The sequence below is a fragment of the Spea bombifrons genome, chromosome 4 (assembly GCF_027358695.1).
Source record: "Spea bombifrons isolate aSpeBom1 chromosome 4, aSpeBom1.2.pri, whole genome shotgun sequence".
In the NCBI taxonomy this organism is placed as follows: Eukaryota; Metazoa; Chordata; class Amphibia; order Anura; family Pelobatidae; genus Spea; species Spea bombifrons.
In genome coordinates, this window is record NC_071090.1 from 83,074,274 (window position 1) to 83,199,472 (window position 125,199).

At 38.0% G+C, this 125,199-nt stretch overlaps 5 protein-coding genes across 5 annotated transcripts in view; 3 read left to right on the top strand and 2 right to left on the bottom strand.

Annotated features, from left to right (window-relative positions):
- Positions 1–1,584, top strand: part of GALK2 (galactokinase 2) — a 60,505-nt gene extending 58,921 nt beyond the window's left edge. Inside the window, exon 10 of the mRNA XM_053465144.1 lies at positions 1,234–1,584. Coding sequence (XP_053321119.1) covers positions 1,234–1,450 — 217 coding nt within the window. The 3' untranslated portion in view covers positions 1,451–1,584. The remainder of the gene's footprint in view (positions 1–1,233) is intronic.
- A 15,825-nt stretch (positions 1,585–17,409) lies between these two features.
- Positions 17,410–85,100, bottom strand: FAM227B (family with sequence similarity 227 member B). The gene is made up of 7 exons (XM_053463759.1): positions 84,868–85,100; positions 83,795–83,893; positions 82,943–83,044; positions 77,042–77,168; positions 74,762–74,890; positions 18,544–18,644; positions 17,410–17,700 (listed from the first exon to the last, which is right to left on the bottom strand). Exons 3-7 carry the CDS (start codon positions 82,961–82,963, stop codon positions 17,410–17,412), a joined length of 669 nt encoding a protein of 222 aa, XP_053319734.1. The 5' UTR covers positions 82,964–83,044; positions 83,795–83,893; positions 84,868–85,100.
- FGF7 (fibroblast growth factor 7) lies at positions 49,602–69,265 on the top strand. The gene is made up of 4 exons (XM_053465154.1): positions 49,602–49,827; positions 50,420–50,971; positions 66,757–66,860; positions 68,247–69,265. Exons 2-4 carry the CDS (start codon positions 50,686–50,688, stop codon positions 68,439–68,441), a joined length of 585 nt encoding a protein of 194 aa, XP_053321129.1. The 5' UTR covers positions 49,602–49,827; positions 50,420–50,685; the 3' UTR covers positions 68,442–69,265.
- Positions 82,990–93,272, bottom strand: LOC128491438 (protein FAM227B-like). The gene is made up of 6 exons (XM_053463760.1): positions 93,219–93,272; positions 87,563–87,797; positions 86,679–86,743; positions 86,501–86,545; positions 84,827–84,972; positions 82,990–83,044 (listed from the first exon to the last, which is right to left on the bottom strand). The coding sequence occupies exons 1-6, from the start codon at positions 93,267–93,269 to the stop codon at positions 82,990–82,992; spliced, it is 597 nt and encodes a 198-aa protein (XP_053319735.1). The 5' UTR covers positions 93,270–93,272.
- A 9,772-nt stretch (positions 93,273–103,044) lies between these two features.
- Positions 103,045–111,652, top strand: DTWD1 (DTW domain containing 1). Its single transcript, XM_053465152.1, has 5 exons — positions 103,045–103,151; positions 104,817–105,058; positions 105,667–105,810; positions 107,046–107,307; positions 111,034–111,652. The coding sequence occupies exons 1-5, from the start codon at positions 103,139–103,141 to the stop codon at positions 111,261–111,263; spliced, it is 891 nt and encodes a 296-aa protein (XP_053321127.1). The 5' UTR covers positions 103,045–103,138; the 3' UTR covers positions 111,264–111,652.
- Positions 111,653–125,199: the final 13,547 nt, after the last annotated feature.

Consider the following 125,199-nt stretch of genomic DNA (forward strand, 5'->3'; position numbering starts at 1 on the left):
AATTGGAAGTAAAAGTGGGCAAAACGGTCATTAAACAATGTATAAATACTATACCAATACCATCATACCATCAAGTGGATTTGTAAATCAAAATGGTATGTATATGATGCCATGAAAGGTGTGGATCTACTGTATAAATATTTTAGGGTTTTGTACAAAAAAAACCAAACAATTAACGCATCTGAAGTGTTAACAAAACCGAAAGGGGATGGCGCAGGGACATCAAGACGGCTTGAAAAACAATAAATACATACTAGTGCAATACATACAATGACAATGTTGACAATTGTATTGACCCAAGATGTGGCATAATATGCATAACTATAATAATCAGCCGGTATAGATTCTTCTGTTGCAAATACCATATGGCTTGCACTTACGGTACCTTTATATATATGTTCACCTCTCACTCCCAAGCTTTTGTAGTGTACATGAGAAAGCTGTATTTTAGCCAAGGTAAGACATGGAGTTTTTGGGTTCAGAAAGTGAAAAAGGAAGCAAAATGGATGCAGAACATGCAGCAAAACTGAAAAATAACTTAAGTGAATTTAAGAAACATAATAAATATAATGTATACAAATATAAAAATGATGATTAGGAATAATCCGGAAGGTGATACAGTTCCAGTTTAAATATTGGCTCTGTCCTTTCCAAATATCCTGGAACAGCCTTTACTGAAGGAAAGAAAACATTTTAGAAGGGATCGTATTCCAATAATTCCTGTTTTCTTATTGTGGTTAGAACTGTTAGCTAAAGCTAATGTGAACTGTGAAATCAAACTAAATTGTATTTTGATGACATTTGTGTTCAGGAAAATCTGGCAGTCGGACCTCTTAAACATGACTTGCTATGACCACTGTTTACGAGAACTCATCTCCTCACAAACAGATCGCTATATGCCAGGATGATTCACTGTGACATTTCTGGTCTCTGCTGACCACTTTTAACAGTTTTTTTTTTCTGACTTGTTATTGATACTTCCGAAATTCTTTAGGCATGGCCATATAAATGTTTGGGGTTTTTATGTATACATTAATATCAGGCCTGGGAATTAACACAGTTAAATAGTTAAACAGGAAGTCCACACAACACCTTTTCATGATGTCTGATTTGCTCAGTGCCATCATTTAGTAATATCATGATACTGCAATACTTTTCAATATAAAGAAATACCAGGATTCAACCAAAAATGCCCATGTTTTGTAAACCTTTCTAACTAAACATCTTTTATAGGAAATCTGGGGCTGTTGGGTCACGTCTGACAGGGGCCGGATGGGGAGGATGCACGGTATCCATGGTCCCTGTTCAGAAGCTGGATCATTTCCTTTCAAGCGTGCAAGATTCCTTTTACAACACCGATGACCAAAGATCTCTACTGAAGGAAAAAAGCCTTTTTGCTACCAAGCCTGGATGTGGAGCAATGGTCATTCTGGAAGAGAACAAGATGTGAAGGATCTGTGCTGACCACAGATCAATTTCCAATTGCGATTCCATTTTTTTACTTATTTGTGAAACATATATAATTATAGCAACTTAAACGCTTAGTTTTAAAACAGCCAAATAAAAACACTATTTCTAAAATAACATGAGTCCTTTGCTTGTGTGCTTTCAACCAGAAAGGCCTAAACTAATAATTTGTAAAAAATATATATATATATATATATATATATATATATATATATATATATATATATATATATATATATATATATATATTAATTGTAGTAGAACATCAATACTGTTATCCTAAATGATCTCAAAACAGGATTTCTTCTGGAGATCATTTCTCTAAATTGTTCCACCCCCAAACCATATTAAATGAATGTATCACAAAATGTAATGCAACATATTGTAAAGTATAATGTATTGAGATTTTACTTTGTCTTTCTATAGACCAGTGATGTTTAAAAACAACCACATTTTTAAGTGCAAAAATAATACTGAAAGAGTATGTAATATCTACATATTGCTGTAAATATACCAAATAGGGGATTGTCATTTTTATTTGCACCACCTTTGCCAGGGTACAATGATCAGTTGCAAAGTAGGTCATGCCAGACCTTGGTAGATGTACTGTGATGATATTATATGGTTGCACACATAATTGCCTTCCAATACTTTCATTTGTTTATCCAGGGCCAGTAAATATTTGTGCAAATATCCCTGATATATCCCAAATATACTCTATTGTGACTGTAAAAAGCATTGAGGAAATATTAAAGGATCACATGAATCAACACATTTAATATAAATCTTATTATTGTAATATAGCACGTTAGAGCATTTTGCCTTTCCAAGAAGAGATGTACCGTATTTTGAATTATTAAGGGCCCAGATTAAAAGTGAATGCACTGTAATGTGTATTCTTAATCTGCAGTGAGACACTAGCCTCTTTTTGATAAATTGCAAAGTAGGTCATGGCCAGACCTTGGTAGATGTACTGGTAGATGTACTGTGATGATGATCTGCACCCCAGAAAGGTAGCAGGATTAATGAAAACCCTCCCTCTATTTACCAATCTTATCACTATTCCTGCAGCTACACTTTACACTCTCTTCTCTTCTGTATTATCACATGTCCATTTTACGCATATTAAATACCTCCCACCTTCCTGTGTTGTAAGTGGCAATATTTTGGACAGGGCCACCTGCAAGATTTGTGTTCCTCTAGCACATTATCTCCATGACTTTCTCCATTGGGCCATGGTTCTGAATAGAACATCCATGTGTGCTGACATATCCCAGTGGGCCACATTTGTAGATCTTTGCTTCCTCATGTGCCCACTGATACAAAGGAGCGAGCATAGGATGGGAGGTAAGGTGGAGTTCTTAGGGATGCTGTCTATGAAGCCTAGGGGTACCACAACCACTAAGTACATCACTGCATGTTGCAGTCTCCCTTTTCCTGTTCATTTAACCCATAATGTCCTCCCGCAACCCTGCCTTCTCGCCTGAATATACATATAGGAAATATATTTGAATACATTAATATTTTTAGGTATGAAATGATTGTGCTTTTCATGAACAGACAATGGTTTTATACATAGTATATGGTTGCACACATAATTGCCTTCCAATACTTTTATTTGTTTATCCAGGGCCAGTAAATTCTGTAGCGCTACAACTGAAAAAGTGAGGCTAAGTAAATAATTTCTCTGTAAATGTGCCGTTTGGCCCAATGGTGTTGCTTGTTTTGCTCTCCAGTAAACCTTGCGCCGTCTGAGGCAAAGTTGTACAAACAGACGGACATCATGGTTTACAAACAGTACTAGACCGGTCACAACCCATAATTGCTTTGGGAAACATGCAGAGACTGCACACCAAGTCTGAAGGGCGTAAACATGCTTTTATTGCTTTTTTAAATTATACATAGCGGTCTAAAATAACTTACAAATGATTTCTAGAGAGACTCTTCAGAATCATCTGCACTGATGAGGTCTTTGATCGTCAACCCTTCTTTTTTGAAGACATTGCTTGTAAATGCCATTTTTTGCTATGAAGATAAAAACACACAATTCAAGTCACTTAAAACACTACTTTATGTATAAATATTATAGAACAAACATGGACGCTCTCTCTCTTTGGTAAAGCTATAGTGTATATGTTTACAGCAGCGGTTTATTTATGGGGTCATTGGCCTAGGGCTAACTCAGGGTAGCGACCCCAGCTACACCTCAGAACTCAACTCAGAGGATTTCTTCCTTGCACATCTTCTGTGCTAAGTGCTGGGGCATGATGTCATAACCCGACTCCCCACGCAAGGACACGGATCTCCGATTTCCCAGACTTTCCCATTGAGCAGAGGGGGCGCTAGGAAGCCTGATCGCCCCATAGGATTGAACCCTGCCGGTAAGCCTACAAGGAAGAAGTCAGGCTGCTTTTCAGTGTTTCAGCAATAAATTGAGGAATAGATAAATAATAATAATAATAATAATAATGTTCAATTAATCGAAAAGTAAAGTCACGCTAAAAAAAACATGACTTTTCCTTTAGTTTCCAACAAGTCGTAGCCATCTGTTCCTTCAAAACTAAAACCATTCTGATTCTTAATGTTGTGTGACAAATCAAATGCTGTCAGTGCTGTCAATTAAATTGAGCTGATTATGGACCAAGCATTTCTACGTCAGGACAGCTCCCTGACTCATCTTGTAAACGTAAATAATACGAGCTTAGAGTTGTGCTAATTCCTAACAGTGTATCTTCTACATGCCTGCAAACCACATGGCTAATAAACCGCACAAGTGCGTAAGTGCCTACAACGTAAACCTGCAGCCGCTGATGTTTAATATACATTTGTAAACTGTGCATAGTCGGGTGCATACGTGTCTGCTTCTGTGTTCTAAACAGAACTTTCACTCGTGAATTACTTTTTCATAAATAGAATTGCAAAAATGAAAAGCATTTATTTAGCAAAAATTGAGTTCTCACTAAAAAGGCAAAGGGGTTTATTCACTCAAAATGCATGATAAAGGGGCAACCTTCTAACTATCTATGCATTATTTAGGGCCAGGTTAGTCCTTGCCAGATAACCTTTCAAGCATTGACATTATGTGCCCTATACCTGGGGTGTGTAGCTGAAAACAGTCCTATTTATATTTTGTCAAGAAGTGGACACAACTGATCCCTAAACTCCAAGAATATTATCAAACATGTCTACCTTTTACTTTTTTTTTACTATTTTTTTTATATTGCCTCAATTAGCATTTATATAGGGCTAATGGTCCTATTATTATTAATTTTCCTGCCTGTATATTAACATAAGAACCTTTACTTTCATAGTAGCACAGGAGAGGACAGACATATTATGCAGCCAGCGGTTGCTTTATGGCAGTAAAACATAGGAAGCATGCTGCTTCAGACCCACCTAAGCAGAACACAATAAACATGTGCAGACTCAGCAATGTCTCTCTTCCATGTAATCCCATATGTACGCACATAACATACTTCAGATGCTATCACTTCTGCTGCATTTTGTAGGATTTTTGTTTCCTCCTTGGTAACAAAAAATTATTTATTTTTGTAATTCCAACATCTCTTGCCCCCCAAAGCATTCCTGTCATCGGTGTTAGATTTCTGCTACACATAAAACCGTAAGTCTCTTTGGAAACTGGCTGTCTAGCCTGCTGGGCTAAATTGTAAAACAGTTTTGGATTGCGGAAGATTTCCGAAACTGGCCAAATGTAGACGGTGTTGAAAGGCAGCGGAAAGCAAAGTACGTCATGTAACTTCTTCACTTGCGCACTCATTTTCATGTTTTAGGCTGTCACATCCCGAATCGATTTCACGTGCCTTTCTTTGCTTTTGTTAAGATGTTCCCTCTTGCTTTCATCTTTCAGCGCATGAGTGTTGGGTACTCTCTCCCGCCGAGTAGTTATTCATAATAAACTGACATGTTATATATATTATAATATATTGTAAAAAGGAAAAGCTGTCAAACCTATTGTCACATTAAATGCATATTTGAGTCCATGTTGCATTGACTTACTGTATGCACATCGCTGCAGGAATTCTTTAGTTATGCCTGCCCCCCACGACTCCTACTGCAAGTCAAGAGAATTCATCAGAACAGTTTTTGGACATGCTCATTAGAAGCCCTATTTTGGTCAAAGCAAACGATGGTAGCAGCAGCCGATCGCATGTATTCTACCTGAACATTGATGTTTTGCTAACATACATGCAATTGGTTGCAGCTTACACCCACTGGTGGTAGCTCAGCTCCTATTAATTTAAATGGCAGAGCTACTGAGCATACTGGACAAATTCTTCCTGCTTTTGGTGGAGGCAGCCAAGAGTCAGAAGTCCTATTTTCTAACTTGATTTAAGTAATACATACTTCAGCTTGCATGCAGTAAAATGCGCTGAAGTCTGTGCAAAATGGACTCCAATTCTGGTGACTATACTTTTCCTTCACACTCTTAAAAGGAGAAAAATACCAGCATACAAAAGGAACTTGGCTTATTTTTATGTTAGCATATGCTATATATTACTATTTGTGATGGGAGTTGTTTTTCGCACAGCACTTGCTGGATCTTAGTCCGCTGTCTATTAAGATAAGGCTGCACCATCACTGCCCTGTCCCGAGAGTGATAAAAAGACCTGTTGCTCAGTTCTTAATTTGAAGCTCTGCTCTAACATGGGACTATGTTGTTGTGTCCAACTCTTGCGTGGTGTACGTTCGATCATGGGCATTAACTGATGCTGACACAGGCTTCCCCCACTTCCCCTGATCTCAGTCCTCATATAATAGTGTGTACTATTCTGACTGTGGAAAGCAACTTTTAGATCTGTAAACCTTAAGACTTGCTGAATACGTCAACATTTCATTAAATAGGAACAGCTCAAAACGTCGGATTTTCTAAAATAGATAACAGTATGCACAGTTTCTCCTATCCAGTATTGAATTTAATTCGAGACTGTGTCTGTGCGTTATTTAGTTTATGTATAGGGTTAATATAAACATGTGCCACAAATCTCCCCACAGATGCTACCTATTTTATTTGCTAGTTCAATAAAGAGGTTGTAACACTTTTCCTGAACTCCTCTTGTATTATATTATGTATGCGAGCCTCTAGTGCTGAGGATTTACAAGAAGTTCATTTGCAAAGCTATTATCACGAATATCTGGAGAGAGAAATGTTTCCAAAGCACTCCAGGAATTCTAGGTAAAGAGACACAAATTAGGACTTAAGGTCTGTTCTTTGCCAATTGTTAAATGGACTTCATCACTTACATACGCCTGCTGTTTCACACGTCTTACACGGGGAAGTAAAAGGCTAGCGGCTATGAAAGCCTCAGAATATAATGCATGATATATGAATATCCTACCACCAGTCTAACATAATGTATCTGCATTTACAAATGTGTTACTATTGCTGTAGTTGCTAAGCACAGTAATGCTATTTTTAGTAAATCATGTACAGATACTCTGTATGTTGACTTAAGTGCCGTATTAATTTCTTTGTGTATATTAAGATGTGACACACAGGAGAAACATGCCATATGTTCTCTTGATAAAATTAGCCCTCCCTAATGCTAGATACTATATGCACACTATGCACCTCAGGAGATCCTGAGAATTGTATATACAGTGGCAAGAAAAATGACATCAAGTTACAATAATGAACAAGCACAATCTGGTTTAATTAATAACACACATTGTATTGGTCTTGTCCAGTCCATACATTATTCAAACATTCACATTATGGGTTGGAAAAAGTATGTGGACCTGTAGGCTAATCACTTAAAAAAGCAAATTGGAGTCAGGAAACCTGAAGTCCAATCAATACCATGGGACTGGAGGTGTGTTTTACAGCTACTCTGACATAACAAAAATAAGTTTGCTATTCTTAAGAAGCATCTGCTGATGTGAACCATGCCTCACAAAAAAAAACGTCAGAAGACCTAAAATCAAGAATTGTTGATCTGCATAAAGATGGAGAGGCTTACAAAGAAATCTTAAATTGGTTACATACTCATCAGTCCACAGACAAATTGTTTATAAATTGAGACAATTTAGTGCTGTGGCTACTGTTCCTATAAGTGGGTACCCAGCCAAGATGACACCAAAGGCATAACACAGAATGCTAAAAAGTGTATGGCAGGACACCACTGAGAAAGCCCCTGCTCTCTGATTTAACATTGCTGTTTGCCTGAAGTTTGCCAAAGAGAACATTGACACTCTACAACCCTACTGGGAAAATGCTTTGTGGACTGATTAAACTAAGGTTGAATTTTTTGGAAGAACATGCAGCACTACGTATGGCATAAAAAGGGCACCACATACGAACATGAAAACATCATCACAATGGTGAAGTATGGTGGAGGGAGCATCATGATTTTCTGCTTAGTGGCCTGGAAGTTTGCCATCAAGGGGACAATGAATTAACAAGTTTATCAAGGTATCATACAGGATAATGTCAGGATGGCTGTCCACCAGCTGAAGCAAAGTAGAAGTTGTGTAATGCAGCAGGACAATGACCTTAAACATCAAAGTGAATCCACCTTAACCCATTAGAGATGCTGTTCACATCAGACATCCTAGGTATATGTCTAAAGGTTCACTTACTTTTCCACCAATACCAAAAAAGGATAATTACTTTAAAAATTGGCAGGTTGGTCTACTATAGGAGGTATCCATAATATCACCCACCAAGATATTTAAGAACTGCATGTCTGTTCTTCAGACAGTGGTTTCTTACAAATAGCTATCACTAAATGTGATTCTCTTCCATTCTTAAAACATTAGCTTCTGAAGCCTACATGTATATGGTATTTATGTATATAATTTACTGATGGATACCAGACATTACACTAAACCGGATAGCTAAAGGTCTATTATGAGGTTTAACTCATCTTATTTTTAAACTGTTTAAATATGTTTTGAGTTCTACTCAACCACTTGGATTGCATCAAACACGTATACTGCAATGAATGTTGCAAAATGTTATACAACATCATGCATCAGGGCAACTCTTCAGATATTTCCCTGATGAGTTCTGCACAGGTAAACAGCACGTTGTAAAAACATCCCATGAATGTTATACCATAAACCTTTCATGGATGTATTTATATGTTACCCACCCCCTAGAACAAAGATGCTACATACATACAATTACTGAGTGTTCTTAGGATCTCATACAACATACACCGTACTCTTTAACCAAAACTAACAGGTCTTAACAGAGTTATGCACGTAACAGAGCATCAATGATCCGGTCATGTTTCCTGAAGTCCTTTAGAATACTCATAGTGTCTTCCTACAAAATGCCTATTAGTTTTGCATATATTCTGTTTTTTTACTTATTTAGAAATAATGTCTAAACAAATCTACTAATTTGATACTGATAATGTCACAGTATCCATCAAGCAGCACCCATCTTTACTTGGCATTGCAGGGCCCTAGCTGGGTAGGTCTGGGAAAACCCAGAAGAAAGGTGGGTAAGGAGTTTATGTAGCCTGGTCCTGCATTGCCATGTGAATATAATGTATTATGGTAAAACTGAATCAAATATGTTGGCAGAGACACAGACGCTGACATATTATGCTGGATCCAATGTTTTTCTCATTTTATTCCATTGTAATCCGTCTGAGGATTGCTTATTTATGTACGTTTTAAGTGAATTAAGGGAATTTTCCAAAGCCCAGGAGTTTTCCCATTCATAGTAGCGCACACCAAAGCATTCATTGCACCCTTGTTTAAGTACAGTTTAAAATCACACTACTTCAGCTAGACATTTCCCAGCCCTTCTTTACTATGAATTGTGTTTCTGGGCAGTAGCAAAGCTGACACATTTTGCACATCTGTAAACTGTTTGGTAGATCCCACTGTCTGAGTCAGATTCTCAGTTATATTTATTTTATAGCATAACTAGTGGCTTATCCAAGGTTGGTGTTACTGTGGCTCTAGTTTTAACAAGTTTTGCTTATGGTTAAAACCTTATTCTCGGTGTAGAATTCTTGAATTAACTCATAATGCCACAGTTGTTCCTGCATGTCTTATTATATAGATGTCCTGTGTAAAGATAGCCCAAACTGTGGATTTTGCTGGAAAATTCAATGGACAGGGCACACGGCTATAGCGCGGACGCATTGTAACCTAATTTGGGAAGTTACATTATAAAATGAACTTTTAAATGAAAAAATGTTAAATGAAATGCAGCTGCTGTCGTCTGTTTAAGTTAACCTGTTTTCCATGACTGCTGAAAATTGATGAGGAGCCGCAGAAGTCTGTGGGGGGTCTAACTTTTTAGCATGTTCCTAAAAGAAAACAAATCAACTTAATTAGGACCTACAAGGAACTAACTCTAGTGAGCTGGTGACTAAGAAACCTCTAGCTTCTGTGTGAGGGACGAGCCTGCATTCAGATCCAAAATATCATTATGTGGGAAGTGATGAGACTATAATTAGCTAGTTAAAAAGTACTCTTTGTGATGAGAAACTGCTACTCAGAGGTTACTTGTGTAAATGATATCAGTGGAAGCACAAGAGGTTGCACTTGGTGATGACTCCAGCAAGCAGGAATAGGCCACCAAGAAATTGGGTTTTCTTCTGTTTGGGCGAATATTCGTGTGCGTTCTTCGTGTTCGTTTTTTTCTTTGTTTTTCCCATTTCACCTGTACTTCATTGGTTGATGGCAGACGAGCCCCCTGCTGGCGACCAATAGGGTCGCTCGTACAGACTTTTAAAATCCGGGCCCAGCAACTTGGCCAGCAGAGACCCCTGGTCTCCCTGCTACAACAGTTAAAAGTCTGTATGAACGACCACTAAAGTCGCCTGACAGCGTACCTTTATCTCCGCAGCATCGCAGGGGTTAACGGGAGAAGAAATCCGTAGGTTCGTTGTCAGGAGTTAAAAAGGCCGTCCGAGTGAGCCTATTGGTCGCCTGCAGGGTCTTCCTCTGGCATTGGTTGATGCCAGGGGAGGATTTACTTGCATAAATCTCTCAAAATTATTTAAAAAATAAAAAAAATCCCAGTTTGTTTTCAACAGAACGTCCATTACTTTACAGAACATGAAAACATCAAAAGCTATAGTCTTACCAATTTCTCTAACAAATCTCCACTGTTCATTGTTGTTCCACTTGAAACTTCCTTCTTCAACCTGGCCAAAAATATTAGACATACAATACTTCATATTAGTAAACTATAGTGAACAGTGCCTGTATAATGGTATTACGTACCATTTCACAATATTTCACATTCATTTTATTTATATTGCCTGATACTGTAAAGTGGACCCACACTTAAAGAAAACCTTTTTTTTTTTTTTTTTTTTATCTCTGTGAATTTTCTTATGCAGAATATGTCACTTCATGTGGGCATGGGGAATAGGTATATATGATATAAAGCTTTAGTGAGTTTTAGACCTGTTTTGATCATTAGCCATTCATTTCTTTACTTCCACTTCTAATGACTCAAAGGAAAACTATCAGTTTAAAGCACTGAAGAGAACCCTGGCCAATGTCTGGAATACTTGACTGGTCCCTCATTATAGATAACGAGGGCCATAAAGCCCTAGTCTATAATAGCTGCATCTTTATACTTAGAAATGTGTCTTCTCCTAGCCCCTTTTCCTTATCCGTGTCATGTTGCCGTTATTGCTGTAAAGCTTTGTAGGTGTTTGTGTGGCCTTCACTGGGGTTAAATGGTAAGCACGCTGTTGTTTTCTTCATATACAAAATAACACAATTTTTGCAGTAGAAATGACAATGAAAAAGTTACAAAGTATCAGTAAGATTTATTCTTGTGGCTTGAGAACTTCCACCAATCCTTAATTACTTACTCCTCAATTCGCCACTTGACTCTCTGTTTTTGATGCTTTATTTCAGCAAGCTCCTTCTTGGTTTTAGCTTCCAGACTGTAGGTACATAATTGAAAAGGAAAATAGTTACGCATGGCTAGTAAACATTTAATATTTTATGGGATGGGGCAAAGAGGGGGCATCTAATATTAAGTTGTCAGAGATAGACCCTTACTCTGCAATGTCTTGCCGGAAAGTTTTCCTTATCTTTTGAGCTTCCTTAATGACATCTTGATACGATGGGCCAATTGGTGTAATGGATTACAGTCAAAGAAAAGAGTACTTGTTCATAGGCATAAAAATATCTGTGGCGATCTAAAGACTACTAATAACTAATCACATTTTAACAAGAAGTGCAAAGAGCTCTCAAAGTGTGCTCTCAATTTTTTTAGGGCACACTAAAAGTAATAAGGATTAAGTCACATATGTATTAAGTAACATATATCAGAATTAAAGGGAGACACCATTCTAAAAATAAATATATTCTATTTCACTAGAATTATATGTCTAGTGTAATCTACTTTTTCTCCCGCAGACATTTTCAATGGGTAATAAAAACAGATTGGCTAACTACATTGGAAAGTATAATGGATTTGGCAAGAGCTGGCATGTGGTCATGCTCATAGCACAATTTGCATGGTTGCTTGCATGTTGACATATCCTTTATGGCAGGCATAGCTAGACCATTCACGACAAAAGCATTCATGTTAATGGCTGTTACCTATTCAGCAGGGCATAGCATGCCAGCACAGTTTGATTTAATTATGGGAGCATTTTCTAGCAGTTAAATGCCTAACTACATGTTCCCTGCTTTGTTTGTATAATATTTCACTTGTGGAGAAAGATAAATAGCACGGACTACACACTGGTCAGCGCAATGGAATAATAATCATAGAGATATATATATTTAGAATGGTAGTATGTGTGTGTATGTATGTATGTATGTATATATGTGTGTATATATATATATATATATATATATATATACACACACACACTACTGTTCACTGTCCATTAAAATAGCATGCAATGGATCAGTAATACAGCATAGATGTTAATGTTGTAAAGCTGGAAACGGTTGATTTTCAATGAAACCTCTTAATAGGCGTACAGAGGCCCTTTTATCACTGCTGTGTTCTAATGGCATGTTGTGTTCGCTAATCCAAGTTTAGAGTTTAAAAGGCTAATTGATCATTAGAAAACCCTTTTGCAATTATATTACACAGCTAGAAACTTCCTTGTTTTCAATATAAACAGCTAAGTGACCCTAAACCTTGGAACAGTAGCATATAATGTATATTATTTATATATATATATATACACAAACATATATACTACATGTATATATGTACATGGAAAAAAAAACAGCCCTATGTAGGACTGAAATGTTACTTTTTTGTATTTAGAAACTGTAGTAAAAAAATGTTTTATATATAAAAAGTGCTTGGTGTGCTCCTCTCTCTATATATACAGTCATGGCCAAAAGTTTTGAGATGTCTGCTGCCTCAGTTTAGATGATGGCGATTTGCATATACTCCAGAATGTTATGAAGAGTGATCAGATGAATTGCAATCAATTGCAGAGTCCCTTTTTGCCATGAAAATGAACTTTATCCCCAAAAAAACATTTCCACTGCATTTCTGTCCGAAAAGGACCAGCTGACATCATGTCAGTGATTCTCTCGTTAACACAGGCGAGAGTGTTGACGTGGACAAGGCTGGAGATCACTCTGTTATGCTGATTAAGTTTGAATAACAGACTAGAAGCTTTAAAAGGAGGGTGGTGCTTGAAATCACTGCTCTTCCGCTTTTAAACACGGTTACCTGCAAGGAAGCACGTAGTGTCTTCATTGCTTTGCACAAAAAGGGGTTCAAAGGGAAGGATATTGCTGCTAGTAAAATTGCACCTAAATCAACCGTTTATCGGATCATCAAGAACTTCAAGGAGAGAGGTCCAGTTGTTGTAAAGAATGCGTCAGGACTGTTTCCTAAAGCTGATTTAGCGGTGGGATCGGGAGCCACCAGTGCAGAGCTTGCCCAGGGACGGCAGCGGGCAGGTGTGAGTGCATCTGCATGCACAGTGAAGCGAAGACTTTTGAAGGATGGCCTGGTGTCAAGAAGGGCAGCAAAGAAGCCACTTCTCTCCAGGAAAAACATCAGGGACAGACTACAAAAGGTACAGGGATTGGACTGGGGTAAAGTCATTTTCTCTGATGAATCCCCTTTCCGATTGTTTGGGGCATCCGGAAGAAAAGCTTATCCGGAGAAGACAAGGTGAGCTACCATCAGTCCTGTGTCATGCCAACAGTAAAGCATCCTGAGACCATTCATGTGTGGGGTTGCTTTTCAGCCAAGGGAGTGGGCTCACTCACACTTTTGCCTAAGAACACAGCCATGAATAAAGAATGGTACCAACACTTTCTTCAAGAGCAACTTCTCCCAACCATCTAAGAACATTTTGGTGACGAAAAATGCCTTTTCCAGCATGATGGAGTAGCTTGCCATAAGGGAAAACGAAGTGGCTTGGGGAACAAAACATCGAAACTTTGGGTCCATGGCCAGGAAACTCCACAGACCTTAAGAACTTGTGGTCCAGAAGAGGGTGGACAAATAAATAAATAAATAAATAACCCACAAATTCTGACAAACTCCAAGCATTGATTATGCAAGAATGGGCTGCCATCAGTCAGTGGCCCAGAAGTTAAGACAGCATGCCAGAGTGGATTGCAGGTCTTGAAAAAGAAGGGTCAACATTACAAATATTGACTCTTTGCATAAACTTAATGTAATTGTCAATAAAAGCCTTTGACACATATGAAATGCTTGTAATTATACTATAGTATACCATAGTAACATCTGACAAAAATATCTAAGAACACTAAAGCAGCAAACTTTGTGAAGACCAATACTTGTGTCACTCTCGGAACTTTTGGCCACGACTATAAATATACATATAAACATACCAGGGTTATACCAGGATTTGGCTTTCAAATCAGTAAAGTCTGACCTAATGTGAACCCTCATATAAGAGTGTACAAACACACATATATACAGACAAACTGCGTATGTCTCTCTGTGTTCAAAGATACACTAAGATACAATATTATCCATGGTTATTGCACTGGAACTTCACCTAGCCCATAAACACAGACGTTAAACATTAGCGGTGATTGGGGGGGGATTTTGCATAAAGCTAAGTTGTTTTTTGTTTTTTTTATCTTTTTTTAGCACAAGACTGTCTTTTGATTTCTTTTGTGTTTAATGTGTGTGTTACGCACCATTTAATTAAAATATAATGCCATGAAGTGCTTGAAGATTTCTTTGCAAACAGAACACCATATTGTATTTCCTTGTGTCATCATAGTAAATTAGCAGCAGACATTAAACAGTGTTAATGTGTTTTTGGCTTCTCTGAGGCCTCTAATTAAATCACGATTCAAATATAAATGTGCGAGCCTTAAAAAGTCACATCACTTTACTGGCAGGAAAAATGTTTTTTTTTTGGTGTTCTTAAAAATAAAAGTACAAAGTATACTCTCATTAAGATACCACCCAGACATATGGTATTAATGAAATGCATCATTCAATTTCTGACACTAACTGCACAGCCAGCACTCAAGGCAATATCGTGATAAGTGGTTAGGTTAGGTATGGTAAAGCACCGTATGGAATTTATTTACATTATAGCGGAAAGCAGGCAGATAACAATAGCATCATTGTTAAGTGTCCTTATCCATTTAAAATAGAAACAAAATATACCGGTACTACTAGCCCTGGATCAACACATGTATTTAGATACTAAATAATCATAGTACTTGAGGCAAATGTATTAGTAGTTTTTAAATATTTTTAGATGCTCCCTTCCTTCAGTGATGTCCTTCCTAATTAGGGACTCAGAATGGCGAGTATGAGTGTACATAAGAGTTCCAGCTGTAAATGTCACAATATGTGCATTGAAACAACAAAACATGTCCTTTATAAAAATACAACACATTATGATTCTTATAAATACCTGAACCCGTTACATGAAATTCCGCACGTATTTCAAGATAAAAATAACAATTAAACAACTCAAAATATAGCTGTTGCTATACTACACTATACATAATTGTTTTTAACAGTCAAAGAATATGTATATTTCAATTGGATTTCCCCTTCAAGGTTCTGTTTTCAGAGTGCTTTATCGTATATCATTTTATATAGTTTACAATCACAATTTTCATATGTTTTAGCATTATCCAAAATATGTTTATTTATGTTTTTTGTTTTTGTTTAACTGAGTTTTCTGTGTGTCTATGAGTAATATCCGCAGAGTGTCTAAACCTCTCCCATGGTATTGGCGCCCAACCATGACAGGCTTCTGTGCCAGTGATCCCTGAAAAAAAGTGGCAAGACTTTAAGTAAAATGTAAAACTATAGAGCTACTAGGAGTCCTTAAGCTATCATGTGGAAGCATTTTGCCATATAACAGATTACAAATTTTAGGATTTTTGCTAGAGGGAACGCAAGAACTAATCTCTATTTCAAATCATTAATTCTGACAAGCTGGAAACAATTACAACGTTTAGAAAGAGTAAATGCAATTAAGAATACCCTCAGTTCCGAAACACATTAGTTCAGTTTAATGTATAAACAAAAGAGATTGTTTTTTAACTGTTTTGTTCCGCCAGAGTAACTTGCAGCACATAAAGAACCACACATCTATTAGTGTTAGCAAAGTGAATGTATGCCCAGTTCAGTTGATGTTCCTCAGTCAAAACCTTTTGTGGGATCTCCTCTCTCCCTGTCCCATTGCTAAAAGGTCATTTTCCTTCCACTAGAGTTTCCTGGTAGCATCCTGCCATCAAAGGGTGAGAAGAGGACATCATTGAGCATGATTTATTTGCGTTATTACTGCTGTCACAGCAATGCGATCCAACATTTGAGTCAGCCTGGGAAGATGGGTACTGGACAGACGAAAGGCTTCTGACAGCCAGCAGGAACGTTTCAGATTACGTATTACTCTGCATCAGAGTTGCCCTCCAAAATGATTCCCATATGAATCATTAAAGTGATAGAAAAGTCTCACAAGAAATACAAAAACAGCATTAAAGCCTAAGTTTAAAGATATCTTAACACTTGGTATAAAGGATGTTTTTGAAAATGATTGTTAGGGCAAACGTAAACATGTTATTTTCAACATTATTATTTATTGACTTAAACAATGCCATCATATTCTGCAGTGCTGTGCAATCAGCATGGTAAAGCATCACATAAAGTGGTCTTAAATAAAATTAAGGTGAGGTGGGAGCTGCATGCATTGACTTAGGTAATGAAACAGCTACATTCCAAACGATTATTGCTCTGGTTCAGTGATTGTGATTCAGTGAAGCTGGGGTTTTTTTTTTGTTTAAAAGATGGCTGAATTCTCATATATCCGAAAAACATGTAACGGGGAATGAGTTATAATACTGAGATCCAGATCTTTCCTCTGTGTGCCACAAACCTTTAGAACTTTTGCTACAGGACTCTTTTGCTCAATGCATTTTCCTACAACTCTTCTCTCTTTCCCTTTCAAATGTCAGTAATCCAATTACTAAATTTGAATCACATTTAATAACTTTGCTTTTGGAAGGACATTTAATATACTTTAGCATGAAAGACGATAATCAGCAACTGAATTTAAGCATGCATGGTATAGACATAAGGCTATTCTGAATATAGAAAAGAAGAGCTAATAATGGTTAAGGTTTCACAGCTAATAGAAAACTTTAAAAACTTTAGACAAAGCAACAGCACCATAGCAGCAATGGTTAAAGGGTATGAACATCGCTTTAGACTGTTTTTCTAAATTCAAATGCTGGTCCTGAAACTTTAACAACAATCACATAACATAAAACTACTCCAGAAATATACTACATATTTAAAAAGCTAAGAAAACAGTATTACTTTGGGGTTAGAATTTAACTACAGCTGTTTTTCCTCCCAATCTTGTTCATTATAGAAGAATCCTCTATATAGGCAACACCTTGCATACATCTTTGGCGTGCCTTGGAAGGCAAAAATTAAGTATTACCTTTGTTTTCAATCAGTGTTGATGTTTTTAAGATATTTAGAAGTCCCACATTTCTATATTAGATAGCAATAATAGAGTATCCCTTGTAAGCAATACAGTCCTCTTCAATACTCATGGAAATAGCAATACTAAATGTTTTAACTGATATTTGTGTAAATGGCTGTGTGCAATAAAATATTAAAGGATATGGTAATTTTCGAATCTCTGTGTGCTTCAGTTTATGTCTTTTGCCTCCTGGTACGTAAGTTGTTAATTTATGCATCTTGAGATAGTTTGATACAAGTGGACTATGACCCCCAAGATCGAAAAGCACGTCACAGAATTCTGGCCCAGGACCAATGCAGTGAGACTGAAACAGAAATTTAAGGAAAATCAGAAACATTACATTTGTATGAATTTTAACAATGGTTAAACCTTCCATATAAACCACCAATCTGTTCAATAGCTCTGTATACTGCTGGGGAGATGCCATGCCACCTTCTCTGCTTTTCGGTTATGTCAAATTACTCTGTACAATATTAATTCTAGCGTGTAGCCATGTAATTGAAAAAGAGCACTGTGATTGAAAGTATTTCTTGTTACAGAAGTAAGAATAATGTCTAAAATTGAATGTTAATCTGTGTGTGGGCTGTAATGCCTGAGGAACATGGATGTACTAGATGGGTTTATTCACCTAATGGGATGCATGCAGAAGAATTGTGGCTGACCTGTATTAGGCATAGTTCAGTCTCTTTATAGATAGCTAACTGATTTAAATATGTTTTATGCAGGACCCAAAATATAGTCAGCTTTCCCTTTTAATGAATAAACCACAACTTTAGTTAAATCTGCCTTGCAATTGATACCTACACCCTACTACTTGCATAAATATAATCTATTCGGTATGCTCACAGAAGAAACTAAAAAGGGGCTGTTACACCGTAGAAAGAATTGTTTCCCCAATTTACTAAGATTTGATTGATTTCACGTTTTATATTTTCATGTGGAGCAATAAAGTGACTGCATAGCACAATGCATGACACGCAGGAACAGTTTGAAACCCAAAGGAAACATGACTGCTTCATATCTGGGACAGTTATCCAATGTGGTTAAGGAAAATACCACTCCTTTTTTGATTTGCTGAGCTACATAGTTTCATTAAATTAAATTCTTAAATCCTTCAAGTTATAAAAATTGATATGTATCTGCACACCTCTGTTACGGGCCCATTTTCTTCTACCTCCCTGGGAATTGTTGCCCCTCTGGCCTCTTGAATTAAGTCATCTAAGTTAAAGTCCAACTTCTTTCTTTCATCTGTGGAAATAAAGAGTAGATGTTTCAAGTTCTTCCAAAGAAGGTGGAGATTTAAACTGTTAATTCAACTTGACAGAGCACTGGTTTATATAATGTTTCTATATCTCATACAATAAAACAATACAATCTACTATATTGGCTGTGTTAGAAGCAGGGGGCAATTAGGGCTTCCAGAGGCCATGTGCATGGGCCCTTTTTGGCATAAAGCAGGTGGCTATTGGCACATCACCCACACCACTGGCTATGATGGCTATGATTGCTGCTATTAACAGGAGATAAATAATGTGTCAGGCAGGGTAAGGCTGATAAGGGGTGCAATTGCCTCCATTCAGAAATGTTACTGTAGATTATTTAACATTTGACAACAATACACAACCTACCTAGAAGAAAAACTGTAATTTTAGAAGTGAGGAAAAAAGGACATACAAAATTACAATTATTTAAAACAAGAAGTGCCTTTAATATTCAAACTTTGAAAGAAATGGTGCCTACATTTTGATTTCTAAGTTATGAATTGAACCATGGACCCAAAAGTAAAGACAGATGCAGAGAACACTTATCACCAGAAAATTAACAAAAATAATGATTTTGGAATGGAGGGGAAGAAAACTTACCATTTCACTCACTGCACAGGAAATCCAGAAGAAGAAAAAAAAATTACAGAAACCCATAAGAAAGGCTAACCAGTTAACACTGCAATTGCCAACGGTGAACAAGGATGCAACTTGACTGATTATAACTGGATAACAAAGGAATACAAGACTGTAATCAAATGGCAGGATCTAAATTAACCCAACAACAAAGTGAAAGTAAAAAGATGCTGCTTTCACCGAGCGTCACATTTTTTTTCTCCAGAGTACGTCTTGTCGAACCAGTCTTAACAGAGTATCCTTTTAACTTCTTCCAGGAGTTTTACACACAGATTCCCCATTAGGAAATATACCACGCATTGCAGATTTAGCAACACAACGGACAAACAGCATTAAAGATCTTAGCTGTTTGCATACTCTCACAAGTTCTAAGTGTTACTAGGTTCATACAAAACATGATGTTTCAGCCCATAGCCAGCTCAAGGAACTTTTAACAACTCCCAATGTATCGTACTAACAGTATGTACCCATGGCTAACACATGCACCCTAATAATTTTAATAGTGCTTAGTAAAACCAAAGGGGTTTTATATCTTCAAACGTGAGGGAGGCAGTGTGATTCAAGATTTTCTTATACTGTGAGAAATCGGAAGTGTGAGGAAGAAATGTCTTGGTCTTTAGTCAAAAGTCAAATTCAATACATCTGTGCGATGGAACAAGGGTATTACATGGCTTATCATAAAATGTCCTCTTATTACGCGATCCGGAAACCCTCGATACAAACGCTCTCTTAGGTTGTGTCTACTTTATTATTTTCTTTTTATAAAGGCAAGTATACTCTTCCTTGTCAAGACGTCAACAATTGATTTGTACTCTACACTGATTGTTGTGTTGCGGTTAGATATGTTTTATGGGTCATTAATTAGTTAATATAGGAAGTGGTATTTCTCTTCCTTTTTGTAGACCTCTCTTTCAAGAAAAGGAACAGACTCTAATTTGCTTGTTTGATTATATTTGTGAATTTGTTTGCTCATTGGATGTATGCATAAATAAAAGACTAAAATAAATACAAATATTTTGTTACATTACATTTGCACTTTATAGTTTGAGTGGCATCACACCAAGAAGAATGCAATGATTACATGTACATCTTTGCAAATGGAAGCTTTCTAAACATCCTTGTAGAGCATTGTCCTTGCTAAACAATTCTGGTACACCCTGCCATATTGTGCACAGTTTATTTTTAGAATGCATGGTTTATAGATCAATAACAAGTTGCGTTGTCAAAGGACATATTGAAAAGGGGTCAAAACATGATTGATTTTCCTCTTTTCAGTACCAAGTTGTTGTTCAGTAGTATGTCACACTTTAGGATCTCATCAAGGCCCTTTAATTTTATTGTAAATAAATAAATGTTGGCCTAGGAACAAGTCTTCCTGCATTATAGCGAATCATAAATGCATCATGAATATACACACATAGACATGTACACATTTTCTATCCGGTGAAACCTTTCATGATCAAAGATACGTTGCATCTGTAAAACACCAAAGATCCCAAGTAGCTTCCAAACACAACATCTCATTTGGCTAATCCGCAAGATGACTTTGGGTTGGAAAGCAGTAGTACTGCCAAAACATCATCCGCAAACAACCCAAGGATCCGTTGTTCCCTAATTGGAATCATAAAACCTGTAATTCTTGATTGTTCCCTTATAAGGGATTATTCACAAGAGTGTTTGCAGGAGTGTTGTGGTTTGAGAATTGTCACAGCAGAATAGAGGGGTTTGGGAATAACTATTTCTGATGACTTAAAGGTAAGCTAGCAATGCAATAAAGCATCACAAAAAGCAAGCAGGATGCTGAGTTGTATAGCTAGAGGCATTAGTAGTAAAACGAGGGAGGTGGTTCTGCCACTTTAGAAAGCTTTGGTCAGACCTCACCTACGGTATTGTGTACAGTTCTGGAGACTTCATCTCCAGAAGGATATTGATGCATCGGAGATAAGAAAATATCAGGAAACTAAGGGATCTTAATATGTAGAAGCTTGGAAGAAAGAAGAGAAAGAAGAGATGTGATACAAACATTTAAATACTTAAAGGCATTTAACAATGTGAAGGGGGGATCTTGAACAGCGGTTAAAGCACTAGTACATAAAGCATCGCAGTCTTGTGCCATTTGATATGGGAAACAGGGATGGCTAAAATCCTACACTTCACATCCTTGCAGTAGTTGTAATCTGTTGGTGTACATAGTCACACATGGATAAAAAATTGTACTTGCCATGCATCATACAGATGATGTTGCCATTTAAAATCTTGGCCCTTAAGGCATTTGTGTCTGCAAATGTATTAAAGATGATTTTATGTGAAAACTTAAACCTTGATTAGATTTAATGACTACTGTAGGATTAAAAACAAGGTTTAAGTGTCCATATAAAATAAGCCTGCCCTGAAATGTATTTGGTTAGACACGAGACCGCATGTGTTTGCTGTTGTGTGATGTATCTGACACCACATTATCAAATATCTACCTTGTAAATCACTTATGTTGGAGTTTAAATGCTGCGTCTTTGTGGATTAAAGTGGTGACCGATTTTTGTTTCAAACATGTGACATAACGTTGTTCAGAAAACTGTTTAGAGAGCAACTTGGGTTTATTAGACCCAGAGACGTGTGTCTCTTTGAAGCACGTGAGTTTAGGACTTCTCTGTCTCCCCTTTGGCCAAGCACCATTTGTGAGGAGGATGTAATCCTTTTCAAATAACCTACACTGGTTAAAGAAATATTATTTTACATTGCGTACACTGTATATTGAGAGAATGCCGTGTGGTCAGTTTCTTGATTGGACAAATTTCCAACGTGAGAGGCACCAAAATTTACCTCTCCTCTTTGCAGCTCAACAGACCTTTGACCCCCCTCCACTGATGGCTGAACTACAAGAGAGGAATCTCTGATACAAAAACAAAAAACATTACAAGGGACTAGAGAAGTAACACTGAAACACAGACAGTGACTCAGTCATAATACACATAGAAATGGAAAAAAAGAGGGTGAAATTGAAAATACAATATATTACAATATTCTCAAAACAGGAATCTAACATTCCAAATATTACCAACTAAATGAATACACAATCATTTATACATTAAAACACATGAATATCCTGAACAAAACAGAAAAAAACATAATAACAGGGATATGACCAAAATAACAGGACCTTGTCCTGTTACAGCAGTCTTTGGAGTAAAATATAAAATTTGGTATAAAATAAGCTCTACTTATTTCACAGGATAACTGCCTTTTGAACTGTAAGAGCTTTTGCAGTTGCAAAAAAAGAGCTCTCTCCACATATCCATCTAGCTCTACCGTCTAAAAACTCACCTTTTAGCAGTTTCATCCATGTTTGTTTTTATCAGACTTCAGCAGGTGAAGAAAAACACCGTAAGGTAAATTTATTTGCTTTTATTTGGAAAACAACTTACATATGATTGTAGTCTGGTTAAGCTACTATATGGTAAGTATGAGATGGCACACATTATATTTTTCAAGGTGCGAACTGGATGCTTAAACTATTTAACATTATAACTCCCTCCAATCCCCCACCCGCCACACAAACACAAAAGCCCCTCAAAATCCCAGAATAAAGAAAAAAAAATATTAAGAAAAACTATGACACAAGTCCATACAACAATTGTGCTGACTCGACTGCTCACAAAAAACTACAAGGGGGTTACATTTTTATTGTGGTGACTGATAACTATTTAACACCCGTTTGCTTGTCTTTCTGCTTCACACAAAGTGTGAGACAAGAAGAAGGACAGAGCTGCAAGCATAGCTCCTGCTCATGGGTCACTAGTTCACTAGCAAACGGGTCTCATAAATAACATTGTTTGGTGTGTGGTACAATCTAATCTCTCAGTTGCAGATTTTTTTAGGAAATTGTTTGACAATGTGTTATGGTCCATTAATTTTTTAAGTGTAAACCAAAGTTTTGATGACTAAGAAAGTACGCACATTGCTGATGACTAAAGAAAAAAATATTCGTGTAGCAACTGTCATCCCGCTACACTTGAAAGTAATAGACAAGTATTTTACAAGTTTAAAAAACCACTTCCAACTATAAGTCATCCATTTAACCATTGAAGGGCATGAAATGCTATGCTGCCCCAAAACATTGTATCTTATCAATCCTATTATTGACATGTTACATTATGAGCTAAAACTCAAGGTCCAAGCCAGTGTGTGCTATAACACAAGCATATTAGGTAGCCGTTTAGATGTTCCCGAGCTTTTGAACTGTCCCTGAGCATTGATAGTGTACAGAAAACTAAAAATTGCATATTGACCAATTTTGGCTCAATAATGGTTGATAGTATGTGGTAAGGCAGATATCCTGTCATTCCATTGACAAACACTATTTATACAATTCTACGCAACAAAGATAATCAAATGGATCAACATTCTCAAATACTACGATTTTACTGACAACAGCCAAGGCTTCTTCGACTATGACCTCAACGTGACAAACTGTTTTAGAATTTCCCTCTTAGTGCCTATGCCAAGACTAGATTAACAACAGGATATATTACCTCAAATAATGTATGAGTATATATGAATACCTTATAAAATGTGCAAAAAGGCTGGGATTCAAGCAGTGGCGTCACTATGGTTGGTGTCACCCGGTGTGGTCCCGCCGACGTCGGTGGGAAACACCCCCATTTGAATGGAAAAAAATGGGCGGGGAGCAGGGCGTGTCATGACCCCGCTCCCGCGTCGTGGAGGAAGTTCCCTGCCTGGTGTGGTGTCACCCCCTGTAAGGTTGTGACGCCACTGGATTCAAGCATTACATACATTCTGCTTTTACGATCTAGAGACTATGTGGGGATGCAACATGATCATATAGGTACATGATGGTAGGAAATTATTATTATTATTGTTTTATATAGCACCATCAATGGTTAGACAGGACATAACAAATAGTATATAACATAACAATTTGCCTTACAGAATCAAATGAGCATACAATTAAAAGGAAATGCAACAGACAATATAGGTTAAAATGGGGAATCATTATAGTGATAAGCACAGTAACCATCATCCATAATGAACACACTCTACCCATCTTTGTACATGGCAAAGTAGAGGTGCTGAGATAACTATGTGCATTAAAAATAACTCAACTTGCAAATAAACCTGACTGCAATCAGCTTATGTCACGAATCTGCATGCTGCTAAATGAAAACCATGCTTGCAAGCCATTGCATCCACTTGGAAATAATTGTTTCTGAGGACTTAAAGGTAAGCAGGCGATGAAATAAAGTGTCACTAAAAGCAAGCAGGGTGTTAGGTTGCATAGCTTAGAGGCATTAGTAGCAGGAAGAGGGATTTGTTCTGCCGCTTTACAGATCTCTGGTCAGACCTCACCTAGAGTACTGTGTACAGTTATGGAGACCCCATCTCCAGAAGCACACTGACATTCTGGAAATAGTTTAGAGGAGGGCTACCAAAATGATGAATGGTTTGCAGGATAAAAATTATCAGGAAAGACTAAGGGAACTCAATATCTATATATTCGAGGAAACAAGAGATATGATAGAAACATTTAAATACTTAAAGTACAGGAGGGAAGTTTATTTCAAAGGAGAAGATATGTTAGAACGGGAGGTCATAGTCCAAAATTAGGTTTAGAGGGTTATATGTAATGTAAGTTTACTTACTTTACTGAGAGGGTGGTAGATAAATGGACTACCCTCCTATCAGAAGTAGTAGATGTTAATACATTGAGGGAATTTAAACACTCATGGGATTGGCATAAAGCTATCCTGAATCTAAAAGACAAGATCAATGAGTGCTTAAGACCCGAGTCTTATATCTGGAAAAATGGGCAGACTAGATGGGCTGAATCCACCATCAAACAATAAATTTTTATTGACCCAAATTCTGCACTACCTCTCCTTGTAATGTGGCTAAATCGGGTAGTGGCTTGGAAAGTAGAAAAAGAACCCAAAGAAACTTATGAACTCTATGTACCTCTATACATAATTCCTTGACCTGATCCCAGAGAGGCTCTAGGGCTAGGGAGGTCCACCAAAAGATCTGCAGCTTTATGGTCCATATGGAACAACCGAGAGGGATAGTATAACATTTAAACAATGGTTTTATAAGTCTGTGCAATGTAGCCTCCCATGCATTGCCCCAGTAGGTCAAGATAGATATAAGTGAGAAATTAAATATATATTAATTTGATATCTGAAGCTCATGGTGCAAGTACACGAAAAAATGGTGAGATGATGTCATAGGACATATTATTTAGCATTCTAGCATTGTGCAAAACTCCTTAGTTGCATGTATCTCTAGGCCTGAAATGCAGCAATGGAAATGGATATGGAAGTGGCCACATTTAACCACCCTGAAAGATATCTCTCTACCGGACTATGACAAGGTAGGTCAGATAAGAAAATGAGAGCAAAGCTAGAGGAAAAGTATATTCTAAAGCAGTAGAGTGAGCAAAGAGATTAAAGTTTGCAGAAATACTTAATTTGACCCAGAACAAAATCAAGTTAATCATGTTCTAAGCTCTAAATCTACCCAGCTCCAGTGTAACCGACTGCAGAATGGGCCGGACCAGCAGTGTGGATCCACAGTGCAGCACCAAGGAGACGAACCAGATACAGGCAACAGCGGCAAGGCAAACAACTAAATAGGTGGCATAGTCAGAGACGAGCCAAGGTCAGAAATACTGAATCAAACAGGTAGGATAACAGAGCCCAGAGTACTGAGAAAGAAACTCTTTGGCCGCCAACTGGAAGACAGCTAGCAAGTCCAAAAACCCCGCCTTCAGGTAATTACAGGGGTGGGCTGAAATAAAAGAATATTCCTTTAAGTTGAGGCATGTACAGTCCGCCACAAATTGTACCAGTCAGCCATCTTAATTGTGGTTCGAGTATTCGCATCTGTCGTTTGTTTTCTTGATTGGCCAATTTGGATGCGGCGTGCGCAGTTGATCGTGAATGATGCCGGTTGGCCATCTTAGTTGTGGCTCAGTACGAAGCAGAGCCTTTTATCCAAAGGTGGTGGAGTCTCGGAGGAACTGCTACGTCCGTAGCATCGGCAGGTAAGTGGGTGACATCCAGGTCCCACTGTATTTGAGTCAACTGAGCTCCATAGCAACAATGAAGGATACCATTTTAAGCTTATAACGTATTACATATCAAAGGGAATAGGGAGTAGTTATCACTATAATAAAGTAGATCTACCATAACCTAGTAGAAAATTTAAAGTTAAGGTTAAGGGTTTCTTGTCAGTCTCATAGACATCAATGGCCAGTTTTGTCTAAAAAAAAGTTCTAGCCTTACTAAAGATGAACGAGACATCTGTTCAGACAGAGAAAGACCATAAGGTCACTTGCATAGGCTGCAGCCTTATAGACTCACATCTACAACATTGAGAACATTGCTGGGTACAAGCATATGGTACAGAGTGGAGGCTCAAAAGCTCAGGCACACAAGAGGGGTGAAAGTGGGCAACTGGTGGAAAGACAGGGCTGAGTCCTGAAAAAAACCCATTCAGCTTAGAGTCTTCAAAGGCCAGAGTCTTTTCTCTGCTTTGAATCATCACCAATTTGTCTATGGTGTTGTACTAACTGGGATATACAATGACATCCCTAGGTATACTGAATTGGACAGGGGATTGTGCAAAACCCTATGCGCTAAATCGAAGATCAATAAAGCAGTGGCAGTGTCTGGGAAAAGGGACTAGAACTTCTCCTATAAAGTGAAGCCAAGCTCATCAGCTAACTCTGTCAAGCCTCAAATATGAATATTGTTTTTCCTTGGTCTTCTTGTTAGTCAGTTCTTCTAACATAGTGAAAAAGACTAAAGAAATGTTGAACAATGATGTAATTGCTTTCATTGAAACATTCAGATAACTTGGAAACCAATGCTTAAAGATGGATTCCACGGGTAGCACACTCAAGGCTAAAGGGGGAGGGCACAACTATAGCATGAGATTACTTACACGCAGTAAGGTTGTGCGTGTGGTCAGGAGCCTATTGTTGTGATACTGTAAACACAGATAAGTGCCATCTAAATAGGTTCAATTAGCTGTTACAGTTTGCACAGACAGGGACAACGTTGAGAGTGAGGCATGTTCCACCTCATAGGTCAATCAAGAATGACATAAAGAAAAGAATTTAAAAAATGGCAAGGGAGCATACTAGCGGGGTTGAACTAACATCAAGTAGGGAGAACTAAAGTGTCCCAGAATACCAATTCTCTACTATTCATAATTTATATCTATGTATATTCATTTTTATTACAACTTTTTTTCCTGGCAAGATTACTCTATTTTTTTAATTAGTTAAGTTCTCTTGGTTATCAAAGTTAAATTTGTCTAGGTTAACTGGCCACAACATGTCCTTTTGGATGGCACTTAAGAGAATCAGACAACAGATGTATTGCAAAGAGTAAAAGACCTTTAAATAAAAAGTATACTTCTTCAAGTAAAAATCTTTTCTTCTTTAATATCATCATGTCTACATTATAATGAATAGAAATCGTAGCTACTTAATAGTTAATTTATCATGTTTCCACTACACTGTTTATCACAACATAGTCAAAGAACACAGCGCATGCAATAGGTTGTTAAAGAAAAAATTAAAACAACATTTGAGGCCAATCTATAGTTATTTTTTTAGTCTTTACTACCCTTTCCTTTAAAAGTTGACACTGGTGCAGCAGACAACGGATTATGATCACTCAACATCCAATCCAGATGCTGCAAACACAAAAACATACAGAGTATATATATATATATATATGTATTTTCACTGTTAGAGGAGCTTCACCTTCAACCATATTGTAATTTCTTTGTGCCACAGTGTTTAACCTATATCACCCAGATCTGGTGTCTCTCGAATAAGATAGAAATACAATGATCATTAATCACTACTAGAAAATAAATGTCTGTTCCTTCCTTTTGTGGACAATACTTTGAAATATATATTGTAGAAGAACAACGCTTAAAACCACCCGATCTTACCAATAATTCCTTAGATGTATTATGTTTATTGTAGTCACCTTTTCAGTGCTGTATCATCTGAGAAGGGCAACCAGATCTATAGAAAAACTATCCATAGAAAACCCCTGCTTTATTCTTAGAAACATCATTTTGGTGGTACACTTCAGGACCCAGTATGCTTTTATGATAATGGATCAATGCATTTGTTTTCTAATCTATTAACATAAACACGGTTATTCAAACTCAATCTAGAATATTTCCAGGAAAAACTATATGACCATTTGCTAAATAAATATACCCACATATCTGAATTACTTTCAAAGTTGTTGACTACAATTTTCCTATATGTTATCATGAGGAAATGTTAAACAGTCAGCTTATTAATTAAAACAAGATGGCTTGTATAAACAAGTTTAAATGTCATGTTTAAATATATACAGGGACTATATATTCAATTACAATGTTTTTGGATTTCCCATAAACTGTCTGCAGTTAAATAAACACAACATTTTCTTTTCGAATCTACCCATCTAACGTAAATTAAATCCCTGCTACCTCTAATCTTTTAATACAATTTTTTACTCACATGAAGTAATGCTAATTCTATCTTTGCATGTACAGTACAATCTGCAACAAAATAAGGCATAAAAAGAACATTTCACATGGCGATCAAGATATGGAGAGAAAGTGTCATGATTCAGCACCAGCATGGAACATTCTCCATCATTACTCCTTGCCAGCGTTATTCCTTTCATGTAAGTAGCCCAAAATGTGCAAGGGCAGAGACAAAACCAGGTTTATATGAAATATTTAAAAAGTTCTCATAATATGTATGTTGTTGGCATGTTTCATAACATTGGAATATTTTGTCAAATTCAGTGCACAATATTGGTGCATAGATTGCACGTCAGGTATTCATATTCTACTGTAACCTCCTTGGAATGCTCCAAAAGTCACAAACTAAAAGCTTTAGAAATATACAAAGTGTTAACAACTGTAAGTAACGCTGTGTTAACAAGTGTTAACAACTGTAGGAATGATAGAGTCCTAAGCACAGTGGAGGTCCAAAACAGTATAGTTGAAATGTATTTAAAAAAAAATCCTAAAACATTGATTAGTTTTACCATAGTAACGGAATATCAAACACTTTTCACTTCTTCCTTTCTGTGAGATTTTTAAATGGTGCCCAATATGAATATTTTTTAGTTACAATGTACATTAGAGTAAGTTCAAGAAAGGTGGTTTTTGAAGCTTGTGTACCAGAAAAAATAGTAATATATTATAATATACTAAAATCAATGTAAATAAAACAGAAGTGATATAAGCTGGAGAGGTAAAACGCTCCAGGAAACAGATATACCGACAGTTTGTGGCATAATTTATTCAGTGTGTTATTTGTATCCTCAATTGCACAAACAGCACAGGATCCCTCAAAGTAATAAGCGAAATCCCTACTCTAGACCAGAGGTCGACAAATTTGTTTTGGATGTAGAAGCCAGAAAAGAAACGGAGGAGCTATGTTATTTCTGGTTTTATTTTCATATGGTTTCAGTCATATCTCCTTTCTGTCTCTTAAGGTGATGCTCCACTGTCACATGTCCCCTTAAGATATATTCACCAGGGCCGGACTGGGTTTACCTCGCGGTCGAGCTCTTGTACCCACACGCACCCCTTTTACATACCCAACTAACACTATTTGCCATACAAATAACTATAAAACATTCTTTTTATCACATTATGCCAGAAAGCACAAGTGTTAAAAGGCCCTAATAAAGTAAATACACTAGACATAATGGAATCAAAACATTTGCTTCTGCAAACATTTTTAGATGGAAAAAGTTCAATTTTATTCAGTGGAACAAAACAGTGATCACAATATTCTTCACGATATTCGTGTAAGAAACTTTTATTTCTTTATTAATTCATACAAAAAAAACCTCACCAAAAACAATTCAAAACTGTCCCAAACCCCAGGGAAGGAACTTCATCAATGTGTGCCATGTGTGCAAGACAAAGGAAATCCTGATATGTGCAAGAAATGTGAAAAGGTAGAAGAAAGAAACCTCAATCTCCAGTCTTCTGGCTAGATTTGTGGTCATGTCAGCCCACATAGAAAGGTTATTCTGTTATGTTGTTTAGGAGTAGTTTTAACCCCAAAAGCATAAGGTGTGACTAGCTGAGCTGAAACCTCTTTACCTAAGTGCTCAGGAGAAGAGGAAGATTATTATTTTGTGTTTCTTGTATTTCTTGTTCCCAGCGTGCAGCATCTGTCACAAAATGTGCCTGACGTGAAAAAGTAAAGAAGAAAAAAACTAAACACAAAATCTGTTTTTCACATTAGATTTTTGTTTGAGGTGGGCCACATGAAAAGGTAAGTGGAGTGCATTTAAAATCCTTAGGTGATGTGCCTTCTAGGAATATATAGTTTATAGGGGTTTTTGTTTTGGTGTTTAGGGGTAGTTTTACCCCCAAAAGCATGAGGTGCACCTTCCTGGTTCAACTATAAAACAGTTGAAACCTCTTTGGTGGTCTCTTGTGACCATGTAATGCTGACACACCATACATATGTGGTATCTATGTGCTCAGGAGAAATTTTGCATTTTTTGGGGGGTTTTTCTTACTTTATTTCAGGTAACCTGATGTGAAGCATCTATCTCAAAATGTGCATGGCACGTGAAATCTTCAAGGGGTGTGCTTTGAAGGAATATATAGTTCCATGGGGGTTAAGTTGATATTTGGGACCTCTACTGTGTCTCAAATGAGACATAGGCCAAGTAAAGTGATCTGTCAAAAATGAAAGCTTGAAACCTGAAATGCACATGTTCCAGTTGTGACTCCACAATGTCTGAGAAGCATTACTTATCGATGCATGTGGGGTATTGCTGTACTCAAGGGGTGTTACTGAATCTAAATCAATAATTTTTTTTGTTCTTCCACGCATCCACTCACAAAAATAAACATGGTGGAAATGAAATGTGGAAAATGCTTTCTTTTTGGTTCCACCAACTTTGAAAAGTGTGTGTGCATGCAATCAGCTGCATGGGACAGGCCAATACGCCCCTAACCAGATTCTCTGAGCTGTCTAGTTTTTGAAAATATATAGTTTTATGGGGGTTCAAATAAAATGTGGGACGTTTACTGTGTCTCAGATTCAACATGGACATAACTGGTGTTTCAAAGTTCCGTGTTTGAAAACTGTAATGGCGTGTGCCAAAAAATATGTCCTACCAATGCATGTTTGGTATTCCTGTACTCGGCGTATGTTTGTGAATACAAATCACAAGTTGTTGCAGTAATTTCACGTATCCAGGGAAAGACATGTAATGAAATACCGTGTTTGTACAGAATGGTTTTGTTAAAAAAAAAAACACTCAAAAGTGTTAAAATGCCCCTGGTAAAATACTTTGGGATGACAACTTTCAAAAAATATATACTTTCGTTTAGCAGTTTTTCTTTTTCTGGCCGCTATTGGGGCACAACTCCCAACATACATTTAAAAAAAAATTCCTGTTCTTAAAAACAGGACAAATACCAAAATACCTTTTTGGAGGGCATTTTTTCCCCATTTGCACTGGTTATGTATAATTTTTATAGGTGAAAAATTGGCCTTTTTTCCCTAATTTTCCCCACATTTTTTTTTAAACAATTATACTAAATGGTGGTTTATATATACAACTATTGTTGCAAAACTTGTGGGGGTGCACTAAATGAGTTAGTGGGCAATCACAGTTGAATAATAGCAAAAACACAAAAAATACTCTGGTCATTTAGCGCAAACATGGAAGAAAAAAAAGGTCCTGAAACGGTTAAAATTAGGCTAAACAGTCAAGATTTTTCCTGTACTTTTATAATAAAGAATATAAAGAGCAGCTGGTGTTTGGGGACCTGCAAAGTCTAAAGCTATGTTCCTAAATGCAAAATGGTCAATGTGCATATATATATTTAATGTAGGACACGGACAAAATATAAGTAATTGCTAATGGGAGATTCTGCTAAAAGGCTGTTCTCATTACACATATTCCTGTTGTGCTGGGTGTTCAATAATTTTAGGTGTGTTCAGAAGAACTGCTTTTCCCTCTCCAGCTTGATGTAGTTTGACATGGTAGGCAAGCTTATATGCGTCAGCCAAAACACAGTTGTTGGTTTGATAAAACATTCACATATCCTACATGGAAGCCATTCTGCTATGGGTGGTTTTTAACAAACATTTAAACAAAATCGTTTTTGTGGGCGTTTGTTATATTGAGAATTACATGGAAATATGTTCAGCACGTAATGGGAACGTAAAACTTCCATAACACTGAATCACAGGAAAATGAAACAATCAAAGCATCATTGTATTCTCAAAGTCACAGCCCTAAAATGCCCTTTTAAAGTCTTCTGGGACTATATAGCATGGCATTATCCCACTTAAAGGCCTCTAACTCTTGCAAAGAAAGGAACAGATTTTCTTGCCTGTTCATGTACAGACGAACAAAAAGATAGCCAGCCGAAAGGTCTTTGAAGACAGATACCTCAAAAGATGTGAAACTCTTGAAGTGGTTGGAATATGTCTTTTAATTTTAGAAACAATGTAAAAAATATTTCAATAATGCAAAGATCTTTAACAACAAACTTCCTCAAAGCTCTGGAAAAAAAAAACCTTTGAAGAACAACATTCAACAGGATAATAATCTTCAAAGAGGATCTTCCTCTCCTCCCTTTTTACCACCACCTACAAACCAGTTCATTGAAGACTAAATTATACTATAGAATATAAACTTTCAAAGGAGGTAACTTAGTCTTTAAAGATCTCTGTTACTAGTGATATAAGCCTTATTAAGTCACGCAAAGCAGATATTTAAAACTACACAAACAGGGAACAAAAGGGAAACTCAGACACAAATGGAAAAGCTTGAATTTATGTCTGCTGCGTCAAAAACATAATGAAAGAGGGGAAAGGCAGTCATTGAAGCAAGTAGATGTGAATTCTATACAGCCGTAGGCACAGAGTGTAATTATTCCTTATGTGTTGGTACGTAGGTAAAGTCAGCGGTGTATGGACCTTTGAGGACAGTAAGGAACTCTAAATGCTGTCTCACTACCACTCAGTACTGACTAACAAAATGACACATTCTTTAATACTGGTTAGCAATGGACAGGATGGGTTTATTGTATTCCCAAAAGCCAAAGGCCAAAGCATACATACACAGCAGGCACAGTTGTGTAATCGTTTTTTCCCCCTCAAATTTTAGATTGCCCCCAGTCCTAGCCTCTTATGTCTATATAAAGCATATTTATCATGATTCTTTCTTTTACTTACATATCGGAATGATATTAATGAGAATATTTTCAGAAATGAAAAATTTGGTTTCTGTATGACCACGCGCAGACCTAGGGTTAATGGCACTTGGGGGGGATGGGTAAAGAAATGCTGCACCCAAGATGCATAAATACTAACATGCAAACTTGTTCTAACACCACACACGCTCTTTCTCCTGTTCCGGCTCTCCATCTCCCAGGCGCCACTAACCCTAAGTTTACCCCTGACAGTCCATTCTGTACACTTTTCTTGTAGAGTGTAGATGGCTTTCAAGTATAGAAAATGTATTAGTAGCCTGTTGTTTCATTGTAACCCATGGAAAAAATATTTTTTCAACTTGACCATAAAACACTGTACTGTATACAGTAATGTGGGTTACCATTGAGAAAAAATCTTGTTCCTTTATCTGGAGACCTAGGGGCTGCCATTGTTGTCAGATGCAATATTTTGTTGACTTTCCCTGCTCCATCACCACATTTTTTATGGCAATTGTATGGAGTCCATTACTCCATAGACATCCCCTTTAAATATACTGATAAAACAAATGACATCTATTGTCTGTATTTCAAACAGTATCTGTGTATTAGTGGGTATTAGATGTATGTGTAGAAATATGGTATATGGTATTAACATGATTATGTGTCAGCGTATGAGCGTATTAGAGTGTTGAGGGTGAATGTGTAAGTGTGTGTAAGTGTTACTTACCGGGGTGTGGAGGGACACTAAAGAAGTACTGCACCCAGACAGCACCAAATCTAAGCTCACTCCTGAAATCCCTACACGTTGTACCAGCTGAACAAAGGGAGATGTTTAAAACAGCTCTTGTCTCTGTTTTGAAATATATAATTCTTTCCCATTACTCATATGATGAAAAGGTTCAAAAAGAGCCAAGCAATTCATATAACGTATTGACATGATGATTGCTTCCATTGGTGTGTTTTTTGCAGAAATACAAAAGGCAAATGTTTGAGAAGTGAGTATTAACAAGCAAAGTAACAATTTAGAAAATAGGGCATATTAGAGGTAGGATTGACCACCTGGTTTATCAAAGGAACAAAGCAGATTTATATCCAACAGTTGCATTAAACATCTAATCTGTCAATGACAATTGCATTACAAACAAAATCATTCCAAAAGTTTCTGTTTGGTAACTTTTTATAAAGAAAAATTAACATGGTCACGTGGTTTGACATTTAGCAAAGGCACAACTTGAAAATAAGCAGAGATTGCAAATGGAGGTTCTTTCTTTGCCTGCAAGAGCTGAAGGATACTCAGTAACAGGGACAGCCTGGGGATGACTAGGTGGTCGCTAGCTGGATATGCCTGGCCGCCTGTTGCGTTTTTTGTGTGAACACTGTAGCATCCAATCTGCCTCTGGAGCAACATGGGTCAGCATGAAGTGCTGATGGGCAATGGCAATCTGGGCATTTGCCCAGCGAGCAAGACTGCCAGTCCAAGCCTGCTCAGTAATAAAGTGGAGTGAAAACTTTTGCCAATATCTAGTAAAGAGCAGAGAAATTTGCTTTCTAATAAAATAAGTTCCTTATAATATGTTCTTTTTTAGGGCACACAGGGATGTGTTGGTAGACACCTCTTCAAGCTCTTCTGTTTGTTCCCACTGCAACATGCTTGCTTAATGCTCACTGCAAACATATGTGAACACTGTGTGATAACAGGCTTTGCATAGAAAGTTTAGGTTTGGGTGAATAATTTACATATTTCCATAAAAAAAATTAAATACCATGTTACTGAGAAGCTTTCATTTGCTCACAAATGGCCTAAAATATGAGCTTTGTAGTTTCTCAATAGGACATTATAAGGAACCTAATTAATTGGACATTAGTCTTTGGAAACATTATACATGAATAGTAAAGCTGAACATATTTGTTGTTTACATGTTCACTTATTTATAATAAGAATCTATTACTATTATTTATGTTTTTTCTTCCTCCTGACACTGTAAAATCTTAAATATATTTTCATGGATCACAGTCTAAAGGTGCATACAGTTACACTGTAATAGAAAGTGCCACCAAATTTCTATGGAGCATCAGAGTTGTTGTTTTTTTAAAAAATTGCTCCAGGATTGTGAATCTTGCTCAAAAGTTATTAAATAAAGTTTTGCTTTGAAAAAAATGTAAGCCATGAAATGATAATGTAAACAATTATAGAACATGCCACTGGCTTGGAACACCAGTTAAGAACACTAAACACTTATGTGCCATTATTAGAATGTACTACTAATTTGCATAAACTTATGATCATACCTGTGAAGCACCACTTCTCTGTGTGTCTGGGTCACAGCAGAGAATATCTGGGTCTCGGAGGCAGCATTGAGGCATTACTGCCCACTTCCCCTCCTACCACTTGTTGCAGTGTATGGGGCTGCCTCTGTGCACAACAGCGTCCGACCATCCGCCAACATCAGCCGGAACGCCCACTGATGTCAGTAGACCCACATGCCGCGGGAAGAGCTCTGGGTAGCTGGAGCCTGAATGTTCCCAGATATGCTTATGATTTACAGCAAATGCATTAAGTATTTCTATTCCACCCACTCATGTACAATAATTTTAAACCTAAATATAGTCTCAGTAACATCACCAATTTCCCTGGGCCATTATTTTAGCATACAGGCATGCTACACTAAAGGAAGGCACAAGTAGGCTAGGATTATCTGTTGTCACAGTGGCAAAAAGCATGTAACGGAAACCTCTAATCACAATGATTAGCTGTCTATTGATTATTTCACTTAGTATACTCACCTGCAGTCTCTAACCACTTTTATTTCAATGTGACTGGAATCAGCAGGCTTACAACTCTGGTGCGACTCACTCATCTATCACAGGTCATCTTCATTTGCCTTAGCTCTCTCATGTTCCCCATTCCATAGGAGAGCTGGCACCTTCTAGCCCAGGGCACAGGTAAAGCCAACTGGCCCCTGGACTCTTGGTCCTCCACCCATCTATACACTAGCACTCACACTAACATACATGTATTCATTCACGCACACATACAAACAATAAAACAGCCTCACTTTATCATAATACCACTAACCTCACACATCACTCTCTCTAGAGTAAGCTTGCAAGCAGGGTTATCACTTATGCCTTGAATATATGTAATGTGAGAAATGCTGCATAAATTGTTGGCATTATATAAACAAAAGATAATAATAAACACATTCTTAACTTCTCCAGAGCACTACTACTTAATAGCAATGCGAGCAAGTACCATAATACAGTAGGGTCACATTAACTTGCGTGACACCACTGCTCTTCCACCTCTGTTTGAGGAATTTGGACCGTCCCAGAAACCAATCGTCCCTTGTCCCAGGCCATCCCACTCCTGCGCCCTAAATCTTGTTGCAATGCAGCATGGATGATGTCCCTAATGGACCTTATTTATACTGAGATTACTGTAATTTACAATCCCAACTAAGTGCATTACAAGAAAGAAAAAAAGTATGAAAAATAAAAGTGGCTTCAAAGATAGAAACGTTCTGTTTATACACAAATACATCCAGAGAATCAGAATATATAATCTGTGTGTATAAATATAATAATTTGCTTCAGTCTAAAACTTGCTGCCTAAGTATTAAACGTTAACAACCAGCTTTCCTCTGCTAGCACCTGCTCCTTTCCAAATTAGGTCTGCTTACAGTACATATGTTGGCAGATGTCCATCCACAGTTTTGAATCTGGATTAAGAGTCTGGAAATGTAATGTCCATGGAAAAAAGAAAAAATACGTGACGCTTTGAGTAATTGCAGAATTTCTAACATTTACATCACTAATGACTTGCAACAGAAATGAAACAACTTAGAATGGAAATAATTGTTCTTGTCTGGAAAGACTACACACATCTTCCGGTATTGGAAATAAAAGTGATGAAAATAGGAACAACTTTGTTCAGGCTTGATTGGCTTTGACTTCTAATAAAATGAAAGACTAAAGGAGCTAGAGGCGATGATAATACACCTCAAAGCCTCCCAGATCAGCCCTCCAGATGGCTTTATGGGGTTGATTGCTCCACAGAAAATATAAGATAGCAAAGATATACTCCAAAATGAAATCACACTTATCCATCACTTCTATGGACACACAATGCTGTGAATTAGTATTTGGCCCTTCCAGATTTCTTCCGTTTTTGCATACTTTTCACACTTAAATGTTTCAGATCATCAAATTAATTTTACTATTAGACAGAGATAACCTGAGTACACAAAAATGCAGTTTCAAAATTATTTCATTTATAGAAGGAAAAAAGCTATCCAACGCCACTTGGCCCTAGGTGAAAAAGTAATTCCCCTTAAGAAAGAGACTGTGTAAAAATGGCATCTATGAGAGAGTTGCGTGGCAAAAACAACTGAACACAAAGGCTCATAACACATTTGCCAAGAAAAAATCTTAATTTCCCTCAAGACTTGATAATTATTCTGTGGACTGATGAGTCAAAAGTGGAACCTTTTGGAAGACATGGGTCTCATTACATCTGGCGTAAAGCTAACACAGTGTTCCAGAATAAGAACTTCATACCAACAATCAAACATGGTGGTGGTAGTGTCGTGTTTTGGGGCTGCTTCAGGACCCGGGTGATTTTCCATAATTGATGTATCCATGAATGGAACCAGGAGAACGTCCGGCCGTCAGTTCATGACCCAAGGCTGAAGTGCAGTTGGGTTATGCAGCAGGACAATGATTTGAAGCACACAAGCTGCCAAGGGTGATACACCTGGTTATTCATTTTAGGGAGGCAATTTCACATGGGTGCTATATGTTATGAGTAACTATTTACCTTCAATAAATGAAATGATCATTTAAAAGCAGTATTTTATGTTTACTCATGTTGACTTTGTGTTATATTAAAACTAGTTAGATAACACACTTAAATGTGATAAATATGTGAAAACCAGAACGGGGCAAATACTTTTTTATAGCACTGTGTATTTCGAAGACAAAAAAAAATAGAACATTGTCATGGACATCAGGGCAATAGGGGCATAATAAAGTTTTACTGGGGGGGGGGCAAACATCCTTGAGGACTTACATTGTCTTTCAACATACAGGTCTGGGTGAACCATAGCTTTGCTCTCACATTAGGCCATCCCTAAATTTATTTTGCCATTTCGCCAGAAGTCATCATGCTTCTAATAATGACCTCAGGTTGTCTTTTAACCCAATTCTGTATGGTACAGTACACTGTGTAAAAAAAAAAGCTATAATATAAACCTGAGTTGATTTTTCCTGGTGTCGTTTATCAGTACAATTTGTGTACCATTTTTCAAACTGTAACACAAAGTCTTTTGCATTAAATTACCTTAAACGTGTAGTAGGTAATCTTTAAATTTAATGGAACTAAAGTCTTTAATTTGGCATGGACATATCTAAGGCTGTACAGATTCTACCTTCCTTTCAAAGAACAGATATATTTTTGAGGAAGAGGTAAGCTATATTGCGTTTTTACATTTAGGTATTGAGTAAGAGTTTGTAAACTTTACAGGTATCTTCTCATAAGTGTGAATCTCTAGCACAGAGGGATGATTCCACACACACTGTTTATACTTTTTTTGCCAAACAGTGGGTAAAGCAGTTTTACATTACTGGGAGTCACATCATTTTGCATTATTTTTTTAGCATTGTTAGTGGACTATAATATGAAGTTGTTCCCTTAAGAATACTGATTAAAATCAAACCCAGATGTGCTTTCCATGGTCAGATTGAAAACGACTTAAAAAGATAAACAACTTAAAATCAGTTCAAACAAAATGAATGCCAAGGGGTGTTTCTAGAAATTAAAATCTCTTTTTGTGTGTATGTTGTGTATAGTTATGTATGTAGTTGTGTAAAGAGAATAACCTTAGAATAGAAAGAAAGCCAAAATCGTGTGGACCACCTAGATGTCTCAATTCTCAAATACTTCTAGGGCAACGTCAGGGATCTTTAGGCTATTTTGACTGGTAGTTTTGTCAAAAGTTACAGATTGTGTGGTAATGGTGTTAGCGGTAATGCAAATCTAAAATCACAAGCAACCAATCATACAGAAGGTTAGGAATTTAGGAATATATAAGCAGCATGGGCCATGACCTTCATTCATTAGATTGGAAAAAAAAACTGCTTAGATCTCACAAAATGGACATTTTCCAGCAACAGAAAGCACATTCAATTGGTCAACAGAAAAAGGGCAACTCCATTTTGACTTACTATGTAAGATAAGGTTTAATTTACTCCAAGTTGCTTGTTGTTAAACATGAGATTCACAGGACAATGTGAAACTGTCCTCCATACAAAACATTTAACAAAAGTAAATGTTACAGAATATTACAGTTATTTAACGGCGGTTTCACCAGCCAAACTGCCTGGTATTGATTACAGTGGTTAGATAACAAGAAAAAATGCATTAATGCAGATGCATAGCCAGCCAGTGGAAGTTGTTAGATATGTAATGTGATCTCTTAAATATAAAGGGGTATTACACTGTTATCAGGTCCAGGCCTCTTAGGGGTTTATGCATTAAAGCGATAGTTTGAACTTTCAACTCCCTAGCTGCATTGTGGAGGGTCAACTCCTTCATGAATGGCTGAGTTCAGTGTCAATAATAATTCATGGTTCAATCAGTGAGGAGACCTTCAAGAAGTCTCTTTAATTTCAACAGAAGAATACGGATCCTTCATAAAGCATGGTGAAGCTGGTATGTTGGAAGCCCAACTCTGGCAAAACCCACCTACCAATATTTGCTATAGTAACTAAACCAATAAATGGTTCTGATGCACCCGTCATTTTACATTTCTATACCCTTCTTTCTTTTGTTTCTGATTTGTAATTTCCTTTACCCTTTTTATACAATTTACAGTTTTACAATTTACCTGTTATGTTTTGCTTTTATGACTTTATCCGTCTATGATGTATACATATACACTTATAGAAATTATAGCCACAAAAGCGTGTTTTACTATCCTCTAACTATATTCCCAGTTATTCAGTTTATGTGATCTATAACATAACCATACATAAAAGTGCGTACTGAGTGAACACCTACAATACTATGTTATGGATATGTATATGGACAATATGGTCCTTTCAACAAGGTTTGCAGAGTGGCTTGTCATTCTGTGCTACCCACTGGCCATTCATTACTCTGCTCCTTTGTACACTTCTGTTCTTTTCACTAAATTATTCCATATATATATATATATATATATATATAATCCTTTATCATAATGTTTTATCGCCTCATTCCGGGAAACATTTACAAACGCCATTTATCTGGAACATACTTGCACGTAACGGCCATTAACTTTCTTGACTTTCAACTAGAATTGAGGAGTTAGAGAGTCTTTAAAACTAACACCCAGCCAAGTCAGGGCCGGACTGGGACTGAAAAGCAGCCCTGGAAAAATTTGGAGACCAGCCCCATATAGTTTATCTCACGGTCGCGCTCTTTAACCACATGCACCCCTTATACACACCCGAGTCACACTATTCGCCATTCTTTTTATCTCATTATTTGTATTAAAATGCCAGAAAGCAAAAGTGTTAAAAGGCCCTAATAAATTAAATACATTACACATAATGGGATCAAAACATTTACAACTGCGAACATTTTAGATGAAAAAGTTCAGTGGAACAAAACACTGATCACATTATTCTTGTAAGAATTCTTGTAAGAATCACGATATTCTGGTAAGAAACTTTTGTTTCTTTATTAATTCATGTAGACTATTTTTTTCCATATTTAATAAAAGCTATGATTGAGACATGTTTGTTTTTTTTTCCTTTTATTTGCCAACCTACCCCCGAGTTATGCACATCTGCCCCCAGGCTTGCCACTCTGCCCCCCTGATATGCCTTCTAACCCCCTCTATGTCACTCTGCATCCAGAAATGCCTTATACCCCCTATATGCCACTCTGTCTCATGATATGCCTTCTAACCTCCTATATGCCACTCTGCCATATAGGGGGTTAAAAGGCATATCATGGGACAGAGTGGCATATAGGGGGGTATAAGGCATTTCTGGAGGCAGAGTGGCATAAAGGGGGTTAAAAGGCATGTCATGGGGCACTTTGCCTCCAGAAAAGCCTTATGCCCCCCTATATGCCACTCTGTTCCGTGATATGCCTTTTAACCCCCATATGCCACTCTGCCTCCCTGATATGCCTCAACCCTCATATATGCCCCTCTGCCCCGTGATATGCCTTTAACCCCCTTTTTGCCACTATACCTCCAGATATGCCTTTTGACCTCCTATATGTCACTCTGCATCCAGAAATGCCTTATACCCCTATATGCCACTCTGTCCTATGATATGCCTTTTAACCCCCTATATGGCAGAGTGGCATATAGGGGGTTAGAAGGCATATCATGGGACAGAGTGGCATATATGGGTATAAGGCATTTCTGGAGGCAGAGTGGCATAAAGGGAGTTAAAAGGTATATCATGGGGCACTCTGCCTCCAAAAAAGCCTTATGTTCCCCTAATATGCCGCATCAGCACGCATCGGCCGTTCAGATTACATTCCCAGCAATCTGACGGCCGTATAGTGATGGGAGCAGCGTGAGGGGTGAAAGGTCAGTGCCAGGGGGCGGAGCTTTCACCCCTCACGCTGCTCCCATCACTAGACGGCCATCGCACACGGCCGCTGGGTGTTGATGCGGCCGGCCGGCGATACTGTAATACATTTTTAAAATTTAATATGGCAAGCCGGACCAGTTTGCCATATTAAATTAAGAAAAAAGTATTATAGTAGCGCCGGCCGGCCGCATCAGCACCCAGCGGCCGCTCAGGTCCCAGCCCGCCCCTGGTCCCAGCCCACGGACCTGCCGGCCCACCGGGAAATTTCCCGGTATCCCGGTGGGCCAGTCCGGCCCTGAGCCAAGTTTTCTAGCTGGCACTACTTTCCCATCTTAAACTACCAGACTTGCTTTTTCAACTTTAATCTATATACCTTTTTTATTTTGCCATTATCCTCTGTAAGCTTGTTTCAAATTTTGAGATACTATAGCAGCACATTATACGGAAAGGTTGTGATGAAACATAGCAGGCAATAGCATACCAAAATGTTACATTTGGTGCTGTTATATTTTCTACTGAACCTCAGATGTAGCACTATAAAATTAGAGCGAATAAATAGTGTAATGTATCTCTCCCTATATGATAATTTCCCTTTATTCTCACCTTGTAAACCTAATCATGAGGTTATGTTCAGTAATGAGGCATCTGTAGTAAGTAGACCACAAGCCCATTATCCATTTCATTCAGTACACAGACATGTTTGTTTTCTCTTCTCAGTACAGATACACCTGAACAATAGGTAATTATACATGAGTACTAAACAGTGTCCTATTAATGGCTTGCAATATTAGCCTATGCTGAATATTTATGTTCCATGCCATTTATATTCCATTCCATGCCATAGTTCGATATCATTAGGCTTAATACGAGTAGCTGTAAAGGCAGACTGGATGAACCAAATGGTTTCTTTTGGCTCTAGCAGGCAGTTCCTTTGTGGTAGTTTCTTTAACATCACAGTAAGGTAACTTTTAACCACCAAAAAAAAGATAGAAACCGCTAAATCTACTTTTAAACTACTAGACTGAATTTTTCGCTTGATATTTGGTGAAACTGCAAACTCACCCTTTAGCGAGTCAAACTTTCAGGTCATCCACAAACTTAAAATTTAGTTAAGGTATATCTTTCAGTCACTGACCTACGGTTATACAGAGTAGTATACAAAAATAAATCCACTGTAGAATAAAGTATTTGTAATACTATTTAAACACGATGAGCCTTGACTGTTACAAAAATAGGTAATGACATAATTTGATTTCCCTAAGTAAGGGAAAACATATCTCACCTTGAAAACCTATAGTACATAGATTGCTTAAATATAATTGATATAAGCAAAATAGCAATGCATCTTATAATGCTCACATGGCGAAGCATTTAATCATTTGGTTGAGTCATCCACACAACTATTTCTATACATGAGCTAATGGTCTTTTTTGCGTAACAGCACCAATGAAACACTCTTTCAGAGAGGGCTCCAATATTATGTATGAAAGAGTGGATCCCTACTGCCATGATTAGATCTGTCTTTTGCATGGTTCTTCTAACCTAACATGTTGGATGGCTCATTTGTACGCTTTAACACGCTCATTACTCTTTCAATATCCTTGGGGGTTCTTAGGGTGAAGGCCTGCAATCTCTCCAAGCCCTCGAACAAACTGTTACAACAACTCTGCATGGCAGCACTACTGTATGTAGAGCTAAGTCTTCCGGGTTTCTCATTCTAAAATGCAAGCCTTACATAAAATTTGCTTTATCTACTAAATGTGCAACCTTATTTGAAATCTAGAACACACAGCTGAGGCTGTCAGATTATGGCCCCCCTGGACACATTCATGGTTTGGTTTTGACACTTCTTACAGGGGAGATGGCTCTACATAACCTCGTGATGTTGCTACTCCAGGGCACACACTGGGGCAGATATACAGATACCTAGGTGATTTTCAATGTCTATCTTTATTTTACTAGTTTCACGTTTCTCTCCAGCTTTTTTACCTCTATTTTTTTTCCACATTGTCCATTTTTTGTATTTGCTGCAAATTACTTATGTTTACCAAGAGACATTTTATGATTTTTTTTTTAAATCACAGTATAAAGGCACACTTGCAATCATCAGTTACAGTTTTAGTGTCAGACACTTGAGAGGTTAGGCGTGTCTGCTTTAGCAGAAAAGTAATCTGTTTGAAGTTGAATTACCCTATTCATATTTAAACATATCATTTATAAGATTTGCAAGCAATTTGCAGCATTCTCATGTAATCAATTTGTAAAAATGGCAGCCTGGAAAAATTATAGATGTTTGCTCAAATAGAGAGTTTAAATGCCCCGAGGCCCCAGTGCTCTTGTGCTACTGTAAACTTTAATCATTGCTAATTTGGCTTGTTTTACTACGGTGTGTTTGATCTACATGCTTCAGTGCAGGTAGTTTTAAAACATTTTATGTAGACATTTACTGCGCTGCCCATCTGGTTAGACTGAATAGAATGGTCAGATTAAACACATTTTGTAAAATAAATTATTTTCCGCTAGTCTACGTTAAAAATTCTGTAGCGCTTCCGTATGGCACATTGATGTGTTCCCCCGCTGTTGTAACAGAAGCAATATGTTACATAGCGGAGAATATACATACATCCAAAAACTTCGGAAAAGCTGGTCAATTTTAAACAGCCAAATAAACACACAGCAACAAGTGTTGTCCAGCTTCATAACGACAAGGGCCACATAGTATTCAGAAACGTACTTTTGGAGATGGGGACACAGACAGGTATGTATAATTTTCGCATTTCACACATAATGCCCTTTAAACATTCTAATAATGTCCTGCACACAACTTGGACAGGGCTAAGTATATATAATATTGCACTCGTAATAACGGTGCATTAGTTCATGTCAGGGTAGATGCAACCAACTGCATTGCATGTATCAACCTGATCCAACAAATAAGTGCTTTAATCAAAAGGGCATGTGCCGCAAAAGAAAGCAATGGTTGTTGGGAATGAGAAGAAAGGAGTTGGAGACATATTGTTTTGTTACTCGTTTGTTTTCTTTGAGATCATAGTAATTTTAATTAAATTTATTGTTTCACGAGATTTTTAGAAGAGCCGTTTATATTTCCTGACTTTATGCTATGTGTTTACAGATACATCAGAAAACAGTAAACATCACCGACATCTGCCTGCAGTCTGTCATTTACAACATTTTTCCTCCTTATACAAGTTCAGAGAGCTAATTTCTGCTTCTGGCTATCCCTTAATTTTTTTATTTCACAGATATAGACAGTCTAATGTCCATCAACCCACCACTGCTTCCTTTGCACAACATGGCACTGGTTTGCAGTTGTATAGATTGAATTTACGTACACAGATGCGTCTGTCTGCATTTACTAAACGATGCATTTGATAAAATACATTAACCCTCTATGTGGTGCTCTTTTTTGATCATAGCAAATACATTAGGAAAGTGGAATACATATTTTGCTAAAACATATGAGAGTGCTTATTACTTTCATGATTACTGCTTCCCACCGCGGTTAGCCAAGCCAGGGGGATTTTGCAGCATTAGCAAAATAATAATAATAATAATAATTCCACACATTTAGAGGAAATGCATGTTATGAGCAATATCTGGGTGTTATGAAGTTCCTGTTTGGAATAGAGTCTGACTATGCCATCACTTATGTAAAGTGTTAAGGGGAGGTTGAAGAGGCAACGGCAGGATGCGCAATAACAAAGGGTAGGAACATAACTGAAAGCCAACAGACCATTGGGTTTAGCTACAATATGAATACATTTAAAGAGACACTCCTGCCATCGTATACATTTTAATTCATATGAAATCTACAGGGGTATTCTGTCCCCCAGCGCTGGCTCAATAAATGCTGCAGGTGGCAGTCTCTTCAGACCCTTCAAGAAGCCGCCTGTAGCAAGAATTGACAGACCACAGAGCAGTTTCTAGCTCATGTAAGTTTCTTTTTTTTTTGGTTTCTAAAGAATGCATACTAATACACTCTCTGAATACTTTAATGTGCATTCTTCTTTAGTAGGACTGTCAGACACTAAACTCACCCTTAAGAATAGTGCTAAATTCTCTCTTAGAAATTTAAACGTCATAAATTGGTAACACTAAAAATGGATGTCTCATATTACATTGTTCTGGTAAGTCATGAACATGTTCCAAGGTCTGTATATCTGGAGAACCAATAAAATACCAGGTAAGCAGGACCCTGCTCACAACAGCTTACATCAGCATTTTTGTGATAGGAAAGTTTAAATATTAGTTGCAACTAATAAAATAAAAATAGATAAAAACATAGTTTCTGTAGCCACATGGTCAAAGACCTAGGCTCAAGTTCTCGAGGTAGGCAAAAACTTTCACCCATATTTTGAAAATGACACTTTTTGTCCCACTAAAAAAATAATTGCACTTAACATGATACAGGGTTAACCAAATAGTAAAAATAACATTTCTTAGTTCCCACTCCACTTAATAAATTTATGTACACAGGGATGTAACTAGAAGCCATGGGGCCCTGGTGCACATAATTGCCCTGGGCCCCCCAACTTCAACAGCTGGTCTGTGCCATCATTACCCCTTGCCCCCCTGCCAACATACAACATATGCGAACACACTTACACAAATTACACACACTTAATCATACTCACTAACACACACTCCATCTCACCCAACTTACACGATTACACACCCATGCTCATACACAATTACACATATACAATTACATATCCACACACAAGTACACATGCATGTTCACAGTCACAGGTACATATCCATGTTCACACACACAAGTACACATGCATGCTGGAAGCCGGGAGAAGGGGTCGTAGGCACAGGCTCGGTCTCAGCTGAACCCCCTGTAGTTACGCCAATGTATGTACCTCCATGTAGCTTGCACATGAAGCCCATGTAGATGACAGTATACAGTGTTAAGGCACAAACAAGAAGCAGTTGAGTTCCATGTTTATGCTAAAAAAAAAACAAAAAAAAACTATTTAGTGGAAAAACTCCTCATCACTCCTCTATTCATTTAAAAATGAAAACAATATATTTTAAGAATTCCATGTGTCCTTGTCTTTATTTTGTTTTGTTGATTCTCCTATTGTTTTCTGTAAGGGGAATGAGGGGATATAGTACAAGGGATTGGTCTTTTTACATGCCAGCCTGCTGATTTCACAATACCACTGTTAGTTACCATGGTTGCAAGCATCCGTATTAGGCTGCCTAGTCCATGGGCTGATCACTGCCTGATTTACGAGGCTTTCCCCTAACTGAAGTCTTCTGCATTCTATTAAACACACAAGACTTCCTCTGCGAGTGAGGTCCTCCTCTGCACTGTAAAACTGTCTGTAGTTTGCCGTAATCAAGGACAGGAAGCCATTCAGTGCCACCATGTATGTGGTTGGCACTCTAGCCCTTTCTTGCCAACCACTTATCACATCACACAGTATATTTACATATATAATTTTTGTAAACTGAAAATTGTACTGAAAATTAATAAAGTGATTTTTTCTTATTTTTTTTTTGTTTTATAAAAAAGGTTACAAATGATAATTCCATGGTCAGCCATGTTCTCAAACATATATGTGTAGTATGTCAGTGTTACAGTCACAACAGGCTCCCAAATTGTGCATTGTGACTACGTATAGTGCGTTCAACTTTTTTACAGTTGAGCCAGGAAGGTGAACCTTATGATTTTGGGGTTGTTATTCCTAAAGACCAAAATAACCAGCATAAACTATATATCCCTTGAAAGTATTTCATCTGTGGATTTCAAAGACACCCTACTTACATTTCTAGGTCATTCAGTGGTTTCAACTTTTTGAAGGTTGAACCAGGAAGATGCACATCGTGATTTTAGGTGGGGAGGAAACGACACCTAAACCCCCATAAACTATGTATTCCCTGAAAAATCTCGGGTGAGGATCTCAAAGACTTTCTAGGTCAACCACTGCTGCCACAAATGCCTCCACGTTTTTGCATTTCGTGCATGTATCATTGTGAATGCTGCAAGGTCCTCCCTTTTTCTTTTTTCTTGACATGGATTTTGCTGGAGTGCCTTCCTTGGGTTTGGCTCTCCTTCCCTTGTGTTTTGGGGGAATTTTCTGTTTTAAGACCAATAAGCACGCAAATAATTAATGAAACAGCTTAGTGCAGATATATCTAAAGGTTATCTAGTTAGGGGACTGCTAGTGTATAGCGTTTTAGGTTAATATTACTTATGCAACACTTTACTTCATGAAAAAAAATATTTCTGGAAAGGTTTTGGGTACCCAGCAGTACTAAGTCATCCCTTTCTTTAACATTTAGTTACAAAGGCATTCAATCCTGCAGAGTAGGTAGAATTGCACATTGAATTTATCTCCCTAACCCTCGACCCAGACATAGAAAGGCCAACAGAACCAACGAACAACAAATAATGAACTAAATAATAGGAGGTAATCTGGAGAAACAATTATGTAGATTCACAGACTAGTGAGTTGAGGCAGCTGGCTCCATGGTAGACACAAATGCTGGGGGGGTTAATACACAATTATTTCTTAATCTGTAAACATGGTGTTATTTACTGTACAGAACTATAATATTTAAGATACCTCACCTGTGATAAAACTACAGAATACATATTTTTACCCCACCTTGTGTCTACCAGGCAGGTACCTGTATGCATCCCATTCTAAACTATAGCTAAATGTCCAAGAAAAGAAAGGAATGAGTTTGGTCATGTTATTAAAATGTCTAAACAAAGCAGGTGTAATATTTTTGAGGAGTAATCAATATAGTAGGGGGTGGGATAATCTTGCAGATTATCATGAAGTTATGTACTTGATACAATGTAAATTAAGAGCACGAATGCTTTTATAGCAATAATAGTAAATGCATTATAAGGTAACGATTATGTTCTCACGTATAGCATAATTTAGAGCTTTGTTTTACACCCCAAGACATAGCTCTCTTATTTGCCACCCCAAATGACAGCTCAGTTTGTCTAATGGCTGCATGCTGGTTAAATATAGACTGACGATATCCTATACCAACAATAACAGATTGTAGAGGCTTTAAAAGACAGCACAGTAGGAGTTTGAATGAAAGTGCAACGCACTTTTTCAGCTCTTACGTAAATTGTTAGGGATGTTTTTAGGGATTTTGTGTATGTTACTGAATTAAAGAATGTTTGTACGTCTGTGTAATTTTCTTCTGAAACATGAGCAATGAGATCTGATGGTCTAGGAAAATCATTTCATCCCTGACAACTTTCAAATCATTTTAAAAACTTCTCCGACATTGGTGCGATTGTGTCATGTCATGCGATTTTCAAGGGTTGTACAATCTCCTTTTCCTAAAAGTTACTGGGGCTGCCTCTTTGTGACTGAAAGTCTAAAACATGTTCATAGCTCCCTCTGATGACCACTGAAAACCACACAGCATTTTCCTCGTTCGTGCATTCAGCTGCTGAGTGGTTAGATCTAATTGCTTCCAAGTGAGGTCAGCAAAAGGTATTTATCGAAAAGCATTGAACAACAACAGGCTCAACACACACACAGAAAACCCCTCTTGCGTGTTGATTTATGGAAACAATTAGGATCCTGCTGGAGTTTTTCTGAGTTGAGAAATAGTTTGTCACTACAGAATCTCATGTTGCAAAGAGCAGGCAGCAGAGATGGAATACGCGTATATCCTGCTGTTATCAACAAGAACCAGTAAGTTATCTCTGCTTTTTTTAAAAAAAAACATTTTCTTACAGTGTTCTGTATGTGCAGATCCATTTACTTGTTAGACCACTTTCATACTGGAATATCATACAGTTTATGACAAATTCAAGCAAGCTAGAACTGCATGTCTGTGGCTTTTTTGTAACATATTGTAAAAACTCGCAAGCTGCTTCTGACAGCTCAGCCAGAGACGTGTGCTGCTGTCCACAAAGAATGCTTGGGAACCAGTGTCTGGTGCACACATTCCGAAAACTGCAAGCTTTTAAAATTACATATGAAGTCTTAAGCAGAATCAATTCAGCCACTTTAAATTACAAAGTTAAACTTTGACTTAGCAGTTACTGGAGTCTGAGTTTTATCATCTTCATCATGCTATATTTGTTAGCTAAGCATACAGGACCTTTCAAATTTTACATATATTAGTTCAGGATTAGATTTTATTAGGTTTTTATGCATTTTAGAAAAAAAAAACTCACTACTGCATGTACCACACTGGGCTTAAATGATTGTCACATTAAATGATTTGCACATGAGTGCATGCATGTAAGACGCTACCATTAACGTTATCATTTCTTCACAGTCCTTTTACATCTGACAGCAAGTCCAAGTAGTCCTGAATGTTACAACCGCCAGCTTTATTCAGTTCTGACATTCTGAGGAACTCTGTGAAAGCGAATCACCATTTGGACATCCAAGTTTGAATGAATACATAGCAAAAGCTAACACAATCCTAGAAGTATTTTACATCAAATTGATTTACATCAACAGGTCTTGGACCTATCAACCAAAACCCTGAGATTTAAGTTTCATTATGATGTTCATGAACACCCAGAGCACTGCACTATAATGCGCAAATGGATACTAATTTGGATCCTGCCAACCTTGCTCTACAGACCATACTTTCACATAATATTTCTGCTGGGCACTCTTTCTCTAGCTTGCAATGACATGACTCCAGAGCAAATGGCTGTAAATGTGAACTGCTCTAGCCCTGAGAGGCATACCAGAAGTTACGATTATATGGAGGGTGGGGATGTACGGATAAGGAAACTTTTTTGTCGAACACAGTGGTATCTGTGGATTGATAAGCGGGGAAACGTGAAGGGTACACAGGATGCAAACAACAGCTACAGTAAGTATTGATTTCTTGTTTCCTTATCTATACATTTGATATTGGTGTACTTGTCTGCATATGACTCTGGATATTTTTTTAACATTACATTCTACCGGGAAGCTGGGTTCATTTTGAACAAAATCAATACAACCATATTGACCAGTATTTACTTTGTCAGCTCTGTAGGCTATGATTACATATATGAAGTCACATTTAATTAACCTTTTAAAGTAATTCTCCAATAATTGCATGCTAGTCTTGTAGACATTTACCGGGACAAAATGTGGTAAGGCAACTAAGCTTAGCACACAGAAGAAGGTATAAATTGTTGAAACTAGATCAAAGGTATGAATGGATGTCTAGGTTGGACACGAGGCACGGTGCTGCGGCATGGGTAGTATGTTTAGACAGTGAGGCGGTGAGTCAAGTGCATTGCATTGTACCGCAGGTGTTTGGACTGAGACAGATGTTCTGTTTCAGATTTGTATATGATACTTACTGGTGTTACTGTGTCTTCTCAGCAAATATGTCAATTTACTTTTTACTGGCAATGATATCATAAAGTGACATGCAAACAATAGTTTTCTGTGTAAATGTAAATGTATGGCAAATTACTTCTGAATATCTCCAATAATACAAATGACAAATCTAATACACATAAGGAAGGTAAATGTATGGGGGTTTTTTTGTTTATTTTTTTACATAAAATAGTAATACTGGCAATTTCACGAGGCTGAAAAAACTGTCAGCTTGTGTAAATATTTTGCTGCAAGAAATGTGCAATACATTGCAAAGGAATGCAAAGCTAATCATCATATCATTCCATTGGGTCATGTACATAAAATATAACTGTGCCATATCAGTATATTAGTTTGTTTCTCCACAGAGGTTATGATATCTTTAATCTTTCTTTGAGATTTAAAGATAACAGTGAATGGCGTTTAGAAGTAAGAAGACATTTATTTCATAATTTGTTTGTGATTTATTAACCTACTCATGCTTTATAATTTCACCTAATGTGTCAGATTCCTATATCCCACTAATATATTTGACATACTCATCTATACTATACGTAATAGTTAACTCACATTCAGGTAAACTAACAACATATTGCAAGTGCTATGGTATGCTGATGTGGAGGATAAGACATACTTGCTTCAGACATATAAGGGTGGGGGCAGGATTCCAGAATCCCTGGTACAGGATAGCGCAACTTGATCCTCTGTTATCTGACATTTACATTTAGAAAACAGATTTCATGTATTCGGTTATTTTGCATAAAGTCTTCTTTGCCCTTAAATCTTGAATTTCAGTAATTATACCATGTCCCATTCTCTGAATTGGACCGTCCTTTCTTATTTATTATGTTGTCTGTTGCTAGCAAAACTCAATGATATACCCCCACTGCCTTAATCCCTTTTCAGAGCTTCCCTAACAGTGAACCACTGCAAGAACAGAAGGATGAGCTATTCATTTCCACTTCTTCCAATGCACAAACTTTGATACTTAAAAATGTACCTATATTCAATGTTGCTTACTTAGTTACCAAAACTCTTTGGGACTACGACTCCCAAGGCGTCAAATAACCTCATTACCCACCCAGATCACTCGGCATTGCTTTGTGTTACCTTGAGCTAAAATGCTGGCCAGTATCTAATATGTCAGAATATAAACGCAATAAACAATCCTATCTATTTCCTCAACACATCCTGCTCCCTAGGTATCATTTAACGTCTAGAGAGTTATTGCTAATGCCATTGTTAAAAGAAACGGAGACAACTCTGGTGTCTTACATCTTGTCAGGTGGGACACGTTTCATGGATGAGTGGTGCCACACATGGGTGTCATGAATCATACATAGCCTCTATGTGTTTGAACTCATCACATTCCAGCTATAGCCATTAGTGTCCACTTATGTAATAGCTCTTAAAAATGGTGGGGAATCTGGGTTGGGTTTGGTTGCTTGAGCTCCAAATGAGATTTCCCTTTGGGTGCTGTAAAAAATCTAATCATCCATCCAACCATTGTATAGCTACATTTTACATTTTGTCATAAATAAGAATTACCCATCCATGAGCTTTTAATTTTGGGAATTAATGTTTGTGTACCTTTAAAATACGAAAGTATTACCCCAGATAGTTTCATTTAAGACATTAAAAAAATGGATGAATAAAAATTGCTGTTTTATGACTGGGTGTCGCTAAACTAAAAACAACCAGCTCTGTAACTAATATCTCATTAGTTAAGCAAATTAAGGTTAAGCAAAGTCTTGTTTTGTTGCCTCGAGACATATCCCACCGATGGCATTTCAGCAACAGCCGGGTGGCTAGAGACATATCAGTTTTCTTTGTCTTCTATTCTAACCATAAATATTTAGTCAAGTAGCAAATTTACAGCTCATTAACAGCCACAAGTTCAAGGTCAGTACTGTACAGTTAAGAAAACAAAGAATAGACTATTCCTTACTGATATGAACTAAATCATGTTTTACAAAATTATTGTAATTACAAAAAAAAATCAGACTAATAAAATTAACTTTGAGTTAATGAACAACAGGATTAGCTACCAACAATATGTACTTCATATACTTAATTAGCCTCCATTTAAAAGAACAGAACCATTTATTGCCCGGGGCTCTTATCTTTACTGTTTTTTAAATGCTCGTGGCAGTTTACAAACAATGACACATCTATTTCTAATTAATTCTGTATGGCTGGGTTTGGTGCGCTTTTATAACATCTAATAGCGTGCTACTTCGGTCCCATTTATATGTTAGTTGGGAGAAAAACGGGGAAAAATACTCATTATAATTCCTAAAGTTAGCAAGTAAGGCCATAATAAATGGCTAATAAACAAAGAATAATAAACAACTAACTAAATACATAAACTTTCTTATCAATTAGTGCATCAATAATGATCTAAATAGAAAATGAATCCTCATGTTCTCTCACAATGAAAATAGAACAAAATGAATAAAACTAGCCAAGCATGGGAATTATTCATTTCTATATTAATTGTGCTATAAAAAACTACAGATGTGTTATTAATGAATGAGCGTACCTTGAGCCATAATGCTCAATGATACAAACAAAACCATTTAAGTGTAAATTAAGGGTTCATGCTTTATTAACATACCTGGGAAATTTGGTGATGACTGCTATGTAGCCTCCTACATAGCCTTTTGATCTCCTATTTCAGCACCGCTCTGGTGGAAAGACCAGTGGACCCGCATACCCTTTAATTTCCCAGGTATGTTTATTAAGCCAAACCCATTAGTCAATTAGGCTTGAACCTCAATGCCAATATGAATGCTGTGAAAAGTTATGAAGGGCTTTGGTCACCCAGTAAAAAGCATCACATATATCGGACAAGGAACAGTCTAGTTCCCCCTACAGCCACACCCAATGGTGTATTCTGGCCTGGGCTTCTAGCAGTTCCAAGGGGGTAGCAGCCTTCTGCCGCATAGTGAAAGATTGCCCTATTGGGCGCTCCCTGGCATACAACCTTTCATGGGCCAATTAGGGAGATCTGAGATCTCACAGAGATGAAATATGGAACACTGTGCCTAGCCAGAACAATCTCCACAACGATCTTAGTCTGTGATGTGTGTCTTTTAAAAGCTTGTGCCAGGGCATTACAGAACTCACGGAGCATAGAGGACGGGGGTCAGGGAGGTAATGGCCTGTACCCAGCCAAGATATGCCATTTGCCCCACCAATGAAGAATGCATATAAATGTACTTTGTAAGTACATTAATATGCATTCTTTAACCAACCAGGAAAGGAGAAGCTGCAGTGCATCACACCGTCCATGGTCAAGATTTCACCCCAATGGTGCATTCTACGCATGATCACAAGGGGGGAGTCCAGCACCAGACCTGTCTGGGGGGAGAATATAATGCATGCGAGCAGGAGCAGTGTTCAGCAGAATAAGCCTCCTTCGAGTTAAGAAACTGGGGTCTCCCCTTTCAGCAGGAGCGAGAATCACAGGTTAATGATTGGGGAGAATGGCTTTAATCAGACGGCATGTTTCTTTGCCAACATATTTTTTAAATTCCCTATAGAGGTCACATTAAGGACCTGGCAAGCTAGTGCCGATATCACTACACCCAGCTGGTAAAGGTAAGCAAGCCAGTGTTTGTGCTGTAGAACGTCTTTGCAACAGTGCTAGGGTTTACCTAAGGTCTTGTAATAGCATGTGGCAAATTTGTTAGACAAGAACGTCAGGCAGAGAACGTTAAAATTAAGCAAAACCACAGTCTGCCTTGAGAGCAATATTTTTGTAGCATTTTTGACAGGTATCAGGTTTTGTAACTGAAGTTCAAAAAAAAGAAACTAAAAGTGTGCCGCTTTCAAGGGCTAAATACGTCTTTCCAGATTGTAGGTGTATGCGTTTCAGGTATTTAACTATTAGTTATACAGTTTCACCTGCATGCGATAGCACGTATGGGTACCAGACATTGGTAAATTGATATTTAGTCTACAGAGTAAAGGGAATGGTCTGTGTTGTCATTCAGCACTTTATTTTTATATATTTTTTTTTTTTTGCCTGGGACTGACCACTGGTAATTGTATGACCGCATAGCTCTAGGCAAGACATCTCCTTGTAAATGGGGTCACTACTTTGAGGATCAAAGGGGCCAAGTGAAAATACACCCATTAATCAAAACATCAAGTCAATTGATTAAAAGCTATTGCTAGGTTTTTAAACATAGGACATGCATCTGGTTTCTGAAACACACCTGTATACCTAATAATAGCCTACTAAACAGCCAGATGTAAGCACGTTGTATACTGCAGCACAACAAAGAAATTTAGGATTGTACATTTCACAAAATATTATAGTAGAAACTCAATGCCTTCTGAAATTTTCAAGATATTTGTATTTTAGCGGTGCGACTGAAAGGGCCTTTATGATAATATCAGTGAGACTTATTGTCTTGTTTATAGTTGTTTAAATTAGTAAAGTAGGCAAAAAGTATTGTATTTTAAGAGTCCAATTTCCAGAAATGTTTCAGCCTGGAATTCACATTGTTATTTGTCTCTTTGATGGCACTAAAGATAACTCTAAAAATGAAATTATAGGTAATTAACATTTGAGGTTTTGCAGCTTTGCCTTAAATGGGCCATTTAGAAAACAGTTGGTTACAGCTTAAAGTCATTCTTTTTCGTCTTTGAACCTGGCATAAGGCATTTAATTTTACATCAAGGAACCTATCAATTTCTGCTTTGTTTAAAGCTTAGAGTAATAAAGCCAGAACGGCACAAGTAATGTACTCTAGCTGTTGCTTAAAACGAAATACAGTACTTAAGTCATGTAAGTGCAAATAACAAAGTCCTACTCTGTTAAAAACAACATTTTAAGTTTGTAAAGAATACAAATGATGGCTAAAACATATCAGCATATGCACTTCACCCCCCCCCCCCGTAATTTCAATCTTTGTTCTTCTTGCCTATTATTGCGTCCCATTTTTATTTCCTTGTTTAGTTGGTGGGGGGTGAGCAACATTGTAAATAAGTAGCATTTTTAGTTTATTTGAGGCATCATGACTGATGTTTATACTGAATGCTCTTTGAGATTAAATAAAGCTCAGCTCTACAAGGTATTTACGGTCAACACCTTACATAAGTAATATCTTGTAAGGGCACTTTTATGGACAAGTTTGTCTGCAATCCTAACAAGCAAACAAAGCAAGCATTTAGACGTCAGGTATCATATCTACAATACTTAATTTCTCTGATCAAAACAAGATGTCACACTAATAAAGGGATAGGATTTCTAGATTTCAAGACAATACATTTCTCAGAAAGCATGGTATTCATGGTTGGGTAGGGCTTTAACAAATAACCCTAGAAAGAACATTATTTACCCTTTTCTAAGTCATGAATGGAATCCTCCCACTGAAGAACAATGTGTTTTGAAATACATTAAAAATCAATGAAAGGCTATTGTAAGTAATTGAAGTGAAAATAGTAATGTCTGAAGCTGTACAAAAACATTTTGTCATTATAAAAGAAAGTCTGTTCAAGAACTTCCCATAAAAGAAAAACAAAACAACTGATGAAGGGGGTACAGTGCTTTAACGAAGAGCAGAAACTCCCACTTAAACTACATACATCATTTCAAGATGAAAAATGTATATAAAGAAATGGCTTTGAAGATATGAAGAAGAAATATTAACCTAATGTTACATGTAGACATCATTCAGGACTTGCATAACTTACCTATTTTGCTTTATAGTAAAATAATAAATATATAAAAAATATAAATATATGGACTAAAACTGGTCCCATTAGAAATGATTAACCATGTATACATCATTTTATATACACTGATCCTTGGCTAATATGTACAGACTTAAAAACACACCTGTCTGTGCCTGCTATCACATGTAACCCCATTCCTGTTTGCAAATGCACAAAACCACATTGAACACTGGGTTTACTTGGTTTGCATTTAATATAAACTTTGGATTTGTCTGTGTTATTCCATAGACTCTAATATTTATGTATGAAAGGCCAAAACGTACTGGAATCTGTTGCCCACTTCATAACAGAGATTTAGTTCTCCTAAGGCACACAGTGTGGCAACACATAATATCTCTATGAAGCATACAATGGCATCTGTAACAGCATTATTATGTATAACAAAAGGCATCGCCCTAACATTCACCAATCTAATGCTGAGAATTACACACGACAAGCAGCATTGTCAAGAAACAAGCCTATACCGTCACTGTATTACAAGTACATCACACATAACAGCGACTAAATTAACAGAGAGAAAGGCAGTGACACATACTACTTATGGTTAAAGCCTTTAAGATTTTCTGTATCTCAGATCTATAAACATTTAAGGGAAATCAGCAACATACAATTTAACTACTCTACTAAGACAACGTATTTGATGTTTAATTCACTAGAGATCTACACATTGTAGCAAACGTGACATATGAACTCAGACAATTGTATGGAGAAAGAGAAGGAGAGCTGCTCTGTGGGAGATTGGAAGGACCTCAATGGCCTGCAATGAAATCACAACAAGCACAATAAAAAAAAACAGAATAAAAATGATATTAATTTTTTGCACAGCAGCAGAAATAGATAATGCCTATAAATACACTATAAGAAATATATCCCACTCTGAAAATACACTATATAGATAAAGGTATTGGGACACCTGAGCTTTACACCAATGGGGCTTTCTTACTGCATTCCCCCCTTTGCAGCTATAGCAGCCTCCACTCTTCTGGAAAAGCTTTCCACAAGATTTTGGAGTGTTTGTGGGAATTTTTGCCCATTCATCCTGAGCATTTGTGAGGTCAGGCACTGAGGTTGGGTGAGAAGGCCTGGCTCTAAATCTCTGATCCAGTTCATCCCAAAGGTGTTTGATTGGCTTGAAGTCATGGCTCTGTGCAGGCCAGTCAAGTTCATCCATCCATGTCTTTATTAACGCTACCCTTTAGTGGAAGGGGTCAAACACTGAACAACAGCCCCAGACCATTATCCTTCCTCCACCAAAGTTTGCAGTAGGCACTATGCATTTTACTAGGTAGCTTTCTACTGGCGTCCGCCAAACCCAGATTCATCCATCAGACTTCCAGATGGTGAAGCTTGATTGATCACTCCAGAGAACACATTTCCACTGCTCCAGAGCCCAAAGGCAGTGTGCTTTAGACTACTCCAGATGACACTTAGTATTGTGCAAAGTGACCTTCAGCTTGTGTGCAGCTGCTCCGCCATGGAAACCCATTTCATAAAGCTCCTGACCCACAGCGCTTGTGTTGATGTTGCTTCTAGAGGCAGTTTGGAGCTCTGTAAGCAAGTGCAAGTCATTTTTCCACTCTTCAGCACTCAGCAGCCCTGCTCTGCATGTGGTCTACCGCATCGTGGCTGAGCTGTTGCTACTACTAGACATTTCTACATTACGATTATTGCACTTACAGAGGACAGAGGCAGATCTTGCAGGGTAAAAAATGCACAAACTTGACTTGTGGCAAAGGTTGCACCATTTGACACTGCCATGTTTAAAGTTTGTCTATGGAGATGGAATGCCTATATGTTGGATTTTATACACCTGTTAGCAATGGGTGTGGCTGAAACACCTCAATTCAATAATTAGGAGGGGTGTCCCAATACTTGTCTATATAGTGTATGTTTTTGTATGAACTTATTTGAGATAAAGGTGCATGGATCAGGAGTATAACAACGTTATATTTTTTTCTTTTATCTACTGATAATCTTGGGGACCAATAGTAGATTTATCCAAGACTTATACCAATTTAGCAAACCGACATGAGTGTGCCAGCCACTGCCTGGCTCACCAACTCAGACTCACTCAACCAAAAATGGAAGTTTTGCCCCAATTCATGAGGCAAAAGAAATATATATATTTAATATTAAAATGTACTTTTTAGACTTGCTATGCAGTTTTTTTGTGTGCAGAGGCCACAATTCTCAAAATACCTTGTGGTCAAAACTAAAAGCCTCTCTGCAACCTCACGTCCTGCAAAGCTACACAGTCCATCCCCATCCATTGTAGGGCTAGCTAGACCAGCATCCTGGGGTGTCAAAGTTATAGTACACGACAAAGCATTGAAAGCATCCAAACATGACACTTCGATAACGAAAACCCTTCTTGGTGTCTGTCTAGACAGCAGCCACAAGGAAAGTTAAGCAAGCAGTGTTCTACATTAGATGCCACTCTTGCACTGAAATTGCAATTGCGACATTAACCCTCCCAATTAACCTCATCTCCTCTGTTGCTTGTCTTATAAGAAAATGCAGAGACTTTGTTCTATACTTATGTTGGTTTGTGCTGTTTTAATTAAAAAAGGAAGGATTTGTTAAAAAGGCATATAATTAGAGTGCTGTATTCTTAGAAGCAATGCTAAACTATTTGCACATGTGATAAAAAAGAATGAAAAATAACGACTCATTGTTTGGCAAGAAAAATCTAAGACCACCTTAGACTGTCTGACCTGGAGGCGTTCATAATTAGCTCTTTTCGTCTCAAAACATCTGTAAGTACAAATCACTATGAACACAAGCCTGTAATTAACAACTTAGTTTCTTTAACATCCCTTTTGTCCTCCTTCACATCTAGGCTACATCTACAGTGTTACAGACTTCCATTCAGTGTCCACTTAAATTCATACATCATGGTAAAAGAACATGTAAACTGCGCATTGAATCCCACAACACTAGGCTACAATTAAATACATTGAATCTAGATGGGAGGATGATGAAGCACATGTGTCCTATCACACTACATTACCATAACCATAAAGTACTTCTGCTCTTCTAAATAATTACATGGATTTATACATGGAATCAAACCTTCAACTAGAGTGATGTTGCTACCTAATAATATAATCATATTATCTCCCCCCATCTACCATGATGATCTCATAATGCCGACACATCACATGGAAAAATGTTAACTGTCACATTAAGAAGCTGCTGCTTATTATCTGGTCTCAGGCTATAGAGGGCATATAATCTGCCGACAGCCAACCCTCTCTGGGGCTGGACACACAGACTTGATTGTTAGCTAAAAGGTGTAAGGACAAATGTGTCAATAAAGAGAAGTTAATGTTTGGGTATGATTACCTGCCTGTGTCTGATTGTGGTCTCCATCTTTAAAAACTGATCAGCCTCAGCAGAAACAGAAAAAGCAATCCCTGTTAGTCCACGACTATGAAGAGTTGTAAAGAACTTGACAATACAACTGCTAGCAGGACTTTATGCCCTTCTGTCACAGTGTCAAACTACAATAATATTATAATAGAATAAGTAATTTAAAACAACCATGGCAAAGACAATGAGTAAATATTAGAATTCAGGTACAGGTACACAGCTTTTAAATAAAATGATTCCCCAGTAAACATGAAAGAGACTGATAAGCTATCACAACTGCACATGTGGTACTTCACATGAAATGTAGTGCTGAGAAATAATTTCTGTTAATACTCAACACAACAAGACTACAAGAGAAGCAATGTATAATCACATATGTCACCCGCATGTCACATTTGTAACAAATAGAAACATGAAATTAAAGGAAATTTGCAATACGCTGCAAAAATAGTGAAGATTTATATAAAAGTGTAAACATTTTAAGCGTGTGTTTCTCTTAGATAACTAGAAAGATGGATGTTTCTGCCAACTCCTATAATCCTATTATAGGCCAAAGCCAACTCATTTGGGCAATACCCGATGCTCCAGACTGATGGGCTCCTTTAATGAACCAGTGATATCAGGAAGAATTCAAGAGTTACTGTAAAGTACCTCACAATAAAATGCTATTTGTCAGAGTAGTGAGGCAAATGGGACTATTCCTTTCGACCATTCTCTCAAATAAGGATGTCTGATGTCACTTAAAAGCAGAACCATATTTACAACTAGGGTCCTGAGCAACGCAATGGTGTATTTCAACAAAGTGTTGTATGGTGTAATTACCACCATTTGGGGAGGAAGGTAACAGTAAAATAATTGCTTTCACAAGTAACACACTGTTCGTAAAGAACTGGCTGGGTAGAAACTATGTGGCTCAAAATACCAGAAAGTCATCTTGGTTCCATCCTTCCTTGTTTTGGGTTGGTACAGTACATCAGTTTTTTTTTTACTTGTGGTTACCAGACTCTGGTGCAGAGGAATATAATTTGTGGCAAGGATATAAGGTCATGGTAACACACACAGTAGGGTCTGCAGCTGCAATCAAAGGCAGCAGCTTGGTGATGGTTCTCAGCAAACAGATGCTCAAATGTTTTAGTCGGTCTAGGTCGACATTTCTTACATGCTTGGTACTTAGCTAAATACTGTGTATGTAAGTGCTGGTATAAAAGGAACAATGCTGTTCTCACTATCCCCTATTCTAACAGCGCTACAGAGTCTGCTGGCGCTATATAACTAACTGAACTCTTCATCCTGAGAGTGTGAGAGTATATGGGTTTTAGCAGCCCCAGGCTACAAAACATAAGATTATCATGGTTCATTTCATGACACAGCTGGAACATAAAATGAGCTGATCGGCATTCAGAAAATTATAGGGGATGCAGCACGTAAAAGATAGTCTGAGCTGTAGTTATATTTATGAACGTATGGATCTGATTTAAGCAATCATACAAGCAACAGTATTAATGCAAACCCCATATTTAACCCAGCATAATTGCTGTCAGACATGCACATTTTATGTAGAAGGCCCCTTGCAGCAATTTTTCCCAGGTCTTCTATTGACACGGAATCTCTAGTTTATTCATCACATAATACATGCCAAAAACTGACTGTAAATGGTAATTCTTTATAAGATGTATCTTGCTGCATTCATGAAACTTGAGATAAGAAAGAGAAAATACTTGCATGATACTTTGTGTGCACCATTCCTTGCTACACCACAGAAAACAGACAATTACTAAATTGCTTGTGGAATTACCATTTCAATTATTACCCCGTATGTATTAAGCACCAACAAATTATCCAGCACTGTACAATTTAAATAGGCTGATTAACACATACATAACAGACAAATGCTGTTCCATTCATGCTCATGATGATTCATGGGAGGAAGCTTGAGCTACAGTATAAAGGCGTGCTGTACATTTGTAGACTAAGGAGATGGCTCACACCCTTTTCATTGTGCAGATTGTATGGAAAGACGAGGATTTTTCCTGATGCTGTTTTTGTCACTTAAATGGTTTTCCTCTCATTTTGCTGTTATTTCTCATCCTTTGTTCTTCTCTTCCCTTCTTTTTCTCTTCTCTTCATACTTTCTCTCCTTATTTTTATTCACCCGGTTTCTATTTCCTCTCTAGTTTTTTTCTAATTCTTTGCTCTCCTTTCATTTTCACTCCTGTTTTTTTTACCCTTTCTATTTTATCTCTCATTTCTCTTGTCCTTTTGTACTTTTTCTCTCTACTAATCAAATATTTAGCTTTCACCTGTAAAACCACACCCAGTAAAACCCCAGGTTCTTCCTCTCAAAGAGTGTCCAGGAAATAGCTCTGAAAAAGGTGGCAACCCAAGTCCAAGATAGTGTACCTAAAAACATTCACTACATGCCAGTTCAACAGTCATCTAAATCCCTCTGGGGCTTTGGGATTTTGTACTTTAAGGGTACCCCTGATGATGTCATTACATTCTCCTACACATTTTCTTCCAAATGGCTCTCTTAGTTTTAAGAACTGCTTCTGGCATGTAATAAGTGATCCACTAGTGCGTTTCATACATTGATCAGCCATAACATTACGACCACCTGCCTAATGTTGTGTAGGTCCCCCTTAATGCCGCCTAAACAGCCCTGACCCTTCGAGGCATGGACTCCACTAGACCTTTGAAGGTGTACTGTGGTATTTGACACCAAGATGGTTACAACAGATCCTTTAAGTCCTGTAAGTTGCGAGGTGGGGCCTCAATGGATTCATCCTGGTGTCATGTGTACTCCAGGTAAGCGACGCACACGCACCCAGCCATCCACGTGATGTAAAGAAAACATGATTCATCAGACCAGGCCACCAATATACATTGCTCCATGGTCCAGTTCTTATGCTCACATGCCCATTGTAGGGGTCAGCATGTACACCCTGACTGGGCCGCATACAAATTACGATGCACTGTATGTTCTGACGCCTGTTTATCAGAATTGGCATTGCCTTTTTCAGAAATTTGAGCTACAGTAGCTCGTCTATTGGATTTGACCACACGGCCAGCCTTTTCCCCCTACATGCATCAATGGCCGGATTGTCCCTTTAATTATTGGTCATCTTTCACTTGATGAAATTGGTTTGGTCAAATCCTCTTCTAGTTGCTTCCTCTGAAACCAGAGGCATAAGCAGGAAGAATACTTCCTGCACGTGGCCAATTGCTGTCCCATTGAAATCAATAGAAGCTCCTGCTGGAATCAATGTAAGTAGAAGCAGTCAATCACATATGTGCTAGCAAGACATTGGGTTTCAGATGGGATACATGTGATGGGCTGCTATTCCCACTTACTAGAATGGGAGTATGAGAATTTTGAAGCTCACAGAAAATTATTTATATTATTCAATTTGCCAAGTGAAGACAATAAAAACTATTCTTTTCAATAGTTAAGCCATGAGACAAAATTTGATGTACCATAAAATTTTAACCCATTTTAAAACAATGCATTTTGAGCCTGTACATGTATGGGCTTTGTCACTAAGGGGTTAAATTTGCATACATTTTCATAATACTTGGCTTTGAAATGAACCAATGTTTACAACTATGTAGTATATGTTATTTATGTATTGAATTAACCTAACATAATTGAAGAAGACACGCAATGATTCAATTTCCATGAAGCAGTTTTGGTTATCTTCATGTACATAAATCACTCCGAACCCTATCAGTCTTTGGGTGCCCAGAGAGGTCAAACAGATGCTTTATCTTTCTAAAGTAACGGTACACAGTGGTCTGCTTTACATCATTTACACTTTCTAAGATTTCTGCTTTTTTTTGTAAGTGATATTGGTAGCTTTTTTAAACATTTTCCCGCAGAAAGTCCCATTCACTATTCCATGAAGACACTTACCATATGAAAGTTTCAGTCAACTTACCCCTACGCATGTCAACATTGATAAATTGTGTAGTTCATGTTTAAAACTGTTTTGCTGTAAAAATATATTCTGTAATTTTAAAGTAGTGTACCACAACAAATATAAAGGAAACATCCAAAATAGCATTTTTTTATAACCCCTTCTAATTCTTACATCTTAACCATTGTTTTATTTTTCACATGCATATTAAAAGATATTTTACCTTTCCTATCAGGTTTTAAATAATTTCTTTAGAATCAATATATGTTGCAAGAAGGCACAGAACAAAATACACTATATACAAAAATCAAAAAATATATGTCTCCTCAACCAGCTATCTATAAATCAAAATATAGGATTTGCACGCCAATACTACACATTAATCATGCAAAATACAAAGAAGAAATAGTAATTATGACATACAGTAAAACAAGGCTCAATAAACCTTGGTGCGTAGGGTTTTGTGGGACATGGGGGATCAGAGATACCATTGCAAATCCGGCACCCTACGTTTTCCTGCAGAGGCACGGCAAAGAGGGTGCTGTGAGGCACCCAGCAATGTCACATAACGTGACGCAGTAAATGTATGTGTATACAAGTAGTTTCAGCGAGGGGGTAATTTGTATAGTGCTGGGGTCAGTGTGTGAGTGTGTATTCATACTGCTATGTCAGGGTCGGTGTGTATGTGTATATTTATGTGTATATATACATATATATATACATATATATATATATATATATATATATTGCTGGAGTTTGTGCGTGTGTATATGGTGTTGGAGTCAGCATATAGTGTGTGTATTAGTGTATGGTGTTAGCATGTGTGTACAGGAGTTTAGAGTGTAAGGGTGTGTGTTACTGTAACATTGTAGCGTGTGTAACATTGTATGACTCTTTATGGTGTAAAAGGACCCCTTGTCATAGAGGAGTTAACTGCAGTACTGTACAAAGTTGTGCAGCACTAAAGGTGTGTTGTATTGCCCCAATAAACATCTTTTAACTGCAGACCAGGGGGTAATATGTGAAAATAAAAACATGACTGGTGAAAATAAAGTTGGCTCCTAAACTTTTTGGCTAGATCCAATCCAAATTCATTAACCCCTGTAGTAAAAATCAGTTCCTTGAGGGAGGGGTTTCAAAAATAGTGCCCTTGTAGCAGGAATAACACCTGAGGACGGGAGGGGGAGTGACAAAAGTCCAAAGGCTGTGGGGATCGGGAGAGTGAGGACTGGGGATTAATCATCTTACTTAAGACTGTCAGTGATGGAGTAGTCTCTTAGTAAGCTGAGGATCAGCCTGAGGCAGTCTTGGACAGTGACCTGGCGGTTCCTGGCAAACCCCAAAAGGTCCTTAATACAACAGAATAGGCACCAAGATTCTTCTATGCGAGTTCCCGGAAAAAGTGCGTGCAAAACCTCAAAGCAACAATCTACAAAAGAAAATTGCAAAATGCAATTGCCCAGTGTCAGATCCACCCAATGTCAATTGTGTGCTGTAACACATTACAATGTCACTCGATTAAAGCATAATATAGGTATAAAGATCTATTTTTTATTTAAAATTGTTTCTTTACCATAACATAATAGTGAAGATACCTTTTTCAGTTGACAATAGGATTGCAGTACATGGGGAATAGGAGAAAATGTGCATGAAGTGAATTTGGCTGTGCCTTTAGTGGAGCCCCTTGTGATGTCAGAGCCCTAAAGAAATTAAAACTGGAACATTAAATAAAACTGTAATAACAAAACATGATCGATGGCTCGCCATAGCGGATTCAATTACAGCTTTATATTGCGTGTGACAGTTTCCCTTTAAAAGGTGAAATTCCATTCAGCCTAATATTACCTCCGCTATCTAGTGTATTAAGCAAATAAACGTTTGCAGACTTATTTTATTTATTTTTCTGAAGGTTAAAATTAAAACCTTCACAGGAACATTTAAGTATTTAGATTTCCATGGCAACAAGCGATCAGTGATTGTTTTTTTGCGTCACGTAACAAATAAGCATGCCCTAAAAAACCTGAAAAAAGCAATATTTACATAATTAACAGTATATTTTAATGAATGCTTTGGGAATTTAACAGCACTATGAAGGTTTCAAATATTAAATGTAGTTACAAATGCAACAAAGTAATCAAAAACAGTATTTTTAAGGCAACATTCCAAAGTCTCTTTCAGTTTTAGTCCCTGGCCAAAATTCAAAAGTAAGTTTGGTCTCATAAAATTTAAAAATCTATTTTATTTTCTTAAGGTGTTATGGAAATCAGAACAGTGTCTGTTGGGATTGTGGCAATCAAGGGAGTACAAAGTGAATATTTTCTAGCCATGAATAAGTCTGGAAAGGTCTATGGAAAGGTAAGTTATATTTGCAATTATGGCATTTTATTGATGCACACATATTATATTCATAACATAACTATATTGATATTGTATTGTCTTACAACTTACATAAATTAATTAAAATGATATTTGAAACTAGGAGAAGCAAATATATTTTACATACCGTATTTGCTCGATTATAAAACGACGTTTTTTTCAGAGGAAATGCTCTGAAAAATAACCCTCGTCTTATAATCAGGGTCGTCTTATAATCAGACCTCAAATGAGATCCTCCTGTCTCCCCCCCACCCGCCAACTTACCGGTGCTTCTGACTCCCGGTGTGTTGTCCAGGCAGCGTGTAGACGCTGCAGCCGGAAGGAGGTGCGGTTAGCAGCAGGGGTTGTCTGCGTCCATCGTGCAGACCTTCCCCGGCTGTCAGAGATCAGAGTTCCCCTCACCGGGGAATTCTCTCTGACAGCCGGGGAGACAGCCCGGCTGTCAGAGATCAGAGTTCCCCTCACCGGGGAATTCTCTCTGATGGACGCAGACAACCCCGGCTGCAGCGGAAGTTGCCTACGCGAATCGCGTAGACGTCTACACGCTGCCCGGACAACACACCGGGAGTCAGAAGCACCGGTAAGTTTTTTTGGGGGGGTGTTAAATGGGGGGCATAAGGCAGAGTGCTCTATGATATGCCTTTTAACCCCCTTAATGCCACTCTGCCTCCAGAAATGCCTTTTAACCCTCTATACGCCACTCTGCCTCCTGAAATGCCTTATACCTCCCTATATGCCACTGTGCCCCATAATATGCCTTTTAACCCCCTAAATGCCAGAGTGGCATATAGGGGTGTAAGGCATTTCTGGAGGCAGAGTGGCACATAGGGGGTCAAAAGGCATATCATGCATGGGGCACAGTGGCATTCAGAGGGTTAAAAGGCATATCATGGGGCACAGTGGCATTTATGGGGCAGAGTGACAAGCCTGGGGGCAGATGTGCATAACTGGGGGGGCAGGTTGGAAAATAAAAGGCATTAAAAACAAAATATTTTTCTCAATCATAGCTTTTATTAAAAAAAATAGTTTACATGAATTACACGAATTAACATCTTATATTCAGGCTTTTTCTTTTTTTCCTAAATTAATATTCAGATTTTGGGTCGTCTTATAATCGAGCAAATACGGTAATATGTAAACAGGGGATGTTGCCGAAAATAAATTTGGTCATTGTTTAGTGGTGGTACTTTATTTACACAAATAATAATTAGGTTTTAATAATGGGCTGCTTATCCTGAGCAAAATGATGTATAATTTGTGGGGGTATGTAATATATGGAAGAGGGGAATCACAATAACAAACAGTATGGTAAAAATGACAATTTTCTTGTCATATTTATGTCTACTTTTTATTTTCACCTGACAGAAATCCTGCAACGAAGACTGCAACTTCAAGGAGCTAATTCAAGAGAATCGTTACAACACCTATGCATCAGCAAAGTGGACACATAATGGAAGAGAGATGTTTGTTGCTTTAAACAGCAAAGGGTCTCCTTTAAAAGGGAAAAAGTCCAAGAAAGAACAGAAAGCCTCACATTTTCTTCCAGTGCCAACCTCCTAAAAATGTACACAGTCTACAACTAAACAGTTCCAGCACAAATAATTTTTTATTTTAATAATATTATAAATAATAATAATAATTATAAAACATATAAAGGACACAAAAAGCTGGATCTACTACTGAAAAGCCAAACAAGCTGGACTTGCGCATTTATGTGGATTTATAAAGACTGCTCCCAGAAAAAAAATGACAAAAAAATGTAAAAATTAGCCCAGACAAGATATTGTTGAATGCAAGTTGTAAAAATTCTGAACTGTTGTACAAACATATGTTAGTAATACTCATAGAGTATTATTTTTTTTTTGTTAAATTATCTAACCCCAAAGAAGGAGGATTGACTTGATTATCTGATGATTTTAATTGTAAAATAAATAAATCTGCTTATTAAGTATGGCTGCTATAAAAAAAAATGTCCTTTATTGTTAAGGAGCAGATAATAGTGTTGTGTAAAATATGTCAGATTTGTGGGCTGCTGGAATGATGTCAGATTTTCAAGTCAATTCTGCATCTAGACATTGAGCAGTGCATTATAAAAAAAAACCCTATTGAAAAACTGTATGCACACTATTATATAAAATATAGAAAATATTTTATTTTTGTAATTTTTGTGACTATGGCATTCAAATAAAAAATTATTTTTGGAATGAGGCTACAACATCACTTACTATTGTAACCTCATTCTTAAGAATGCCTAATGCTGCTCATATTTTAAGGCAACAGTACTACCAATACATTACTCACTTGTCCATGTGCAGTTTGGTCAACATATGAGAACAAATTCTCGCAATATTGACTTTTAATAAAAGCATTTCATATATATAAAATGTGTTCCTGTTAAACAATACAGATGTTTATGAGAATGCCTGTGTGCAGCTATTTTGTTAAGGTCTTAAAGTCTTACCCCAGTACTGAGGCATATTCTTCTTACAATAATGTAAGACATGCTGTCGAATTGTAAAGGGAAACAGAAACTCCGATAGTTTTCTTTTTTTTTCTCTCTCTCATTCAGTGAAAGACCGTGGTGTTTGATCACTGAAGCTGGAGTTTGCAGGCGAGTTGAACATTTCAACAAATCTATTTACATTGTTCAGGTCCAACCCCAGTAGGTTGGTACTGCAGTAAGGGATGAGTTGCCCCTTAGCTGCTAAGGTGACCTTCAAGAAATCTTCCCTCATTAAGTAGATACTATGCAGGGCTAGCTAAGCACTTCTTGCAGGAGAAGCTCAATCTACTTGGCCCTTTATAGTACCATTGTGAACTCAGCAAATCGCCTCCATGGGTATTTTGAAGATATAGAAGGACTGAGAAGTGGGCAAGGGTCACTTCTCATTCAATAGCAGTAACAAAATTCCCCATCTAGATGACACTGCCAGCCTCATAAATTATCAAAATAAAATTGTCATCCAGCCTATTAACGCGGGACATAACCCACAAAATATATGTTGCCACATCTTAACACTAGCTAGAAACTTGCTTATGAGTAATGAAACATTTCCTATACAATTTTTTTTTAAGCAGTAGAGTCCCAAAAGTGCCCAAGTAGGAAGTATACATTTTTTACAATAAAAAGTACTCAAAAGCTGAAAAGTTTGTAGAACTGCATCTCAGACTGTTGGAATACCTACAACCGAAGCTGCACGTACATAAATTAAGAGGTCTGAACAAACATCCAAAGGAAAGCTGCAAAAAAGGAACCCAATCAGAATCTCCCTGCAGTACTAATTCTTAAGAAAGAGTAAAACTTAGATAAATGGTATTTGGAAACATGTATATAAGCATTAGGGATAAAATGTACTTCATCTCACGAACGTATCATTTATTTCGATCTATATGTAATATAACCTATACTTTGTATAATTCCTCTTAGGGCATATGGCATCAAATATTGTTTTTAAACAATTATCCATGCTTTTCTTCTGGTTTATAGCATTAAACTATATTTTAGTAGTACATGAACTTTATTGTTTTAAGTTATTTAAGTTGATATTTATAAAAAAAGGAACTTATTAAGCTATGTCTGTTTCATATGCTTTTAATTCTAGAAAAATAACAAAACGATTTTGGCACAGCTGTCTTTCTTCCCCCTGTGACGAGACACCACGTCTAGTACACAACACCGCTGCCAGCATACACTGGATGGCAGACAAAAAATGAACGCCTGCGGCAACTGTAACAATGGACGTCTCACAGGGAACAATAGAAATATGCAAAATATCATGTACCCTATATTATTCTCAATCAAAGGAATAAAAAGAATGTCTCTTCCAACATCAAAATAAAAATACATAGCTTTGATTTCTGCATTAAACGTTGAGGCTCTCACACAATGACAAAAATAATCATCTAAAAATCTGCTGCATTCTACACAATAATTTGCTATAGTCCTTTAGGTCTTTTTTTTACCATGTCTTGCACTAATAAAGAAAATAAAACAAAAAGAGTTTAATAGGATATTAAATCACTATACAGTTCTCAATTAAAAGGGAATCCAGGAAACAGGCTTTTTGGAGGTTAGTGAACCGTGTGGAGAATCCTGATATGATCTATATAAATATTTTTATTGAACTTATTATTATTTATTGTTTTATATAGCTCCGTCAGATTCTGTACAAAGGGTAGACAGGGCATAAATAGTATATAACATAACAAGATGATACAGAGAAACAGTTGAGGAGGGCAGTGCTCAAATGAGCTTACAATCTAGGGCTTCTGTAAAAATATTATTTCATGAATTTCAATATTATCTGCTTTTCCAAGGCTTAACTACCTCTCCTGCTGTTTTCTCTAACAATGTCTTCTACATTTTGAGCAGATAGTCTAAGATGCACTTTTTAGCTATATTTCATTCTGCACCTTACCCTGCCTTTCATTATTAACATACTTAGTTCTATTCACCCTTTTCACCTGATTTTGCTCTGTAAGATCATCCGAATTTTTTCTTATTCAACCAGAATCTATCTAGCATGAAGAAAAATGTCTCATTTGATCTTTGAACTCAATATGTGTAAATCCTTTCAGTTCATTTTGTATCACACCCATCTATCATACCCATCTATCAATCCACACTCATAATTCAAGAGCAGTCAATGTGTGTGACCCACAGGTGGGTGTTCTCCCATTACTAAAAAGTCATGTCCAGCAAGTCCATAAAGACACATATGTCCTTGTTGTGGCTTTTACTTCTTTATGTTGATGCACTTTATTGACCAACTAAATAAACTTCCAGCTTAAAATGAGAAAACTTTCATTATTTGCCTGTCCACTGTATATCGGGTGTGCCTTATTGTAGTTATTTCTCTTGTTCGGAATCAAGCTTTGTTCTTGACCTTTGACGTTATGCTCTCAAGAGCAGGGCCCTCTTCCCCCCTCTGTACCTCTTCTCCTTCTGGAGCATGCCTTAACGTGTGTTCATGTCATGAATGTTATGTATTGTCTGCTTTAATGTTATTGTTAATTTTCACCCTCCCTCTAGTATAATATAATTGCACTAGAATCTGCTGGTGCTCTACAAATAAAACTAAATGTAAAAAAAATACACATGAGTTTGAAATCCTATTTTCAACTTTTTCTTGAAAGGCTATCACATGCTTGGTACTAACCCCTTCCCTCACAATTAAATATATTTAAAGTTCTTATTTTGCTCAACTTTATTACTATATACAGCGGCACGAAAAGGTAAGTGAACCATTTGGAATTACCAGCATTTCTGTATGAATTGGCCTTAAAAGATGGTCTTAACTTTAGCTTCAATAATGAACAAACACAATCAACTAATTACTATATTGTCCTCGTCCATATTGAATACATCATTCAGACATTCACATCGTGGGTTGGAAAATGCACGAGATTCCCTAGGCTAATCACTTCACAAAAGTATTAGCAAATCAGGAGTCCAATCAATGAAATTGGATTGGAGGTGTGTTTTAAAAGATTGCTGCTAGCCTGAGGTTTGCCAGAGAGCACCTTGACACTCCACAAGGTTGAGTTGTTCAGAAAGAACACGCAGCACCACTGTACGTATGGAGTAAAAAAGGCACCACATACTAACATGAAAACATCATCCCAGCGCATAAGTACAGTGAAGGGAGCAGCATGATTCGAGGCTGCTTTTGCTGCCTCAGGGCCTGGAACAGTTTGCCATCATCGAGGGGACAATGAACTCCCAGGTTTATCAACGAATCATACATGATAAAGTTTAGCTCAGTAGAAGTTGGGGCAGCAAGGCAATTACTCTAAACGTCAAAGTAACTCTACTACAGAATGGTTTCAAAAAGAGAAAACCCTCTTTTTGGAGTAGCCCAGTCAGAGCCAAGACGTTTAAATATTAAAGATACTGTGATATAGATGTGCAAATTGGCCAAAAATGATTCGGACAACATTTTCGGTTTATTTCGGGCAAACCAATTACGTTCCCTGCCCATTCGGTTTGGAAAATTCCAAGATTTTAGCATTGTCTTTCTCCGCTTTGTAAGGGGTCTGGGCCTCATTTTTATGACTTTCTACGAATCGACAAAGTAGCCAAAATAAATTCCTTTATTTAAGATGTTGGCCTGTCCCTCCTCTCTCTGGGTTTAACATTGTCTTGGTACTTGCAGGTCTTTTAATTGCATCACTATAGTAACTTACAAGCCATGGTATCACCTGCACATCAAAATCACTCCTGTAAATTGCAAATTACTTTCTCTCTCGTGGACCTCCTTTGCTAATGTAGTTATACAAGAAATTCTTGTATCCTCATTACTGACACCGAATACAATAAGAACAGCTATGAGTAAAACTATTTGGCTTCTGCTATTCCATATTGTGTGTCGATTAAAACCTACAAAGTAAGCAAGCAAGTAAAACATAGAGGAATCACAGGAAACAATCCACTTGAATCATCATTCTCCAAGAACCATTCTGCATAAGACAGTTAGTAAAGCTGAAATAATACAAATGACCAGTGAGTTTGAATTTTCCAAAAGATCCTTAAGTCAATTTTTTACTTAACAGAAATCAATATATCTGTCAGGATTCTATGGGCAGTCAAAATAATCGCTGGATAAATTTACTCATAATTACAATGTGTAACATAGTAACATAGTAACATAGTTCATAAGGTTGAAAAAAGACCAAAGTCCATCAAGTTCAACCTATATACATATTGTGTCCCTACTGTGTTGATCCAGAGGAAGGCAAAAAACCCTTATGAAGCAGATGCCAATTGCCCCATACCAGGGGGAAAATCAGAATAAATCCCTGGATCAACGTTCTGTCCCTATTAATCTAATATCCATAACTTGTAATATAATTGCTTTCAAGAAACACGTCCAGGCTCCTTTTGAACTCTTTTATTGAGTTTACCATTACCACTTCCTCTGGCAGAGAGTTCCATAGTCTCACCGCTCTTACTGTAAAGAACCCCGTCTGTGCTGGTGTAGAAACCTTCTTTCCTCCAGCCGTAGAGGATGTCCCCTTGTTATAGATACAGTCCTGGTTATAAATAGGTCCTGGAAGTGATCTCTGTACTGCACCCTTATATATTTATACATAGTTATTAAGTCCCCCCTAAGCCGTCTTTTTTCCAAACTAATTAACCCTAATTCTGATAATCTTTCTGGGTACTGTAGTCCTTCCATTCCCCTTATTACTCTGGTTGCCCGTCTTTGAACCCTCTCCAGCTCCACTATATCTTTCTTGTACACTGGTGCCCAGTACTGTACACAGTATTCCATGTGTGGTCTGACTAGTGACTTGTACAATGGTAGAATTATTTCCTTGTCGTGGGCATCTATGCCCCTTTTGATGCACCCCATGATTTCATTTGCCTTAGCAGCAGCTGCCTGACACTGGTCGCTACAGGTAAATTTACTGTTAACTAAAAGTCCTTTTCCATGTCAGTCGTCCCCAGTGTTTTCCCATTTAATACATATTCCCAGCCTGGATTTTTCTTCCCCATGTGCATAACCATTTTCATTTATCTGTGTTGAACGGTTTCCCTTTACTTCTTGCCTTACACATTGACTTCTTCAATGCCTACGACCCTTCTAGTTTAAAATCCTCCCCAGCCTCTTAACTTTCCTGTCACCCAGCACAGACGTTGCCCTTTTATTCAAAGACAATTCAATCCAAAGAGTAAGAGCAGCACGGTGTTCTAAAATAATAAAACATGCTTTCTGGCCCCATCTCTTCAGCCATGCATTTAGCTCCCTAAATTCCCTCTGCTTATTTTTATGTCTTTAGAACCTTTACAGGTATACAGTGAAATACAGAACAAATCGGAGTAAGGATAGGTATTGTTTGTGCATCAATGTGTTTTTTGTAAATAAGCGTAAACATACCTGTCAAGAGATTTGTTTGCGCGATATCCATAAAGGGTGTTTTCTTGTGGTTTTTGACAGTAAATGGATTGGTTTTCTCCAGCCAGTTTAAATCCCATTTAGCCCAGGAATATGGCATGGGTTTAATACCTGTAAAGAAAATTGAAAAATCACAATGGCAAGACACACTTTATGTAATTTTGAGCTTTTCACCAACACCAATTCAGTGCCATTTAAAAATGTTTAAACAAAACAAAAGTAGTACGAAAAATGTATAATCCATTATTGCAAAGGACACCATAAGATGTTAAATGTACACTCTAGCCCTAATACGCACTTTGATGCTTAACTTTGCGTAACCTTTTAATTGATTTTTTCACATTTCCCTCCTCAAATGCATAGAGGAAATACTCAGAATCCTCATAAGCTAAAAGCTATAGAGTATTATATGTGAGATTTTTGTATCCATAATTCAATAAATCTGTTACTTCAAAAGAAGCATATTTCTGACTAAACGAATATTCCACTTTTCTTAAAGTTTCTAGAACATTTATCAAGAATTGATCCACTAGCAGTTGTTGGTTCATAAATTAGAATGATAAAATCTCCTTTTACACAAGGAACTGGCATACGCATCACCAGATAAAAAATAATGCCTCTTCAGCCAAGATCCTGGTTGAAAATATCTTGTTTCTGTCGAATTGTTATGTTATACACTGTTTGTTATGTCTTATTTACCCATTGTACAGCGCTGTGGAATATGATGGAGCTATATAAAACAATAATAATAATAATAATAAACAATGTCTAAATCGTCTAAAACCACTGAATTTTAATTAGTCCTCTTCTCCTCATCTAATACTCTCTGAGAGGCTTTTGATTTACAGAGATTCATGGTATGCCTTGCATGATTTGTGTTAAATAGAATGATGGAAAAGCTCTTCAAGCACTAATTGCTTTACCGTGATTTTAGTCCAAATTTCACAGAACATATATTCCTACAAAAACCATCCTTGTTTAAGTCTAGCCATCGCAGACAATATATTATTTACCAAAGATTTAAGCGTATTCATTTGTTAGATGAATATTTGATCTCAGAACCCCCAAGACTGTGGCATCATAAACATTATGCAAGTTAAGCAGGCTTACACGCCCCGAAGCTAAAATGCCTTAAATGGCCTGTGGTTATCGTTCCAGAAAACCTAAAGTTATAGAAATTCCCTGCAGGCTTTGGGTGTTTCCTAAAATGAAAGATTTCTGTTTTGCTCGCATCACTCGGCTGATCTCTAACCAGGACCTTAAAACGTCAATGTTTCCTCTAGTGACTCCATTTGCTTTCACTACAATCAGCTGCCATCTATTTTTTAAAACAGTGGTTAGGCAATATTTCAAAGAACTCTATCTAAAACCACTAGGAAGATATAAATAGCAAAATCCACGACCTAAATATCTTGCATGTATGAATACCGCATTCACAAACATAGGATTCTACAACAGCAGCCTAACATCTCATTAAGCCGCCTCTTACATGAAATAGAAAGAAGGTTTGGTAGTTGTACGGTGGGTCCATGTGATAGACTAGGGTGGATAGTTAAAGTAACTGCAAAATCCTCTGTGAATATATTCAGACAGAACTTTGAGCAGAATACGTAAAATTTACTTTCTGAAAATAAGGACAGCAAAATACAATGGATTTATTTTAATGGTATAAGCTTCTGGGACTAGTCCTGAGCCCTTCTCTGAACCCCCTTCTCTGAACGCTTTCCTCTTCCCCTTTCTACTACTAACACTGTACCTTTAGCTATTCAACCCAGCACCCCGTTTCAATTTACTGCTGCTTTGTTGGTTATGTTTGAGTGAATCCTGTGTGCTCTAACTTTGTTGATAATGTACAGGATAATTTACAATGTAATCTCCTTGGCTTCACTGTGCTTTATGTTGGGATAACTTCTCAGGATTCACTGTACATTATTAAAGGTCCAACCCTAAGAAGAGGCTTCCTGGAAAAAGGACCACATTGTTCTTTAATAACGGATTAGTTAGTAGTCTGGAACTTCAGTGAAGGTTGGCGCCTTTATAATGGTGTCTTGAAGCTGAAATCTTCCATTTGAGCAATCTCTGGGACACTTGGATATATTCTTATAAGTTTGAATGCTCAGCTCTTCTGAAACCACACTACTCTGTGAATACATCTTATCATCAACAGGTACGTGGTAATTTCAAGTGAAATTTAAAGACGAAAAAGAAATCAAACTTATAAAGCTACTATAGAAATATAAAGTAATGAATACCTATACTTACCAGACACCCACTGGAAAAATAAGTCCACAATTTCACTTTTAAACTCTTCATTAAAAACCAACCGAGACTCTGGAAATGCTTCATAAAATACAGCGTATATGGATTGCGACAAACAGCTTGGATATAGCTGCCAATACACAGAACAGTCAGTTATTGGAACAGACCGGCAATAAAATAAATATTCCAAATTACAAATAATAAAACTAAATTGCAGACTTCCAGAAAGCAATAAACTTGACATATAATACCATTTAATATAATGACGTTTTCCCCAATTCAATTTAATCTGTATTATACTGGTACAAACTTAAGTCGGAATCTGCTGCAAATTTCACATTTCCACAAACTTCTGAAGAAAGCTCACAATGCTTTTTCTACCGCTATTTATTTCTAAATATCCACGAATGAGAACAAGACAAGAGCACCTTAAACAGACACTTTATTCTTAAATTGTAAAATATATATTATAGAATAGCCAGTGTACAAAATATGCTTAATTACACCAATGGAAATAAACTTGTAAGAAATGATTACCATGTTTACAGTATAGGCGGCTACCTACTATACATATTGTGATCCTGCACCCACACAGGGTACCAAACAGCACGGTCCTCTAGGGTATTAACGCCACAACTCAATTAGGTAATCACCCACGATTTATTTGTAGTCCACGTATGAAGATATTTACAAGATTACACAGAACACAAATTCTCTACAAACAAAAGCCTAGCTCGTCTGAGCGCTTACTAACATATAACTTCCCTCACTACACAGGGTCTAAAACTAAACAAAACGTAATCCCACCAACCTTTTTGATGGTCTCTCTTGAGCAAAGCAAGCCCTGCTGCTTCCAAACAAACTCTCTCTCTTCTGTCCAACAGGTCAGGTTATATTGCAGCCAGTGCAGCTAATTACCTGCAGCTGACCAGTGCATTGGAGTCAGCTTAAACTCCTGGCCTGGATCCTGGGTCAGTCCAGGTGCATGTAAACTGCGGGGCGGAGCACCAGCCTGCCCTATATGTCATAGAAAACCCTGCAAAATCGAGGGGGAATGTATACCCCTTCCACAACAACACCCCGCACCTTGTTACATATCCTCCCCCCCAGCTCAGACCCATCGGGGCGAGCGGCCTTGGACCACAAACAGTGAACTCGGGAGAGGCCATCCACATTACCCTGGGCAGTACCAGCCCTGTGAACCATAGTAAACTGGAATGGCTGGAGACTAAGGAACCACCTGGTAACCCTGGCATTCTTTTCCTTGTTCTGCCTCATCCAGGTTAAAGGTGCATGGTCAGTAATCAGTGTAAACCTTCGACCCAACAGATAATACCTCAAGGACTCTAGTGCCCACTTAACAGCCAGGCATTCTTTCTCAACCACTGAGTACCTCTGTTCATGAGGATTTAACTTCCGACTTAGATACATGACTGGATGTTCCTCTCCATCATGTGCTTGAGAAAGAACCGCGCCCAGGCCAACATCAGACGCATCGGTCTGTACAATGAATTGTTTAGAAAAATCCGGAGCTACCAATACGGGGTCAGAACACAATGCCTCTTTCAAGACCTGAAAGGCATGTTCTGCTTCTGGGGTCCACTTAACCATAACCGGGCCTTTAGCTTTTGTGAGCTCAGTCAACGGGGCAGTAATGGTGGCAAAGTCAGGGATGAACCTGCGATAATAGCCAGTTAAGCCCAAGAATGCCCTTACTTGTTTCTTTGTTACAGGACGTGGCCAATTGGAGATGGCTGCTACCTTGCTCTGTTGTGGTTTAAGGAGCCCCCGCCCTATTGTATAACCCGGATATTTTTTTAAATTTTGATCCCTAACCCTTTTCTTCTCTACCCGGTAAAGCAGGTTATGTTTTACTTTGAAATAAGGAGAACTTATGTGCTTGTCAGGGTTTACAATGGTATCCTCCATTACTTGCACATTCTCTCTAGCTGCTGTCAGGGTTGTATCCTCCCATTGGGCAGCTCGGAAATTTCCAGGGTGGACTCCCAGATCCTGAAACTCTACTTGTGCTAAGGGGGCCTCATTATGGGGAGGTTCTACTTCATTACCCAGGCACACTACTGGTGACTCTTGTTCCTTGCATGGATCCCAATCAATACTGGAGAAAGGAAAAACATTATCCATTCCTTCTTCCTCATGGGTTTCCTCAGAGCACGTTACCTGAGGAACTGAGGGTTTTCCTGTTATGTTGCGGAAATGGGGGAAGTCCCTCCCTAATACTACATCGTAGGGCAACAGGGGTACCACCCCTACCTGCCATTTGACCTTTCCTACATCCGTGACAATATCAACCTCTGCCGTGGGGTATGAGTGGGTGTCACCATGTATACATACAATATCAAGAAGCTGCCTGGTATCTACTTTCTCTGGCTGAAGCAGAGCACTTTTTATCAATGTAACTTCACTCCCAGAATCAATCAATGCTTGTACACTCTTCCCCTCCACCCTCACTGATCTTAAATGAGTTGCATCAACAGCACTAGTAACCACACACATTTTTGAACAAGTCAACACAGTCTTGTGTAGGGCCCTGGCTCCTACATCACACTGCATGGGCTCTTCACCCTCTGGACAATTACGCGCAAAATGTCCAGGCTCGTGGCATTTGAAGCATCTTATGTGTTCCTCAGTCTGCTCTTGTGGCCGTAATGGGAATTTCGGGTGCCTGTTACCACCATAGTCATATTGTCCCATGCGTGGTACAGGGTTTTGTCCTTTGCTTCCGGTTTTCACGCTTGTCCGGTTGTTAAGGGATCTGGACTTTGGCTGTGGAGAAGTACTACGTAGCTCCTTAACGGTCAAATACCTCTCAACCAGACACATCATCTCCTCTGGATCCTTCGGGTCCCCTTGGCTGACCCATTGTCGCAGTTCTGTAGGCAAGTTCCTGAGAAAGCGATCCATGACCACCATCTCCATTATTTTAGTAGCAGAGTTGATCTCAGGTTTCAGCCATTTCTGAGCAAGCCTCAGCAACTCATACATCTGGGTCCGTGTAGGTTTACCCATGTCATAAGCCCACTTATGAAACCTTTGGGCTCTAAGGGCAGGGGTTATGCCTATACGTGTTAGAATTTCTTTTCTGAGTAGTACATAGTCCTGGGCTTGGTCATCAGGTAAATCTTCATAGGCTTTCTGGGGTTCCCCACTTAGACAAGGAGCTAGTAACCCCGCCCACTGGCTTGCTGGCCAGTTTTCTCTGGTAGCAACCCTCTCAAAAGTAGTGAGATAAGCTTCCACATCATCTGCCTCTGACATCTTATGCAGGAAATCAATTGCTCGAATACGGGGCCCCTTATCCACAGTAGGGCTCCCTGCAGAGGGCGACAGCACTTTCTGCAAAACATTAGCAAGGACAGCTCTGTCCTCATGCTGGGCTTCTCTCAGGTTTTCAACCTGTGCAGTCAGTAAACGATTAGTCTCCTGCTGTACAGCAGTCGCCTGTACCAAAGCCTTCACCAGCTCTTCCATCATAACACCAAGGCAGATGACTAGTATGAAGGTACTGTACTGAGTGGGTGTCCCACGATTCACAAACAATCTTCAATATGCAGACTGGCAGAGACTTTGCATACCCACAGACCTTTTATGTGCTGATGCCCGCATTCTCCACCATATTGTGATCCTGCACCCACACAGGGTACCAAACAGCACGGTCCTCTAGGGTATTAACGCCACAACTCAATTAGGTAATCACCCACGATTTATTTGTAGTCCACGTATGAAGATATTTACAAGATTACACAGAACACAAATTCTCTACAAACAAAAGCCTAGCTCGTCTGAGCGCTTACTAACATATAACTTCCCTCACTACACAGGGTCTAAAACTAAACAAAACGTAATCCCACCAACCTTTTTGATGGTCTCTCTTGAGCAAAGCAAGCCCTGCTGCTTCCAAACAAACTCTCTCTCTTCTGTCCAACAGGTCAGGTTATATTGCAGCCAGTGCAGCTAATTACCTGCAGCTGACCAGTGCATTGGAGTCAGCTTAAACTCCTGGCCTGGATCCTGGGTCAGTCCAGGTGCATGTAAACTGCGGGGCGGAGCACCAGCCTGCCCTATATGTCATAGAAAACCCTGCAAAATCGAGGGGGAATGTATACCCCTTCCACAACAACACCCCGCACCTTGTTACATAATACATGTTTTTAGGTTAGTTCAAAAGGCTTCCATTATGTTCCTGGCAACTTGATTTCTGTTGAAAGTCTAAAACCGGAATAAGGAAGTATTTATCTGATCTAAAAGTGGCCCACAGAGCAGAAATAAGTGATAACAAGAGTAGCGAGAACCAGGGTCGAGAGGTCCCTCCAGTGTGCTCCAAGAAGGAAAGCCTAAAGAACCCTACCACCAGTAATTACACAAGAATCAGGATGCAAAGTAGCAGGAAACATTTTCTAGGGAAAAGCAAAGGGTTTTTAAGGACAACAAGACAATCGTAACTCTGGGTAACACAATTTGATTCATCTGCAGTTATTAAGGCTGAATGTTCATCTAACATGGCCAATAAATCTGCAACTGGAAAGGTAAGACTCACGGACAAACTCAGAGCTTCCTAATAAGTAGGGGGCGACAAACTGGAATGGTGCGTACAATTTGGGAACCATGAATGTGGTTACACAGGCACCAGGGAGATTCATCTGAGCATGGGGAGGGTTATTGGGGCAAAGGAACAACTGCCAACGATGATATAACAATGATGAGTAAAAAAAAAAACAATATAAAAGCACCAAGTTTTGTTATATCTTATTGAGATATCCGCTGCTTATATAACATCGATGAACTATGAATACTAACATAGGACATGTCATCGATTAAATGTATCTGAAACATAAATAATAAATATGTACAAGTAGTCCAGAACACATATTTTCTACGGTTATATTGCCCGGGTAACTGTTTTTGCTGTAACATGTCAACATACCATAATGATGAAATGAGTTACAAGGGGAATAAAATAAAATAATTTAAAAATAAAACAGGCTGTTGCCATTTCACTCCATGTCATTAAATACAGTCAGAAAACATGTCTGCTGAGGTTTTTTGTTTTAATAGAAATTTACCAGGAATATAAGAAATGAATCAGTTATACAAATGATTGTTTGTATTTCTCATCTCTGCACAAAAACTGTATACATTAAAACAAATAAAATATTTCCCTCCGGAATAAGAGAATCAATTTGAGATATCATGACCTGCTTCTTAACCTTCTAATACACATCTATCTTAAAACATCATGGAAAAGAATCTATGTAATACTACAATGCATTAAACTGCAAGAACATGACCTTTTAAAAATACACTAAATAATTAATCATTCCCCTTAAGCATAAATTAACAGGTGTTATAGCTGATTGCCAAGCATATCAGCAACAGTATCATGTGAAGGTTAAAGATCACATTTTCCAGTGGATCTGGAATTATAAAAGCACTTTCTTTTGCAGTTATTTAAATGATTCCTTAATGAGCCATAAGCTGCAGCAATGACAGAAATATGGAAGCAGAAATAAGAAAATGACAGACAAAACTTACCATGAAGGAAAGACATGATCAATAATACTTGTTGTGTGATGCATCTGATTATATATATATATATATATATATATATATATATATAGAGAGAGAGAGAGAGAGAGAGAGAGAGAGAGAGAGAGAGAGAGAGAGAGATATTTTTTTTTTCTTATTATTATTTATACACAGACATTTAATCATAGGCTTACTACAAAATACAAAATATATCCAGTTTCTTTGCCAAGTCTGAAGACAATTGATCCTAACTTGTTGATAACATGAAAATTCATTCTATTAATTAAAATAGTGTGATATAGAGTTCTACTTGAACTTCCTTAGTATTTCTACAGAATATGTAGCAAAATACAGTACCGTGAAAAACAAGTCTTTCATGTCCAGAGGAGCACTTTGGAAAAGGGTCACAAAGTTGTCTGAGATCCTGTTGAAAAGCTGTTCTTGTTCTTCATGGCAAGGCTTAAAAATATAAAGGATCATTTAAATTTTGCTATTTCATAAACTCATCTATGACCTTGTGTGGATGTAATCAAGGTCATTGGACATTTGTTTGTACTAATTAAATTGCATTCTTCCCCCTGTGACTTATTAAATAATACACTAGGTCCACGCAGATATTGTCCCCCAAGACAAATCAACTGCCCCATTAAAGCTTTACTTCAGGCCAAAGTAAACACCTTCTTAACAATTTATGTTTGGCTTCTAAAAAATAAAACTTTAGTGTCCATCTTTTGGAGGGATAGTCTGTCTGTGTAGCAAGTTCATTTGCACTTCTTTCCACCAATTAAGTATGTTTTGTGTTGAATTTTGACATCAGGTTCATGTGGTATAGCAATAAAATGCACAACATGTGTTTATAAATTACTTTGTCCTATGTCCTTTGCTATGTTTATGTATTTTATTTTATTTTACTTATTAAAATATTGAAGCTTCTTTTCCTTTTTTGTCTCGTTTCTAAGCCACATCAGCATAATTTACACCCACTATGGGCCACTAGGTGAATGAACAATCAGTACAACACAAGCATCTGATAGCCGGGAGATAATATGCATTGGACCATTTCACTAATCCCTTAAATGAACTTTTTGGAGAAGGTAGTCCAGTTATTAGAAGAACTAGGCATCACCCTATGTCACAGCTATCCTCACTCTTGTTTAGTCTGCTACTAGAAGTCAATGGAACATTGTAGGTTATGGAACATTTAATTACCTTAAATCTTTCTAGGAAAAACCACCAGAAGGAATCTTCAAGAACAGCAACAGAGGCGTCTGACAAAAAGAGTTTTTTAAATGACTTTGAAGTTGCACTCTGTGAATGTAATAAAGATAATATTGTAAGCTTGCAAAAGCAAAACCATCAACTTATTCTGTACTAGCATGTCTTAAGTTTGTTATTGTTAAGTTTGTATTATGTTGATTTTAGCTTTATTGTGAATTGTGTATCCCACACACACTTCTGTAATAGTGCTTCAGAAAATGTATAAAATGTAATAATAATAATAATAATGGAAACCAAAATAACTATGTATAACTATGAGAAAGAATTACTGTTTGCCTGGATAAATGCGAACTCGATTGACGCCATAAAACACCAGTAAACGTAAATAACGAACTAAACATAACTGCAAAAAGTAACTTTTCAACACATAAAAGATGATGGATAAAGAGACTGCACAATGCATTCCATGTAAGGACGAAAATTGTCTCTCAATACTTAACAAGTTTGAAGAGCAGCCAATAAACAGCACGAAAATAGAGAAAAAAAAATAATTGTGGTCTTTTTTGGTATTAAAAGTTACTTATAAAAAGGTCAGTGCTTCATTAGCAGTTTTATTCCAACCGGCAGAACATGCTGTACGCATTACTAAAGTTTAGAACCTTAGTTCTATTGTTCTTTTATTAAATAAGCATTGAGAATTAAAATCATCCTTTAGGGCACATAGTATAATTATCTCAATCCAAATACGACACCTTCACAATCTGCTATTTGCTTTGTATACTAACTCGCTAGTAAGTTTATCGTTAACTTCAACTCGGATGAAATGTGTCAGATTATGGGCTTGACTTTATGAGGATTTAAAAATCTAAACACTGATCTTATCACCACAGCAATAGAAATCCCAGACAGTCATAGATAAAGTGAAAATGTCCAGTAGAAGTGCTATAGAGACAAAATGAAGAGAGTGCACTTCCACATGATACATTCATTTATTCAGCATTTTCTTTTCTGCATCCTAAATACCATTGCAACATTGGTTCTTCAGTATAATATTGGGTACGTACTTTAAAGTTCTGGTTCTCTGCAACATGGTTTAGGACTTGGACAGGCTCCAATTGTCCGGGTAGCTCCGTGACCTCAGTTCTTTTGAATCCAGGGAATACAGAAGACTGAACAGGAGAGCATTAACATTAAAGGGTAAGTAACACTGAAAAGGTGTATACCTAAACAGCAGGGAACCAAAGGTTCCTTGTTTGCACACTGCCAAATTAATTGTATGAGGTGTCAAAGATGTCTCATATATGCCAAGGCCTTAAGCACAAAAATGGACTTAATAAACCAGACATCATGAACAATGCTGTTTCATTGCTATAATATAAATTTGCATTTGCATATGAAATAAAACACTGCACTTCCAGAAGGGGTGAGCTGAACTCGCATAATGTTTACTTAAAAACAAGGAGATTTCTTGGATGTCATCTTGCTACTTAACTATGTATTAAACAGGATCAGCAATAATAAATGTGGTTGTCACAATGCATGGAGAAGGAGAAGTTCAGTGGATATACACTCACTGGCCACTTTATTACAAGGTGCTGGAGACATTCCTCAGAGATTTTGGTCCATATGGACATGATGGCACCACGCAGATGCTGCAGATTTGTCTGCTGCACATCCATAATGTGAATCTCCCATTCCACCACATCCCAAAGGTGCTCGACTGGATTGTGATCTGCTGACCGTGGAGGCCATTGGTGTGCAGTGAACTCATTGTCATGTTCAAGAAACCAGTTTGAGATGATGTGAGCTTTGTGACATGGTGCATTATCCTGCTGGAAGTAGCCATCAGAAGATGGGTACACTGTGGTCATAAAGGGATGGACATGGTCAGCAACAATACTCAGGTAGGCTGTCACGTTTAAATGATATTCAATTGGTACTATGGGGCCAAAAGTGTGCCAAGAAAATGTCCCCTACACCATTACACCAACAGCAGCTCGATACAAATTGTAGCCTCAGTTTCCTGTTCTTAGCTGACAGGAGTGGCACCTGGGGTGGTCTTCTGCTGCTGTAGCCCATCTGCTTCAAGGTTCGACGTGTCGTGCGTTCAGAGATGGTATTCTGCATATCTTGGTTATAACGAGTGGTTATTAGACTAACTGTTACCTTTCTGTCATCTCAAACCAGGCTGCCCATTCTCCTCCTGGATATTTTCTCTTTTTCGGACCATTCTCTGTAAACCCTAGAGATGGTTGTGCGTGAAAATCCCAGCAGTTTCTGAAATACTCCAACAACTATGCCACGTTCAAAGTCACTTAAATCCCCTTTCGTCCCCATTCTGATGCTCGGTTTGAACTTTAGCAAGTTGTCTTGACCATGTCTTCATACCTAAACGCATTGAGTTGCTGTCATGTGATTGGCTGATTAGCTATTTGTGTTAACAAGCAATTGAACAGGTGTACCTAATAAAGTGGACAGTGAGTGTTGTTCTTCATAAAGCAAGTCAGGGAGTTATATATTCATTGTAGGATGTATTTATCATAAAGCAAACCTTGTTACATTCACAAATACATGTAAAAGATCATATATATATATTTTATAATTTTTATGCAGGCTCATTAAAGTATGTAAATGTATCTACATTTTGTCATAAATTCACTTGTCAATCATTGCTAATTTTGGATAACGTTAATTTACCTCAACAGATAGTTTCTTCTTTCTTCTAGTATTACCCTTTAGCTCCTGGGGAATAGGTGAAAGGCAAGAGCACAGTGTAAACAGATAATTGTCAATGAGAATTCAATAACTTTGGGAGCAGCTATCTTAGCAGGTTAGTATTGTGATGTCCCAGAGCACTGGGAACATGCAGTTGTACCTTAATATCTTCTTGTGAGCGTCCTTTCACAGTGCTGCCAGATACATCAACTTCTGTTAAAAACGCTAAAATAATAATAAAAAAGTGGTATGGATCCCCATTTCATAACATCAGTGACACAGCACAGCATATTAACGGAGGGTAGATTCATTATACAGACTGTACATTGCTTATTTTACTATTTCAGGGAAATCTGTTTGGGGGCAGGTAAATTCCCAAGGCTGTATAGTACTTGGATTTGTATTGTTTATTGTCCTTTCATTTACTTGTCCACAAAAGGTGGACCACATTTTTTAGTGTGTAGGGGTGAAGAAAGCCTGAACTACACTCATCATTTAGGTGTGATTAAGATAAACATAATAAAGATTATATCTAAGGATTAGGACTGATTTGTTTAATAGTATACGTCTAACCTACATTTTTTAAGTAAATTTTGTTTTTACCCAGGTAAGTTTGGTCCACGTTTATGACTTCCCTAAGTCTCAGGTAAAATATAAGCACACCATTGCTTATTGCTCATCCTCTGCATAGGGGTGATAAGCAACATTCAATAAGCAAGTTTATGGTTTTAATTTAATTTTAGCATAGGCTCTCTCATAGGATCTGTTGTGCATAGTTCTGTCCCCACACTTAAAATCTGACAATTAAAATGTTTGTGAGTTGTGAGATCCAATACTATTAGTGTAAAAAAATGAACTAAACAGAAACCTTTAGCAGCTTGGACCTGCTAACTTCTCTGTACTCTCTTGGTATTAAAAATAAGTCAATGAGGATTGGGAAAAATAAGACTCAAAATATAATTGTTCCTGCATTTAAGCTACCTGACAGGTAACTAAAAGTCAAGGCTTAAGAACTGTAATGATAAGCATTAGATTTTTACTTACCTTCATTTGAAGAGTCCATATGGTCATCTGAGAAATGTAAATTTAATATTTGGGATGCATATTTATCAAGAAGGGATGTATTTTGACAAATGTTGGCCTCCAAATCGACAAAGGCTTTGTCACTAAAAGATGTGTTTTCATGAAGATCTTTGTTTATAACATCTAATGGGTATGCGGCGTCCAGTGTACAAGCCACCGTCAAAGATTCTTCTAAGGGACTGTGTGGCCAATCGTTCTGTTGATATACATAAATATGTTAACGAGGAAACAAACAAAAAAAAAAACATTGCAGTTTAAGGCATAGGAAAAAACTGTAGAAAGGATTATTAGTGGAAGACAGCCATCTTAACCTGTCAAACCCTGCCCTCATAAATCCAGAATGATCTGCATGAAACAGCCAGTGGTGAAGTCTTCAGAGGTATATAACTTATAATTGGCCTCCACAGTACTCGTGCCTCCACTTAGTACAATGTGGTATCTTCTGGACCAACAATTCATGCAGCGCTTCCTACAGTACATATATTTAAGACGTATGACAGGACTAGAATTGACAGACTAAGACAAATCGATACATTAAATGGAGAGAGCCCAGCTCGCAAGCTTACAATCTAATTTTTTTATATACCATGCCTCCCAACTGTCCTGTTATGGCCCCTGAGCTCTGCATCAATAGCCAGCGCACTACAACGAGGGAGCAGTAAAGTGAGGTCTGAAGTGACAGACCGTGTGCTCCCACCACAGGATGGAGGATGGAGGAAGAGGTAAGAGATGGGGAGAAAGGGGTGTAAGGGCAGTGTATGTGCATATATGTATGTATTTGTAAGCTTGTGTGAGTGTATGGGCAGGTGTGTGTAAGTTATTTGTAGGCTGGTGTGTAAGGGCAGTGTATGTATATATGTGTGTAAAGGCAGGTATGTGTAAGGGCAGTGTATGTGTGTGTGTGCGTGTAAGGGCAGTGCATATGTATGTGTGTGTGTGTGTGTGTGTGTAAGGGCAGTGCACGTGTATATGTGTGTGTAAGGGCAGTGCACGTGTATATGTGTGTAAAGGTCTGTGTGTGTAAGGGCAGTGTATGTGTATATGTGTGTAAAGACAGGTGCGTGTAAGGGCAGTGTATGTGTATATGTGTGTGTAAGAGCAGTGTATGTGTATACATGTGTGTAAATGGAAGTGTAAGTATATATGTGTGTAAAGGCAGGTGTGTGTAAGGGCAGTGTATGTGTATATGTGTGTGTAACAGCAGTGTGTGTATAGGTAGGTGTGTGTGTAAGGGCAGTGTATGTGTATGTGTAAGAGCAGTGTATGTGTATATGTGTGTGTAAAGGCAGTATATGTGTGTGTAAAGGCAGGTGAGTGTGTAAGGGCATTGTATGTGTTTTATTATTATTATTTCTTGTTTTATATAGGCCCATCAAATTCTGTAGCGCTGTACAATGGGTATATGTGTGTGTGTGTAAGGGCAGTGTACGTGTATATGTGTGTGTAAGGGTGGTGTATGTGTGTGTAAAGGCAGTGCATGTGTATATGTGTGTGTAAAGGCAGGCGTGTGTAAGGGCAGTGTATGTTTATATGTGTGTAATAACAGTGTATGTGTATATGTGTGTGTAAATGCAGTGTATGTGTATATGAGTATGTAAAAGTGCTGTGGTCTATCACTAACAACGGCACTTTTACCTATTAACTCCCACGATGCCTAGTCATGGTGGACACCTAGCTGGCTGAGCATCATGGGAATTGTAATTCACAGTTAACATCTGCAGCTTTATCTACTGTTAACTGCACTTCCCATGATGCTCAGCATCATGGAAATACCGTATTTGCTCGATTATAAGACGACCCTGATTATAAGACGACCCCTCAAAATCTGAATATTAATTTAGGAAAAAAAGAAAAAGCCTGAATATAAGACGACCCCAAAGGAAAAAAGTTTTACCAGTAAATGTTAATTCATGTAAATTATTTTTTTAAATAAAAGCTATGATTGAGAAAAATATTTTTTTTGTTTTTATTTCTTGTATTTTCCAACCTGTCCCCCAGTTACGCACATCTGCCCCAGGCTTGCCACACCAATATGGCACTGTGGCCCATGATATGCCTTTTAACCCCCTATATGCCACTGTGCCCCATGGTATGCCTTTTGACCCCCTATGTGCCACTCTGCCTCCAGAAATCCCCATTCTGGCATTTAGGGGGTTAAAATGCATATTATGGGGCAGAGTGGCATATAGGGAGGTATAAGGCATTTCAGGAGGCAGAGTGGCATTAAGGGAGTTAAAAGGCATTGTATAGAGCACTCTGCCTCCAGAAATGCCTTATACCCCTATATGCCACTCTGGCATTTAGGGGGGTAAAAGGCATATTATGGGGCAGAGTGGCATATAGGGAGGTATAAGGCATTTCAGGAGGCAGAGTGCTCTATTAAATGCCCCCTTAACGCCACTCCAGAAATGCCCTATGCCCCCATTTAACACACACACACACCCTATACCCCCATTTAACTAACACACACACACACACACACTCTCTCTCTCCCCCCCTCTCTCACCCCCCTTCCCCCTCTCTCACCCCTCTCTACCCTCTCAGCCCTCTCTTACCGGTGCTTCCAGCCGGGGCCGCGTGTTGACGTCGCCTTCCGCTGCAGTCGGAAGGAGGTGGAGTTGGCAGCGGGGGTTTGTATGCGTCCGTCGCGTATACTTTCCCCGGCTGTCAGAGATCAGAGTTCCCCGCACCGGTGCGGCACCAGTGCGGGGAACTCTGATCTCTGACAGTCGGGGAAGGTTTACGCGACGGACGCAGACAACCCCCGCTGCTAGCCACACCTCCTTCCGGCTGCAGCGGACGTTGTCTACGCGGATCGCGTAGACGTCAACCCGCTGCCCCGGCAATACAGCAGGAAGCACCGGTAAGTGTGTGTATGATGGGGGGGGTGAGACAGGAGGATCCAGGTCCCCTGCAGCGGTGCGGGGGATCTGGATCTTAGTCTCCTAATCAGACCTCTATTTGAGGTCTGATTAGAAGACGACCCCGATTAGAAGACGAGGGGTATTTTTCAGAGCATTTGCTCTGAAAAAAACCTCGTCTTATAATCGAGCAAATACGGTAGTATGTCAGGCTGAGCATCATGGCAATTCAATTCAATGTGTTGGTTATTTTTAATATGCATGACTGTGCTGACAAAAATTTTTTAAGTGGCGATGTAAGCGCAACATTGTAAAAAAAAAAATGTCCCTCTTTCACATTTGGAAAAGTTGGTAGTTATGTGTAACAGGTTCACCAAGAGAGCTGTAGTAACTCCCAGAGATCACCCAGATGTATCCTCCTGTTGTCCCCAAAATCACTTCCAGCACCAGTCAGCATGCACACCTTGGAACCCTACTATGTGTACCCAATAAGTAGACACAACTACCTTGAATTGAGTACAGCAGGAATGAACATTTTATTGAACAGAATATAGCATATTTATACACAGAAACATCAAGACAACAGCCAGGTTTTAAACAGAATAAAAGGGCTCAATCACCTCAGTACATAATTTAATTACATCACACAAGAGTAAGACTTAACAGAACAATTATAAAATTAACTAACTTAAGGTGCAGGGAAACAATCACTACGGAAGGAGCCTCTTATGGTATGAGCAGATGGTCTTTGTACATGTCAACCTGCATTTTTACAAGTGACCCCCCACACTTCCCCCACAGGAGGAACCATGGCCAAAATGCCCAGGCTGAATGTGGGCAAGTGTCCACTAGATTGCAACTCTCAGGAAGGGGCTGTGTCTGGCCCATCAATGTAGTTCTGTCACAGTATGATATACATCTATAGTTCTCATTTACTTTAAATATTATATTTTTTATAACATTTCATCTGCTTGGTCCCGAAGTTCCTATTTTATGTCACCCTGTAAAAATACTCCATGTATATGCCCTCTATCACAGCTCTCAGAACAGGTGCAACAATTCTCATACAAACAGCTTCAGTACACACAACTCTACCACACATCACACCGGCAGACACAAGCAAAGTGTCATAGTTAAGCAGGTGCCTTATTTACAAAGGAGAACAATCATCAGCATTCAAAACCAAATCTATAAACCGATACATTAGATAATCACTTAGGCTTCAGTATTATATATCAGTCAAAAACACAAAAGCTTGCCTGCCACTCCATGACTCCCCATATGAAGTGAGAAGAAACAGCATTTCTATTAAGACACGTTATGTATACCACGGAGGCTATACAGGAAGCAGTAGGGGAGCTACGAGATGCTTGTTAAACATACCCAGACAAGACATGTCACTTCTTCTCACTAATAGTCACATTAGAAAGCCGCCAATATAAACATTTACAAATAGACACATTTAATCTGATGCATGCCAGAGACAAGTGTCTACAACATGTTACCTCCAACACTGAAGCTGACAGTGGATTTAAGTTCATAGGACTGCTTTTAAAATGACAGACATACAGAACATAAAGTAGGAACACATAAGTATTTTTACGTGGAAAGCTTGCACGTCATTTCACTTGTCTTCAAACAGAATGCCGGCAAGCCTACTACCCAATATGCTGATAACCTAAGAGGCTTACCGCCGATAGAATTTAATAGAGTGGCTTCTGGAAATGCCACAGTGAATATAAATCACGAGGGATAGTGGTATTTCATTATAAGGCACTGCAATATTTATGTCTAAAATATTAAGGTACTTCTTGAGCTTGTACAGCCAGTCCATTACTATTAAGGCAGTTTTATTCTTAAGTCCTAATTACATTTTACATTTTTTTTCTTTGCATAGAACACAAACGCATCTAAACACAAAACAGGACTATAAGAGAATTTGGAAAGCTCTTCTATATCTTATAATCATTTTCCTGCACTCCCCTAGGAAAATCAAGAAAAATCTAACTTGCCATAACCATACATGAGTTTTAAAGTGATGTCCGTGACGGTGGGCAAATTTTAAGCTTAAGGGTCGAGGGAAAAAGACGAGGTAGGGTATTTATTTTGAACAAGTGCCTTAGACATCAGCGAACAGACATCGGTTTCCAAGTTCAGAGACTTGCTGGTACTCATGCCTCCAGGACAGCGATACCAGAGCTATAGCATGCGTACTAGTACATCAGCCTTCAGGCAAGTGGCCCTCTCTGACTGGAAACCTAGGCCTTGTCAGCCACAGTTATGTAGCTTTAAAGGCAGATGCCCCACCTCAACTGGGTTGTTCAGGCTGCCCCAGTAACCTGCTCGTGAGGGAGCAGGAGTCATCTGACCAAGCACCTGTACACCGCTTCTAACAAATTACAAGATAAACCACCTTTATGCTTGATCTTCTAGTATGTTTCCAGTAACCTTCAACTGACCACAAACTCTTCTGTTGCTTTATATTTTATATTCACTCTCACTTAATTATTATGTCTACACAATGGGCCTACTTTGGTCATTCTATCTTGTGAATTTTAAGTCACTTGGTTCTACTACATTTGATTGAACAAAATCTACCCTAAAGGACCATGTACCACTCTTCATTGATTTCCATTGTCACCTGGGATTATTTACTTATAAAATGTCACTTAACTATTTTCTGTGCATTATGAAGAGTTACATTTCTGGTGTGGTCAGGTTTCACACTATTTTGTTAATATAGCTTTGTAACTTACCAAATCTTGGAATTCCAAGAATTCTTCTAACATAGCTGGCGGTCTCTGCATTTTCTGCTGAAGGAAGGATAGGGCGAGTGTAAAGTAGCATCCTATTAAGCTGACAAATAATAATCTACCTTTTTTAAAGGTCAACTAACCAACTTATCTATACATTATGCAGGACAGACTTGAAGGGTTGGCAATCCATAAAGTGCAGTGAAGTTGTGAGTTAAGATGCTCGTCTCACCTGCTAACCCACAATTTAGTGAATAAACCCCTCGATATACCTCATTCTTACATTAATATGGGAAAGCAATGGCATTTGCATTAACAAACATCTGGAATGATGAAACCATTTGGTATTAGATTTCCCAGATCTTGCATTCCTGAAGGATTACCTGAAACCTTCACCTCTGGCTTTTATGCCAGAAAGGAAATGGGATTTTTTTTCATTTTAAGACTAGTAACGAGAGGATAACAAAAAAACGCCATAAACAGCAAAATGTCAAATGAAGCACAATCCCAAACCCAAAGTTTCATTGACTTTTTGCGCAGATAACCATTGAGGTTATAAAGTCTAACAACCAGGACTCTACAAATTCTGACTCGGTTTCCTTGTTGCTATTGCGTGTAGAATTGATTGTATAGAGCTGCAGGATCTTGATTCTTTCATGAAAAAATAGGATCAAAGAAACTCTGACACAAAAACAAACAAGAGATATGTTGTTCATAGATGTAGCTATACATTTTAAGCAGTAATTAGAGCAGGGATGGCATCCATCAACAGCACAAAAAGCCACCATTAGTAACAATCTAGCAGCCATGGCTGCCAGGCTCCTTGGATTTGTCAACTCCTGCATTAAGAGTGAAATATAATACATGTTAGTGTGGCATGCTGATTAGCTTAAATACCAGGAAACACATTTATTCATCAAAAGGCAAGTTCTAGGCATGCATAATTTAATATATCTATATTATATACATGTCTTTAAAGCTTGTTTCAGTGGGGACACACCAAACTTTTATGTGAAAAAATATCTTGAGGTTGGGTAACGTTATAGTGGTCAACCACTCACTGTATTTTGTTCCTAAGCGTGGTGAAATCTAGCACCCATATGTATAAGTGCAAGAGAACACACATTTTCTGAAAGTTATTAGAAATCCAACAGCAAGGATACCACCGAGGATGCCCTGACACATGGCAATTAAATGAGTCAACTTGGGTAGAAGAATTCTAGCATCCTGAGTCAGGAGATTCTTGTGATTAACCGAGGCAGGGTTGGGCAAACAACACTCGTAATGACCACTAGTACATTTCTACTTTAGATGCAATTTTATGCAATGAAAAGAGAACTATTGAATTATGGTGAAAGAACTTCAACATTAGAAGACATGACTACCTACTACACTAATGTGACCATTGCTGCACTTCATATGACTAACCATGATGCAGGTTATTTGAATCCAAAGTGCTCTTTATATGTAAAAGTATAAATTAATTACATTTCTTTTAAAAATGTACAAATAACCCATACTGTAAGGGCTTCAAGCTGGTTTGGTTACACTAAAAAACACGGGGAAAAGTATATTTTGTAGTAATGGTAGTAAAAGAAAAATCATCTGGCTGTCTATAGGACAACGTTTGAGAGCCACTGTTTTTGAGAGCTTGTATGCTAACAAAATGTTATCCCATTTGCCCTGTCATATTGATCCACGCCTCATTAACTCGCTGTACATAAAGAATTATTAAAAGGGTTTTGAAAGCATTAGAAGCCTTCAGAATTGTCCACATGTTTACATCCACTTAAACAGACCTTCTGTGTTTATTTAACATTGAAATCCCAGTTGATTTATTCCTTCCATTTGCATGTGTTTTACAGTAAGGCACCAAGTATGTGCCAGGAGTCACATGGCTAAATTACCAATGTGGCGGAGAATTTGCAAATTACTAAAGTTTGCTGTCTCGACTAAACTCTGATCCAAAAAATGTTCTAGGAAGTGTGAGAAGGGCTAACGTGACGACAGATGTATATAATGCAACGTTTCAGCTTTAATATCAACAAACACACTTTGTGCTTTTTGTATTTGTCTCTAAATCGGGGTTGGCCAACTTCTTTCTGAGGAACGTGTACCATCAAAACCATACACTGATAGGAAGGGGTCTGACACCATTAAGTTAATTTTCTAACATACTAAAGTTTTCAAGACAAAAACGCGTTGCACCAGTACGCCCCAAATTCTCCCTGTCCCTACACGGGAGATTCGGGTGTCTTTTGACAGCCAGCACTTCCCTGTTAGCAAAAGCAAGCTTTGCCGGCTTCCCGCTGATCGATCATTTATCAGCACAAGCACCGGTACACATTTCCATAAGGAATGCATGATTGGGCTGGCGTCCACTGGAAGGTCACTAGAGGACAGGATCTTCGATTACTCCACTGCTGGTTTATCACACACATTGTCCATAGAGCCTGGCTTGTTGATCACATCAATTGTTCCATTGGCTCTTCATACCCTCCAGAATCAAACTCAAAACCTCTGATCCTGACCTACAGCGCCCCCGATATCTCTACCCTCTTATCCAAATACACCCCTAACTGCCCTCTACGTTCCTTTCATGACTTGCGTTTCTCTTCTAGCATCATTACCTCGTCCCAGTCACAAACTCAGAATTTCACAAGTGTTGTAAATCTTCTCTGGAATATCTGCAGCTGAATGCCTACTCCATAGCATGATGTTTAATGCTTAAAGCTGCCAATCAAGGGTAAGAAGGCACCCCCACTGAATCAGCTGACTCGTCTTCCATGCACGCGCACAGGGAACTTATTAAATCACCCCCTTTACCAAGCCAGCAGTGGACTGGTATGGCTGAATACATTTCGTAGGCGGCAAATAGCGCGGGAATGTGAAATGAGGCAAATATAGGGGGATTATGCAGGAGGCCCCAATGCATTAGCAGTGGACACACCACACAAACTGGCCGAGTCAGTTATAATATGAATTCTATTGCATATAGAGGCTGGAGTGTCCCCGTAAGTAACTACCGTATATTCCGGCGTATAAGACGACTGGGCGTATAAGACGACCCCCAACTTTTACAGTCCAAATATAGAGTTTGGCCTATACTCGCCGTATAAGACTACCCCTCTACCCAGCGTACAACAACCAGCCAATCACGGCAATCGATGTACCTTACCAGTGATTTGCTGGTTGATTTGCTGACATATACATACATGCACTGCCCTTACACACACACACACACACACACACACACACACACACACACACACACACACAATATATATATCTATATATATATCTACACGTATGCCTGTCCATACATACACATTTATACACTGCCCTCACCACACACCCCTGCCTTTACACACACATGTATATGTATATGTGTATATATATATATATATATATATATATATATATATATATATATATATATATACACACACACACACACACGTATGTATATATATATATATACACACACACACCAGTATATATATATATACACACCAGTGTGTGTGTGTGTGTGTGTATATATATATATATATATATATATATATGTATGTATATATATATATATATATATATATATATATATATATATATATATATATATATATTTCTCCCCCCTTTCTCCCTATCTCTCACCTTATCTTCTGTCTTCTTTCTTCCATCCAGTTGTGGGAGCCCGAGGTCTGGCACTTCAGACCTCGGCTTCCCTGCTCTCTAATCACTAGGCGCCGGGACATGACATCATCCCTGCGCTCGGCATCAATAGCCGGCGCCTAGTGATTAGAGAGCAGGGAAGCCGAGGTCTGAAGTGCCAGACCTCGGGAAGCCCGAGGTCTGGCACTTCAGACCTCGGCTTCCCTGCTCCCTCATCACTACGTGCCGGCAATTAAAGCTGGGCGCCGGGACATGACGGCATCCCTGCGCTCGGCCTCAATAGCCGGCGCGTAGTGATTAGAGAGATTGGTGGCTTCGTGGGAACCTCCGGCTTGGTAAGTACCCGGCGTATAAGACGACCCCCCACTTTTAAGAAGATTTTTTGGGGTTAAAAAGTCGTCTTATACGCCGGAATATACGGTATATCAATGAAAAAGCTTAATTGATGATAGATGCACTATAAAATGGCTTAAAACGTAACACTTTCAATATAGATAAATAGTTAATATGTCACTCAAGGGTTCAATTGTTAGTGTTATGCTGACTTTAATCTGATCTGTGCATCTGCTCAGTGTATTACCTTTCAATAGTGTGTTATATGTGTTGGGACCTGCATAAAAAAATTCTAGTTTTTGTTTAAAAAGTATTTGTGACGTCTATGCTAATACCCGGAATCACTTAAATAGCATCTCCTGGATGGCATTTATCGGGGGGGGGGGCAGATGGGGAAAACAAATTTGGGAGGATTCTGCAAAATCATCCCCAGTGCAATTGCAAAATGGACCCCATGGAAAATACGGTGCATTCGATGACTGGCGTGTCCCTTTAAAAGTGCTACTAAAGACTTGTTTTGGCACTATAAAGAGAAACCACGAAGAAGCTCTATAGGGTCTGATAGATGGATAGTTAACAAAACGTGGCAATACAACTGTTCATCTATGATAAGTGGTGTGCTTTTATTTTGCAGAAAAAGAAATAATACCATATTGAACATAGATGTCTCTCCACATAGCAGACATACTTTGGAAGGAAAGCACCTACAAAGAAATCTACCAAATGTGTGAGAGAAACTAGACACACCACAGAGTCTCTTCTGCATAATGTGTCAACCCTCACTCATCATGTTAACAACAACACCTCAAACTTCTTTGAAAGTTTTCTTTGAATAGGTTATTTTGGTGGTGTTCCTGCAGCCTTCATACATTGAATAATAAAGAAAAGAAAGGTGTGACAATGCTACACATTGATTAAATATTGCTTTTTAAAGTAACAATTTTATTTGTATTCTTACAAACCAGTGCTATAGTAACTGCACACACACATCAAGAATAGAATATTAGACGTGCAGCTGCAGACAGGCAAACACTAATCCGTTATAAATTATGCTGGTGGGAATAAAATGGTATGCATGTGTGCGTGACTATGGACCCAAATGTGTAAACATGTGTCCCGTTTCTATCCATCAGTCGAGCTCCATCGATGTATGCACGGCAGGGAATTTGTCTGTCCCATTACAGTAACAAACATTTCAAAAATAGCAATTTTAGATAATGTAACATTTTTTTTTTATCACTTTCAGTTTAACAGTGGCGTTCCGACTTAGGCTGGCACTTTTCAAACAAGGTTATGATTCTCCAAGCACATTTCTGGGGTTTAGTTAACTTCCCAGAACATATAATACATTCCCATAGGATTCATAAAGCCTTTCCTGATTTTTTTGGATACGTTTAGCCCAGACATATTTAAATACATTAAATCCCAACTGCTAATTGTTCGTACAGTCGGGACATTTGATAGATCATCTGTCAAATGTAATTTGTTTAATTCCTTCCTAACGACGCTAATTGCTAATATTACATGAAAATCATTTGCAACAGCTGGAAGAAAAGAAAACACGATTGTATTTACCACACCCATTAATTATAAGAAAATCCGCCAATGTGGAGATATCCAATGCATTTGCTAATAATTTAAAACAGATCATTTGCCCGTAACTGAAAGGCAATGTTACTAAAATGGAAATACCTTTATTCTGTAAAGATGCTGCCAACTGAGGCACCGACTGTATACAAACATTTAAATTGCACAGCCATTAGCAATTGCATCTTCTTCAAACATCAAAGAACAGCACTATTTCCATCCATTATGTCCGCTTGGTATTGGCATCTGGATCGGCTTAAGGCAGAGGTAAAGATGTCAAGCTCGCATGTCATCACCCATAGAGATGGGAAGATGGTTTACTTAGGTCATTCAGCAAGGCTTTGGCAGACTTCCTCCGGCTAACTTGTCACGCAGATTTAACCCATTAGTTGGACAGAGGTCTGGGAATACTATAGTAAAAGCCCCACAAAGAGCTTTAAGCCGGGAGTCCCGCGAATATGCAGAAACAGATACAGCACTAACTAGGTACTGAAGTGTTAATGATTATAGCAGCTCTTCAGGGTGCTCGAGGATACATTGCAATATGGCACGTATGCTCTTTAGCTTTCACCAGCTGAGGAATTATCATGTTACAAATAGTTAGGAAGGCTGCTCTCGCTGGCATGCCGGTAAAATAAAACTATGAGCCAATATAGCAGACACTAATTCACCTCCACGTCTGAAGTGCATTTGGCTGCCTTCTGTTGTAATATGCTTTTGTTACGTACGACGTAAACGCTAGGAATAAAGGGAAGACACAAACATGCTGAAGCGTGGCATTTGGCAGTATAATTAGTGTAATTAGGGTGCTCATGTCATGAAAAAATGAGCAAAAATAACGTATGTATTATGCTAGTAAATGTACATATTCCATGATTTTTATATATATTGTGCCAGGCGGCATATTTTGGTTTTGGGCGTACCCTAGGCCTGACACCACTTCCCTTTGGCCTCTCCACTGAGCCTGAGGTTATGACATCATATCCTGGTCTGCTACGACACAAGGTACAGGCACGGATACAGCATGTTAAGGAGGCTGTGTACCCCTCTAAAACCTAACTCTGTTTTGAATTGATTTTTATTATTTCTCATTATTAAAACAAAAAAAAATGTTCAGCAAAAAACAAAAACACAACTATATTGAAAAATTGCCAAATAGAATTGGACATTATGAGTCCCTTTAAAACTATTTTGTCATGAACAACTTTGTGCACTATAGTTAGTTGCTACTAGCTCAAAAAGTCCACTAGCTGACTGTGATTACACGTACTTCACAGCTGGTCCGGATTACATTTAGTCTGGTTTATTTATTGGGGACAGTATCCATTGCACAAGATTATTGGCATCCGGGCTGTGCTTAATTGTACAGAATCCAAGCTAAAGCAATCCAGCATTAAAGATACTGCTTCACAGTGAATTACATATTTATTAGATTAAGCTATTGACTATCATTTCGGAAAGTATGCCTAACACGTATCATCTAGTTCTTTACCATCACGTAGTGTTTATCCAGCAGCCTGCAAGTCTGCCAGACTTGGGATGAAATTTAGCACTCCAAAGACATTCACCAAACTTTACGTAAAGCGTCGTAATCCTCTGTCCGATAAATAAAAAGTCTAAATTCCAAGTAGGAAACATATCAGTTTAAGAAGAATACGCCAGCCATTATATGCACTCTAATGCCTATGATAGCTGCATGGTCCCTTAAATATTAATGTTATGCCTTCTGCCCCTTCCCTTCTGCCAAACACATATCCCTGCGTCTGATATACTTACCACCAGTCAGCTTCAGTGCTGGCTCGGCGAACACCGCAGGCGAGGGTCTATTCTTTTACCACTGATATCACTGGGAGCAATTTCTTGTCACTGATTGGCTGCTTCAAGCAGCTTCAAGTGGCAAGAAATGGCAGGCCGTGAAGAAGGAAGGCAGCTGCAGCAATTTATAGGTCAGGTGTTTTAATTTTTTTATTTGAATATTTCATATTACACACAGTAAACTTTTGCTTTAATGTATACAAGGGGCTGGGATGCCATGGTTTCAGAAAACGCTACTTCCGACACAACTTTGTGAGCATTCTAAATAACTCAACATATGCCAACGTGCTTATCAACAGTTTTTAGAAAAAAAGGGTCTACACTTGCATAATATAATGTATTTAATGGGCCAAACACTGCCCTTTAAATACACAATTGTTCTAATATAAGTAAAGTGAGAGGTGATGAAGAATACTTAACACCAAGTAGTTCACCTATTACTGGTTTATAAGAAGGCAGTGATTTACGGGCCAAATATGGGAGGAAAAAGTAGAACGATAGGGGTTTCAACCACTGCTGTATCCCAGTTGTCTCTTAGCACAGTCAGGACATAAATATGACTTCCAAGGATTGGAATTGTGTTTTTTGCTGTTCATATTATTATTATTAATAATATTATTCTTTTAATGAGGCCAGGCCTCTGCAGAACTGCAAATATTAGTACAATAAAGGTTGACTAAAGCAATTTCCATAACTTTCATATTAAAATACTGAAATCATAAAACTAAAGGGTGGAACGGAAGAAAATGGAAACTGGAATCCCACTGAAAAAATACTGCATTGGAAAAGCTATTTACGGTGGTCTCTTCAGAGCCCAGTCAGTCCAGTAAACAGTCACTAGCCCTTCTGTCCCAACAACATTGTCCCCCAACAATATATTTTCTCATCGTGCCACCGGGATTTAACACCAATAGAAGCCACCCCCAGCAAAGCCGTATTAAAGGATACCAGGGGTAGGTTAAAGTAAGAAGTAGGCATCAGAACCAGGCTTCACATTTCCTCATCCACTCATCTCTTTGAGGCTTCTTTAGACAATGGATATATATTTAACCCTTTGAGGGTCAGGGGTTCAGAAAAATGTTTCCTCCTTGGAATTTGGGCCAATGTTTTATAGTTTTCTATACTTATATTTAGGTAACAACCGGTCAGCTTCCTCTTTACGTAGAGACATTAATGGTTTATTCACACATTAATCGAATATTTAAATTTCACTGAGACATGGTTACCAAGACTCTTAGTATGACTGAAACGTTGATTTGTGTGGATAAAGCACTTGATGTTTTGGAACACTCTTATGCTTTTGCTTTATATGTAACACGCTACAGCGCCTAGGTATATAAAGTCACTTCGATGAGTGCAGGAGACAGGGTTTTTGAGTGTGTGAGTTAATCCTTTCATATTCCAAGCATGAATTTTCTTAAATACTTTAAAATTCTAATATGTGTGGTTAAACATACATGAACCTCGCCCTTTTCACACGTAAAGTAAAACTCATCATTAACAAGTGCTTTTATATCTGAATACAGGGATAGGCAAAATGTCCGTACAAGGACAGCAATATCTGTTGCGAGGGTTGTGAAGTTCATGGAACATCATTAAACTGTCCACCACAAACCCCAGTAAATGTCCATTATGAGCAATGTTGGTGCCTACCCCTGCTCAGCCACATTTTCTTGATGACGTTATTATGTGGGGGTATGTATATATGTATATATATATATATATATATATATATATATATGGGTCTGCAGTGTATACTATGGTTATACAGCTGCACATATGGTAATAAAACGAATAAATTACCTGTAAATCCGAATTATAGACGTGAAAACTTTCCTGCCTTTGAACCGCGGCTTTACCGTTACCCATGGCAACCGCTTTCCCGGCATGGCTGTGTCACCTTTAAAACTGTCCCCAACCTTATCCTGGGACGACTAGTATAACCAAACTATACTTTTTATATATAATACACACTGTTTGGAGTTTGTTGTATACTTTTTATATACCTTACCAATAATTCCTTCCCAGTCATCTCCATTTTATTTAAATTACACCGTCGTTCTTCAAACCCAATTAACCAGCATAAACGTTCGCTGTGACAGGATAAGATTTCCAAAAAAAAACACTGACATTTTGGATGGAAAAACGGTAGCAAGAGAGTGATGTACTTAGTGGAAATAATAATTATAAACATGTTAACGTGAAGTTACCCGTGTTGCTCGCATTTTATTTTACTATTTTACCATGTAAGCGTTGTAGCCTTCTGGCACTCGGTTGGTTAACTTTAAAGGTGCTGCAGGGTTCTATAGTATTCGTTCAGTATTTACCGCGTTTAATATCCCCTATTTCGGACGCACACAGACTTAGTCAGATAAAGCCGTTACACCTGGGCTATCAGCCCCCAGGCTCCTCCCTCTCCCAGCCACTTCCTGTGAGCGCTGGGCCTAACACTGCTGTGAGGGAGCCGACGGAGCCTACATTCCTGGTAGAGGACACGGCACGGTGCAGTCTGCTGCCGCATGTGCATACGAGGTGAGGCGGCACGGACGTATACCACCGGCTCAGCGGTAATGGGAGCGTGGCCAAGGCGACCGCCGGACAGTACTGAATAAAGGCGTGCTGATGGTTAACAATGTCGCGATGTATCGTTTATGTATAAAACAAAAACGAGAAAACGGTTCACCTCACGTGTTTTGCATATACGCCCTTCAGATATGTATTTACATCATGTGGCTTTAGCTCTAGGGCTTCCGTTACCTTATTTGAAGAATGCACACACAGGGTTATACGTTGTATCATACTGCCGAAGGTAATTTACTAGTAGTGTGTCAGAATTTACCCCCAAAAGAGTCTGCAAAACTACAACTCCCATGATTCTCTGCCAGACGGTCCGATTGTCCCCAGTGTGCTTCTGCTGCAGTAAGGGCTGAGGTGGCCCTGCATCATGCATGGTGAAATCAGTGAGATTTCTTAACCCCTCATCATCTCTATTACTATGATCATCATCGATTCACGTTTTGCGAAGAGGTCCTGAAACACTTGAGCCAACTAGACAGTAACACACGAGAGAGTGCGAAAATACTGTTTTACCCTCCTACTAATGTGTATTTCTTTGTCTTTTAAATTGCATTTTCTTAAGAGTAGCACCAAACTGTCGGGGCGCGACCTGTAATCGAGACGATACGGTCATTTTTACATGTCAAATTTTGCTCAAACAATATTTCAGGGGATGCTTCGTTTGTGGTGCTGGTAAATTGTCCCAGAAACCAAAAGAAGATTGTAATGTGTTTTTTTGAAACTGGAACAGCACCTTTAATGAAAAATACTTGGGCGGTTACATTTTTCTTTTCTAGTGGAAGTTGCCAAAACACAATTATACGTTATACAGGTTTTGAATCTGTATGGATAAGTATGCGCATAGGGCAAGGTTCAACAAACCCCTGACCCGCATCGCCATGGCAACTAGAAATGTACTGGTGCCCTGGGAAGTGCAACCGTGCCCGACTCCCGCGGTGGATCATGCTGGAATAGAAAAGGGTCTTCCCCAAGCTGTTCCCGCAAAGGTGAAAGCACAGCACTGTCCCCAAATGTCTTGGTATGGGGCGGGGGACATGGCAAAACATTTCGGACGATGCTATGCTTCCAACTTTGTCGGAACAGTTTAGAACATGTCATCTTTGTGTTCAGGGAGCAAATTAAAGGGACGCTCCAACCTTTATATGCACTTTAATGGAATTGATAGCTGTGCACCCTCTTCATGGTGACCACCTTTTCCCTTAGAAAGGGAAGGTGCATTAGAATGCCCCCTGTGTGTATGCGGGTCTTTCTCCACCCAAACTCGCTGGCGAGAATATCAGACCACATAAGGGGTGCCACTGGTGTGTCCCTTTAATATATCTTGGGAACATATGACAGTTATTTATTATGATCTCGTAGTTATTAAATCTTCTCTGCAATAATGTAAGATGTAACACACCTACCTTTAATTCAGTTAGGTGGTACCTACCTTTGAAAGTGAAACAGAATTAGGTTGTCTCACAGTGACCATGCTTTGTGTGATGATACGTCTACTTTATATTAAACGTAAACCCTCTTTTAATCTCAAAGGCTCTTTGAAATCCAAACCTATACTAATGCTGAAATGCAAAGCTTTTTGTTCATTTTACTTTTTTTTTTTTTTTTTTTTTTTTTACACAGACCTAAAGATGTCATGTGAAAATACATCAAAAATACTACACGGAAAAAAGTCTGGTTTGACATCTTCTAGAGAAAATGAACTACTACAAAATTTGCAGCTCTCTTCTCAGGATGTTTTAGAAGCCGCCCAAAAGAAAGGAAGGTCGACGTGTCCAAAATGTCACAGTTCAAGAATGTTTTATTGCTACACCTGCTATGTGCCAGTCGAAAATGTGCCTAAAGTAGACATTCCGTGTGTGAAGGTAAGTTATTTCAATTTTCCTGTTCAAATTCTTGTTAAAGGGATAGTTTAATGTCCCTGACACTCCCACCATAAGAGAAAGAATATTACCTGATGCAGAAGAGGCTGTCGTCCTGCAGCAGATGCCCTCCTCCTCCATCATCATCCATGGTCTGATGTTTCTTGCCACTGATGGGCGTGACAGGAAAGTGCTCTCATTTAATTCAATGGCAGCACTTTCTACACATGCACATCGGGGTCTAAAAAGATCCCTGCCCGCAGCATTCCTCAAGCCTGCATAGCATTTAGTTGGTGAGATGAAATGCATTTACAAAATGGACAAGACAAAGTAAATGGGCCACACATCTATATATTTAGAGGCGTTACAGTTTCTGTATGCCAGGCCCCTTGTGGCATCTGAATCTACTAACTTAATTCAATCATGTGTGGCGATATGCACAGACTCAATGTCCTAAGGAAAACACCTTACTTGTTTTTTTTAAGAAATTTTTGTAGTAAGTTTACATGTTGAGGAGCCAGAGGCTGCAAAACTAGGAAGGCAATGCGAAAATTGAGGTCTTGCTACTGAGGATTGGCTAATAGTGAAATATTTTTGACTTCTCCTTTTAGCTTCCTTTGGAAATTGACATTATTAAACATCCTAATGAAACTGATGGAAAAAGCACAGCTATACATGCGAAACTTCTCGCGTACGATGATGTTACTGTACATACATTTCCTTGTATTCCAGACTATTATGATCAGAGGAACGAAGTGAGTATAGTTTCTTATTATGCTGTTTCAATGTTTCATGAATATCCTTATAGGTGTTTTGCCACGTAGACAACATATTAAGTGGGTTAAGTGCCTGGGGAGGTATCTGTCCAGTACTAAAAATATTGTGTTAATGTTGGCCAAAGTCTTTGTTACTCTTTATACTTTGGTACATATATGGGAAACTTCAAAACACAAAAAATAGGTTTGAGGCAGTCTCCAATATATTTAACACTACCCCCTTGCCAGCCCTCCCCTTAACATAAGCAGATCTGTAAGTTTTATTTTTTTACCAATTAGTTTAAATATAAAAATACAAACAAGTTTTATTTTGCAGCTCTGTACAGTTGCTAAACAAGACATAACAAGTATTGCAAGTACTAACATTTTCACTTACAGAAACAAAAGGTAATAAGGACTCTGCTCAAACAAGCTGACAATATAGAAGGTGAATTATGTTGCTATCTATAAAGAGTTAATCAGTTCAAAGACACTGTGAACCATATGGAGTGGTGTTATAGATAAGCTGACACTTATTTAGCTCCCTGTTTGTCAGAGGTTGCAGTAAGAAGTGCATTTGGGTACATGTTAGGCATTCTTTTTATAATATTATGAGCACCTTTCCAAGATTCTTCAAGGTGCTGGATGGAAACTGATCAGGCCTGTTGACTAGATGCTTGTCATCAAGTCTTTGAAGGCTGGGGGAAAGGGTCTAAAGAAGCGAGATAGGCTATTCAAGAAACTCACACCAGCACAAAAGAAGTGTTTGTGATGAGACTGGTCTGAAGTCAAGAGAAGATCAGAGACAAATTGATGTGTATAAGTGAGGTGGATGTGGGGGCTGCATTGCTAGGGCCATTGATGTGCAAGATCAAAAATCCTCAGAAAACAGTGCTTTAAATGCATCTCCTACCAAGACGCAACATTTTATTCATATGAGAATCTGTTTGCAGTTGTATCACACTATTTTTTTTATTGCTGATGTAAAAGCATAACACCCTCCCATAATACAATCCTTGTCACAACATGATCTATACGTCTTTAATCAACTAGGTAAAGCTGTAAAAAAAAAAAAAATCTTTTTGGTTATACATTTTCTAGTATTTTGGCTATAGCAGTATCTGTCAATGTTTTCTTCTTAAAGTTCATAGTTATAATGTTTCTATTGTAGCTGTTAAAATTATTTATTTTTTATCATTGACATGTTTTTGACATGTTTTTTGTTTTTTTTATAGGTCATTCTGGTTTTTCCAGGCAAAAATTCCATGTCGTTGAAAGACAGCCTTTCATACTTGAATAATATTAATCCTGATGGTCAGAAAAAAGAATCACCTAATGAACCTACTTCCAAACGTCCAAAATTGGATGCAGAGAATGACAGGAGCCAAGGAGAAGAAAAACATAATGAAGTAAAAAGAAATAGTTTGAAGAAGGTTATATTTATTGATAGCACATGGAACCAGACAAACAAAATAATCTTGGATGAACGTCTTCAAGGTAATGAATTTATTAAATGTTTTAGATTTGCATAGAATAGAAAATTAAAGTGCATCTTTCGTGAATTCTGGACAAAGCAGTTAAAAAAGATGAACTCCTTCTGTATCCTTAAGTGGCTGTCATATAGATGCAAGAAATACATATGTAATGTTTGTTGCAAAAGGTCTGAAGCAGCAACTTTATCATTTTTTTTTCTATGTTTCACATGAGCATCTTGTTTTGAATCAAGTTCTAAGCCGCATGCAACATGGGACCCTCTTTGGGGTCATAATATAGCACGGATTGTAATCACATAAATATTTATGTTGCAAATGGTGTCAGCCATGCTCCAAACAAATTGCAAAACACAACTTTTTGCAACAGTTCCAGTGTAAGCTCAGACCAGTACTGCCCCTTAGTGTCTAGCTAGGAAAGGTGACTCTTATCTATAGCGAATGCTAGATTTAATGCAGGTAAATCATGCTGCAAAAACAAGATCTACGAGACAGACATGCAAGGCTTCTGCAAACAGATACCTATTTAACACACATTAAGTGCTCAATGCTAGCCAGCAGCTGCAAAGGCCAATAAGATATTGGCATGTATAAAACTGGGTATTGATTCACGGGAGATGGCTATCATCTTGCCTCTTTACAAGTCAATTGTTACACCTCGCTTTGAATGTGAGGTGCAATTCTGGGCACACTATGGGACTAGCAAACGCAAAGGAGGGCTTACAGCATTAATAAGGGGGATTGGACGACCTGTTCATTAACAGAAATGTAAAAAGAACAAGACTTCATCGTGTGAGACTGGAAGAGCAAAGATTCAATACACAAGAAAGGAATGGATTCTTTACAGTAAGGGCAATAAAGGTATGTAATTCACTGCCAAGAGAGGTTGTTCTATCAAAAAGGCCTGGACGTTTTTTTATTTGTATTTTTTTTAGAAAAACAGAACATACAGAACTATAAATGATAGAATAAAAAATAATATCTTAGAGCTTCTTGATCCAAAGAGACATCTGATTACTTTTTTGGAGTCAAATCATTTTTTCCCCCTCGAGTTGGGGGAAGGAATGGATAAAAGGTTTAAACTTGATGAACTTAGATTCTTTCATCCTAAATTACTAACTACTAGATTTACACAAACTCTAGAAAACAAAGTTCATATAGTAATTTACTTTGCTCACGATGTTGGTCATATTGTTATCATAGAAAACTGATGCTTTGCAGGAGATTCGTGTGTGTGTGTGTATGTATGTATGTATGTATGTATATATATATATATAATATATTTGGTGTCAAAGTGCATTCCAACACAGCTGAAACAGTGCAGGATTTAGAAAATTCTGTTTCTGATAAAGGGTTGAAATCCTAAAGTATGTACACTGTTTTGGGTCTTCTTCAGGTATGTAGTTTGACAGTCTGATTAATAAGGTGCCATCATAATCGAAACGGGTGAAAACATGTAATATACATGTATATTGTGAAGTTTCAACACTTTAACCCCTTAACGACCAACAAAGTGCTTGGCATTAAACAAGCTTAGAAATTGCTTTCTTTGCTTAAACTGTGTTGCTGTAATGCCGAGGCACTAAGAAGCACCAAGATCGGCATCATGGGCTGACGGACGCCCGTTTTAAAAGACTGTAGGAGGCAATCGGCAACTCTGAACACTCACCCCAGGACGCACTGTGACTGCTCCGGAAAATATATAGATATATTAGATGATTCCTTTTAACGTTAAAATTAAGACTTGCTTTACAAGAATTGGTCACATCAGGTAATTGTTTACTGATTTGCTCTTCTTTAGCTTTTAAAACAGAAAAGTTCATTAATATACCCAAGTGATGCACAATTTATTGCTCACATTATTCAGTTTCTATGAAGGACTAATATATTCTTCAGGTCTTGTTTCTCATGTATATCTATAAAGGATTAATGTAAATTGGTTAAAATAACCAGGACAGATTGAAGTTAAATTTGTTGTAAAAGGTAACACGCTTCTTGTAATAGAGAGGTTTTTACTCTAATAATCATAATCTGCATGCCTTCTTATTGACTTGAGGAAACTGACAAAGCCAGGAGGTGACAGACATGTTATTAGGGAAGGAATTTTGCGAGTACATTTGTTTTCGTTGCACGTAGCTATGCTATTTCATGCCCCATAAACTATACACTGGTATCATACAAATGATGTAAATAAAATCACATAAAGGAGAAAAGAAATTTGGTATTCACCACAAGGGAGAGAGAATTTATTTTCACAACCTCCCCCACGCATGTGAAAGCCGATTCAACATCTGCTATTTAAGATTTCATTTCTCCCTTATTTTTACCATCTCTTTGTTTAAACTTTAGGCATTTATGTTTCCTTGCTTTCTACTAATAAACAATGTAATATAAGTACCACAAATCTTATGCCAGTGCACTAGTATTTAATAACTATAGAACCTTATAAGGTAAGCTTAACATATATACACGCACACTCATATGCGCTAATTATATTAGAAAACTATGTTGCTATATGTCCTGTCTACTTATTACACTTATTAAAGGTGGTATTGCAATAACATCGCGCACACACAAGGAGTATTAGTTGCTCCTTAAATATCTGACCCTGTTCTTTCATGTATATGCATTCTTCATGGGTTCTTCTATAACTTATTTGATAAATCCTGTTCTGTACTTCTGCTTCCTAAATTACAGAAGGTTTCAATTGTAGGATGAACTGATTTCGGAAACAGAACAGAAAAGATATAATTACTATTTCTTTAAGATGGAAAGGTATCCATTACTTCAAATTACTGGACCAGAATGCCCCCGCGTGTGTAATAGAAGCAGATAGAGCTTTATTTTCAATTTTAGTTTTCTCCTATTAAAGCATTAAGATTAAATATTATAGAAATGGCACTTAAAGTACATCCATGCTTCTTGTGACCATCAATATGTTTAGTGGTTTACTACTTTCCAAGTCCCTGGAATGATAACATTACCAATCGCACAATGACAGCATGTTCTGTAAGCTACAACAAATACTTGTGGTTACAGCTTGGGCACGGTCATTGAGTAGGATGGCTGCAAATTAAGTTTCCGCTATATTCCATAAATCTTCCAGTAGACCTTTAGCAGACCTGCCATTTTAGGCTTTCCTCTGAAGGTTTCATCACAAAGAAGACACAGAAAATGTTAAGCTTTTCTCTCTTTAACTGACAACAACCTTGTAATCATCACATCAGAGGGGCAAGATCACCCTAGAGGGTGATATGCCCCCCGTTTTACAGCAGTGGTGATACTACTGGGAATTGTCTGTGGAATGTTTCGTTTTTAAAAATGGTAAACTCTATCGGTGGAAAGACCTGGTTAATCGATATTTATCTTAAATGTGTTCATTTGATGGCTTATTATGAAAGCCACCTGTTAATTTAGTAAGCATTTTCTCTAAGACAATCATATGAAAAACAGTGTTATTTGATAAGCAAAGCAGATCATTTTTAGCCATTCAGAATGAGTATTATATTTACTGATCAAACAGAAGAATTTAGAAACAAGGATGTGTGGTTTTCCTGTCCTTTTATTAATTTAGGGAATTAAATATAAACAATCATAATGGTGGGTTAATTCTGCCATTTGTGACTAGCTGCTATTGCTTATACATTATCTATCCTAAAGGCCTGGAATAACTAGATGGCAGGTGCTATACAGTTGTCCAAATACTTATTTTTTTTGTATTCTCTTGTTGCAGGCTTGGTAACTGTTGAATTGACAGAAAGAAAAACTTGTTTCTGGCGTCACCAGAAAGGATCACCAGACACTTACCTCTCAACAATTGAAGCTATTTACTACTTTATGGTAGACTATCACACTCAAATTCTAGAGAGGGACTACCATGGAGATTATGACAACCTTCTTTTCTTCTACTCATTCATGTATAGGCTAATTAAGGATGCCAAGAAATCTGCGGGAAAACAGTGAAGCAGAGCCGTATTTTTATGAAACCTATATCGAGTCCAAAAGAACGAACTATGATCGAAGCCTGGCTTGGGAGCATTCCATTGCATGCGTCTTAATGCGGTATGCTTTGCGGCCTATTGCTTTACAGAAAAACTGAAACGTATTTAAAAACACCATTTTTTCTGCAAAGAGCGTTGGATCTAAGTAGGGTTTAAATATTAAAAATAATGCACATATTTGTATTCCGGAAATTCCTTTATTTTCTGCCTTTTAATGAAATGTACAACTGTGTGTAATAGTTTCATGAAAAAAGAAAGTTTTTTTATTTTGTATTGCTGGCTAATCAATTTCCCCTTCTCTTGAAAATTTGAAACTGTTATTTTATTTAATGACTTTTGTGGTTTTACAAAGCTGATGAGGGGATGTTTTTTTCTTCAAAAGTGATGTAAACTAATAGATTAAGGTCTTTTTTTGTAATTAACAGTTTAATGTATTAATTTGTCAGTGCTAATTTATCCTGGGCCGTAGAAATATTCTCCAAGGGAAGTCATTTTTCCTTGTACAAGTGTCAGGGGCTGGGTCTATACAGACGACTGTAATGACCCAGAGCACCCATTGATGGAATTGAGGAGATATTGCACAGTAGCGGAGCTGGACAGGGTCTGGTGCAGGGTAACTGCATTCTCCAGGGTGTTGAGCACCTAGGGTTGTGCGGCCACATACCAGGGCCTTGACGTAGCAGCGGATGTTATCCAGAGCAAAACCAAGTGATACAGAGAAATGTGCAGGATGCTGCAGGCTGGGAGTAGGGAAGCTAAGCAGAGTACTGGAGAAACATAGCAAGCAAGGAGGACAGAGCAAGAAACATAGCCAGATAAGACATACATGCTACAGGGCACGGAAACAAGGCAAGGGACACAGGGATGGAGAGAGGAGCCGAGATCCTCAGACGCTTCTCCTCAAGGATGGGAACTTTAACTGGGACATGGAGAGAGGAAGCGAGATCCTCAGCAGATTCCGGGAAAAGAGGGCAAAGGTACATAAAAGACATACACACATAAATACAGGACTAGCCTAGGACTATGCGATAACAATTGGAGATTTAGTCACATCTTATGGCCATAGTATCCTTAGCCCACCACTACACCAAAGTACTCCAATATTCGGTGGGTCCTAGCACTAAACCCTGGCTACTGAATTACTAATAAGCTGAAACTAAACATAGAATCTAAACGCATTACAGAGATAAAACATACCTAGAAACTGCAGACTGAGACAAACCTAACAAATGGGTGGGGCACACCTTCTAAAGGAGCAGAAGCTGAAGATAGGAGCAGGACTGGAAATCAAAGAATCAGAAGTATGAGACAGAGCATAAGGAAATCCAGGAATGGATTACAGCGAGACAGATGGATTACAAAGGCAGATAAGCGTCATCAGACTATGTAGACAGTGAGATCATTAAACCACTAGGGCCAAAACACCTAAAAACATTGTATTCATACAAAAATGAATTTGATTGCACCACATTACACAGTGTCTGATTATGAAATTAAGTGAGGATCTTTACCTCATTGTGTGTGATGAAGCGCGGGCATCTAATGTGATTCCCTGGGCATCCCAGCATTGTTGCTCATTTTTGAGTAAGTACTTTTTAAATGGTGCCTTTGCCCTGGGTGGGTTACATTGCTTTCCTACTACAGTTGAGTATGTGTGGCATTATTTGTGTTTTCCCTAAACAAATCTTATATTTAAAAAAAAAAATGTTAAACCTTTAAGACAACTGCTAGTGGTTAGCAAGTCCCTCCATAGTGCTCTATAATGAGCAAAATAACTTATAACCATATATGTTGCTGAACATGCAGGGTAGAAAAAGCAACAGCCCAATTCTCATGAAAATTAGAAACATATGTATAGTTTGGAGGGAAAAAAGAAATCACATAATTACTTGGCCTCAAAACAAAACCAGACATGAAGAGTAAATTGCTCATAAAGTATATAACAGCTTACTGAAAGCAAATATTACAGACCTAGTAAGTAAGTGATGATCTCATTGTGTTCTGTCACAGTGCTGTAGGGCACACCTGACCAGTCAATTGCCCTGTTGTAGGGTGGATGGAATATATATAGATATAAACGGAAAATACTTTTGTAGGCTTTGTGATTTGGGGGGCTTTTTTGGCATTCTGACATTTTTAATCTCTCACACATCATTAGGGTTACTTTAAGTAAGATTTTAACAATGATGTGTGATGCCCTATTGAAGTTCTTTTTTGACTGTATCCTCATTGATGCTTTACTGCTGTTTAGTTGCTGGGTTGTTTTATTTTATTTATAAAGTAGATGTTCTTGTCAACTTTAGAAAGAAAAAAAAGGTTTGGTGGTTGATTGTTTTATCCCACATTTTTTCTTCCACTATACATGAAACACTACCCGTGAGGAAAAGGCAAAAATATATTTTACAACATTATGTGCTGTCACCTGTTATTACTTTTCTAATTGTTCTTTTGTAAAATTACATTACTATGAGTGATAAAAGAGAAACTTAGAATCAGATCATAGAGTTTCAACACTAGATAGAAAAATAAATACATACTCTTTGCAAAGGCAAAATAGTCTCACGTGTCACAAAATGTTAGGTGTTCCAAAGGAATACAGCCTTCAAAGACCGTTTGAATCTAAGAATGCCATTCTCACGAAAGCATCTAATTTGCTTAAAAACCTTTGTAGACAACAGCTGTTTTTGAAGAAAGAGAGTGCTGAGAATAAGATGGTAGCTAAAGTAACCTTTCAAAGAGTTAGGAAAAAGAGTTTGGCTGGGGAATGCTTCACAGGACATTGGCTGGCACATCTAAGTAGTCAGTAAAGGCAGATGGGCAGGAATACTGGTTTTACTCACTAGCTGTGGATGAAAGCATTGATCTAAAGAGCACTGCTGAACTTTAATTAGAGTTACAGATAAACAATCACATAAATGGACAAGTTGTTTCCAAGTGATTAAGGGTTTGAAGGATAAATTACCATTTACGCAAACTTTTTTTGGTTCCTCCGGTTATATGTAGAAGCATGTCTTGCCCAAAGATCACTGCACTATACGCCGCCATGTTTTATTTACATGGAGCATGTATTCTCCAAGTTTCCTTTGTGAACTTCATTCTAGACTAAAACATTGGTTTGGATTGAAAGAAAACTGTGTACATTACCCACCTTAGTAAAGCAATTAAGTCAACCAAATGAAACTAAATTCCTAAAGCTTTAAAATGAGTCCTGGAATCATTTACATATGCGTGGAATATAAGAACCAATCCGCCCATCAAGTCTGAACCTTCAACTTTAAATTCAGTTTTTATTCCAATAAACAACATATATTTGTTTTTGAAAATAAACAAATTTTAAGACGTGAGATTGCTCTCATGCAGTTGAGGTCGTGCTGTGTGCATGTGATGTCATCATGTATGCAGCTATTGTGGTTCTGTCACTACTAGTTTGTTTTTTTCCTGCTGTTCTCTGCTGTCCTGACCTGCACACTTAACCAATTCTTTGACCTCACATACCCCATGTTTCATATAAAGTAATTTTAAATGTCATCAATGATAACTGATTAAGTTGTAAAGTCAAGCACTGCTGTATTTCGGGTTCAGGAATTATTTTGTAACACAGTTAATTAAGTACAATAGTAAGCTTGCGGGCCGGGCTCTTTCCACCTAATGTATCAGTTTATTGCCGCTATATAAATAAAATAATAAAATTATAATAACGAAAGCACTTCACATGTTGGATGTTGTATTCTAGTTTATGAGAATGCGCTTAGAAATAATAACACATATTATAGATAAACATATCTAGATAAAAACATAAGGGAAGTATTGGAATAGGTTTCTCAGCCATGTCTGTTATGACCCAATAATACAATAACAGTTTACACAATTAAATTGATATGCAAGGTTTGGAGACACAACAGGGAGGGCAAGACAGCTTTGAATCTGTTGGAACAAATGTACGTATAGATATGGGATCTGACCGACGGGTAATTTAGCCAGATTGGATATGAATAAATTCACTTGATCACTTTTATAAGTTGAACGGATGTTTTCTTATTTATTTTCAGCAGAGAAGTGTAGAAAACAGGCTTGGAATATAAATTCAGTCTCTCAGAAAACACAGGGTCAGATTAACATGGAAAACAGGCGACATCTCTTAGAGAACATGGGGTAAGTACTTTAAGAATAGATACCATCTTTGAAGAAAGTAGATGAACTCCTTAATAGCTTTAGGCTGTAAAACAGGTAAAATCAATTGGATTTGAAGAAGAAACGTGGATTCAATAATCTCCAATTGGTCCTAAAAGGCAGGGCAAGTCAGTCCATAGAGATTTTGAAATGTACAGGTTGGTATCCAGAATAGCAAAAACAGTGGTTGATCCAAAATGGGTAGTCAAATTCACCGTCCAATTTCAGAACTGGCAGGAGTTTCTGATAAGGGTTTTATTACCTTTCAGATGTCTTGAAACAGATTATTTTAATTCAGGTTTCTCAGTAGTAAAATTCAGGCGTTTGTCAGACTCTCAACACATTAATCATGCCCTGAGGCACAGGTGAAGCAAGCTTTTATAATACTGCGAGGTCAGGTCAGAGATTCTTAAAGGAACTTTATTAAACATGAATTTAACTTTTCTAGCCAATAGATCATGCTGGATTACGACAAAATGGCTAAAATGTGTACAGATAAAAGCATTCGGAATACTTCACTGTAAAATGTGTCAGACATGTGAAGTGTAATTTTTGAGACATGTTGAGAATATATTTAACTATTAGTGTAAGAACACTAAGGTAAATTGTCACCGTGCAGATTACTGAAGTGTAACCAATGTTAACTTACACAACTTCCATCAGTTTATCCATTTACGGCATTCAGTCAGCCTTTGGTTACTAGGTGGCATGGTCTCTGGTAACCTATCCTCCAATTAGATATTGTTAAGGTGTTTAAACGTCTGGAATGTTTAGTCGGTAGCTCAGTTGCTTGGCTTCCCAAGCTGCAAGTTGGCATATTACCAATACGGCTTGCGTCTTGGATATGTCTCTAACCCCAATATCTGTGTTATTACCTGGTATTTCTGAATGACGGAAAACTACATTAGGACTCCTGATTCTGGCATTGCCTTTAAACCGCCTTTTGACCCTTAGTGACCTCCAAATCACCTGTATGCCTCATCCTACCTTTTTTCTCTGCGTTTGGTTCAGTTCTCCTAGACCATCCACCAGGGGGCATTGTGAGGCTGCAGCTCCTCTGGAAAAGGGTTCCCACCTGACTCCACTCCAAGTACACATCCCATAGATGAATGGTGAACATTATTCTAAGGCATAGGTTACTAACACTTTCACTATGAATTTGCCTAAAAATCTCAATGATATTTGAGGCTAATTCATGTGAATCAATTAGATTTATGGATGTGCTCAGGAGCGTTGTGCAGCACACGCTGAGAGGAACATTCTGGTCCCAGTAAAAGACAATGTCGGATTGTATTGTTTCAGAAACAATCCAAGCATCTACAAGATGTTCTGGTCAACCACCCCCTACAAGTAATCCTCAATTCCAAACCTTTTTATCAGATGAACGCACACTAAAAGTCCAAAACAATATATAAAGAGAGGCTCAGGGAGCTTAATTATTGCCCTGTGATGTCATTTGTGATATAGCGCTCAAGAATGTTTGGTTTCAAGATCACTCTTTATGGTCTTTAACATTGTGATGGTTTCCTGTTCTTGTCACTTTGGAAATGCATAATCCCGTCTATGCGCTATTCTAGTTGCAGAGACGTAAACAGCGCGTTGATGTTGTAAGAGTGACAGAAATGATGTAAAAAACTGGCAACAGTATAAACAAACTTTATTGTAACATAATGGGTAAGAAGCTGAGATATTAAAGAAATGCAGTTTGGACCTCAATAGTGTTCAATCATATATCGCTGAATACTTAGATATAAATAACACTTTTAATTACAAGCCCAACAGATGAGGAACACTTTGTAGCTATTTTCATCTCATAATCTCTGGATCCTATTATGAAACCCCATAAATGTAACTCAGGAATTTAGTGTATTTATAATAAATCTTTTTAAGAATCCAATGTTTCTGTTCATAGTAGGAGTTAGGTGTGAAGTATAAATATATGAATGCTACATGAAGGTTTCCAAAGCAGAAGAACTTTGATATTGATGAATGGCGAAACGTTATTAAAACCACAAAGCTTTCAAGCGGCTACGACACATTAGCAAAAAATACCGTATTTGCTCGATTATAAGACGAGGTTTTTTTCAGAGCAAATGCTCTGAAAAATACCCCTCGTCTTCTAATCGGGGTCGTCTTCTAATCAGACCTCAAATAGAGGTCTGATTAGATCAGACCTCAAATAGAGGTCTGATTAGGAGACTAAGATCCAGATCCCCCGCACCGCTGCAGGGGACCCGGATCCTCCTGTCTCACCCCCCCCACACACACACTTACCGATGCTTCCTGCTGTATTGCCGGGGCAGCGATCCGCGTAGACAACGTCCGCTGCAGCCGGAAGGAGGTGTGGCTAGCAGCGGGGGTTGTCTGCGTCCGTCGCGTAGACCTTCCCCGACTGTCAGAGATCAGAGTTGCGGCACCGGTGCGGGGAACTCTGATCTCTGACAGCCGGGGAAAGTATACGCGACGGACGCATACAAACCCCCGCTGCCAACTCCACCTCCTTCCGGCTGCAGCGGAAGGCGACGTCAACCCGCTGCCCCGGCTGGAAGCACCGGTAAGAGAGGGCTGAGATGGGTGAGAGAGGGGGGGAGAGAGAGTGTGTGTGTGTGTTAGTTAGTTAAATGGGGGTATAGGGTGTGTGTTAAATGGGGGCATAGGGCATTTCTGGAGTGGCGTTAAGGGGGCATTTAATAGAGCACTCTGCCTCCTGAAATGCCTTATACCTCCCTATATGCCACTCTGCCCCATAATATGCCTTTTAACCCCCTAAATGCCAGAGTGGCATATAGGGGTATAAGGCATTTCTGGAGGCAGAGTGCTCTATACAATGCCTTTTAACTCCCTTAATGCCACTCTGCCTCCTGAAATGCCTTATACCTCCCTATATGCCACTCTGCCCCATAATATGCATTTTAACCCCCTAAATGGGTTATAGGGGTATAAGGCATTTCTGGAGGCAGAGTGGCACATAGGGGGTCAAAAGGCATACCATGGGGCACAGTGGCATATAGAGGGTTAAAAGGCATATCATGGGCCACAGTGCCATATTGGAGTGGCAAGCCTGGGGGCAGATGTGCGTAACTGACAGGTTGGAAAATACAAGAAATAAAAACAAAAAAAAAAATTTTCTCAATCATAGCTTTTATTAAAAAAAATAGTTTACATGAATTAACATTTACTGGTAAAACTTTTTTCCTTTGGGGTCATCTTATATTCAGACTTTTTCTTTTTTTCCTAAGTTAATATTCAGATTTTGGGGGGTCGTCTTATAATCAGGGTCGTCTTATAATCGAGCAAATACGGTATTTTAGTCCGGTGAATTGGAAATTGTATTACAAATAAAATGCGCATTTTGTGTTACAGGCTTTTAAAAGAAACAGAAAAAATATATTAATTGTTGTTGGTTAAAATAGGAAAAGGTCTCATTCGTTTGTATATTGTTTGTGTTTGGCGCCTGTGCCAGCACTTAATACGTGGGAAAGTCTGTATCAACCTAATACAATTTCCTATTTTCAGCATCAACGGAATAAAATTGTCAATAGAGTTTTTCTGATTGATGTCAGAATAATGTTTTCAGAATCTCCAAATGTTCTTGATTTGGATGTTTGGGCCTTTATATTGAAGAATGTGTTGACATACTTTATAAATCTGCATTTTATATTTGTTTTACAATGTGAAGATCATATGTTTGTATTGGCACATTGAAATCCACTTACTTTTAAAAAAAGATTTAGATTTAAAACAAAAAAATCTTACTACATCTAGAATAAATCAGAACTTTACTGAAATATTTCAATCTCTCTATTTAGTTAAATAAATGTACATTTGTCATAAATAAATATAAATAATTTATATATTTTTTCCTGCATTGGCCTGCCCTCAATGATTCATGCCAAAAATTCACACCGACATACGTCAGTAATGCCACACGCTTTCCTTGCATGTCAGGACATTGGAAAGACAGCAAGCCAAGTTTTGCAATTCTGACCCGATCACTGGGATTGGGAATGGTAATGTGAAGGGATTACTCTGCGGTAATTATTACAGGATGTGGTGAGATACCTCCTTGTAGTTTGGGATTGTTTCAGACTCATCAAACTCTTGGAATTTTTTTCTTTGTGTCTAGCCTTTGGAAAACAGCTAATGAGCCACTTACACAATATGGAATATATCACTGTATTACGTATTTTTAAAGTCAGCCATAAGTTTATTTAGTTTCTATTTCCATATTGGTATTGAATTGAATTTCATTTAGGGATAAAACTACCAAAAATATTCTGTAAAAAAAAAAACTAAAAAAAAACCTATTTTTATTATAATTAGATTTTTACTATAAGCTTAGAGGTTAGGACTGTTTATGCTGTAAACAATATGTAAACTTCTTAAGGAAAATATTTCAGCATTCATTCATTCTTTTCCCGAATATGCTAAATGATCGCATTACATACGGACACTATGAAATAAAGATACAAAATAGTGACACAAATCAGAAGGGGTGGGTTACATGTAATGCTGCCATTCCTGATATCCAGGCAAAGAGAAGAAAAACACAAGAAATATTCACGGTTTTCTTGCCTGGCTGCATTACATATGGACATGGCTGCGTTGCACAGGTCTCCATCGTTTTCCAGGCAGGCGTGTGGTGTTGGTCCATGACCACTTTCCACCCCACTTTGTGACTTCTCACTGCCCACTTCCTTCCCGCTAAAGTCTGCCTAGCACTAGAGCCCTATCCCTTCAGAAGAGGGAAGCTCCCAGCTATGCATATGGGCATAATACTAGAGCTACTAATTGATGGGAGGCACAGTACGCCAAATGATTCCCTGGATAAATCTAGGCCTGCAAAATACTTTACAATGAAGCTGAAGGCCTAAGTTGAAGGCAGTCCTGCTGTGGTTAGTGACCCACGACAGTATGATCTATTTAAGCATGGCTTCCAATCAAGACTGAAGAATAATAGACGAGGAAATCTTTGAAGTTGTTGACTTGTTCCTTTATTTCAGCTGCTTAAGTAGAGCCTAATACTCTTTCTCTAAACAGAGCAGTGGTATTTAGTCATGCCCATCCGCTAAAGCCTATCTGGGCTTGGCTCAACCTCTGTCCCACTTTTCAGTGGGATAGAGTTGCAAAAGCGGGACAGTTGGGAAGCATGGTAATAAATGCTTTCCCAAAACCAAAAAAAAAATCACATCCACTGAAAGACCATGGTCTATATTTTTGCTCAGCTCTTCATAGAATGCAATTAAGTTAGCCTAACGCAATCTGTCCAGCGTTGAAAAGTGTTTTTCCTGAATATGATCCCTTTTCAAGCTTTTGAAAATATCGTCATTTTGTGTGAAAACTTTATTTTACCATAACTCATCCTTCCCTGGTCATCATATCAAGGAACCTTCCTGGGTGTTATAATTATATTCTGCTTTCCTCGAAGGTATACTACAAGTGTCACCAAAGTAATGACAAATGAGCAATTTATTGTCACCATAGAATATTCACATTAATGTCATTCGTTATGTTCGAAACAAAATGTGTGTTCATATTCCCAGAAGAGGCAGATATGAAACATTGCATTTGGCAGGATGCGAGGACTAAAGCATGGTTTATGTCAGGCTGTTAACACTGTATTTTAATATTATTATTTTTGCTGGCAATGATGTGTTCAAAATATACGTACTGTTACTTTCTAATGATTTTGATTCTTCAATAATAGTTGTATTAAACTTAAAAGAGATGCAGAAAAATACTGGGAATGTAAGCATACCGTGTCATGTTATTCCCATCATATAAGCAGTATTTATCAAGCACTATTACCCATTCTGGTAAAATAGGTTTAAAATGTGTAACAGATGTCTACCTATTTCAATAATGCTATAATAGTTGTAGTTTAAGAGACTAAAAGGAGGAATTCATTTGACTTTCATTTTAGTTTGTAGGGAAACTAATTTTAACCGGTTTTAATATTATGCACATGGACACCAGTATACCAATGCAACATTCCCAGTGTTATGATAAAAGTTCAAGGCTTTCAGTGTATTCATTTTATTCCCAAAATGACTTGTGAAGGTGGACTATTTAAAGCCCACGTTATGGTAGGCGGTAGTGTATATTACTATATATTCCATTCCAAATGTATTAAAACGAATGCACATATTAAGTAACAACGTTTTCTATCATTTCTCTGACACAATTAGAAATATGATCATATATGTCCAGGGCCCCATCGGTGGGGTACAAGTGTACCAGGGCCGGCCTCCCTGCTCTTTTACCTGAGAGCAGGGCACCGGTCTACCTCCTCCTGGGCGTGTGTAAATAAATATGTGCGTGTTGCTGTTCGTGTGTGTGTTGGTATGTGTGTGTGAAAATTAGGCTGTCTAAATATGTTGCTGTATGTGTGTGTTAGTGTAAGTATGACACTGTGTGTGTACGTATGTTAATGTATGTGTATGTATGTATGTTAGTGTGTGTGAAATTATGCCAATATGTTACTCTATGTAAGTATGGTCATGTGTGTGTTAGTGTGTGAAAATTATGTATATGTGTGAATGTTAGTGTGTGTAAGTATGTTAGTAGTGTGTGTAGGAGGGGCTCAGGGGTCTTAACCGTATCTATATTTTAGCCTATGTTGTTGGATAGTGTGTGCATGTAAAAAAAGTGTTGTGCTAGCATGTGTGTGTCAGTGGTGAGCCCAGGATTAGTAGAAACTGGGAGCGGAAAATGAGGAGCAGGAGAAAGTGAGCGTGTTAGTATGTATTTGTGTTAGTTATGCATGTCCTAGGCTTGCCCCTATTCTCATAGTGTGCTTATGGGAGGATCTTAAGGCGGCATGATGGGTGGGGCAGTGGGATGGACATGGGCGGGCTGATGGGAGGAGTATGGGGGCCCAGGGATTAAGCATGTATTTGGCCCCAAGATTTCTGAATGCCTTCAGACATTTAATTTCTGGAGAGTCTATGGTTTGTATTACTGGTTTATCATAATACATTTTACTTTAAAATGCCTTCTGCAAGCTGAGAACTGCAAAATTATTTCAAACATCATTCATCAGTGATGAATTCTATTCCCAAATATTTTCTTTTCTTTATTGAATTATATTCTAAAAATGCCAGATTTTGATCAAATTCCACTTTGTCATTATACCAAGAATATGAAATCAGGGGGAACTATACATTTGCTACTAATGCTCGTTTGTACTTTAAACAACTATATTGTGCTTTCAGGGATGGGCATTCTCTAGTACCCAATAGCAATAGCTAAAACTTTATTACGTGACTTATGCCAGAGTTTGCATATTACTAGCTATATTTTCACTAACAGCAAGTGTTGTTTTACTATCCACATTATTAATCTCCTAGTTTTATGTCTATGTAAAATACTCCCTGTTTTTTTAAGTAACAAAAATAACTAAACTAAAGCTTAGTATAGATCTTGACAGAGGTGAGAAATTAAACTTTATTGCTTTTCATTGTCACGTCTATATCTGCTTCTCCTTAAATCTTTAATATATCTTGGACCAGAATACAAGTGTCTTGGCTCAACATAGGATTAAAATTTTGGACAGATTTGAGTTTAAATTATGGGGTTTTTTTTAAAGGCGAGTTCTAAAATGGTATCATATTAGCAACAGCAGTTTTTGTAGGACTATTATTTAGGAGGCTCGAGGCCAGTATTCAGCTGTCAGATATGTCCAATAATGATTAATGAACACTACCTTTGTTAACCTCATGATACCAATTCTCATAATATTACTTGATTAGGTTAGCATAAACCTATATGTGGCACCGATACATTGATTCCTGTCCAAATGCACCCATATGCTTGTGAATTATTGTTCTTGTTTATTAGTGTGCATGTTTTTAATAACAGAGAGACGACTAACCTGTTCTAGATTGTATCTGTCGACCAGAGTGGCTCCATACCCACCATCAAATGTCGCTCCAGGCATATAATAGATGTAATTGTATCCAGGGGAATCGGTGCATCTATTAAACACATCAAGCATCATCTGGATTTTAAGAGAAAAGAATGAAAAGCAGAAGTGCCAAATTACATACACCTTTAAAGGCAGTGGATATGGTGATCTTGCACGGATGGACATACCAGTCCACTCCCAGACTAGTTAAGGCAATCACTTCCAATATATCAGCACAACTACCTTTATCCTATAATAGTGCTGAAGCTTTACTATTCACATTGACTGAATCATACATGACATGTACAACCATTATTATTCCCTTAGTATAGTGCTTTGGGCCCTTTTGGTTATGCTAGTGGATTAGGTTATATTGGTTCTAAATGGGTTAAAAGAATCTAGAATAATCATAGAATAAAATATCTTGTCAGACAGCTGGTGAAATGTTGCATTGTTTTGATTGTAGTCGCATTTCCTGCCAAATTTTTCTTGTTCTCTCCAGAGAATACGAGGGATCACATTTGACATTCACAATTTGATTATTTCCTCAGTTTGCGTATTACAAAGCATTAAATCCTCTGCTTAGGGTCTGTTTTGCATTGTCACAATTTGAATTGAAGACATTTGGGTCTCTCTTTTAAAAGGGTTAAGGTTAAATTCAAGGACCCTTTCTAAAGTAATAAAAAGACATGTTATCAGGGGTGTAACCACAGGGCCCTGATGCGAAAATTGCCCCAGGGCCCCCAGCTTCACCAAGCAACATGTCCCACAGTGTCGCCATTGCCCTAAATAGCTTGTGAGCGCCACCTTTGCCCCAAACAACTTACCATTGCCTTTGCCCCAAGCAGTCTGCCATCTTTGGACCCAACTTTGGACCCAACACAGCTTATCTGTGACATCTTTGACTCCGATACGTTCCTGTCTCCCCATGCCAGTTCAAAATAGTTTAGAAAGGGCCCTTCCAACCTTGACCAGACCACTTCAGGTCAGAGGGGCAACTTCTGAACAAATATGAACTGGCACAAGGAGACAGAAACAAGTGGTTTCAAAGTTCCCCTAGAGAAGCAGGCCCCATGGCAGTTCAAACGGCTGCGACCCCTGTAGTTATGCCACTGCATTTAATGTTGCAAACAATGCACAAAATCCACAAAGGCTGCTTGTTTGGAGGAAAGATAGTATTCCAAAACAATCACAGCTTCACTTTTGCCTGAAAAGAAATTCTGGGCATCTTTCAGAATTCGGTTATTCACTAATATGATGCTAACTAAATTATGCTAGTATACATACCACTATAATGAGAGCGATTAATTTAAGTCTAAGGCCTTTGTCCACTTTCCATTAATCTTTTATGGATTGTGATAGATACAGTATATGACCAAATTGTGGACAGCTGGCCATCACACCTATATTAGTGGAATTTCACTTCCATTTATAAAGGAGGTAGGGTTATTATTTATGATTGGCCTGACCAACTGCTTTGAAGGGGGCAGTTTAAAACTCACAAGCTCTTTTGCTAGGGTTGGCCCTAAACCGCAACTCTCCTGCCAATGCTCCTTTTAGTGAATAAATCGGAATAATGAAATTTAATGCATACGTGGAATCTCCCACAGATTCTATAAAATGTACGGCACTGACACATCTATTTTACATTGGACTTCCAAGATTGTGTCCTATTATTAATTATCTGTAGTTATCTATATTCTGAACAATCTATATTTTAAACCATAAAATAAGAAAAAAAATACTGTTTTAAAAAGATTTTTAAAAAATACTTCTCTTTTATAGTTATTTTAATGTTGACTCATACATACATTTATTGTGG

Bases quoted from the DNA above. Each gene is read 5' to 3' on its own strand.
- LOC128491438 (XM_053463760.1), bottom strand. From the start codon at position 93,269: ATGCAGAGACCGCCAGCTATGTTAGAAGAATTCTTGGAATTCCAAGAT. The intron at 87,798-93,218 runs GTAAGTTACAAA...GTATATCAACAG, and splicing joins TCTTGGAATTCCAAGATTTG to AACGATTGGCCACACAGTCC. The intron at 83,045-84,826 runs GTATTTAGGATG...TATATTTTTAAG, and splicing joins GAAGAACCAATGTTGCAATG to CCTTGCCATGAAGAACAAGA.
- DTWD1 (XM_053465152.1), top strand. The intron at 105,811-107,045 runs GTGAGTATAGTT...TTTTTTTTATAG, and splicing joins ATTATGATCAGAGGAACGAA to GTCATTCTGGTTTTTCCAGG. The intron at 107,308-111,033 runs GTAATGAATTTA...CTCTTGTTGCAG, and splicing joins CTTGGATGAACGTCTTCAAG to GCTTGGTAACTGTTGAATTG.
- FAM227B (XM_053463759.1), bottom strand. From the start codon at position 82,963: ATGAAAGACTTGTTTTTCACG. The intron at 77,169-82,942 runs GTACTGTATTTT...GTGTATTGGCAG, and splicing joins TGAAAGACTTGTTTTTCACG to CTATATCCAAGCTGTTTGTC. The intron at 18,645-74,761 runs GTATGTTTACGC...TTATTTCCACAG, and splicing joins GCAAACAAATCTCTTGACAG to ATGAAAGAAAGAAGTTGGAC.
- FGF7 (XM_053465154.1), top strand. From the start codon at position 50,686: ATGCGCAAATGGATACTAATTTGGATCCTGCCAACCTTGCTCTACAGA. The intron at 50,972-66,756 runs GTAAGTATTGAT...TATTTTCTTAAG, and splicing joins GGATGCAAACAACAGCTACA to GTGTTATGGAAATCAGAACA. The intron at 66,861-68,246 runs GTAAGTTATATT...TTCACCTGACAG, and splicing joins CTGGAAAGGTCTATGGAAAG to AAATCCTGCAACGAAGACTG.